This window comes from Coloeus monedula (assembly GCF_965178545.1).
Source record: "Coloeus monedula genome assembly, chromosome: 4".
Lineage (NCBI taxonomy): Eukaryota > Metazoa > Chordata > Aves > Passeriformes > Corvidae > Coloeus > Coloeus monedula.
The window spans coordinates 46,220,276-46,355,598 of NC_138784.1; the positions used below are offsets into that span (position 1 = coordinate 46,220,276).

The 135,323-nt window shown below is 40.1% G+C and overlaps 1 protein-coding gene and 1 long non-coding RNA gene across 2 annotated transcripts in view; one reads left to right on the forward strand and one right to left on the reverse strand.

Annotated features, from left to right (window-relative positions):
- Positions 1-16,889, forward strand: part of LOC309572573 — a 48,508-nt gene extending 31,619 nt beyond the window's left edge. The window contains exon 3 of the long non-coding RNA XR_014226380.1: positions 16,503-16,889. This is a non-coding gene — a long non-coding RNA (uncharacterized lncRNA). The remainder of the gene's footprint in view (positions 1-16,502) is intronic.
- Positions 16,890-54,783: 37,894 nt separating this feature from the next.
- ANO6 (anoctamin 6) lies at positions 54,784-121,333 on the reverse strand (the record flags this gene model as incomplete). The annotated part of the gene is made up of 20 exons (XM_082280794.1): positions 54,784-54,990; positions 55,936-56,041; positions 56,489-56,688; positions 60,734-60,939; positions 61,744-61,874; positions 62,514-62,611; positions 63,171-63,340; positions 64,199-64,424; positions 65,879-65,956; positions 67,398-67,543; positions 70,858-70,918; positions 72,137-72,242; positions 73,552-73,686; positions 74,128-74,243; positions 76,109-76,222; positions 76,544-76,822; positions 78,469-78,534; positions 86,431-86,559; positions 95,172-95,248; positions 121,246-121,333. 20 exons carry the CDS (start codon positions 121,331-121,333, stop codon positions 54,784-54,786), a joined length of 2,739 nt encoding a protein of 912 aa, XP_082136920.1.
- Between the last annotated feature and the right edge of the window lie 13,990 nt (positions 121,334-135,323).

Sequence of the window (135,323 nt, forward strand, 5' to 3'; positions counted from 1 at the left end):
TGCTTCTTCCCAGATCTTGAGCCATGGTCTTTCCAAGGAAGCTGGATACCTTTGCAGTTTCCTTCAAATTTAATGTAATGTTATAAATGCCACTGCATATTAGTAACAACAAACTGGGCATATTTTTTTTAACTTGGCATGGCTGCCCTTACAGATTAGTCCACATCTCTCCCATATTTTAAAATAGATCAGGCTGGTAGCCTATTCTTGAAAATAGACAGAAAAATTGCCAATTTCTAGGGGAAATAATTACTCTGTTTAATTTACCATTTATTTAATTTGCCATTATTATATAATGGTAACTTAAATATAGTTATTTACCATTAATATTTATTTAATTTAGCATTGTAATATAATGGTAATTACTTGACTCCTGGTTCAGCTAGGAGACATTTTGGGAAAAGGCATTATGGGCGAATTCTAGTTAAGAATTTTTTTCTAAGGTCAGTTTTAAATTTCAATATCTGGATATATAAATTAATGTTCAAGGTCTTTAAATCTCCCAAACAGTCCTATAGTGAAGTAATCAGCATAAATATCTTCTCTGATTCCCACTAATAAATAAAAACAACTTACACCTACATATACACTTTCTTTTACAAAAGAAGGTGCTTTTTAAAACCACTTTTAAAAGAAAAAACTGGTTAGAAGAATAAATCTCCAGTTCCCAAAACCTTCAGTTCTTCCTGTTCAAGAAGAAAAGACAGATGCTTGGGACATTCTTCTTTTGCTAAAATAGTAAAAGCTTTTGCTGTTGAATAAATATTCTTCCTTAATTTAGCAAGGCCTAAATAAAATCAGCATTACCAATTGCAGGACAGCTTGTCCTAGGGTCAATTGATGACAGTTCTGCTGGTGGTGGGGCTGGGCTGAGGAGGCTGGGAAGGACTTCTGCAAAAGAGACCCTCTATGCAGGAGCTTCCAGGATCAGGTAGGAAATCTTTGACCTCCAATGTCCATTGAGTTATAGCAACTAAAACACTTGACAGTTCTTGTCTCAGCAAGAGCATGCACCATATGCTTTGGGAACATTCCCAAGCAGAATATTATCCTCCTAGTGCCACAGCAACCTCAATAATACTCCAGTTACCTGTTCAGTGGGACTAGTCCAGCATCCCCTGAAGTCAGTGAGGAGAAGTTGTCTTTAGGATGCTTGAATAAAACCTTAGATTAAGTTTGCATAATTTAACTCACACCACAGGAATTATTTTCCAAAGTTTTAAATGCTTGCTTATTTGCCAGTTTCTTTATTCCAACCTACTTGTTTTCCTCCATTTTATGAGGAGCAGTGGTGTGAACTGGAAAAAAGAATATGTTTTTGAGGACTTTGTATACATTGCTGCTATTTTCCAAAGTTTTTCCAGAGAAGGACTAGAATAAACTTGCATTGGAATTTCATATGATATGAACTCAAGTGCAAATATATATGTTGAACAGTTTTTCTCTCCAAATATGTGACCACTTCATTCGAAGAATTGTGGAAATTTCATAGTTGATGTGGATAAAGAAAGTGCCAGTTTAAGCTGTTGTAGTTCTCACTCAAATCCAGTCATTCTTTGTTGCTCTCTGGCCACACAATAAATTTAATAGAAAAATAATCTTTTGCAAAGTGTGTTATTATATGTGTAGCGGGTTGAGTTCGAAACTGGGCAGGAAACACCAATTAAATGTAGTGGTTTTGGTTCAAAATATTCATTACTTACTCATTTTCTTTCTGTGAGATAAGAATTAGGAGAAAAGCAAAGCAGGCACAAACCTTAAACAGTTGCAGTACAATGAAAGAGTTTTATTACTAATAGAATTAAAAGTAAAGAGACAATAACAAAACAAAATTAAAGCAAATCCCCCCCCCCCCCCCAGCCAGCACTTCTCTCCTTTTATCTAGCTCACACAAGGGATAACAGAACATGGGATGTTAGTCAGTGTTCCAGTTCTTGAAAAGTCTCTCTCTTATGCTTAAGGGAAAAAAGGGTTTTTCCTTCAGTTGCACGTGGTTCCCAAACTGCCACCAACAGCAGATCTGCCCGGAAACAAACAATCTGCTGTGTGTAGAACATCTCTCCCATGAAAAATCTCACAGTTCCTTCACACTGCAAAACATGGGCCATCACATGGGGTTATTCATCTTTTTAAGGATAAGTTCTTTTGGCCTGCACACAAAGGCTCTTCTTCGCCACAAGTCTCTTAACAGCCTCTTACTACTATAAAGCCTGGCATCAGCATTCTTCACAATCTTCACAGGCACACGAAGATACTCCATCCCCCCATGTTCTTCAAATGGATTAAAGAGACAAACAGTTTGTGGTATTACAATTTCTTACCACGGCATGCAAGAAGGTTTCTTTTAAGCTGCCCGCCAGAATCGTGGCACCGCCCTCTTTTCTCCCGTCGCCATTTCCAGCTCCGTCCCACGGGACTCACTTCTCTTTCTCTCTGACTCTGACGCCGCCATGCTGAAGGGTGTTCTTGTTCGGGCTTTACGGTGGGGAAAGCCTCGCTCCCTTTGTGCTGCTGGCTGCGTGGTGTCGTCTTCAGTTCAGCACGAAGTGTGCTGGCTGCAGACAGGAGGCTCTGCCGGCTCCCGCTGGCTCCGCCGGCTCCGCGTGGAGAGGAGAGGGACCCGCCGGTCCCCAGAAGCCGCGCTGGATGGGTTTAGCTGTGAGCAGTCCCTGGCTGGGTTTAGCTGTGAGCAGTCCATGGCTGGCTTTAGCTGCCTGTGGCTCTGAGGCAGTCCCCCCCAGGCACCCAGGGTCCGTGCCACAGCGTTGGGAGAGGGGGAAAGGGGCAGTGGCCCCGGCCCGGCCCGGCGGGGCCGGGAGGCCCCGAGCTGCCCCCACCTCCCAGCAAGCGAGCTCCGACCTAAGGGAAGTCCCGCCTTTCTGTGCGGTTTAAATATGTAAATTGTGAGAAGCGTAATTGGTCTTAAAGACTGTCCATCAACTCAGGGTCAACCCAATACAATATGTAAGAGAAGAAGAATTGGTATTTGCCAAAAAGAACCACCCCTCAGGTCCCAATATTTTTCCAGACTATGTTTCATCACATGTTGGAAAATTTTCTTTTCACTCCTATGCATTTTAACAGGAGTTTTGATTTTTTGGGGGGGAAAAAAATAATTGGATATGTGGGAAGTGAGAAAGAATGAACCTACAAGCTATACAGACAAAAGATACTATTTCACTTAAATATATTTATGGTAGTGGGAGGGAAACTTAGATCAAACAAGAAGAAAAGACTGGAGAGGATCTACTCCAGATTCCACTGGTGTGGTAACATCTGCTATCGCAGTATCCAGCTTTTGGAATTAAATATTGATAGAAATAAGTGAACAAAAGACTGAGTAAACTGAAGTGTGTGTCTTGCCTTTGTAAAGTGCTTTTTTTTCAGCATCTGGAGCACCAGAATCAGCACCCTTTTATACAATTAATAGTACTAAATAAGGACATCAGCTGACAGGAAATAAGAAAGTTCCTATGGCAACTAAAAATAAGCACAGGAGGAAAAATGCATCAAATGCTGTCAGCAGACAGCATAAAAGGTGGCTACATGTTGATAATATAATACAAGCAGAATTAAATCCTGCTTGTAAGCGTATACATTTTAATTGCTTTTACTGGTACTTTGTTTTGGTTTGGTTTTTTTTCCCTCAAATAGGACTGTGATACCTAGGTTACAGAGTCTATTTACCAATATCTCAGATTCGTTTGCTGGCATAGGATCCTGGTTTTAAAGCCTGTGAAACACAGGGACAGAGCCCTGCATCTTCAGGAGAGCAGCTGTATCCCCTCAGATTTGGATGCTGCTTAAGAAAGCCTTTGGGTGCTTCAAATCTCGTGCACCTCTGGCACTTTCTCTCCATGTTACTCTTTGGTTCCTGCATACAAAATGTTTGAGAAACATTTTGGGTAGAAGTAGAATGTCTGATAGAGCTGTGACTTGTGGAAGAAATAGAGCTGTACACGTCATGTAGACACTACTTACATTTGCTTAAAGTTACACTGAGCTTGAGAAGCTGTAGATGATAAAATCCCTGGTGGAGGGGAAACCTGAGTGTGCAGCTGCAATGCTGAGGCCATGTGCAAGCTGTTCCTTTCATCTCAGTGGGGGAACTGGTTTTAAGGACAGTTTAACTCTTGAAAATCCTGAGTTATTTGTTTTTCCTTCCTATCTGATCTTCCTACCTTCACCTCTCATAAAAACCAAAACCAAACCCCCTCCCACCCCTACCAGACGTGTGCATGGCAGAGAATGTTGCATCTCTTCCCCTTTGCTGTCAGAAGTTGTTGTTGCCCTTGCAGACACATCCAGGCTCCTCTTTCTGATGCACAGATGTTTTCATAGTAAAACTCTTCTGCTGAGCAGCACAGGACCCTGCCAGAGTGGCTCTGTTCACCACAGCTTGGGGGGGGGGGGGGGGGGGGGGAGACAAACCCACTATCAGTTTCTTGACTAGCTCAGGAAACTTGGTTTCTGAGACAGAATGTTCAGCCCTGCAGGTAGCAATGGAATTGTATTTCTTGCCTATTATTTCTGTCCTGTTAAGTGATAAAAATGTGAGAGAATGCCAAAGCAAGACCAGAAGTAAGAACTGGGAGAAATGTGGTCAAACTGCCTTAATGCCAATAGAGGCTCTTATATTTACTCAGGACTTCTGTAATTTCTGATTTTTTCTCTATGTCTCTTTTGATTGCTGGCTCAAATTTTGAATTCAGTACTCAAATTGTAAAAGGAATTCCATTGTTCCAAAGACAACTTTGTTTTCAGTTTTAATATACAACTCAGAGGACCTTCTGGGGCAAGCCCACTCCTCACCTATGGTGAGCAGCTATGTCATATAATTGCTTCCACAGAATCAATTTGGACATGTTGCTATATATATATTTATATATGCTTCCCAATCCTGTTGTTCCATGCTTATATGGTAGTATATTAGATGTAACCCATCATTATGTGACTCAGGCTGCAAGTCGACACATGTAACCACAGGCATGTGGAGTATGAACAGATACAGGCACTGATACTATTATAGCTTACTCTGCAGTTTGGATATGTACAGGCTGTTGTGAACAATACCCAGCCCTCTATGGACTATGCTTGCACTGCCTGCAAGTCACCGCATGCACAACTCCAGAGAAATTTAGGAACAGATCATTAGGTAGTCCACAAACAAAACATCAGAAACTGGGTGATAGAGTCACTCAAAGGGAATCACTTTCTCAAACTGGCTGACAGAACAAGCGTAAACACGTTGTGTTTTGCTCTGATGTAATTAGAGCAGCAAAGAAATTAGCTGTCTTCTGATTGAATAAAGGTGGATACTACATGTAAATACTCCAGCAAACAAAATGCTTCTGAAATTATCGGAACCACAATGTCACTGTAAAAGGAAATTGCACATTATATTAACAGAACAGAAATACAGGGGATGGCAGCTGAGTGTTGGCAATTACCTTTATATTCATAACAAACTCATTGTCATTCATGTCGTGTCTGCCACGGCAGAGCAGCCTGTGTCCACAGGAGCTGCAGGCCTTGTGATAGGAAACATTTGGTCTCTGAGGCACCCGTTCCTGGTAGCACTGTCAGGCAGGTACAGCCTGAAGCAGGAGGCAAGGCACAACCTGTTCTGTCCTTTCCTCCTGTCCATGAGTACTCTGTGCTCTTCCACAGCTAGAGGAGCTTATTGGCCACTTCCTGGTGCTGCTACAGAGCTGGGTAATTGCAGTGATTACAGTGATCAGATTACAATAAAGTTTTTCCTACTGTGCTTGTGAAGTGCTGCAGGTCATCCCACCTTTTCATGGCAGATGGTAGATTTGCTGAGTGTATGAATGGGTACTGCAAGACTAATCCTCTTTCCTACCCCGCCTCAGCTAGGTTATATTCTTCACCTTGTGTGAACTAGCAGGGCAGTAAAACAGACAGCATGTCTGCTTTGTGCAAGTTAGACCTGACATTTAGTTAATGCTCTCATGTTCAACAGCTCTCTGCTGAGTTGAAGTAACAGCAACCAATGACAAGCAAAAAGAGCATCAGCGACCTCATAATTTTTGTTCCTTAGTTGAACAGATATTCTTCATTGAATAATCTAAAGACAAGTATTAAGAAAGAAATAGAGGAAACTAAACATATAGTCTGAATGTTTGCCAAGCTTTAAAGAATACATTGGGATGCTGGGTTTTGTTTTGGTTTTTGGGTTTTTAAAATACATTTTAAAAGTAGAAAATGTCAATGTATCCCTTACAAAATTAGTTTAGTTGTAACACAGAATTAACTAAGGTGTTGTACTTATACCTGTAAGGCTTATATTAAAGGCTGCTCTGCTTCTAGTGGCTCAGAACACCATTGTGAAATGCTGACTGCTCAAAATGCCAAAATTTATGGAGGTTTCGGTCTTAAAAATATCTACAAATCACAAAAACCAGTTTTCATTTGAAAAATGTGCTTCAAACAATTGAAGTGCTAAAAGAATTTCGGAAGTCTTATTTGTGGAAGAGCTAAATGAAATGTCTTTTCTCTCTGCTGTGACATTTGTCATCTTTTGTTCTAATAAAGTCCACCTCCACTGGACCTGGTGAACTTCTTGGTAACATAAGTATTTGGTTTACCTACGCTGATGCAAAGATTTCTCTTCTAGAAACAGCAACAGCTCTTTTGGCAAGTTCAGTCAGATTAGTCTGTCCAGCACTGGCCACTGAGTAGACCCAGAAGATGAGAGGGAGCCTGCATTGATTATCACTATTTTAGTGAAGTCCATTGTTGAAACTGTGTGTCTGGTGTAGGACAGGAAAGGCAGAGGCACTCACACAGGGTCTGAAATTCAGCTAACTCCTGCTGACCAAGAATGTGAACAAACTCCTAAAAGAGAAACACTTTTCAGCTGGAAAGAAGTGAAAATGTGGGGGGGGGAAAAAGGAGAAAACGGGAATGCCTTTCTAATATTAATGTGTAGTGTAATGTATTTTTCCTTTATAGAGTGACTGGTGTTCTGACAACTTCATAGTAATAGATCTCATTTAGTGGATCACTTGCAGATTATGAATGGCAATTCTCTTTGTTTCATTGATGAAAATTTCAACAAATTTTTATATAATAAAGTTACATTAGTTGTTTGCAGATAGTATACTTGGAATAAAACATTTTATAGTGAATTTGTGAGCACTTGGAACAAAAACTTATGAAATAAAATTGGACGGACAGTGTACATACAAGAAGTCAGTCTGTGTTGGTACAGGAGATTGCTCAGAAACTGAAGGAAATTCTGAAATTGGTGGGTCAAATGTTCTCTTGGCATAGTCATCCTGTTCTGTTGGAATTAACTTTTCTCATTAAAAACAAATGTAAAATTTTGCATGAAACCGTTTTTCAGCTAATTTAGAGAAGGATCTTTCATGTGCTTGTTCCTAAGGAATGCAAAGCACTTTTGGCTACTACTGATATGAAAGTCAAAGTTGTTTAGTACCTCACAGGACAGAGCTAAGAGTAATCAGGGGCGATTGCACATTCCTGGCACCTCAGGCAATGAAGTAATGTCTTCTACGTAGTGACCTGCTATACTCAGTAAATATAGCTGTCTCACAGGAAACTCATTGCATATGTTTAACCTGAGAATAATCAGAAATATTTTATTTTATTTGTAAATTAAAAATATGAATTCATTGCATCTTCAAAATTAAGAGTACTTTTCTTTTTGAGTACATAGATTTTTTCCTTGCTCAACATGTTTCTGTTTCTTCAGCAAGTATAATTTGGAAGAGGAAAATAATATGACTGATGCAATAAAATCAATCATGCTAGAAAATGTAATATTCAAAAAGTTCTTTGAATATTCTGGAAAAAAATCTGAGCAATGACAAAATGTAGTGCAATGATTAGTACTCATTTGCCATATTGAAGGCAGAAATATGTGGTAGTTTAATTGTACTCATAATTATAAATGGCTCTTGACATCACTGGAAAATCCAGCTATACCACAGCTTTTGAGATAACCAGGTTATGTTGTACATGCAGCTTAAAACGCATGTGGCAGAAGGGCATGTGACCTGCATAAGTCACTGTCCTGCGCCCAGTGCAGCACATATCATTTGCATCACACAGAAATATTTATCATTTTATGCTAATATATAGTAAGGAAATTTTTCAAAGAAGTAGTGTTTGAAATCTTCTTATTGTAAATCACTGGATTAATTTATTAAGCATGGGCTCTAAATCCCTGTTACAAGTTCAGGCCCTTTAAGGGTAGGCACACAGGGGTAATGAGTGCCTGGAATCTTCTGGTTACAAAGGACACAGGACAGAGGGGAAGCTGCCAGAAACCTCCATTTTGTCAAAGGCTGTGATGACAAGAAGGATGAAAACCTTTGGGGCTTGTATCTGTAATCAGCTACTGATGGTTTGAGCTGAGGAACAGGGGCTCCAAGGGTACCAGCTTGCCCAGTGAGGGGCATGAACTGGTAGAAAGGAGCTAGGAAGCCCTTAGCCCCTTTTAGCAGTCTGGTCCCTCAGATGGCACAGGCTCCTTGGACTACCCCTGCACTGCTAAACAAAGTGAGACCAGAGAAGATGCTTGACCCTTTGACCACTGGGAGTAGGCTGCCCATGTCCACCCTTAGCTCTACATCTCTTCCAGCTGCCCAGTGGCATTCCTATGACCCCAGCTCAGGGCTGCTGTCTGAAGTGATTCTGTTGCCTTGCTGTGAGCTGAAGTTGCACCTTGGGTTGCCAGGGCCATGGCATGGTACAGGGACGGTGGCCAGTCTTCTGGGATAATAGTGGGGGCCATGTTTGGTGGAGGTAGTGGTGGGGGATGCTGGAAACATTAAATAGTATGGGTGATCTCCAGCCTGGAACCTTGGCCCTCTTATTTACCAGGTAAGAGACTCTTAACCAAAGTCTTGGGTAAAGGTTTAGCCTGACTTTTTTTTCAGCTCTCATCTTGTGTTCATGGAAAACCTGCTGTTAAAGAGGACCGCTTTGTGAAATTGCATCAAAGATGGATTTTTACTGTTTGTCATTGGATTGTATTTCAGTGCTAAATCACACCAGATCCAGAAAGATGTCAGGAAAAAGTGGAAAACATGTCACTGCTGTCATCCCAAGTTTTGTTTGCAGTTCTTTACATTAAAGCTCTGATTTCTGCAGGAATTTTGAGGTTGATCTCGTTCTTGTCTCTTCTAGGTTTCAGGAATGTATTGTTAGGTACTAAATCAGATCTTGGTTTTGCTTGTAGTATGTTTATGTATTGTAAAATCATCTGGTCTAAATGGTGCTCCTAGGGAAGCATATAAGCACTTCAAACGATAAGATTATAATTTTCATTGTAGCCATTTTGCATTTTGTTACTATTTGCATGTGTTAACATTATGGATTTTTAAAAATGTCAAAAGGACACAAAGTTTAAAAAATCAAGCAATAAAACATAATTCAGTTTCTTTCTGGCAGTAATCTGTGTAATTTTAACTAGCTTCCTTTGGGTTTATGCACTGTGATCAATCTTTAATTAAAAGAACACACACTATTTTTTTGTTCTTGTCAATGAACCTCTTCTACTGGGACTCTTAAAGTCAGACACCTGGCATGGAAACACGTTTCATATATATGGTCCATAAATGAACTCAGTATTTGGTTTTATCATTGTCTTCATGGAGCATCCAATGCTGATTCATTTCACATTGTGCAAGACTGATGTAATGGAGAATTGTTTCCTTACGACCATTTCTTTCATGTTCCTCATTAATGCACTCAGCTGTTCCGCAAGCAGTAATGAACTTCTTGCCATACTCGTTTGCTGCAATGAAGAGTATTATTAGTCCCATTTTTCAGATAGTAAGCTGAAGCAGATGAATATGAATACTAACTTTAAGTACAAATTTTGGACATGGAGTAAAAAACCAATAGACAACTATTCTTCAGACTTTACTAGCTCACAGTACAGCACTCCCCAATGTCAGATGTGGGTGTGAGAACCCCACACTTCTGCAAGACCACCATAGTCTTCTGCTTGAGCTGATGAACAGCTAAGGGCCTGAGAAAGGATGCTTTGCAGAATGCCTTTGTGAAGTTAGCTAGATAAAAGGTCTAGAAAGGAGACTCATGCCTTTCCCTGACCAACCGCAGGGAGTGGTCCCATTAATGCAACCTCTTGTGTAACCTCCACCTTAGTTTTTTGTCTGTCTTCTGGCACAGCACAGCTGGGAAAAGCAATGGTAGAGACTTAGAGTGTAGGCGTAGCCTGTTTTATCCTGGGGTCAGAAAGAAAATAGGCTTAGCATGGACAGAATCCTTGGAAATGCTACTTATCAACTGCTACTAAGCATATGCATTTAGATATTTTCTCAATTAATTATAACTTGGCTACATTTGAGCATTATACCCATCCATCCATGTAGATGCACAACAAAAGACTTATCCATCACACAAAGACTATTCAATGCCAAATTTCACTTCCTTGCCTCAAGACATCATACTGCCAGAAATTATTGACAAAACTGTTGTAGTAATCACTGGTAAATAGCATGATTGGCAAATAAGATATTTTCTGCTGATTTTATTATTGAAAACAACTGGACAATTTATGCTAACTGTCTTTTGGAAATCAGACATGGAACATTTCAGCCCCAACAGTTAAATTCTGGAAGAGTTTTTAACGACTGAAATGAAGGGTTTCTAATGGGAAGAGTTTGGCAGCATTAACTACAAAGAGCCTTCACCGTTCAGTCCGCAGTTGCTTCTTCCAAATTGTGAGTTGCAAATCACCTCCGCCCCTAATTCTTGCTGGAGTTACAGTCCCTGATAAGAGCACCCAGAAGTTTTAATTTTTTTTACTTGGATCATGGGGGTAGAGAGGTAGAGTAGCTCTAGTGTGTAGTATTTGTATGAATACCCCACTACTAAATGCATATACAGAAGTATTTGAGGAAAAATTAAGAAGCAGGAATTATTTGTATGTACAAGGTACACAATGCCTGTAATGAAAATTTTCTGTTTATTCATCTTTCTGAAATGAGTAGGAATAGTGTTATCTGTTATTTGCATAGCTGATAACTTCCAGGTCTAGAATCACTGTAAGGTGTTTACAGTTTTGGTTTGGTTTGATTTTAGTCATATGAATTTAATGTGAAAAAGATGCAGACTTATGTTAATATGAGTCCTGCCACAAATAAAAAAACCAGTGTGTACTTGTCAGGCCAAATAAATTATAAAGAGCATATACAAAGGAGTATATATGATTGTGGTACAAATGGTTTGGGTTTTTTTTTACTTTGCTCATAGAAATACAAAGTATAACAATGCCATAACTTTTTTACGAAGTTTATCATTCTGGTAGCATGGGCTTAAAAAGAAAGCCAAAGGGCCTCATCTTTGAAGTTTTTCTTTAGCTTCAGGTAAAGACAGTGCTTTTTAGAATCCATGCAGGAACTATTTTAACAGTGTGGGATTAAAATGGACTTACGTTTACATCTTTGGGAATTGTCAGTCACTTAGTACCTGTTTATTTCACAGTCACATTCCGATTACAGCCTGTCCATAAAAGTTGAAAAATACAGTATGAAAGACATTATTATGTATTGAAGCATTCATCAGAATATTTGGTTTGTGTATTTGGGAGGTGGTGAGGAGGCACATCAGCAAGGAAGTGTTTTTCCTTAACACTTGCAAGACATGACCCGGTGAACTTGTGACTGGGAAGATTACGCCAGCACATTGCATAAAACAGATTTGCACTATGGGCACGGTCATCCCCCAAGTGCAGGTGTCAGGGGACAATAGAAAAGCTAGATTTTTGTGATTGATAATACAGGATTGATTGGATATGCCATAAGAGTCAACATCCTGAGTCATGTTTTACCAGTGTGGTGGTAAAATCATTGATATTTCAGAGTATTGATGTTTGAGAGTTCTGGCTAAGAAGTTTATCCTAAGTAAAAAGAACAGTCCTTTCAAATAGGAGCTTGCAGTCTGTTTGTTTCCCCTCCCCACTGCTAACTGAAGGTGATCCAGGGTATGCCTGATAATACAGGCTCCACGTCCTCACCTTATTTACTGTGTTAGTCCTTCTTGGACCTATGGCGGCCAGCAAGCTACTGAAGTCTGTCCCTGTTGGAGATGGATACCTGAATTTGTTAACATCAAAATGACCAATTTTTCTCACCTCTTTTATTTTTTTTTTTTTAATTCCCTGACACAGCCTATATTAGAATGATTACAGGCTGCAATCACTTAGCAGAGCATAAGGGAGCAGTGAGTGCAGTACTGTCCACATATTCTCTCCCTGTGATCACAGCTAATAAAGCTCCTGTCTGACCTGTTCCAAGCTGTACTTGTGTTATTACACACTTGGATTATCCAGATCTCCCACTCCAACCTGTAGCCCCAAACTTTTATGGCAACAAGGTTTTCACTAGAGAAAACAAGAAAGTCACTTGTATATTAAAAAGAAAAATCTTCTTTGTTTTCCCCTTTTCTTTTTCAGTCATAAGTCTTTTAGAGGTCTTTGATTGGTATTTCAGTAATCTTTATCTTCAAGAATTCAAGCAGCTCTTTTAGCCCAAAGGAACAACTTTTAAAGGTAGTTGTTTTTCTTAGCAAGACCACATCCACTCTGAACAGAAACATATTACTTGGAATTTATAATGTAATATTGTTTCTCTGAGTCATCATAATGAATCTGCATTAGTTTATTATCACTTAGACTCAGCCCCAACACATTATATAAATGATGTTGGGTAGCTTTGTATCTGAATACTAACGTCTACCACACCGCTTCTGTTGTTCTGTTCTGTGTTGCTTAAGGTAATAATTGCTGCTGCTGCTGCTGGACTAGTGATGTTATCACTGTACACCACCTATAACTACACTACATCATCTACTCAGACAGTATGGAACTGGGTGCATTTCAGATTTGTGGATATTATCACTTATGATTAAAATACTTATAGTCTCGAGGTACAACCCATAAACCTCAGAGTTCATGTTCATTCTTACCAACACAAAAAAGCCATTCTTTTTTCTTTAAACTGAAAGGTGTTGGTTTAAAATAAGTACACTTTTCTTTAAAAATGCTATTTATATTCATGGCAATGACAGTCTGTTCTAAGGCTTAATTTTGCTCTTACTATTCTCAGATGTTAATGAATTCAAAAGTGCATTTTGCCTAATAATATGTATTCCATTGAATAAATCTTTGCATTGTATAAGTCTTTCAGAAAAGAGGGTTTGTTTGCTGTGTTGTGGTTTGTTGTTTTTTTTTAATTTTGGAGCTTTTTCAGTTTCTGCTGTACTGGTTGAAGCTTTCCTGAGTTACTTCCAGTGGAATTTTTAGTTGTGAGTTGCAAACACAGTATTTTCTTCATTCATGTTATTTCATCTAAAGCTGATAGACTGAATTAAAAAAGCAGAAAAAGGAGTTCTGTCTTCCAGTTTACAAACAAACTCCAAAATGGACAAGAAAAACATCAGTTGAATCTGAAAATTAAAGAATATATGGACATATTTGTGACAATGTTCTTGCATGTATCGCTGCTTTTCAGAAGTGCCTCAGCATCTTAATGGCACTGATTTTGATGGGGAAAAAGCAGCTGGCCTACTACAGTAATTCTGAAATCCCACAAAGTAATGAACTGCTTTATTAGGCAGCAGATACCTTTAGAAGTGAGGCCCATGATGACCAGAAGCAATATGTTATTTCACTAACTACGATTAAAATTTCCTTTTCATAATAATGCAGTTTTAAATACAAAACATAGTTTAAAAGCTTTGTTTTCGTGAAACAGCAATAGAGGGTCATTTATTTTACCTGTACAAGCAATTTTAACAGGCTCTTCTTGTGTATTCTTAAAATTTTAGTTCCATCTTTCATCTGAATACTGCTTATAAAAATCTTAAAACAAAAATAATCACCAGGAAGTGTGTCCACTGCTATTATCTGGTATAAATATATATATATATCTGTACAACTAACCATCTGAAAAAATGTACATGGGACAGATGGAAAAAATATGAACAGGTTAAAAGTACCAAGTTCAATATAACTATAACTGTAACTATAACAATGAAAATTGAACAAGATCATGCCAATCGATGAAAATTAAGCTTTGTGGTCTGCTGTGACAGTGCCCATAATTAGAGATGCTGTAGAATGCAGCCCAAGCAGGATTGGAGCCCAGCTGTGCAGCCAGTGAGCCAGGACACTGCCAGTTGCATCCCCCTGGGCACAGGGAGCACAGCCAGTCTGGGTGGTCTGCAGTATACACAGGCCTGTTGAAAAACAGGCCAATTTTCACTTTTTAGCTTCAAAAGGGTCTTCCTTTTTAGTAAATCACTCAGAGTTATTTTTAGTATTTTATACTTACTGACATCTTTTTGGGGGCACAGAAAGGTAAAAATCAAGAGACATTTACTATTTATACAAATAATCCATGCTTATTGCTCATAAGGAGCAATTTAAAATGATAAATCATTATTCTATAAATCAGATATAGACAGACAACTTACTGGACTCCTTCCAACATACACTGAGACATGCACCAAAATATCAGAGTGTAATTACTTTCATTATGTATTCCAATTAATCTGAAAACAACTGAGTCTGTAAAGATCGCATCCTGCTAATTTTTACTCACATAAATCCCAATATTATTTATAGAATTGGTTGTCCTCTGTTTACTTGATTAAAATGTGGACTAATCAGGCGCTGCTTTTCCAGAAATAGTTCTTGACTATGATAATTTATCATCTTCTGAAATTTTCTTTATTTAGCCAAAACGTAAATGCATATTTTACTTCATAGCAATAGTTTAAACTTATGTCTGCTTTGGAACCAATGACTTAACTGAAAAAACCTAAACAAAAAGACCATTTTTAATATGCATCTGAAGGTATGGTCTCTTTTATGAACCCATGTTCTACTTCTGATATTCCGAAGATGTTTTGTTGTTTGACCATAGTGCTTTTCCAATAAGCATAATCATTTTTTTAATTTTGAAAATTATTTTGATAATGAATTCATCTTCACCTGTGACATTGCTTCAGTAACTCAGAAATGGATATGTGGCAGTTGTGGGCATATAACTGTCTCTGACTGTGTATTGTCAATGATTTAGACATTCTTCTTTGTATTTCAAAAGCAATGACTTTTTTGTCTTTATCATTTGTTTCAAAACCTGCTTCCTTCTTCCTTTAAAATGGAGATTCATTTTTGCATATTTGGAGTTCTCCATAAAGGGAAAAGAAATACCATGAATCTTAAAATGTTGTAAGATATTAAAATGTTAGCTAAGAATATACTATTAATGTAGCATATTTTAATAAAAAACCTTTAGCTCTCATAAAGGATTGGAAAGTTAAAGGAAGAAGCTTGATTGCACTTCCCTGGAAAGTATATTATGAGTGATGGAAGAGAAGTGTATAGCAAAACCTAAGCTCTGAGATGATCAGATCAGGCCAAGAACTCTTCTCCACCCTTGGGGCAGTTGGGTTGGTGCAGACTTGATGGAGGTTGGGTGCAGTGTGTGGGATCGTGACAGCCCTGCTTTGGTAGGTGGGCTCTTCCTGGAAAAGTGGTACCTGCACAGAGAAGTTCACTGAAGACAAAGATGTCTTGCCTTGGTGGGCGGTGTGCAGCAGGCTGTAGAGCTCTTCTGTGAAGGGAGGAAGGATATAGCTTTTTTTTTAGCCTACTCCTAATCCCCCAGCTTCCTGAACACTGAATTAATTAATTATGTCTGTAATCCTCTCCTCCTCTATTAGTTTGTGTCTTCTCTTCTGACCTCATTCCTCCCTCTTGGCCCCTTCTTCACTGGCACCATGCTTCATTCAGTGCTTAATTACTCCTCTGCACTTTGTGTTTTGTAGTTTGGAGCCCGTGTTCTGTGTTTTGTCGTATTCTGGTAATGCAAATAATCCCCTTCCTTTGAAGGTATTTATATTCTCTGATCTTGTCTCCCCTGAGCCTTCTCTTTGGCAGACTATAGAAACTGAGTTTCTTCTGTCTAACCTAAGTCGCTAGATACCTTTTAATGTTGTTTTCTCTGTATGTGTTTTCTGTAGTTTCATGGCACTTTCAAACTGTGGGGAGCAGAGTAGACCCAAAATAAGATAGATCCCTGTCCACTTACCTACCATAAAGCATGCCACAGCCTGTATTATATTTACAAAATAGCAGTGTACAATCACTCATCCCTCCTGAACTTTTACTGCAACTCTTCATGCAAAGGAAAGTATCAAGGAAAAGGGGTATTCATTAACCTATCAACAATTTGTTGATTTAAAATCTGTGCCCAGTCTAAAATCTGTAAGTCTGTTATTCACCATGCAAGGCAGTACTGAGACTGGATTGCTGTTTAGAGACCTTTTGGCCATGCCTTGTCTAAACTTCACTGACTGAATACATTGATTCTAATGAAGTTATTTGTGGCTTGCATTGATTGATTTAGAGTCTTTGTGTTTCCTAAATATTTTCTTACAGGTGTAAAGTTGATGGAGAGTCTTGTGATTCGTTGCAGGATACATTGGAGAAGATAACAACCAGAAGTCGTGAGGCTCCTTCATGTCCTGGATCCTTCTCAGCAAGAGACTGTGTAATAACTTACAGAATGACTTAATAGAAGAACCTATGGAAGTACAGCGATCAGAAAATGTGCACTGGTCTCTGATGTACAAAGGTACTGTCAGCAAGCACTAATGCCTCAGCTGGTTTTCCTCTGTTATCTTGTCTGCTATTTATTTTTGACCCTGATGGTTTAATCAGTGCCATGTGAACTGAATGCTTCATGTACCTGGAGCTCATGGAGGACTGCAGCAGCAGGTTGCAAGAGGCTCATGCCAATGCCTGCCATTCAGCTCTGTGCAAACTGGTTTTATTGGAAATCATTTGTTACAGATAGATATCTCAAATCATCGATCATTTTAAATCCCTCTTTTGTCTTGCCTCCACTAGTCGTGGCTCCAAAAGTTAAAGAATAAAACCTGTGCCAAAAAATACCTCACTTTTTTTCTGCATGTCTCATTGTTTAGTATTTCTGGAAAAATAGAAGTAAACTTAGAACAATTCTTCTTCTAGAATACTTGTTTATCTCAGTACCTCCTCTTTTCACTTTAATATAATAAGTAATAATTGCACCCCTTGGGTACATCCTGGCTGAGCTGTTTTCATTTTACTATGAAAAACTGTTTGAAATGAGGGGCTACAGATGCTTTAATACCAGGACCACAAAATGAGCTATCAATAAACCTCTATCATTCAAAAAAGCTAAGTGGTGCTGAGATTTATTAAATACCAAATATAATTTCACTGCTACTGAGTACCATAGCCCCATTCTGTTGCACTGAAAACAAAGGAGAAAATATAAAAATAATTAGCTTTATGCATTTGGAAATCTCATAGACCCCAAATAATAACTCTGGTCTTGACTTGAGTACTTGGTAGTACTCAAAGGATCTAGCCTGTGCCACAAAATTTCCCAAGAATTTGCTGGTACTAGTAATGCTTAATGGCTTCGGTGGAACTAGAATTTCTCCCTAAGAAAGTTACTTTCTCCTGCTGTTATTGCAAAGTCCAAACCAAAGAACTTAATTAAAATTACATTGTGCTTTCTAGCACAAATGATGATATGTTTTGTAGGCTTCTCCAGAAGAGGTAAGCAGCATGGATGGATCTTCCCTAGTCCTCGCAGGAGAGACAACCTGGGAATCCCACAAGGTGCAGTAGGCATAGTACCATAAGTTGTGATTAATCATCTGACAAGGAATGCCAATTTCCAAATACACTGGAAAACACCATTTGGCTGTAACACAAGTCCTCGGGGAACAGGCAGGGAAAAAATGAAGGGAGCACAACAGTTAAATTCATATTTGCAAAATATGGGTCTCATGTCACAAAGCCCACAAGTTCACAATTGCCCCACAAGTTTTGTGCGGCTCTGCACAGGAATGTGTTCAGTGTGAAGAAGATACTCTAAAATATAAATACTAATAATTATTCTCAGTCTCTCTCTTCTAAAATTATAGGCATTTCTAACTGAACAGACTGGAAATAGTCTTTACATGCTGGTCTAAATAAATTCAGATTTACTATGGAAAAATATGAAATAGCTTTTCCTTATGTACAAGACTCCATGGATTCCAAGACAAAGGTATCAAATTCCACATTCTGTTCCAAATTCCATTCTTTTAATTTCAACACATTAATTTATTAGAACATGTTGCAATCATCTTTCTTTCCTATCCTCCTCCTGGAGGAGGGAGCCAAAGAAGCCCATGCAACCAAAGTTTGTGGTTAAATGTATTTTTTTGGCATGACATTTATTGATGATTTTTCCACAATCCTTCACTTTGAAGATATTTTTTTCTTAAGATTTCTGACAAGGGGTTAATGCACAAGGTGGCTAGGCAGAGTTACTCCCTGGGATCTAGAAGCTGTAGACTGCATTTCCTGCTAGTGCTAAGCCCGGGGCCAACACACTTCCAGTCAACTGGGCACTGCCTGGCACCACCCTGCAGTCCCAGCTCAGGGTGTCCACAGAGAGAAAGCACCTCTGCTTTTTGTGCTTTTGAAGTTTATATTTTTTTGCTACAAGGTCCAGAACAATTACATTAAAAAAAAAAAAAGATCCAAAAACACAATTAAAATTTTATATATTTTATATATTAAACATTAGGTTTTGGTAAACTGAATTACCAGGAAATTTGTGGATTCTTGCAACTCATTTCTTATGCAAGAAGATAGAAACTAGCATGTATCTGACATCAGCCTTTAACAGGTTGCTTGGTGCAACAGTAAAACTTTGAAGGTGTCTCTAGTCACAAATCTCAAGAATGCAAAAGACAATGCCAACGATCTGCATCTGTGATGCAACAGTCCACAGTTTGCTAAATAATGGTATGTTGTAGAAGGTAATCCAATGCATACAACTCTAAGAGCATGAAAAGAAAGAAGCAAAACAGGTATGGTATGAAATGTGTGCTGGGCAGTCTTCTGAGGAGTGGGAAAAATGTGAAAAGAAAATACAATTTTGTATTCTGTGCATTCCAGTTCTTAAAAGCTATCTGAGCAAAACATCTACTATTAGCTGCCCTGTAAAGAAGAATGGGAAATGGGCGGCTGAAATATGTGAAAGGAAGAATAGTCTAAAAGCTAATTGCCCTTATTTCAATATAATTCAAGAATATAAAATTGCCTGAGCAAAATGACAGAAGTGATTTATTCCTAGCCTGTGAATAACCTAAGGCTTGCTTACTTGTTTACCTGTTCTAGAAAAGCTTGCATAGGAAAGTTGAAACAGGAAGCTCATGTATGCATTTCTTTCCAGGGTGAGGTTTGCCATTCAAAGATGGTACATAGCTCTCAAGCCTGAGGAGGGACAGGTTGTATATGGAGATGCACCCTTCCCTTGCACATGCCTCAGATCCCTCACCACAGCTGAGAACTCAGCACCCCCTTTTTATAGTAGGGAGAGCTACTGCTCTCCTCAAAAGCATCCTGGAGAGGGTCTTTGTACCAGAATATGTGTTGTACTGTCTCCCCCGCAGGAGGGGTGTTTGGGGTGACTGAGAAGCCGAAGATACATGCTGCCACAGCTTCACTCAGTGCTGGTCCATCAACCTGAATTGCTGGATCTCTGCTTTGTCTCAAAAAAGCAGAGGACAGCGTTTCCTGCCTTAGCAGGAGACCCCAGTAGCAGGAAACACAGCTGTAACTGGAAGTAGCAATTAAACTCAATACTGGCAGTGAGGCATAGCAGGACTTCAAGTTTAATAGCTCAAAGGTTAGGACAGTAATCATCACTCACACAAAAGCACACATCAAAATGTATTTCTTTGAAAATTTAAAGCAATTAATCCAAAATCACCAGGATAGAAAAAATAATGAAATCTGTAGAACTGAGTGAAAGGCAGTATTGTCACTACTATCATAGTATCATAGGCTCATAGCATGATCCAGGATGAAAAGCACCTCAGAAGGTCACTAGGCCAGCTTCCTGCTCAAAGCAGGCTCAGCTCTGAGCCCAGACCAGGTTGCTCAGGGATACACCCATCTGGGTCCTGAAAACCTCCAGAGATGGCAACTGTACAGCCTCTCTACGCACCCTCTTCCACAGCCTGATGGGGAAAAAGTGTTCCCTTTCAACTAACCTGAAGGTCTCTTATTTCAAATTATGCCTCTTGTCTCCTGGTCTCCTGCCATGTACCACTATGAAGAACCCAGATCTGTCTTCTTGCTAACCTTCCCATAGGTGCTAGGGGGCTGCGCCTGGGTCCTCCCATAGCTTCCTGTCTTCCAGGCTGACCAAGCTGGTTCCTTCACTCTCTCTTCAAAGGGCAAATGCTCCAGCCCCCACCCAGACTAGGGGCCTCTGCTGAACTCCAGTTTGCCCAAGTTGTTCTCGGTTCAGTATCTAGATAATCTCTTCCCTCAAACTACTGACTAATGCAGTCCAGGAGAGTTCTCAGTCTCCTTCTGCTTCATGTGCCAGAAGTGCACTCCAAGAGGACTCACTGAATGATTTCCTGAGGAAAGAACGGTAGGCTGAGCTGTCTGCAGTTCCCTGGGTTGATTTTTGTGCCCTTTTGAAGATGAATGAAACACTTAATTTATGTCAGAGGAAGAGAGTAGAGGGAACAAAGTAGAAGAATTTTAAGCTCTGGTTTACAGGTTTTCAGCTTAGAGATTTTCAGCTAGGTCAGAAAGAATCAGAAAGAGCCCTGAAACATCCATGTATTGTCTTCTGGAATGTGAGAATGACAAAGTAGGTCAAATTATGACTCTGCTACGCAATTCTAAATCTAATAGTGATCAGTGTAGGATGCCTAGTGTTTGGGTATTAGAAAGAATATAAATGAAGGGTTCTCTTGTGTTGAACACCATCTGGTGCCCCAGGACACCATCTCATCTTCAGCAGTGACTCAGTTTGGACTGGTGGGGTTCTCAAATGCACCTAAACCACTCTTCTAAACAGTCCTGATAATCCCATCTTTTACGAACTCATTAAATTCCTTTATAGCTCATTATAACTTTGGTAGCAATAAATTACACAATTAAATTCTCTGTTATGTTGGAAAAATGCTTCCTTTTGTTTGACTTAAACATACAGCTGAGGCTGTCCCGTAGCTCTTGTGTAACAGGAAACAATGGGAAACAATGAACGATTCCACGTTCACCTTCTTTCCACTGTATGCAGTTGCTTAGATCCCATCAAAGCTGCTCTTGAGCATTTTCTTTCCTGATGAACTTCCTCTGGGATACATTTCATACGTCCATCTGTCTTTCATCCCCTTCCCATGTGTGTCTCCCACAAAAACCAGTTTGAGAACTGTTTACAAAACAGTACACAGATCTCCTGGCAAACTCTTAAGCAAAACACAGTCCCTAGCCAAAGTCTTTGTTTTGGAAACTGTTTTTCTTTAGTCAGAATAGTTTCATTTTTATTTGATTATCTCCATTTGCTAAACGTGGTTAGCTAGCATTTTACAACAGCTATATTCCATCAGCTGGAAAGACAGGAGGGACTCTGGTGCTGTAGTTGGAAATGGGAGTGAAACATGTCAGGAATGGCCTTCGCCAAGGTCTTTCAAGTTTTTTGTATTTGGAGGGCTCCCCACATCCCATGTCAAGATGACTGCCCTCTGGAGGCCATCGCTGCCACTCAGGAATTCAGGTGGGAGGCTTTGGAGGAGAACTTGGAGATTGTGAGGGAGAGGCAGGACAAGGATGTTGGGGTGTGAGTGCCTGTACACAGCGCCTGCTGGCATCTGCCCTCTAGGCTGTGGGCATCCTGCCAGAGCAGTGCCTGCTCACAGTCCTGGCTGCCTCATACTCTCAGGAACTGGGATTGTGCTTTTCACACCACCACCTTTCCCTCTGCTTGGGGCTGGGTGCAGCACCTTTGCCATGCCAGCACCAGATGCCAACTCTTTCTCTGTATCAGTGCTCCAGCAGAGCACAAGACAGTCCTAAAATATTACCCTTGGTGCAGTCAGTATTTTGGCTGTAGTGACCTTAGGGCCAATAATGATATAAATCAGTGCTGGAAAATAATTTCTTGCTGTGAAGATAGTTTCAGCACACAGGGGTGATGAAGCAGCATGTCCTGGAACACCTGCACCCACAATTCCGGCACTGCTCCATGAGGCTTTACTATCCATCATGTGGCAGAGAACCTCCTTTCCATTGTTTTTATCATATGGAGCTGCAAAGGTGCATTTTATTCTTTTATTAGCAAGCTAAGTCCACCAATAATTTTAATTCTGTGGGGAAGACTTACTTTTGGGGGTAACTTTTCTGGTCATTCAGTTCAGAGCTGCCTGTGTCGTCCCTACAAAGCAAACTCCTTTCCCTCTCTCTCATACTTTCTCCTGCAAGCAAAAAACCCACCAACTAGAGACATTATTCTAAATAAGGCTGAGAAAGGAAAATGTCTTGTTTTTTCCTTACATTGACCAGTAATGGTGATCAAGTATAAAAAAAGGAAATAATAACAAGGCAAAGCTATTGATTCTGTCCTGGGTGACATTTGGTTTTAGTCTAGGCTTTGGAAAACCTACAGAATTTTCCTCAAGTTTATAATATTTTATGTGTATCTAACTTATTTCTCAGGTTTGAGTTTGAGCAGAAGTGTGGGCCTTCAAGACATGTATTTGTAGTTTATGAATGGACAGAGCTAATGGGGAACTTCTTCAGATACAGCCTCTAAATTTTCCATTCAAGGAGTCATACGCTCTTTAACCTTTTTTTATGATGTAGTTTAGTAAAGTAAAGTTGTGGCTGTTCAGCCTGGAGAAGTTTGTGTGGAGACCTCATACCAACCTTCCGGTATCTGAAGGGGGTTTGCAGGGAAGCTGGAGAGGAACACTTCATCAGGAACTGTAGTGACAGGACAAGGAGTAATGGGTACAAATTGAAAGGGAGTAGGTTTAGATCAGATGTTAGGAAGAAATTCTTTAATATGAGGGTGGTGAGACACTGAAACAGGTTGCCCAGAGAAGTTGTGGATGCCCCATCCCTGGACGTGTTCAAGGACAGGTTGGATGGGCTTTGAACAATCTGGTTTAGTAGGAAGTGCCCGTGCCCATGGCAGCGGAGTTGGAACAGGATGATCATTGTGGTCCCTTCCAACTCAAACCGTTCTGAGATTCTATGATTCTGTATCAACACTCCAACACTTATGTTTTCTCTTCCACAAATAAAGCCTTTTGTTTTCTAGCAGCTCCGTTGCTGTGACAAGCCACACAGATGGATAGTGTCAGGATCTAGAAAGTAGATACTTTTCTATTTTCCCATCACAGAAAAAGGAGCGGGCTGAAGGTACTTAACAAAATTGATGTACATTTTCTTTGGCGGTAGTGTCAATACTTCGAAGATCTTTCACTTTCCTTTGATTCAGCCATTTAGTACAATTGCATTAGTTTTCTTTAACACCATTATATGCTAGAGCTTTTCCTCTTGTCTTATGCAGACTTCTCTTCTAATGGCTGCAAGCCTTAACTGTGTATAGTTAAACAGAGAAGGCCATTACAGATTAGTTTTGCCAGGCAGATAACATACAGAAGGTAAGAGCATTTACCTATGGCTTACTTCAGCACAACCTCTTACAGACTATACTGAAAATACGCAGACAGGCAATCTGCATAAGGTTTCTGTGAGTGCTCTGGACGATATTTCTGACTAAGTCCTCAGCTAATTTAAGCTGGCATGCATGTGTAGACCACAGTTTTAAATTTTTTCAGTTATGTGCAGCGAACATGTTTATCTCAAATTTAAACAAAGTAAAGATGGCCAAACATCACAAGCTCTATTAACCAAGAACCCATTTATTCCTACTTGAGTGATAGAAACTTTAAAGCTGGTTAAAACTGTAATGCAGCCAGATGCTTTTCACTGGGCAAACACAAAAACCTGGTTTGGAAAGGCTTCCAGTACATATTCAGTCTCTTTGATATTCTGTAGAAAAATTAATACAATACAGAAAAGTTCCACAAGTTTTGAGAAAAAAAAAATCCATATTAATTCCAGGGAGCTCATATGGGGGGGAAAAAAAGGTAGAATTTGATTTAAAATAATTTTTCATGTGACCCATAAAATTAAAACACTTATCAGTGAAAGAAACTGACAAATATTTAAAATGTGCTTTCTGTAGGCAGTCTTTCAGATTGTGGTACTTTATTTCAAAATGTATCAGTTTGGAGTTACAATTCCTATGTACTGTTACTCTTTAATGTAATTCTAACTATTTTATGATGAACACTAATAGGAATACCATAGGTATTTTGAAAAATGGTCTCTATAGATGTCTGTATTCCATTGGGTGCATTATAACACCAGGTTAAATTCAGTTAAATTCTATTTCAGAACTCTACAGGTAATCTTATTTTTATTTACACTTAAAAATTATTGATGGTTTCTGTTTTCAAAATTTTCAAGAGATAAATTTATAAACCTTAGTTTATATACACCTTCACCTCTAATATTAAGGTTATAATTGATTAAATAGAAATAAATAATGTACACGTTTCTTTAACGTAGTGTTTAATTGCACTTACTTTATACTATCTAAATTACCCATGTTATTTTTTTTCTCTGAGATATACATATAATTTATTTTCCACTTTAGTTTTATTTAGCAAGTAACTGTTACAGATTTTATTTAATCACACTTCTGTTTGAGTGTATTTTCCTCTCAAAACTACACTCACACACTTTTTTGTGTGTAGCTGTAGATGGACCTGGACTGCTGGATGAATCCAAAAAGTTGTGGTGTTCTCCTTCATCAACGATCTTTGTGGGCATACTTTATTTTTAAAGGACATGTAGAAAATGTGGTTATAATATAACAGGAAACAGTCAGTTTAGGATTTAAACTTTGTTAGACCTTGAAAAGAGTGTGAGAAAACTGCAGCACTTAATCAAAGTGCCTGAAGATCCTATTTCCTAAAGTGTAAGAAGAAAAGAAATCAATATTTTATTAAATAAGCTGTTAACCACAAAGGTTTACATCATCCAGCATGAGTTTCTGAACAAGAGAAAGGTGAAAAAAGCAGACTTTGTGCTCTATGTTCCCATGGAGGGCCTGGACAAATTCCTGCCTCTGTACTGAACATTTCAGTGTCCTCTCTGGCATGGTGGGAACGGGAGGAAGCAGAGCCCCTACAGCCAGTGCCACCGACATTGCTGTCCCACTGCCGTGGTCTCTCTGCCCCATCCTCCTGCCCCTGCCCAGCTTCTGTGCTCTCTCCTGCTCTGGAAGCAAGTACTAGAGGGTCCATAAAGAAAACTGAGCTTGTGCCTCTTTCCAGAAAGGATTACCTCTGCATTTCTTCAGTCTCTGCAAAGGCTGTAGTTTAAACATTGTGTTTAACCCCACATTAGTACAGGTCTGTTGAATACTGAATTGGCTCTATTATTTTCTTTCAAGCAGGACAGAATATAATCTGATGCATTTCTAGGTGATTGCAGTATCTGGAAGTACATCTCCAGCATGGAGCTGTTGTATACCCATTCTGAAGTATATGGAAGAAGATTTCTGCTTCTTTTTAATTCTTGTTCTGACATTTTTCATTATCTTACTGTGTTTGGAAGGTCTCCAAACATGGAAACTGCTAATTCACAAACTTTTGTTGCGTGTTGTTAGATTTTTAGTTTTTGGCAGTTCTGAAGAATCAATCTTCCATCAACAGCTTAGACATTTTCCCAAATGCCTATATTCAGACTGTTAAAACATTCTATATTTATATATAAATATATATTTTTATCACATATGCTATATATCAAACATCATTCAGTTTTGCAGGGTTTTTCTGAGGTCATTTGCTGTGGAAAGATCACAGTTCTGATCAGTCTGTTAGATCTACAAGTCTTTTGGTGTTTTCTGCCCTTTGTCACAGTTTTCTGTTTCACTGTGCATTATTAGGACCCTTTCAAGCCTTGCCCCTTAAATGATGCCCCAGGCTCCCTCCTTCTGCTAAAGGTAACTCTGGATGCTCAACCTCCAGCAAGGGAACATGCTTCCCTGGGATTCACACTCGACAGTCCATCAAGTATGCTGTCTTTTTACTTTGACACCATGATGTCAGAGGATTAAGAAACTATATTTATTTGACTTATCTTCCATTACACACAGGGATTCTCCAAGATCCACATATCTCTCAGTTCTCTGTTTGAATCCTTCACTGTGCACAGCCTTCTCGGCAGTCCTCCGCCTCTCCAGTTGCATGTTGTATGGTGTATGATGACTCTCCTTTTAGCTTTCTGTTTGTTCTCTCATCTCTAGTTTCCCCTAAAGGTTGCTGTGAAACACCTCCCTTCTGATGTTCCCACCCACACACCTCTCCTGGGAGTTGGCTGCAGTGCTCTGCAGTGTTTCATGGCTTTCACTACTCTAGGTACCACATGATGCTCTTGTCCACGTGCCTGTGATGACAAGCCAGTTCTGACACTGATAGAATTGCAAGAGTGAATAACCAAGCAACTTCTCCACACCACTCCTCATTTTATTCCCCTTAAAAGTCTTTTTGCACATAATGAGTTCTGCTGATTTAGTGTTTTCCCATTTGGAAGATGTTCCCACCTTTGGATCATCCCCACTGTGTTTCTCCTACACCTGTACCATTTCTACAATGATTTTTTAAACAACAGAACCTGAACTGTCACCAGGAAGAGTAATTTCACACCATGTACACAATGCCATCATTACATTTCTGGTTTGACTTTTATTCCTTTCTTACATACTGACACAGTCTATCGGCTGGCTCTCTGCAGTCACTTGGCAGAGCACGGGGGAGCAGAGAGACCAGTGCTGTCCAAATGTTTGTTCCCTGTGATCATGGTTAATAAAGCTCCCATCTGACCTGTCCTGGACTGTATGTACGTTGTGAAGCACTCAGTGTCCCCAGATATCCGAGACTTGACAAAGCTGAGTATCTTTCTGACCACTGTTAACAGTGAACTGAGTTCTTCCCACAGACCCACCAGCAGTGACTCCTAGTTCCCTTTTCTGTATGGCAATAGCCAATTTAAAATCCATTAAGTTACATATTCCTAGTTAAAATTTTTTCCCTCCATATTCATTATTTTATGTTTATTGACATTGAATTTTTGTCTGTTATTTTACAGCCTGCATATTCAGAGCCTGTTTAGCCATCAGACTAAATGCAGATAAACATCATCTGAGCCAGGTACCTTGTGATCCCATTATGGGGAGCAGAGAGAAAGAAGCATCTCCAGGGCCATGATTCCTCCAAGTGTAATGTATATGTCCCAAACAGACCAGGGGATCAAGCCTGTTTCTCTCCATTGAATACAAAATGAGCCTTAGGTGGTTCTTTGTTTCTCTAACGGCTATGCTGTGGTTAGGTAAAATAAATGCCACCTGTGTCAGATTGTGAGCTGCCTCTGTCATACTGCAGACAGCCTTTGTTTATATTGTCCTGGACTATTTCATATCATCTACAAACCCTGCTATGTTGCTATTCACTTTTCTCAGATGATTTTTGGGTGAATGGGGTGGGCACACAAATCCTTAGATGCTGGTGGGACTGCCCTGGAAACCTCCCTTTAAAAAAATACCAAGAAAACCCCCATGACCTTTTGCTCCTACCCTTTCTTTTATACTACAAGAGCTTTATTTAGTTAAGAACCTTTTGGGAGGGACCATCTCAAAACCTCTTTGGAAACACAAGCGTGCTGCATTAACAGCACCGCCACAATCCGTGCTCTCACTATGTCCAAGGAGCAGTGGATTTGTGACGTAAGATTTTCTCCCTACAGAAGTTCTAGGCTTTATCATAAGTTTCCTGTGTTGGTGTTCCTACATCAGAACTACACATCTATAGGTGTTTGGACCTTTTCTAATTTTCTTTTCCAGAACTGAGTTCACATCTACCTTTTAAGGGGAGCATTGAATGCCGCGCTTAGCAGTTCTTTTACAACTCTGGTGAAATACCTTAGGGTTCTGCAGATTCATTACTACCTATTTTATTGTTCTGTCCTAAATATTCCTCTACTACATTTGAAGTACTCCTATTTGTTCTCACCAGGAAAGCCCATGCAGTGGGAATGTCCCTGACTTCTTCTTTGTGGTTAACAAGCCCACCTAGCTTTCCTCTTCCTGGACATCCAATGGCCACTATTGATTTCCTGGCAGTCTGACTGCCCACAGCATGTTTGAGAGAGATTTGACTATGTCTCTTGGTTCTTTTAGCAAATTGTCTTCAAAATGCCTTTCAGACCTGACACCTTATGATTTTTCTTACCAGAACACCATCTTCACCTGCTTCCTCGAGATTTGTCTTTGATGTTGTTCCTATCCATAAAATATTTTTTGTTTTGTTTTGTAAAAAAACCAGAATTTTGATCATAGTGGATTAGATTAAGTGAAGCTATGACCTACATTAAGTATATATCTGATTATTATGGTGAAGATGTAGTTTGCCTATTTCTGTTCACAGTCTGTGGTTTCGGTAACAAGAAAGAGAGTCATTTCCATTAGTCTGACGTGGCCCAAGGTAGGCAGCAGAGGTATTTGTGCTCTGGTACCCTTCCTTTTCAGGGCGTTTTTGGAATACTCTCTGCTTCATTAAAAAAAAAGAAGAAACACCTTCCATTTTTAAATTAATTGAGTTAATACTATTTTCACGAGAGAGGAGATTCCTCAGAGGAAGGTCAATAACATAATTAGCAAAACATAATTAAGACGGTGGTGCTGAAGAACAAGAACCAAGTTGCTGGCCAGATGCTTCCCTTAGTACACCTGGTAGGTTGGGTCTGTCCTTTGGCTAGGCGTGTGAAAAAGACAGAATTTAGCGAGAAAAAAAAGCTCTTGGGTCTGAATATCTGGCACTTGAAGGTCAGCACATACTATGATTTCGTTTTCTAAGCACTCAATTTTTTGCAACTTTGCATCATGAGCAAGCACAAAAAGCACCATTTATGTTCTTTGTTTCAAAATTTAATTTTACATCACATACTAATTTGTAATATTCAGTGCTTTCAATTTTCCCTTTCATATATATTTGCAGATATGAGCCTGACTGAAGCCTGAAACAAGGCCATTAGTATAGCCTATTAATGCAGTCCATACTCTCAATTTTTTTATCTTAATGAGTGTTCTAATCTCTGGGACATTTTTATAGAAATAAAAACTACTTTTGAGGAATAACCATATTTGAAACTTTGAACTTTTGTTTGTGACTGTTCATAAAGAGAAAAATCAAGAATTATCCAATAAATTACTGGCAATGAATTATTGTTCTTGCTCTGTTGATAATCACGGGAACAGAAGAATTGCTGTATTTCAGCAGACATCTAGTGTGATGAGTCTGTTACTATTTCTTGCACAGTGACCAATTCCCAAAGTTTCAAAGGCATATTATACAGTAACCCACACAAAGGAACAGTTTTTAATCTCTGGAAACTAGAGATTTACAGTCTCAAACATGGCAACGAAAGCCCTAAGAGTTTTAATACACCTTTCCTTAAAATGACTCCTGTGAAAACCTGAAAGGCCAAGATCTGGTTCCACCTGCACAATGTGGGTTTGGTTCTGTTTCTAGTTTTTAAAGAAGAGTTAATGGCATTTCATGTATTTACTTGGCATCTTCAGAAAAAGGACATCTGTATTCATCTCTTTTACAGATCCTGGAAAGGCAGGAGTTTCCCCATGCAGTTTTATGGGGGCAAAGTAACCACAGCATTAACGAATGAAAGGGAACGAAATCTATCTTACCGCCTCATTTTTGTTTTTCAAATTGCAGGCTTTGTTCTATCAGAGCACAAGATGCAGCTATCTTCTCACTGCTGCTAACTGAATTAAGACTAACAATTATTTTTACATAGAGGAATGTCATTTTCCAATTGCTAAGTACCATTATCTTTCAGCAGATACATTTTTATTAACAAGTGGAAATCTCTGGATATTTTTTTTATTGTTTGTGACCCTTTTTCTTCATATGATCCAATTCTCACCTGGGTATATAATTCCAGAAAGACTGTAAACTCAAATAATTTGGCCATGCAGAATGCATCTTTAGGTGCTTGAATGCTCTAAACATGTTTTCCTGAAGTTCATGGATTAACACATGGTTCCAGATTTTATTTAGTGACCTATGATTGTTTCTATAAATACATGTTTGAGCATGCCTTTAATTCTTTTGGAAACCCTACTTAGGCATGGGTAACTGATGGATCATTACAAGTCATTGACTGTGGAGAAGGTTAATCAGACAAATCTCATGAACCTGAATCTGATTCTCTTCTTTATTCTTGAAAGCCAGATAATTTACATTTTCACAGTGAGGTTAAGGAATGAGTTAATATATTATAAAATATGTCTGTATATTAAGCATGTATGCAGTTTATATGAGAGTTTATAGAATAAGGAATATATTGAGCAAAAGCATTTTGAAGTGCTATTCAACCAGAAAAAAACCTCTAGTACACATAAATGAATAGAGGACTCTTCCAGTGTACAAGCGCATAAAAGACCTTGATAGCTCTTCTTTTCTTTTTTTTTCTATTTCTGTGTTCCTATGTTGTCTTTTTTTCATTCTGCCCATTTTTTTCCATTGTTTTATGTTGATGTTTCATTTTCGTTTGGCTGCTTGCTTGCTTAAATACACAACTTTCCATTCCCTTTGGTGGTGATCCCCATATTTCTCTGTCTTGCCTCTTCCCAGTCTTGCACATTGCCCTAGTAATCGTATAGGTGGCACAATGTTGTCTCCAAGTAGTGTGTTTACATTTTTGAAACAGATCTGAACATTGTGAGCTTTATTTCTCAGACTAATAGGTAAAACCCCATTTTTAAATCTTATTTGGCAAACATGCTATGCCAATATGCCATGATGAGTGGTATGTAGATAGCAGGCCAACTCATTCCTTATGTCATTCAAAAATTACATACTTTTTATATAATTTTGAATTATGAATGGCAGTGTGCTACACATATGCCTCCATCTATATGTGGGAGAGGGAACAAGACTAAATGAGTCCAGCATGTCCTCTTTCTTGCAGTCACTGGACTTCTCCCTAAGATTCACTTTGTCAAGAAATCTGGAAGCAGTAGGATTTCCTAGCACATCCTACATACTTATAGGGATGTCAAACCATAATTAAATACTTAAAATCTTTTTTCTGTTGCTAGCTGACCCTGACAGCATCGTAAGTCTCTAGGCATCTACACTTCTGCCAGAAAAGTCCTTAATTTTTTGAATGATATGTTGGGAACATGACCAACACCATCTTGTTGCTGAGAGTAACCAGGTATTCTCATATACCCACTAAACATGATAATTTCTTCTGTTAGATAAATGTTTTGATTTCTTCTCCAATCAATGTTTTATATCAAATAACTGAATAATCTCGAGAGCAGAAACTGTAATGATGCAGTCTTCCATGCCTACTCCAAGTGACCAGATTAGAGAGGCATTTTCTGGCTTGCTAGCTCAACAGACATGCAATCATTTAATTAAAACTGGAAAAATTAACCTGGAGAAACTGGAGAGTGACATCCAGGTATATGCTGGTGGCCACAACAAGATTTAGGTTAAAACTGCCTTGGCAGAGGTGAATGGGAAAGGCTCCCACAGACCTGGATGGGAGTCCTCATTGGTCCTAGAAAGCAAGGAAACTGAGAAGGTTGCATCAGCTTCCTGGGGGTAAGGGAGAAAAGGTTTTCCTGCTCAGCTCAGTGCCAGCTAGATGAGAGAGTTCCTTATTCCTTCTGGAATAAGAAGATTAGATCCTGTTCAGAGACATGTGGGTGTCCCCACATATACAACAGGGAGCCTAGGGATATAACCCAGGGCTGGATATTTCTCTGTGGGGCAAGATCTTGGATTCATCCCGTGTAACACTCAGCCTGAATTATTGCTGGGAATTCTCCATTAACTTCAGAGGAGCTCTGCAAGATTTTTGTTTCTGGCTAAGGTTCCCAAAGTTAGCAGGATGAAGCCGGCTGAAAGTGTCAGAAGTTCAGAATTGAGACACTTGATACTGCAACTTCTAAAGCCTTTCATGGACTGATCTGGTGGGGAAATTTTGGTTAGGTAAATGCAGTGGTATTTTACAATTGACTTTAATAGCCCTGGAAGTAATTTAAAGAATTCTGTAAAATAGCTAATGCTGCTACTCTAGAAGTGGGTATTAACTGCCTTTGGTCCGATAATATTGAGGGATCAAAGCCATTCCTCCTAGGTCTTGCTGTAATGAAAGATGGGGTTTTAACCATTCTTTAAAAGCAGTGAATCGTTTCAATTCTTTCTCTCCTGAAAGCTCTTTCTATCAGATGTATTTTGATAGAGTTAGAATCATGTCCCTGTTTTCTTACTAAATGTTCCTATTTATATGTTAAAAAAGCTGGCAGGTTTGCAAGTACTGAAAAAAAACCTCAAGGGGACAGCATTTTTTAAATGGAATGGGATTCAAAGTGAGAATTCATGAATATGCCTTTGGCTGGCTATGACTGCAAATCTTACAGAGATCTGTGACACTCTTATTCAGCAGAGTCCAGCTGGGAACTGGCGTGTTGTGTCTGTGTAGCCCTTTGCTCTCTGCATCTGTAGAGAAGGTCAGTCTCGAGCCCTGCGCAGGCGGAGGACATAGGAGCTCTGGTGCGGTTTGGGGAGGGGCTGTGGTTACAGCTGGAGAGTAGGCTCTCTGCAGGGGGCCATGAAACCTGGATCGCTTGCAGGAAACTGGGCCACTGTCAGCCTTTTATTTGGTTCTTGATGAAGAAATTGTGGATTGGGGAAACCTTCCTGAGCTCAGTACTGACATACACATCACTAGAAATCTGTTCTGGCATTTGCTGGTTTCTTCTCTTTGAACACTGACTCTACAGTATAGAAATCACCACATTGCACTGTGCATCCTTAATACAGAAATCAATTATAGTCACTGCCAAGTCAAAAACATCTGCCTGAGGGAAGATCTTGCTGGTCCAGGCCATGAAGATGTTGATGTGAGGTAAAGCATTGATGGTTATTCCAGCACTGTTCTGTTATGTGGCTCAGTTCACTTCTTCTGATTGTGCTTCCATATGACTTTTTTTCTACATTCCCATAAACTGTTGGATGAAAAAGGCCTTAGGAGTTGAGAAGGTCTGGAAGAACTACTGTCAGCTGCCACAGATTAAATAAACTGCTTCAAGGGCTATAGGGTGTTAGGAAAGATGGCACCAATCAAGATACTGGTCTAAATTTTTTTGCCTGATTGAAAGTCACTAAAGCCTATAAACATACACAAAGATAACTCATTATTATACTTAATGGGCAGTTAGTTGTATTGCTTCAGGTTTCCTTTATGTTACAGAATAATTGGACAAAGCAGAGTCTTGCCATACCAACATGCATCATCTAAAAGCCTGGAAATAGTTCTGTATCAAGAGAGATGGAGGAACCACAGCTGCTTGATTCAGAAAGCAAATAAAAAAAGTAAATGTATGAATAGAGTCAATATGGAGTGGAAGATGCACAAAATAATAAATGTTATAGAAAAATCAAGGTCTCCTATTTGTTCTTGAACATAATGCCAAAACAAGGCAATTTGAAATGGAAGTGAAAAGCAGCATATCCTGAGTGGTATATTATTAATTTATGGTATTGATTGCTGCATCAAAATGAAGGATTTAGTAAAAATGAAAGCAAGGAAAAGTCTGTGTATGGATAATGAGAGGATCTAAAACCTGTTAGGCAGCACAGGATGACACAAGCCATGGGAACAAAAGGCTGGGCCTTAATTAATTGGCAGTAGATTTCTTGTCCTTTCATTTTGGCAGTAATCTGAACAGGAGTTTCAGATGGCCAGATCATTTCTCTGGTCATTTGTTGCAACGCTGTACAGACAAGCTTAGGCATGATTTTGCTAAAATGCTCAGAAAGGCTTTTGTGTATCTGCATTTCCAGCTAAAATATGTTTAATGTGACTTCAATCACATGTGCTGTGGACAACTTGTTGTCAGCCATGGTTGCTTTTCACAACCTAAGCGGTTTTAAGGAACATGAATTTGGCAAGAAACAACTGGAGTATACTCATTCCTAAGGTGACTCTGCTGACCTTGCTAGAGCTGATCCAGAGTTCAGTCTAGCCTTGACCTGTTTTTCTGTAGTTCGCAAGTTGTGTGTCTGGAGAACTGCTTTTACTTCTGCTGTTCTATCCATCTTTGTTCAAGGTAATAACAAAAGAAATAAAAAGGGTTCAGGGAACAGTGACAAACATAATTGGAGCAGAAGAAAACTCTCATATGAAGGGAGATTAATAAGGTTGAAGCTGTTTCCCTTAGAGATGAGACAAATAAAAAGGAGACAAAATAAAAAGAAATCTGGAAGGACTCCTCCACGTACGCCTTTAGAGGTCCACAACCATGGAGTTGAACTAAGCTGCTGCTCCTGCCAGCTGGCTGTGCAGTTGGGCTCTCTGCCCTGTGCCTTTTGGGGTATAAAAGCTAAAAATCATTCATATAGGGGACAAGCAGATGTCATCCCTGTTTCCCACCCAAGAAAATAGGGGTAGCCACAGAAAGTCCGAGAATATTCCAAGTCAAAGGAAAGGGAGATAACTTTTCCACATAATACATGAACACCCATGGAACCAGGCAATAAACAGTGTTTGAAGATATTATGGTTTGTTACAAGACTTTCATGGGTTGTAAGAGGTGCAGATGTGCAGCTGTGTGGCCTAGGGGATGCTGGATGCTCCGTGGGTGGGAATGGGAATACACAAAGACTGGCAGTGAGCATGCTTCCCAGGAAAGGGAAGGCTGAGGTGTCTGAGGCTTCAGCCACACTGGGAGTTAGCTGCCTGAGTCCAGTCATTATCCTGCATCATCTGAGCCGAGAGAGTCAGGCCGACTTGTGAACATAGCCTGTGGTCAGTGTGGACAGCAGTATTCACAGAGGGTTGAAACTGGGTCAGAGAGAACACATGCACTTGCAGTAGACAGGCAGCAGAAACAAATAATCAGTTACCATGGTTCAGTTGGTGTTTGGTAGCTCAGGGGGTGATGGTGAGATATCACAAGATCAAGTCCTAAAAACATACCACCTCGTGCCTCTGTATTTCATAGGCAAAAACCACTGTTACTGTCTCTGAGGACTCACCAAACAAGGTCCCTAAGCAGCTGATGATAGTGCTGTACTTTCTCAGTAAATTCAATTTCATGTCAGTGTACTTTATTTGATGACTATTTCTTTTTTTGCTGCAGGGCTTCAGCAGCAGTGCGGATGGAGACTGCCATGTCCTCACTTTTTACTAAGTGGTTCACTCACAGCACACCCGGGTTTGTAACCCAGCAAGCCCCAGAAATTGTAAAAATGCATCTTTCGTGCCTGGGGTGCGTACTCTGGTGGGTTCCTTACTGCCCAGCAAACACCTACAGACATGGCTGTCATTTAGGAATGGGAAGGATGAAGGGAGTTGCTGGGACTTCGCAGTGACCAAGCCCCGGAGATGACAGTGGATCCCTGCTCCCAAGCCTTTCGAGAGATCTGAGTCTCTGGGGCTTTTCTTTCTAACTTCCCTTTCTTCCTTAGAGAGTCTTTGAATTCCATTCTATTCTTCACTTAATATGAAGGGACTTACACTGATCACTCTTGTTAATAGCTGCTAATGGGAATTTTATTCTTGAATCTCCTGTGTTTGGAAGTGTCATCTACTTTTCAGAGCAAACTCAAGATTTGTAAGCGTTCATGGGAAGAAAAAGTTACCGGACCAGCCTCTGTACTTCCTAGCTGATATTACACAGCCTTCTCTGATTGGCTTTTAAAAACTATTTTTAGATTAATTATGTAGCATAGAGCCCTAGACACAAATCTTGGTGGTGCTTATCACTTCAAATACACTATCAGCAACCTCCTCCCAAAAAGAACAGATTGTAGGTGTGTAAGGGACTCCCTTTTTTCCTCCTGCAGAGAGTCTTCACTTTTGATATCAAAAAGCTTGGCTGCAATGAGTCCCCCAGCTGCTTCAGCCTGACTCCTGAGATGGCTGAGGCTGCAGGTGAGCTTCCTGCAAAAACTGGGGCACCTCTCAGGTTCAAAGTGAAGCAGCTGGAGCTGGATGGGATGCATTCCACAGATACTTTTACTTTTGGTTTTGTTGTTGGGTTTTTTTTTAATTCCCTTTGCTATATTACATTACTATATTTCTGTTCTGTTTTACTTCTCATTTTTTCTGACCCACTTAATGTCTTTTCACTTGAAATGGTTTGTACAGTTGTTAGAGAGGATTTGGGGAGAGATAGCAGCTGTAATGCTAAAAAAGCTGGAAGGCTTTATCTTGTAGCCCTCTGTGACTGCCCCTCTGTGCTCTCAGAGGCCTTTGTACATGGTAACGTTACTTAGGGGAGTTTATCTAAGGAATTTAGGTTGTCATACAGATCTCAGTTTATGGGTGTGGTTGGGTGGATTTGGGATGCTTATGTGAAATTGAGTATATAGATATGTGGGTAAAAATAATAGTAGAATAAAAGAATATGTAATGTAATTGCCTTTCTAACGCCCAGGCAAAAATAGCAGGTTTGTGTATCCTACAGCACACAGGATGAGCTTTCTCATGGCTAGGTGTAGGAATGCTTACTTATGCCCCAAATATCACGTTGCCGTTTGCTTTTCTTTTTCTTTTAAAATGCATGTGAAAATCAGTTGCTAAGTGAACTGCAAAAAATAGTGTTGTGCAACAACTGCAATATTTTTTCAGGAGAGCTTTGAAATTTAGTGTTTGTATATATAGTTAAGAACATATAAGTTTCTCCATCCCAGCCTCTATCTCACATCTGTTGAGCTGATGTCTTGTATATTTGCTCTTTCCTAGAGTAAAAGTCACTTACTTTTTGACTGAGCAAAATTTTCTTAAGGGATCTTAAGTAGGAAAATGGTAGGAAATACGGCATAATCATCTTTGTTTCTTGTGAGATTTTCCCAGTTTGAGAGGTTCCTAAGCCATTCTTCAGAATATGGATGCAAAGGTTAAATTATGAAGATATCTGGCAAATTTTTTTATAATGCATTCAGAAAACTCCCCTCATGTACCCCCACAACCACCAGCAACACCTGGGCTGCTGTCCTTAGCTCTGCATCACTTGGGAACACGTTGATGGATGACAGCACGTTTCCCTCTGATGTAGAGACGTTTCTGAACCTTACTAAAGCTGCCTTTTGCTTCAGCTCAGGGCAGAAAGGATTGAGAGCTGCAGGGGCAACTAAATTCACTAAAAAGGAAGCACCTAAAGTCAGAAGTGCAGTAAGTAAATGAGTACAGAAAAAATAATTCAGTTGCTGCCTTGCTCCTGTTCACCCTTTCTTTTGAAAGTGTAGTGAAACTCCACACTGCACTTTCAGATGAAGAGCAGAGCGGTCTGTGATTTACGGGCTTTGCTTTACGCAAGGAGGGATTGTTCTCCTAATCCATCAGACAGGTGAACTGCATTGCATTTAGCCAGTAAAAAGTGGATATTGGAGGAAATAGCCCATTAAATTACCATTAGTCCTGGAGGGATATTCCTGAAGAAACATCACAAAGGTGTGAAAGAGCAACCACGCCTCTCATCAGCTCCTAGTTTTTTGAGATTGGAAAACAGACAGCAGTGGTGCCCCTCTCTGTGTGAGTCATGCAGCTTAGAGCAAGGACTTTGAAAATCTTCTTATCCATTAGAGAGAGCCACGTGTGTTACACCTGCTGTGTGTTACATGCAGGTTGTTTATCAGATGCTGTAGAGGACTTTTCCACAACCGAACCCTCAAAATGCCTCCTGATAGGCAGGGTCAGACCCAAGAGCAGAGGAGAGGCAGCCTGCAGCAAGTGCATCTCCCCTCAGCCATCCCTTCCCTAGACCTGGAAGTAAAGTGGAGTTACTCACTTTCTACTCCTGCTTTTGTTTTTGAGGTGTTTCCAACTGCACCACAGGCTGGGTGAGGCTGTGGGGCTGGTGCACAGCTCAGTGAAGGCTTCAGGTGAGGTGTTGTGTGGAGCCAGGCTGGCAGCACAGGGCCACCTTCCTACCCCACAGATTTTTGGTCCGGGGATCACCCTGGCCCTCAGACCTGCTCAGCCTCACCTCCTTAGCTCATTACGCTAGCAGAAGATGAATAAAGCAGTTGCATCACCTTCTTTTCTATCTGTAGGAAAAAAACCCCCAAAAACTTAATTTGGGCTCTGGTTTGGATACTGGTTTTACACTAAAGAAAATGGGTTTTACTATAAATCCAGTCTTTACAAAGCAATACAAAATCAGTACTTCATTTCATGCAATACCTGTACATCACATCTCATTATCTTATTTGTAAGCTAAACTATCAGTCACAAGTGTAAGCTATAGATCAGAAAATATTGCACACATTTGTAAATGATGTAAATATCCAGTTTGTTTGGTGTTTTTTTTTTTAAATTGCAAGATTCTTTGTGAATTGTGCTTTTTCCTAATTTAAAATCCTGAAAATTTGTTCAGCTAGATTTGTATGTTCCTAAGATCCAGATCCAAAAGCACTCAGATGTCTTAACTGAAAATTCCTCTAACACTTAAGTTGACAATCGTGGATCTTTAAAAGCACCTAGCATCTATGCAGCTTTTTTTACTAATCAATTCAAAAGTGATGGAATTTTACCACCCTTCTCCAAGTACACATAGAAGGCACTGCTCAGGTTTTCATCAAGCCTCCCAGCTTGATAAAACACACACCTTGACAGATACAGACCACTGAAAATCAGCCTAAAAGTGAAATGAAGACAATCATAAAATCGACTTTTTTGACAACTAAAATTTTCAGTCTTAGCCAGGCTCAGCTTTTGGATTGCAAATGGTCTCAATATGTATATCAATGTCACTAAGTGGAAAGGGTCACATAAAAACTGGATTTTTTTATTTCCATCAAATTGCATGACAAAACTAGGAAAAGTTAGGTCTCAAGTATTATCCTCTCTGTGTTATGGAATTAGATGGGTTTTAGCAGCAATATTTCAGTCTTAGGGCTTTATAGAATTATGCTAATTTTCACACTGTGAGGTCTACAGATTAATATGATTTTTTTTTTCTCATTGACACACTTCCTTAGGAGTTAATACTTTTGTTTGGGTTTGTTTTTTTCTTAAACTGATTATTCTAAATTGAAGCTGTTAAGGAAAAATATTCCTTTTCTTATGAACACACACAAATCCTTACAGAAAGGTTCTTGGCTAAACTGTGGTGTTTCTGGTCCAAGCTAGGAGGAAGAGGGAGGAGGAGGAGGAGGGAATAGAGGAGCAGGGGGGAACATTTCTCTTCTTCCTTTCACCGTGGGGGAGTGACCCGTGCCCCTTGCAGGATTCTGAAAGCTTTGACTCAAGTCAGGCTTCCCTGGTTTTAAACTTGGCAGGAGTGTGCCCAGATGCTGGATGGTAGCTGGGATAAGAATTAGCTGGGAAGGACTCACTGAGTTACTTCTAATGAAATAATTTTGTACTGTCATTATAGATAATTACACATTGGCATAGGACCTCAGTCTGCTTTCCCGAAACCCCTGGTGAAAGAGCTTTAATCCAGCCTTTTCCAGGCTTTTAAATATGTTTGTGGAAAACTTCCCAAGGTCTTGCATTTTCCTTTGGTTGCAAAACATGTAAGTTTGGACTCTTATAAACTATCTGTGGAGGGAAAATATTTCCTATTCAGGTCTTGTAACAAAACAAAAAGAAAAGGAAATTTTTCTTTTTTACTTAATTATAAAGGTTGCTAAGAGATAGATACTTCATTCTTTAAAATTGCTTTTTCATGGAACAGTACAAATGTTAGCAGACAAAGCAAGCTGGTCTTGCTGTATTGTAAGGTGCTGCAGAGAACAGTCCAATAAATAGATTGAAAAGAAAAAAATGCTGGGAAATGCTTGCTATGAAATTAATTAAGTATTTAAAAAGGAGAAGCTGATTTCTGTAAAAGCAAGAGGATTTCTGTGAAACCAAGAGTGCTTTTTAATCTTTCATAGTGGTTTAGAGATTCAGTCCTCAAGTGAAGAAGTCCTAGAGGGCAGCTCTAATGTGTTGGTAACCAAAACACATGGACCAGTGAATAAGAAGGCAGTATCTGCTTTATAAATACGCAGAGACAGGTTCACCTCTATAATGTATTCATCATGAAGCAGTAAAAGCACTTTGGCCCCACGTCTTGAGGAACATTAAAGTGTTACTGTTACTGCAGTGCATTGCCTGTCCTGCTTAGTGTTACTGCACACTCAGTATGTCTTTTGGGCTTGTAATTGTGGTATATTGCAGGCTATTTCTTTATATTTAAATAATCATGGGCCTAATTTTCAGAGTGTCAATATGTCTGGCTGAAATGGAATGAATGGGACCAAACTCCTTTATACTAGCTAAGGAGCTGGTCCTGTGTGCTTAAAAATAGCCTAATGAGGGAAGGACCGATCTACCTACTGAGAGGTTTTGTGACCTACTTCTGCAGCTCTGCTGCTCTTTTGGGAAAGCTCTGCTGGGCTTCTGGTTCTTCATCTCCTTGGTCTTCCCCAAATCACTCACAAAAGCAAATTCCACCAGAGAGAGAGAGAGAGAGAGAGAGAGAGAGAGCTGCTTCTGCATATATTAATAATACACAGCTCTATAAATGATTAATAAAAGATACCACTGACTTTGAATTATGGTGTAGTAATTCACGCTTAGCTGTTTAGATGGCTCTCAGCCTTCATCCTGGTGGTGCATGAGGCACCCAGGATGAATGATTATCCTGTCATGCAGACTTGTTTCTAGTTGCTTAAATGGAGCACTGCACATATCGGACAGGCTCATGCAGCTGATTATAGCCCACCAGAGAGACCTTGCCCACCACATGGATGGTCAAAATCAGATTGATTAATTTTTAAAATTGCTTAAAGATGTATCTGTGGGAATGGTGTCAGCCATAGACTGTGAGGGCTTCATCCTTTGACATGCTGGCACCTAGAGCTGGTCCAAAGAAGTGTCTAAACTTGTGATCATATTTAATTTACTCACATGTACAGACATTCTGATGAATCCTATGGAGTGCCTAGTACAGAGCAAAGGCCTGCTGCTCCTCTGGTGATGGATATGTTCATGTTATCATTCTCCAGCTGTTTACTCTGTGGGAAGTCACTGCATTCTCTGCTGTGCCTCTCCAAGTTCTCCATGATGATTACATTTGTGTGAGATATATCCCTAAAAAGGTAATATTAATTTTTAAAAGGCTTTGCGAAAATGAGATTTAAAACAAACAAACCCCAAACTGAGAAGCTGGGGGTTAACTGAGTAGCTGGGAGCTGAATAAAAGAAATTGCCCATGGGAGACAGAACAGGAGCAGAAATACAGCCCTGTCTGGTCACCTGTAGACAGCTCAGCCAATTCTCATTTACCTCCACGTGGTTCACCACATCCCAATGTCAATCAAAATGGATCAGAAAGATCACACCTGAAAAGGGCCAGTTTTCCTCTGATAATTACAAAGGGATCCTGAGGTGGCTTGCTTAAGCATAGATGTCTATGCTCCAGAGACCTAAAACTTGGGGAGGCGAGGCTTACATTTTAAATCCCTGTATTCCCCATTCTCTGTAGCACTGTTAGGCTGCCACTACACAGAAGAGTGAATGGCCACAGTCATCACTAACAACCTGTTCATCAAACAATATTCGGTGTTAAAATGCTGCAGTGGAGAAGTGACTCTGCTGATGTGGAGCTTGGAGGGGTGTAAAATCCCCACAGAAACCTTGTCTCTGACTATGGCCTGCAAAGGGGAGGTGGAAAATCTGGTTGGGTTATCCTAGATAGAAGGATGTCATGGTTTAGCCATGACACCAAAGTATTTAGTTCCACAAGTGAGGCCTCCCTCCTCTTCAGGGGAAAAAATGGGGCCTCAGAAGGAGTTTGGTGCCTTTGTGCTGGTTTCTGAGTGAAACAAACCTTTCGGGGGAAACAATGTTAATAGAGTCATTGCATTGGCACATGAGCCCTGCTAGAGAGAAAGCCTGTTAATCCCCTCTATAGTCTCTCTATTTATACCCTTAGGCTGCACCTAAACTGGCCAAGTACAAGAACAAAAGCTAACTAGAAAAATCACTCCTGTGATTGTTGTTCTCATGAGCTATTATCCCCTTTATTAAGGAGCAGGCTCAGAACAACCTCTCTTAAGGACAATGTTCTGTGAAGAAATGTGATTATCATGCTGATTTAGGTGAAACTTGGCCCTGTGGCTCGCCTCTCCCTCTGTCCTCCCTGCCCATGTTCTTTACTGTGCTTTTAAGTGGTGGTGCCATCAGCCAAGCTGGAGGAATGCCCCTACCCCAGCCCTGCCCTTTGCTTCTTCGGGAGATCAGTATCAACCTACAAGATAAGTTTGTCTTCCCAGACATTGCTTTAAGACATTTGGTTATATAAATTTCACAGTAAAAAGAAAAAAAATCTTGGACTATGCATTTGTGTGTCATCTTAGAGGTGGGATCTTCTAGAGAAGGGCAAGGTCTGGGACTGTTCACCAGATTGCTGGTGTACTTTCTGGTGTTTCTTTACTTATGATCATTTAGAAATTAATGTATGTGATATTTCATTTGTTTCTTTAGTATATCGAAAGCTCATTAATGATTGGGATTACCTTCACTGCAGTTTTTATTTGAGAATAAAAATCCACACCAGTATCCTGTTTCACCGTGACCGAATGGAGATGTACCTTCTTGACCTGGAAGGCAATATATCCCAGGTTCTTTTGTGTCAATCAAATTAAAAGAGGAAAAAGATGTCTCTTCTGATCTTTCTGCAAAATACATTTCCAGAGGCTTTTGGAGAAGCTCATCCTTCATTGAAATGCACTTGACTGAGAAGATACTTTGAAAATGTAGAGTGCAAACAACTCCTCCAGTGGTTTTGTTGGAGAAAAAGGAGCAGGAGGGATTCATCACCTTGGCACCTGTTGCAGAATTATTGAGGGATCGGGGACATGGATCATTGATAGAATTATGGGATCAATAAAAGAACTGTACAAGCAATAGGCCTGGAAGCAAAAGGCCTGTGTGTGGGAAAAACTCTCCATGAGAAAATCCCTGTGTGACAGGGCTGGGAACAAAGAGGGAGTTTGAAGATTTGCAGCTGTTCAGATAAGACCGGGAGAGAAGGGAGGTAAACTCTGAATTCTTTTAATCATAACATAACTGTAGAAGCTTGCCAATGTAAGTCCAATTATGTAGAAGTAGAAATGTGCTTTGATAAGCTTTAAGCCACTTAAGAGTTAACAAGCTGGTATACTATATAAGTGCCTCTGGATTGCTAATAAACGGAGTTTTGCTCTTATCAACCATATTGGTTTGGACTGCAAGTTTCCTCCCCCCGTCAGAGTCCCCGGGAGTCTCTTCTTTTAACAATTCCAACATTTGGCGCCCGAACAGGGACTTATACCAAGCCTTCCTTGGAAAACTGTCTGCATCAACAATAGTTGTGTTGCACCTTATGTTCCTGCAATTAAAATTGTTAAAACGGTCAGGTTAGGCTTATCTGTAAGAATTTTACAAATTGTGACTAAATGTAACTTTTCCATTCATGTATTACCAGTATGATTAAGGATAATTCATTAGATAACATGGACTTAGGGGCCTATGAACTGAATAATGGAGATTCTTGAAGAAAAGTAGTAAGTATCTTTTTCAGACTATGTGTTTACAGTTTTCTAACCCTTCCAGTGCTGGGCAATCAAAAATTTATCTACAGTATACCCTGACTTTTCAAGTCACAATCCCATGTAAGGCCAGACAACAGGAATAAATGAAATCAGTGCAAAGAGCCACACGGTAATTTGTGGGAATTTTTTTTACTCTATGAGCTATTTGTGAAATGAAATTTAGTTACTCTAACAATGGTTTAATTATAGATAGGCAAGATGAGACTGTTGGTATTTAAACACAGAGAATGTTTATATTTAAAGAGATGAGATGAAACTCCTGTCACACTGGAAAGATAAAGCAAAAAAAGGATGATAAGATAGAGTGGTGTTTAGGCTTATGTCTGAGGCTGACTGGAGCCAGATGTTGGACTTAGATGTGGTGATGGCTGGATTCTTATGAGCTTTCTGCTACTGAGAGAACACACCAGAGTGGGGCAGAGAAGATCTGCTCTGATGCTGCTACAAAGTACAAGTATAGTCAGTTCTCCTTCTTTGGAAGACCAAGTGAAAACCAGAAGCAACAAGAGAAAGCAAAGATCAGGGAATTTTTGCACGTGTGACTCATCTAAGTGGGAAAACTGGGCATTTCTAATTTTTGCAAAAGGCAGACAAATAAGAGGATGTTTATTAGGTCATATGCACAAATCAGGCAATTCTGAAGCTGGAGGGGGGAAAACCTTTCCGCTTCAGAATTGATGTTTGGGCACACTTATGTCTTATTCCTGGGTGAGGAAGAGGGAATTGGAGACCCTCTTGGGCACCATGCTGAATATAATCTCTTTGGGCTTGGCTTTCTGAACCCACCGATCATTTCTTGCACAGTTAATCGGGAATAATCTAGGAAGGTGTTGCACAAAGCTGCTAACACCCAAGTAGGACCTACGGTAGTAAATATGAGAGAAGAACCACTGGAAATGTCCTGACTCATTATTGTAAGAATTTCTTTCTCTATTAATATATCTATTTAAATATTTTGCAAGTTTCTATTTTCCTGAGAATTTAATTGAAGAGGGATATCTGAAAAAGGGAAGTGGTATTCCTGAGCCAGATGTTTGCCAGCATTATTAGTGGCTTTTGGAGAAGCCAGTCATGCCAACAAGCTTTGCTCTGTCACAGGTCCTTCAGCATTCTCCTGACGAAGTGTCTTAGTGGATGTTCAGCTTCCTCAGGGGGCTTGAATTTTGTCCCCTTCAACTTTCCTTCTGGCCTCGCTGATGCCTTTTGAGGATGCATATTCACAAGTTAAGACATCACATATTGCTCACTCCTGCTCTAGCAAAAATGGGGTTTAATATTAATCTTTTTTTACTCAACACTGTAAGTTGTATTTAATCTAAGATCTGTTAAATTTAATACTGATGAATTGAGCACTTTCTTAATGTATGTTCACATTCTGTCTTAGTCTATTATATATGTCCTGTACAGATGGGATGCATTGCTTTTATAAACACAAAAATAAAGACAAGAATAAAAAAAAACATTTGCAAACCAAGATACTATTCTGTGAAGCAATGGAACTTTGAGAGGTGCAGTTCATTCCATGGGCTCAGTTGATCTAATACATCATAAAAGCTGACAGGGCAGGTCTAATCCCCCAGCTTCTGACAGTGTATTCCTTCAAGACTTGCTCTGGTTCTGGTGATGTTTGGATCTGTAATGAGCCAGGCCGACTCACTTATCCAGAATAAAATTGAATAGATAGAAAATGGGGCAATTTTGTCTCGGGTTAATGAATTCTTCACAAAGGACCTGAGGAGTGCTGTGCATAGTGAAGGTTGATGGAGAGGGAGAATGATGACTTCTGGGTAGTAGAGATCTGTTAGACCCACTCAGCTGCCTCTTCCACCTCTCCAGCCAGGACACCTGGACATGGGTCTACAGGACTTCAAAGCACTCCAAGTGGGTCTTGCTGTTCTACCCTGCTGTGCCATGACATGGTGCCCTGCTCTTTCTGTGCACCAGTAATTGTGTCCACTGGCCCTGTGATGAGCTGGTAGAAGAATATTCAGTATTTGTATGATTTTAGTTAGGTCTCTCCCAGTTTTGCATCTTGAGCTGTGTGGGAGTGTGTCTTGTTTGGTTCAGTCCGGGTCTCCCCTTTGGGTTTCGTATTACTGTACCATTCCAGTTTATACCCTCCTGGTTTCGTGTTCATAACCTTACTTTCTCTATTTGTCTCCTCCCAGCCCCCTGCCAATCGCTCCGGCACCCCTCCCAAGCTTGTAGAAAGTTCTGGCAGGGGCGTCGAGTGATTGGTCTTGGGGGGAGGATCCCTCCCTTCCTTTCCCGAGATAGGTTCCCTTGTGTGTCCCTCATCCCGCAGACCCGTCCTTCCCCTTCCCTGATTCGATGCGGTTGTCATCCCTCCCCTGTTGCCACCCCCCCATAAAACCCCTGGCAGGCGTGCTCAGGGTTGCTCATTGCTGGACACCACCGAGGGGCAAGGTCCCCTGTTCGGAGACACAATAAACCTTCCGGATTTCATCCACAATTGAGCCTGCCTCCTTCTTCCACCACCTGCCTCTATTGCCGCGGTCCTGTGGAAGGACCCACGAGCCAGACCTCTGGTCTCCCGGATTCCGGAGGCTGGTCCCCGCAGCCTGCTGCGTCCAGAGCTGACCGGGTAAAGTGGGAGCTGCTCCAAAAAGGACGCAGAGGGAGAGCTGGTTCTTCAGGATGTCAAATAAACACAAGTTGTAGTTGAAAAATGTGCAGGAAAGCTTGGGGACACAGGATGTGATTGAGCTCTGTCAGGGGTGGCTTAGATTACTTGAAGCTGTAGGCTTCAGTACTACAAAAACCTGTTTTCTGCATTTTTGTTTCCCCTTTGCTTGGGTGAATTTGAGAGGCACAGTTACATTTTCTGTCTGACTGATTTTTCATTTGTACAAAGCCATATGTATACAATGGACCTAACTCTGATATGTGGGTTGCAAGACGCTCTTCGTACCCTCAAGATACTGAGAAGAAGCTACAAGAAGGTGAATCTATCTAAAGAAAAAAAGGTACATGAATAATTTTAATAAGATCGTACACAGATATGACAACCAAAACCCAAATCACCAGCTCACATTTGCTCATCAAAAATATCTGCATCTTGTAATATCTGCAGATTGTAAATGGATGGACCTGTATTTCTAGGCTGATCCATGTGTCAAGTACAGTGTTGAGAAAACATTCCAGCGCTGTTCCCGTATGTACCATAGATCATATTTAACTGCTTGCTACTTTGGGCATACTTCTTGTAGTAAGGTCTCTGTACTTGACTTGAGTTTTTGGTGCAGGTGGTACCTTGGTGGACTATGCACACCTTCTGTGTGCCTGGGACTGCTAAAGGCCATTGGAGGACTAGGGCAGAAATTGTCTTTGATTTAGTAGTAAAACCTGTTTTCATTACTTGGTCTCAAGTCCTGAGGACAGCCCAAATCCTCCAGCACTGGAGCTTTCAATAAGACATTGTTCTGCTGCACTGCCAATAAGATGTCATTACTTTAGCTGCAAGATAAGAAAGGATTTGTTAATGGCTCCTCTTGGGGGATGGTGACATTTTTTCCCCCTATAGATCACTGGGGAAAAAATACGGGAGCAGGCTGACAAGGAAAGAAAATCAGTTTGGCTCTTTTTGAATTTTTTTTTATTTATGCTTCTCAGTAAAACTTTAAGTTATGAAAAGCCCAAATGTAGCCTTTTTCTTTTATTTGTAGTCATGTGCAAAACCAGTGATACAATGTTCAATGTTCATATGCATATACCTTTTTAAGAGATAAAAAGAAGTACTTTAGCGTGTTTTAAAAAGAAAGCTGCTGTGAGCAGCAATAGGTCTATAACCTATCACTAATCCAGAGGTACAGTACTCCTGGAGAGGCAGATCAGTTTTTGCCTTTCCCAGGTCTAAGTAAGTAGTTACTAATTAACAGCAGATACAGCAAAAGGTTTTCAGTCCTTGCTTTGGCATAGCTGTCAGCATGGTAGCCCAGGGACTGTGTGGCTGGGGATGGGGCTGCTGCTGCCCTTACCGTGAGACCTCTGCCTTTAGCCAAAACCTCCTGCAAATACCCCTGTCTGGTGTCACCTCTGTCCCAAGCTGCACAGCTGGCTCCTGCAGGTTGCTGTCATGAAACTCCCTCATTGTCCTGGGGCTTTCAGAGTCCAGGTGATATTTTGGCAATCTCTGAAAGAACAATGCCATATTCTTTGAAAAACCGCATTTAGGATAATTATTAATGGCCTAATCCTGCAAGTTTTTAGCCATCTATATAATCTTCAATATAGTTAAAGATATGAGCACACAGACAGCATGTCTGAACTTGGACAATTCACTTGGCTTCAGGTGAAGCCTGAGCTCAAAGCACAATATCTACACCTGAATAGGGATATTCAGAGGACACACAGCAGGTGCCAAGACCAGACCTGCTTGTTTGTAGTTGTGCATTGTAGATTCTTAAAGGCACAACGCTGCCCATTCGTCTGTGTAACCAACTTAGGCAGGCAGGCAAGTCCCTCTTTTTTTAACTCACTAAAATAACTATGGGATGAGGAGCCCATTTGGTTGTGTTTTGGTAGATTTCTTGGGCCAGAGGCTTCCCCAAAGCTGGGCTTCCTCTCCCACTGTCTCATCTCTACTTCCCACCCTGCGTGACCCTCTGTCAGGCTGCCCGTGTGGCTACAGGCTGTCTGTGTGGTCACAGCCATGCATGCCAGCACAGCCACCCGTGCCAGCACAGCCACCCTTGCCAGCACATCCATCCATGTGGCCACACTCCCCTGCCCAGTGGACAGCTGCACAAACACGGGGGTTGGCAAGAGGCAGCCCCAGGGTGGCAGGAGAAGGCAGAGCCCCTGCCTCCTCTTGCTGGCACCGCTGCCAAAATATTTTCACAGGACAAGTAATCTTAACCCCTGGCAGCCAGGGTTCTCTGAGCTCTATAAAGCCCAAGAACAAAACAAACCCCAAGCACCCTTGGTCCTCAGTGGAGAGGATGGATGTTCAGAGCTGAATGCCAGGCTGGGGGTGTTGGTCACTGTTTCCACTGGCTTGCCTGGCTTCAGCAAGCGAAGATCCTGCAGTGCCCGTCCAGAAAGGCTTACAAGTTACTGCTCTCTCTGAGCAGCCGGACCGGTTTGGAACATGACTGCATGAATGAGCACAGTATGGCTGTAACAGGACACCAAGCGGGATCCCAGAGAATGGGGAGGTAAGGCGATAGCTGCAGTTGGCTGTGGTTCCCAGCACAGCTTATTTAGGCATTTTTGTCATGCCCACACAAGTGGGGTGGGCATCATAAGTTCTCAGAAGCTGAGAAATTGTGTGAGAGGCTTACATGGATACTACACAAATACCTAACATCCCCTGCCCCCATACGGCTTTAAGGCTATCACAGTTGGCTGTAACTCCTCTTGTGTCACACAGTTAAAGATAATGAGATTCTCCCTCCACCTTGTCCTCCCCCCAACTCTCTCTTCTTATGCTAGAGGTGGTTTTTTGGTGTCCTGGCCTGTGCATGTTGCACTGTGGAATGCAGTGGGATTTTCTCCTTGGTCTGTGTTGTGTACTTCTTTTTCTTTCTCTTCAGCATTTAGGGTATTACCATAGCCTACATATTTGTAGAGAATAGTATATCTTGAAACAATTGATACAATTGATTACTGACTAACTGTAATTTTAATCTCAGCAATTAGCATTGCTTTTACAGGATGTAAAAGAGAATGCAGCAGAAAGCAATTGTAAAAGACTCTTCTTTAGAGGCACTTGCAGCTGGCAAATAAAACCCACTTTCTTCAACTTTCCTGAAAATAATGTTTTTACTATTATCAGGCTATTTAAACACATTATTTTCTTATGAGCAAAATACTGCTCCAATCTGTGTTGAGGTTATTTATGACTAACTACATCCATATCTTTTCAGTGTTTTGCACACCTGCTACTGGTCCATGCTTGAGGTCCACAAAAATGCAAATAAAAATAAAACTTGCAGCCACTATCCCTTGCTTCCCTTTACTGGAAAAGAAGCCTTATGTAATAGACTGGAAATGACAGGTAGGCATACCAGAGAGAAATCTAGGCTTGGTGTGAGTGTGAGTTGCTCATACCTCTGCTGACATCTCTGGTGATGTGCAGGCAGAGCACACTAACAGAGTGGGGTGTTCCAGGTGAGGCAGAGCACAGTGCGCTTTCATCTGGTATATATTGACTATCCAAAATAAGTGCACTTCATCTGCTCTGTGACAGAAGGAATTACATTCTAGCATCACCAGAAGTAAAATGCTATGCTTTGACTATTTGTGTATTAAGTAGAAAAATAACTAAAGCCTGTTGTTTGAACAGTTTTAAATGTATCAGTCAAATACCACACAATCCTCATATGGATTTGGGCTATGATGATACTATATCTTTCTGCTTGTAGAACAATAATCCTTATTATGCTTTATTCTAAAGTTTCTTCTGTTCTTGCTCCGACAAAGCCAAATCAAAGAAAGAGTGGCAGTGGCAGTGGGTACTGGCATCTGTGAGACACACAGCCCGTAGTCAGCAGAAAACATGTTAGAAGTGGTAGTACTTCTGCTTTACAACTATCATAAAGCATCTGAAAGCAGATCCTGGGAATCCCTATGTGAAATAAAACCAACACATCACAGTGCGAAGAAGGTCTCTATTTAAAATTACTCTCTAACCTTTCTGTTCTCTAAGTCTTAGAAAAGGATTTCCTTGAAGCAGAGAGCAAGAGCCAGAGCAGAAGCAGAAGAGAACAGATGGCTGGATGGCAGGGAGAGACAGAGTGGACTGCCTGGAGGTGGGAGCATCCCAGACTCGATCCAGATGAAGAAACAAATGATGACTCTGAAACACAACACAGGGTTTATCATGACAGGAGTGAAGAGTTATAAAGACCTAAACTGTTCATTTGTATGAGAATATAATGGTCCTTGTCATCGACCTGGTGTTGAAAGGAATGGCTTCCATCTAGAGGATGCATAAAAACACAGGAGATAAATTTCAGCACTAGTAACAGTTTAATGGAATAAGATTGAAAGAGAGGATGAATACGGAAATTAGACAGGGATGACACCATAATAATTTAAATGTAGCATTTGGCAGCAGCAGTATCATTCAAGGAAAACCAAAAAACACTAATCAACATCCGGTGTATTGTTATTTTAAAATAGATTTTATTTAATGACAATAAATATAAAGAAATCTTAATATTCAGAAACTAATAGCAAACATTCTTAGAAAAAATACAAAAAATATGCTCTTACATTCTGAATTTTATTGATATACACAGAGTCTAAAACAGTGGTGATAGTCTATAATTTATGGTACTTGTTAAGACAATGAAATGGTCACCGGTCCAAATTCACCCTGACTTCAACAGATCTGTACGAAATAGGAGCCTGGCATACATATCAAGTGTAAAAAAAAGGTAAAATGGATTCAGAGTTTAAACAAATGCTAATTTTCCCTTCAAGCAGATCTTTAATTAAAGTGACCTAGCCTAAAAAAAAAAAAAAAAAAATTACAAATACTCGTATGTTGGCAACTGCCCCCCAGCATTTTGTTCTTATGCCTCTGCAGAGCTTCCTGCATGCAAGCAGAGTACATTTCAGCAGTTGGAGGTAGAGGCTACAGAAATTACACAGCTTAAATCAAACTATTAAAATGCAATTATTAGGCACTGTCTTGGTTTCCCTCTTCCTTCTCTGATTCAGAACTCTGCTGTGAATAACACTGTGCACATGGCAAACTGAATTGGATTCCTGATAGAATGTCTTCTGAAATGAGATGTTACAGCTACATTAGCAAGGAGCATTTCAGAAGCAGGTCACTAGAGCAAAAAGTTAGTGTTGGCTAGGTGATGCCCATGCAGAGCTCACCACTCTCTTCAGCCTAGCTCTGGTTTCAGCTCTGTGGACTAAGTGCCTGCCAGCGACCATTAGGGGCCTATCTAAAAGCTGCCTTCTGGGTCAGTCAAACCAAAAAGAACTCAGTCCAAACCAAAAAGAACTCAGTCCAAGTGCGCCCAGACCAGTCTGTGATGGGAAGCACCGCCCAGAAAATGGAGACAAGTGGAAGACCAGTTTCAAAAGCACATTTGTCATCTGAACAAAAAAAGGTTACGTAGAAACACACTTAGGGCTGATTAGGATTTTATTATGGGAGGAGCCCAAGCCATAGACACACAGGATTTGCTGATGTAGCAGGTTTTTAATTGTTATTTTAAAGGCAGGAATATAAACTCTTTATGACACTGAGGGCTAACTCCCCCTTTAGGAAACAGTGCCAACTGATTTAGGAAGAAACAACTTGGAGAGTCCCCAGATATCAAACAAGGAGCAAAAGACCAGGCACTCCTGAAAATCAGCCTTAAGCTCTGCCACTGCTCACAGTATGACAATCCCTTTGTTTGCTAGTTAGTCTCTTTAACTCTCAAAGAGCTTCCCTAAGACCAAATAATTACCTGAAATGGTACATTTTGTGCTGCATTTTTCCCCCTTTATCACAGAATGCCTCCTTACCTGCCTCAACACCTCTAATACCACACCTGGAAAGGTATTTAAGGCACACTGGTGCTGTCATCACTGATGAGGGAATAAAAATGGCATCTCTCATCTGAACACAACTGCAAATGAGAAAGGTCCAGTTGAAAGCTAAAATCAAAACTCCAGGCATGAAAGGAGCTGACTGTCCTTTATAACCCAACTCATTTTGCACAGGGAAATCCCAAGTACTTCACTAAAATTGTTCCTTGGAACAGTTTTTTGGACAAAGCTTTGTTTTAACTGAAAGTTTGGTATATTATGCAGTGACAGGACCAGAGGCAGTGGGCACAAACTGAAACACTTTCACTGTGAGGGTGACTGAGCACTGGCACGGGTGGCCCAGAGAGGTTGTGGAGTCTCCATCCCTGGAAATGTCAAAAGAAGAGAAGACCAGCCTGGCTGAACAGAGAGCTTTGCCTGGAACTTAGGAAAAAAAAGGAGAGTTGATGACCTTTGGAAGAAGGGGCAGAAAGACTAATGCTGCGAGGTTATGCAGGGAGAAAATTAGAAGGCCCAAAGCCCAGCTAGAACCTAATCTAGCTACTGCTGTAAAAGACAATAATAATGTTTCTATAAACATATCAGCGACAAAAGGAGGGCTAAGGAGACTCTTGATCCTTTTTTGGATGTGGTGGGAATCACAGAGGCTGAGGAAAAGGCTGAGGTACTCAATGCCTTCTTTGCCTCAGTCTTCAGGAGTAAGAGCAGGTGTTCTCTGAGTACCCAGCCCCCTGAGCTGGGAGACAGGGGCAGGGAGCAGAATGAAGCCCTCATAATCCGAGGGGAAATGGTCAGTGACCTGCTACACCACTTGGACACTCACAAGTCTCTGGGGCCAAACGGGTGCTGATCTGCTCAAGGCTTGGGCGGACCTACTGTTCGCTGGATGAAAAACTGGCTGGCTGGGCCCAGAGAGTGGTATTTAAAAGACGTGTAGATGTGGCACACAGGAGCATGGTCTAGTTGTGGAATTGGCAATGTTGCTTTAAGGGCTGGACTTGATGATCTTAAAGGTCTTTTCCAATCTGAATGATTTTAGGGTTCTGTAGGATTTGCTTCAAAAGACAGGCTTGTGTTACACAGCACTCAGTATTTGGAAATTTTGCTGCAAAATTCATAGGTTTAATTCCTTCTGATTATTGACTGGATAAAATACATCTTCTAAATGCTATTTAGTTTCTGTAAATGGACTTCATATGTAAAAAGCTATATGAATAATATGCCTAAAAATTCTGCATATCTATTGCATTTAAGAGGAGTACAAAATTACAAACATAAAGTAATCACCTGGTTTATAGAGTATAGGCATACTTTTGCTTTTTTAAAAAGGTTTTTGTTTTCATGATTTATAAAAACTGGTCCATTAAAACTGTTAAAAGAGAAAGTAAGTTAATAATCTGGAATATCAGTGCTTCAGGCACAAAGTAGCCCTCCACATACATGCCTAATTTGTAATTCCCTAATTTTCAGTTTGCAGCTGGAGCCAAAATAAGCAAGCAGATCTGCAGCCTGATTTGAAGATGACTGATGGCTGTAGCACATGCCTCCACACCTCTGACATCCTTCATTGTTATTTAAAGCTTCATATCATAGTTAAGGCCTATTATATGGTTTATTCCAATCTCCGGTTTCAATAGATTCGTAGTCTTGTCAGAATTCACTTTATCATGCAATGTTGTATCAAAATGTTCAGCTGCACGTTTGTTCTACGTCAAAACTTCAGGGAAGAGCACATTCTGGTGTGAGAGAAATGCAAAAGACAGCCCTCCACAAATATCGATTTAGTATGTGAAAAGACTTTTAACACTTATTGCTTTTACAGGTAGGAGACCTTCAAGGCTATGAGCATTTAGCTCAGAATGGGCAAGTGAACTAATGAAAGTACATTGACTGGGGAAAGATAAAATGCCTGAGTTTTCTACTCACTTGGAGTGCTGTAAGGTCAGTTTGTATGCATTGATTTCAAAAGCAATTCTCCTGTTTACACAGAGATTGATGAACAGGATGGGCTTACAGTCCTGTTGCTTCTTGTGATCCATGATTATTTGAGATATCTTGTTATCCATTTAAGTCTCAGTATGCATAGCTAATTCAGAGTAGCAAACAACTGTGCTTAGTATGTCAATTCCAATGGCTTAACAATGGGATTTTGAGTTGCATTTTCTTTCTTTTTCCTTCATGTTTTGGCTTTTCCTCTTCATTTTATAGCAAGGGTTTGCATTAGCAAGCAATCAAAACTCCTTCATTAGATGCGATGATATTCTTACAGCAAATCATTCTTGTTCTTAAGGTTTTATTCAAGTCACACTAGTTATCTAATAGCTGATGCCTAAAAAAAGTAGAAAGCAGACTTGGTGTTTGGGAATTTATCTGCATCTTCTTAAGAGGATAAGTAATTTTCACCTTCTTTTTTTTTTTTTTTTAATGTTCTAAAAAACTATTTTAAAAAATGGTAACTCTTATCTGAGTTGCAGTGGTTGTGTTTGTCCAAGGGAAACTGGTAAATGAGTATGTAAGAGTTGCCAGAAACAATGTTTAGTAAATCCAAAATTGGTAATATCTGGACAGGTATTAGTTGGCTACTAATTATAGGTAGTACTGTTATTCCATATGAAAAAGTACTTATTCCTCTTTAGGTCGGAAAGTGCTGTCTGCTCCTTTGATAATTTTTTCGGCTATCTTACCCATGTTTTTTTTCACACCTTTGAGATCATTCTCATGTAAGAGTTTCTGTGTGAGGTACTTCTCCCGTTTGACCTTGCTCTTGGTCTTTTGTGATACATCCGGAATTACATATGAAATAATAAACTTCACAAAGTATATGACGTGCTGGGAAAGGTGAAAATGAAACAATTTCAGTCAGGATGAACAGGACATAATTACAATTATAAATGAAGTGTCACTTTTTTGTCTTAAGACTCTGAGCTGATTCACTCTCAGTATCTAACGGGTAGAAAAGGATTTTAAAAAGACAGTAAGACTGAATAATTATCCAATAAACAAGAGTTTCTGATTTTCCAATCCTGATTTGAGCAAGGACTTCTCTGCCTGCTTTGGGAAACCCTGGTACACTGTGCTTCCCTCCCACATGGAAACACTGGTTACGGTTTCCTGTAAGATTTTTTAGGTTTGTTCAAATGACTCTGGGGCAATTACTTTTCCCTGCTACAGGAATTCTGCTCTAACCAGTTGCATGTTTCTGATGACTTCAGTAGTCTCTGGATCAGGCCCTAAGTACATTTTATAATTAAATAATACCCAATATTTCCCTCTCTCCATCTTGGACTGACTCCCATCTTTCATAAGCCCAGGCTGTAGCTGCAGAAGAAGGAGCAATTGCTTTCTGATGATCATCTACAGACTCACCTCTTACAGTGACTGTCTTTATAGACTTCACTCTGCCACGTATTGTACACATATTATGTACATGTATTACGTATATATATCATGTATATGCATTCAGGATGCTGTGCACAGACTTCTTCTAAGTACGTGCATTCTATTTCTGATTCTACAGTTCTTGAGAAAAGAAGCTGCAGACACATTGGGGCAATCCTCAGCTGCAGGTATGTGGGCCAATCCTCACCTGAGGTCATGATTTCAGGGAATTATTTTTCTAATGTTGCTACTCTTAATTTACATCTCCCAAGTTCTTGCTCATGCTAGCACACATCACCAGCTCTGATAGCTGTGCCTGGACTGAATGTCTCTGAAGGATTTTCTGCATGGAGGGAAGAGACTAAATAAGCAATGCTCAAACCCCCATACACTGACCTCCATGACAATGATGAAAGCCAGCTTGGCTGCAATGACATGCCAGTAGTATATGTTGTGCTCATACTGGTGCTGATGACCAGGAGGGTAGCGGAGATCCCGGTATCTGAAAGCAAAGTAGGGAAGTCAGGAGCTGGTCCCTGGCATCTCTGCAGTACGGCACTGTGGCCAGAGGATGGAGCACGACATGGCCCTGCTTAATGTGTCCAGGAACAGTTAGCTCGGGGAACTACTGTGATGGGTAAAATCTATCTGCAAAATAAGCCATATTTGGCTGAAATGTCCTATTTTTGCCTCTTTATTGAGAATTACTTACAAAAACTTCAAGGTGTTTTATTTTATCAGCTGGGAGAAAACCAAATTAAAATAAGAATTTTCTGAGTAGCACAAACTTATGGGTGAATACTTCCACTCCATTCTGCCATTCAAAATAAGCTGGCTCTTCCTCTGCTTTAATGTTTCTTACTGCATTTTGTTAACTGAATTAGATGACTTAGATACAAACCCCATTATTTTTGTAATTGGAAATGACAAATGCTTATTTAACACTTGCCTGCATGTCGTGTGGGTCCCGAACCAAGGGGAAAATGGCTTGCTTGCATTCTTGAAGTCTGATATATTGAAGACAGAAAGTGTGCTGTTTATATACCCTTTCATAGTGTGACTGCTGTGGCTCCCATAAGGAGGGACTGAAAAGGACCAGTAATAAACCAAACGAGGAATCATGTCAGATGTAAAAGCAATGATCATAGCCTGTGTTTCAGAAAGAGAAGACAAAAAAGCAGAGCAGCATTAAAGAAATAAGCTTTAATATGCATTCCTTTGCCATATACTTATCATCTCAAAAGTTAGCGTGCGAGCTAAAAATAGAAAATACGTGCTTTTCCCGTCAGTGGTGGTTCATTCTGTAAATGAGCATGTAGTCTCTCATGGGCACAAAACCATCCCTTTCTGGCATGTGCACTCTGTACAGTTTCTAAATTATGCTAGCTCTGCTGAATGCCTCAAAACAGTTATACTATAAAACACTTTTTTCATGTGCATGCAGAGGACATCAGCAAATGTGCTTCTTATGAGTACTTACAAGATTCTTAAAGAAATTCTGCCTGATGAAACTAATGGAAACAACAGAAAAGTTCTTCAGTAACAGAAAATTAAATTTCACCATGTTCCCCAATGCTTGAGTAAATGAATTAAATAAATTAGATATATAACTGATCCATCTCTGATCCTAGAAACATCCCACCCTTTCTGAGGTGCTAGCCAGCCCAAATTCATCTTGGTGCTTGTTGCCTCCTACTATAGCGTAGTACATGTGGAAACTGCTCTTGATGCCAAGATAATTTTTTTTAGTAGCAGCTGCATAGTGCTGTTTTACATGACGTGACCATTTGTTTTTATCTTGCTCCTAAGAGAGTCCCTGCCCTACTCAGTCTGCTAGTCACAAACTGGCTAGGAAATTTGATCTGTGGGTTTTTTGTGGGAAGTCTTTTCTAAACTCATGAACTTCCCAAAACATCCTATTCTGGAGGAAAGGTTAACTATGTTTAATCTAATTTCCTCCTCTGCTACTGCAAGTTCAAAAGGTTCCCCTGTGAGGAAGACTTTCCATTGGCAAGATCTGCAGCTCAGTACTTAGCAAGAGGCTGCCCAGCCAACTCATGACAACAGGCGTCTCTGGTGCCCAGCACCTGGGAAGGAGTGACCAGCTGTACTCCAGGACTGAAAGACAAGTGTTTTGTCCCATGCCAGGATAAAAATACATGCTTGACAACATGGATGGGAAGAACCAGGGCAAAGACATGGAGGAGAAAGGTGTGAAGTAGGGATCTGATGGGATCAGGGGGAGGGAGATTTAGGCAGAGATGTATAAAAGAGGCAGAAAAAAACTACAGGAAAAGCATGGGACAGAGTTAGGGGCAAAGTCAAGCAGTAATGGGTAACAGAGGAGCATAAAAGCTAGTTAATATCTGTATTTTATTCTCCATCATGCCTGTCTGCAATTCACAAAGTCTGTATTTCCTTATTTTCATGACATGGGACAAAAATTTTCTATTTTTGTGCACCGTTCCCAGCCAGCCAGTCCCAACCTGAGGAGGTATTTGTAACAGTTGTAGAAAAAGGGAAGGGGAGAGAGGAGAAAGGTGAAAAAATAAGTGGATACGTCTTCTACAAAGTTCCTTGAAGAATGCTTTGGTGGCAGTGCTAGCTAAAACAACCTCCTGCCTCTGTCTCTAGCCATTGACTTGTGCTCTTCGCTGGCTTGGGCATTCCTGGCCCCATGCAGCAGATCAGATGACAATGCTCATCTGACTGGGAATCACCACTGGATGCTTTCCCTGGTCTGATTCATCATGTGTTTATAAAGTGCTGGTGCTGGCACAATGCAAGAGACAGCATTGAGGGGAAAAGACAGTGAAGGGAAAGAGCAAGGAGTTGAAAAGGGGGCCAGACCCATCCTACCTCGAGTAGCACCACTGCCAAATGATGAGTGCTATCCTACTGTCTTACCTTTTGAGTTGGCTTTCTTTGAAGGACCTGAGAAGCTAAACTGTAGTTAAGATAAAAGTTGCAGAAACAATCATTTTGAGACTGTGGTCCAAGCTCTGTATTTAGTTCTCCAGAATATTGTTGCAAGTGAGTTCAGTTGAGAGAAACTTTGGCTGATGAGAAATGAAAGGGAGGCATCCCAAGTCTAAAATAAACTCATTGAAAAATTTCAAGGCTAAGGTGTTTTTCTTGTACTGCACTTTGGCTTAAATCAAATGTAGTTGGCATGCACTTTTAAATACTGTTTTTAAGCATTACATGCCAGTGTGAAATGAAGTGAAAATTATGTGTTGTTTATATTTACATGCTGAGTGGGTGTTTTTGACTGACAAGAAGTATATATTACTGTGTCTTGCAGTTGCAGGGAGACGACCTCACAGCTAAATTACTCTGTTTTTAACTCTGAAGTAGAGTTAAAAGTAGAGTACAAGTAGAGTATTTATAGTCTGAATTACAAACATAGGAAATTTTTGTTAAATAAATTTTCTTTCTGTTCATTAGCTCATCTAGTCAGACCATAAATGAATTAATATCAGCTTAACAGTAAGGCAAAAACATTCCTTCTCCCTTTGGACCAAATGAGTTTGATGCTGCTTCTTTGTATTAGAAAGATGCTGGAATATGGTATTTACACAGCTTAATACTTGATCTTACTGAATCTTTTTTGCAAGGCCCCAGGTCTCTCATCATCCTAAATCTGAACCCTGTCTCACTCCTCCCTCTCTCAGAATGATCTCCAGATGTGCTCTGGAGAGCTTCAAGGACAGAAATACGAGAGCTAATCCTACGGCATCCTCTCAAAGGAAAAACTTTTTTCCCCTTGAATTATGGGCTGCATTTCAGAGTATTGCACTGGAGAACTACAAACAAACAGCACATTCTTTGCTTCCCAAGCTTTACTGCACACAGTTTTCCATTTATACCATAACTAATTAAAATCAGTCTTCAAATCAACAACAGATGCAATAGCAAGTCCAGTGCCTCACGGCAACTCCCAAAACTGGTAGCTTTGTGCAAAATTTGCTTGCAAGTCACCAGGAGCTGTTACAAAGGTAACATGCATGAAGGCGAAGATGCATGAAGGAGAAGATGATACACTACTACCCAAGTATAATCAGCTGTAATAAGTCATGTAGGAGAGAAGAAACACTTTCTGTGCAAAATCAAGGCAGGGTTGGTAAAGGAAAGACTGATGACTTGGATCAGTTCCTGGATGTCAAACAAGAAAAGAAACATACTTAAAGGAAGAAAACAGCTTCTAGCATTTGCTTAAGCACATGGTTTTGCAGCCTGCACTTCATTAGCAATAAATACCAATCTCTTTGAGGTCCTCACAACATATGCAGCAGGGCTGTTTGAACGTGACAGCCCCATGGAGGTGAGCGTCTGATGCCCTGTTTGCACAGCGACATCAGCTGCGGAAAGCAGGGCACGAACACATTCGTAACAGAAGCCTGCACATGGCCCAGTCAAGGTAAGGTCACCTAAGCCACTTTAGCTCTGACCTGAATACCGTGAGAACTGTGATAAGGTACGATATTTTAAAGTAATCCTAAGATATAGATATATACAACTTCTAATTTCATATTGGTATTACAAGATCCAGCTGGATTGACCAGGAAAAGCAGTTATCCAATAGCATAACATATTTGGATCTCCCTGATAACAGAAGAAAACAGCAATCTTTTTGAAAAAGGTTATTCCCCATGGAGTGTTATTGTCCCTGTGGAAGAAACCAATGGTCATAGCTCCTTTAAGAAAGGCCAACAGTGAGAATTTTCTGTAAGTTAATACATACTAGCTACTGTCTAAGAACAAGTAATCAAATAATCCACAGTGATAAATACCAATGGCTTATTTTTCTTCCCACAATGCAGACTACAAATAAAATCTTGGCGAATTGATACAAAAAGTGTGAAAGGTCTGAATTTCATTGTTAGAAGTATATTCATCAGAATTTTTTCTTAAATATTTTAAAGAAACTCTCTTAAAATTCAGCTTCTTTATTGTGTACATAAAAATTTTAAGAACAACTGAAGAACAGATTAGTGTCCAAATTCTCAGAGAATTCATTCTGATCTGCAATTTTGAGCACACATTGTATTTTTAAGTACACAAGAAAGAAGCTGAATTTCTGCTTTAAGAAGATGTGCCTTAAGGATCATTTAAGTTGCATTGCCACACACAGCATTCCTGGTACCTGCAGGGAAGGCATTTTATCTTTTGCAGTTGTTGGCACCGTACTTACGTTGGTGACCACGGCCAGAATGGCTATGCCCTGCAGTATGGGTTGCCAGGCGCCGATGTCTTGTGCCTTCTGTGGAACCATGCGCCTGAATTGGGTTGTCAGCTTCCATGCATCCAACCGGATTTCCAACAGGTTGTTAATAAGAGCCAGAAGAGGAGCCAGGGGGAAGGACGCCACAAACAGAGTCACAAAGCCAAACTGTATAACTGTGGAAGGGAGAGGTTACGTACATCAATGAGGCTTTCGCTTACTGGAGATAAGCAAGTGTAGGCATGCATAGTTTATATACTCCAAATTCAGGTGGGAGAAACAAGAAAGAGTAGCTGGGATCCTAGTGAATCTTCTGGATGAGAAAATAGTAGCACAACAGTACTGGTAAAACCTGCTAAGTGAAGGGGACAGAAAAATATTACAAGTCACAATACACCAAGAGGAACTATTCTGGGTATTCAAATATCCATTTCTTTCTGATGTCTTTATCATGAAGACCTGGAAATCTCATAACTATCTGTCTCTGTACTGAACTGGAAGGCCCAAACCAGCAATCATCTTATTGGTGTCTGGGTACTGCCTTAAGTACACTTGGCAGTGCCATCACAAACTGGATGGTGGCAACAAACCAGCCATGGTCTTCCAGCTCCCAAGTTACCAGCAACGAGTCCTGGTGACTGCAGACCTCCAGAAGAGCAGTCTGACACAGGGCCCTGCTTTGCAACACCAGAACATGACAGTGGTTTGCCTTCTGAATGCATTTGTCACAGGATTAGGCAAGGAAGCAGCAGTATTCCTCCTTGTACAACCACATGCTGTTTCCTAGTTATGAACTTGATTAAGGCTTGGCTGCTTAATAAAAGCTTGTAAAACCATCTGTAATGGCTCATCAAAACTTGTCTCAGAAAACATTAATGTCTCCTCTGTCCACCTTATTAAGCATAGCTTGTATGAAGATTTTCTTTAGAATATGTCTGTATCCAGCAGTGGTAGTGAATCCAGACTAAACTGTTACTTACCCATTTCAAGATACTCATAAAATAGTCCAAGTTTTCCAATGGGCTGGAGGTGGTAGTCATGTTCCCAACGTGGAACAACTTTTTCTGATCTAGCAGCTGCAGAGTATCTTCCAATTAAATTCTTGACCAAGCTATCAGGCAGGGAGAAAAAGAACACTAACATTGGTAAAAGAACCTAAAAAGTTCAGTAAATGAAAAAAAAAAAAAATTGATATTTCTGCCATAACAGCTTTAAACAATGGATTTATTTATTTCTGAATGACTCAAAACTTTCTTCCTTCCTTTTGTTGCCTTATCCTAAAAGTGGTTATTTACAAACCATAAATGAGAGTGTAAAGGGGCTATATATCAGAATCATAGTGATTTATACTTACTAAATGAGTTAAATCAGTAACTTTTACATGATTTTTAAAAGCCCAATGTATAACAACAAATCATTCCAATCAATATTAAGCAAATCTTCAGTTTAATATTCTCAGAGCTCCTATTACCTCAGTTTTAAATATTCAACCTGAAACACATCGAGTTTGACTTGCAGAGGAAGGAAAAATTTCTGATTAGAATTAAAATCAGTTAAAACAACAGAGACAGGAGCCCAGACTACCAGACCAAAATATCCAAACTGTCTAAAAAGGACCCTGAGGACAAGTCTTATTCTTTCAGAATACAATGTGCACTTACTAAACTCAGTGACCAAGTGCCTGAAGGCATCAAGCAAAACAGTATTTTTCAAATATGGAAGAGCAGATTACTTAATAGTTTGAACTTACGGAAGAAGCACTTCTTGAACGTTGTTCCAGATAGCTTTCCCTCCTACTATGATAGCAAGCTGGGTTGTGAGCTCAAGGAGACATCCACCTGGATCACACTGAAGGTTGGGAGAGAAAGGAAAATTTTTTGAAGTTGGGTAACTTTTCAGGCATGAATGAAGAGTTTAAAATAATTCATTCCTGGTTTATTATAATAATATTATCAATAACTGAAAGCAATCCAAGAAGACTGTCTAGGGAAACCTTTCCAGTAGGGTATACAAAAGCCAATTCCAGGCCGTATATATTCACATTTGGTAAGTTGACAGAACACCAGCGGAAGAGTGTGATACCAGGTGAAGCCAGGCAGCTCTGTGCTATCACCAGGTGAGGGTCATCCAGCAGAATAGGAATGTGTCTACTGATACTCTTTCCTTCCTGTGTGCCCATTCACAGATTGTAGGACCATGGAAAAATACACTTTTCTGGGTATGTGTAACACATTTCTAAGCCCGACCAGTGCTGTGCCATGTTCTTTTATGCTAGAGGTTAGTGAGGAGGCAATTAGCTTGGGGGGCAGTCACTTTAAAAACCCTAAATATGTACAACTATGTTTTGCTTTATACACTCCTAACTGCAGCAGATTACCTGGACTAGTTATACATTACGCATTCTTACCTCTTCATTGCGATACTTTCCTAGCCAATAAACTGGACTTCCAGGGTGACCTACAAATTTACCCTTAAAGAAGGCTATGTAGAAGCATGAAGAATAGTAGTTAACAAACTGGAACAAGAACATCTTTGTGGTCAGACTGTTTTCATAATCGGTCTGTGTCCTTGGAAGTTCTGCAGTGAAAGAAAAGTAAATACATTTAAAGAACCCCAACCCAACCCAATCTACAAGTAACCTACAAGCTGTTCTAGAGCCACGGCTGCAAAGTATCTGTATGCCCCATATTCCTTAATATGACTGAGAGCATAATCATTTAGATTGCATGTAATCCCCATGTATACTCTATCCATTACATCATTCTAAAACTGTATGGATTGTAAAAAGGAAAGAAGTTGTTCACTGACAATAAAGAAAGAGAAGAAGCAAAAATTCTGATGACTTGGGAAAAAAAAGAACCCAAATCCAGCAGACTCGGGAAAGATGCAAATGCAACACTTTGAACTGATGAAACAGTACTAAATGAAAACACCACACTACTTCATGCATTTAAAGTAAAATAGCTACTTTAATGTTGATGGCCTGGATATAGAGAACAATATTATTTGTGACTGTTTAACTGTTTAACAACATCAGAGTAGTATGTAGCTTTGGAATGGTGACCTTAGTTCCCTTATTTACAAGAAAATAGCTATTTTCCCCATAGACAAAAGCTAGTGTAATTGAATGTGTTATGACTTACTGATCTGTTTTCATAAAGCTTAGTTGTTGTAGTAATTTTATTTGCTTTGTCTGTTTCACAAGCACAAAACTGTAAACAATTGATCTTTCATGCTGCCTAGGTAAGGACTTTTCAGGCAAAGAGCGAAAATCTATATTGGAAAATTTCTAGGTGGTATTGTGTGATTTGGTGGGAAAATTCTGAAAGATGTGGTACAGGTGTTCATTTATTGTAATACCTACTATACATATAAATGCCAATTTTTCTAGCTATTTTACTGCACGTTTCTATCTGAGGTACAGAAGCAGCATACCGAAGTCAGTGATCAGGATTGCCACTTTTTCATAGATGATGTTGAGAATCATAATGACAACAAAGCTGATGAGCGAAGCGGTTACTGACGTGGCCGTCTGTGGAGTCAGGTACTTGCGGATTGCCTCCGTTCCGCTGATGTGCTGTGACAACGTTGCAGAGAACACCAGGAAAACTGAGAGCCTGTAGACAATGATTCCAACAACTGAAGCAATAATCAAAAGGATCTGCCAAGGGAAGGCAAGAAAGATGTTTATGTTCAACCACTGGCTTTAGGGAAAAAGTGAGTTCAATACACTTTTTATGATAGGTAAAAGGAAAGCAACTTTGTGCCTGTCATTCCATTGCAAGAGGATGATCAAATAAGATACAAGGCAATAAATAGAGAATCCATAAAAGAAGCCTTTTTTCATGTAGCATAGTAAATCTGCAGGAAAGAAAAGAGATGGTCTGTTTTATGACTAATAACAAGGTTTGTACTGATGTGAGCCAATATAATGAGATGTGTAATGAAATCTTACACCTTGAGGCATGTGACAAGAGAAAATTCTTCGTATTGGACAACTGGCAGGATGGCAGATGTACTATCAAGTCTACGTTGATTATGGAGGGGGCTGCACCTTCTCTTCCACATGGTACTGTTACAGACTACAGACCCCTCAAAGGAATAGAAAATTTTAAGCCATGTAGTCTGCAGGAGTTACAGTAATGACCCATGTATCCTGTCTTGCTTGCCATCTCCTCTTTCTGCTTCTCTTCCTGCTTTTACTTCTTGCTAGTTCTCTAGCTATTATTCAGTTAAGGTCCACAGGCTGTGTATCTTTTTACCACTATCTCAGCAAACTGCCATGAACTACCTCCCCTGACCCTGCACACAATAACTGTGCAGTAACACAAGTGACAGACCCAGAACAAATCTCTTCCCTCCAATATGAAGTCCAGTCTATTTAAATCCAACTGCAAGTCAGTATTCTTTCCTTTGTGTTTCAAATGTGTCAATGCTGAGGCTCTCCTGGGCTGCCAGACACCACTCTATCTCCTATCTGCATCCTATCACCTAGAATGAGGTCTTTTCCAGCTACTATTTGTGCTACAGATAAGGAGGACATGCAGCATGCTAAAATACAGAGCTTTTCAAGGTAATCTCTCTGGGCCTGCTCATTGCGTCATGGTTGACTGGACTGCTTTCAAGGTTTAGTTTTAATTAAAGTAGCAGCTCTAGAAGATTAAAGAGCACCCAGCTTTGCTCTGTTAAGTGAAACACAAAACCTGAAAGAGGTCATGGACTGTGAGACACAATATGGAAGAACACAGCCGGAACAAATCAGACAGAAACTAGCAGGGAGGACAGCATATAAACCAGTCTTCCCCTTATTGTCCCCCTAAAAGCAAAGACGTTTGTCCTAAAATAATGAGGGAAAAACCAATGGACCACCTTCACAAGCATAACTCAGAAGCCACAACCACAGGATATTTTGGTACTGTGTGCTAATGAGTGTTGGGTGACTACAGCTACCTTCTCCATGTGGGTCTGTACCTTTTGGGCTTGATTTATGCATGAGATGGAAATCCAACTGAACCGGTTCCATTGTCATTTCTTGTTCAGTTCAGGAGGATCATTTTTTAGACACTTACTAGAAAAGTGAATTTATGAGGGGAAAGAACAAGAGAAGAACTTTACCCAGAAGAAGATGGCACTTGTACAGAAAGTCATCCGTACGCACTTCCCCCATGCAGTATATGGCACATGTTCTTCTTCCTGTAAAAGATTAAGAAACAGATCAAGGATGCACCCAATCTTCTTTCATATTTTTTTGTGTGCTCCAATTAAACTGTTTATGATATTGAGGGCAGAAAAAAAGGAAAAAAGCACCTTGTTTTGTTCCCTGGAAACTCAACATTTATTCATGATTTCAGAAGTCTAGCCAGATTACAGGTGTCTTTTTTTTACTGCCCCTTCAAAGATAAAAATGACTTCCATAGAGGTAGGGGGTCCTCAGCTCTTACTGACTTCAGCCATGACAGGGTGCATAGTCCTTTTAAATGGACCCATCCTTCTTGGCTGATCATTGCATCCAAGGTCATTATCTTTCAAACGTCAGTGACTAAATTTAGCAGGCATTAAAATTTTGGTCCTCGATTTCTGTATTTCTCAATGTATTACATAGGAACAGTGGGATGTGTTCCCCAAAGAAAATGCTTGCCTCAGTGTGGTGCTGTTAAAATTCACTGAGTCTTTAAAGAATTTCTGCAGATCAGATAAAATATTTTAGCATATTCTTCATTCTTTGAACTGTCTTAAAGGAACTTTCTAGCTATGACTTTATATGTTCAAGGTGGCATACATTTATAAGCTTTTAAACAGGATGAGTTTTTGATAGTACAAGATATAAAAAGAAGATCTATATAGGATAGTGTCAACTATGGCAGTTAATTTTGAAACTTTTCAAGTGCCCTCTAATAAACATTAGTATAACGTGGATGGAATGTGAAAGCAGTGCAAATGATTAGATAAAAGACAGAGTAACATATTGACAGAGAATAATAAAAAGTGAAACTGAACTTGAGTAAGCCACTGAAGATAAAGCTACTCAAATGTATAAAAAACAGAAATCTAAAATAAATCCCCAGAAATATGAATCCTATTTTGTTGAAATGAGGTTTATCCTTGTCTCTGCAAGTTTGTTGTTATTAATCATAGTTGCATCCATATGCACTTAGCAACAATAGCTATTTATACAATTTCAAACAGAAACATCTTTGGTTAAAAAGACATTTGTGGCATCATATATAATCATGTAACATTCTATTCACCTTTTACCTGATGCATTCCTAGGAAAAGACAGCAAATGCTCTGTGATCTTGGCCTCTGGAAGCAACATTTAATAATTTCTCAGGGGATTTAATAAAGTAGCCTTTTTCTTCTAAGCTGGGAACAATGCCTACTTCTGTTTATTTAAGACATAGGAACCTCAGCAGCACAAGGTCCTCAAACAGGCAACTACTTTAAAGTGCTTGCAGTTAGGTAAAAATTCCCTCTCCTTCCATGTGTACTTTATAAATTCACTGTTTTCAGGGCAGTTTATCAACTTGAGGCACTGCTGACTTATAAAGCTCCAGCCCAGATTCACCATTTTGATAGTATCTGCTCACAGCAGTCTATAGCAGTAACCATCACCAGTTATCAAAATATTCCTTACCTGTGTGATTTCATTCATCACTGTGTGAGTGCAACGAGCTTCGTATTCTGGGCGAACTTGCTCTTCTTGCTCTAAGTACTCAACTGTGTCCCATTCATACTCCAGTTCAGCCTGCCGTCGCTTCCAAAACTCCAAAAAAAATGTAACTATTTGAACGATAGACAAAATGAGCAATACCACATGAGTATTGGATACTGCTTGACTCCTCTTGGCTATAACAGACGGCTCAGTATTCCATACAGCTTTTCACAGGCATGGAATAAAGCATTTATTGGCCAATGCAATGGTGAAAACAACTGGATCTACTCCTTTATGCAATTATGCCTTTGGAGATATATGTACTTTAATATGAGAAACATGAGGTAAATTATGTTGTAACCACATGCTAAAGAATGTATGTAATTTATTTATATATTTGCTTTCTGTCTAAGGCCAAGAAATGAGCACTTTGGATTTCATATTACAGACCGCTTTGAAAAAGTTTATCATGGGATGCTTAAGAAACTAAGCTGTTTGGATAGGTGAAGATAAAATACTGGAAAGTGCAGGACTTCTAGAAAAACAAAACTTAGTATGCCAAAAATTGTCACAAGGAAGAACTCATGCTCATTTACGCTGCAGTTTTTATGTAGACAAGTTATCAATTTGTAGATTACAAAAACAATGATTGTTCAGGTAAAGCTGCTTAAATACAGCTGTCTTTCCTCCTCTGCTAGCACAAACCTGAAGAAACTGCAGCCCTTTTTGTATGGCATGAAGCTTAGAAACTCCCTGGGCTGGGCCAGCTGTTTCCCTGGACTGTGCTCCTACAGCTGGAAGCACTGAAGGATCAGGTCCACAGATGCCTAAGTGGTAATGATGAAACGTGAATCCAGCCAAACTCATTACCTTATCCCAAGACATTATGCAGGCAGATCTGGCAGCAGGGGCAATGACAAACCCAGATGGGAAGGTTGGGAGGAGCTCAGGATGCTGGGTGTCAGTACCATGCTCCCTGGCACACCTGGATGCTTCGTTATTGAAGACAGTGTAGTCTCAGATTAAATGAGTGGGGTGGCTCTGCAGCACTGTTTCCAGGAGGAGTAGTATCCAATCACTGCACTCTCATTGCTCTCATTGTCTGGGAGCAATTAACCCTAAAATTGGGGTTTTTTTTACTAGTTTGGCCCCTCATTCTGAATGATGAAACCTCAACAGCATGCAGTTACAAGTTCAAACATTAAAGGTTATCTCAAAAATCAGGTGTGGTTGAAAAATCCCAAACTGAAACATTTAAAACCCAGGAAACTCCATGTGAGATGTCCTTGGCATCTGCACACACGCAAAACCTCAGAAACCCCTGCTCCCCTGATTATTCAGGGGCCTTTCACAAGCACTTGTCCACTCCCTCATGCTTAGAAGCAGCAAGGCCATTGCAAGCAGCAGACCAGAGGGTCTCATCTGCTTTCTCCTGCAGAGCGAGGACGTTAGCCTTCAATAAACCTCTAATTGCTGCCCAACCCAAATCACAGGAGTCTACAGGCTATACTAATTTGTTCCAGCTGCAAATTCAGCTGCTGCTGGAGAGCCCAGAAGTGCAGGGGCTGCTTCTATGATGATAGCCTCACGTGCTAACTGTGACAGAAGGGCACATAACACAGGTACATCTCTCCCAGCCCCCTATTAGCCAAGTGGTGTCTTTCAGAGCAGGAAAGGCACTTCTGCTGGGTTTGCCATTTTCCTTTTATTTTGAAGCAAGATTGTTTCAACAAGTGGAAACAAATGACATTTCAGAATCAGAGATCAAAGCAGTCATTTCACCTCATATTGAATGGTGTCCCCTTTTGTGTGTCTCCCAACACTACCCTTCAGGATGGCCCAGGTATTCTGCCTCTGAAGCTGTGTCACCAAGGCCTGAAAAGAAGTGCCTCCATTGGAGAGCATTTCTTGGTTTCACTGATCTTGCTCAGGAAGGGGACCCAGGGATGGCATCAAGTGAAGTGGAAGCTGCCTCTTGTTCATGACCTTTGCCAATCTAGTTTTACCATCAAAGGGAGAATTGGCAGAGCATTAATGTATAAAAAGGACTAACTCCTGAGGCCAAATTCCCTGGTGTTTCATAGTGCTTTAAGATTTTTGAAGGGAATACACACAAAAAAATAAGAACTTATTAGAAGTGTATTGATGATAATGATGCAATAATATATCTAAAAGTCTAATATTATTTTAATTGTTTTGGACCAGGAGGTCTAAAAAAGTAATAGAGCAAGATGAAAATTACAGCTGGAATTACACCAGGACCATGGGTCATTTGGATTCAGTACAATTTTGGTTGAATTTCTGTAATATAATTCACCTCTTTATATAGTGGATTTACAACAAGAATACTAATAGACCTTGCAGCCATCTCTATAACCATGAAACTTAACTTTGTAATTATTGCTCCTGGAACCATTCTTCAAAACAGGAAGAACAATTTTAATTAAAAACCAAATTGCCAATAAATTAACTCTTGAGATGATAGGAGAAGATTACATTAGTATCAAACTTCTAATAAGTTTTAATTTAGTGAATCCCCTGCCGATCTTTTGATGCTAGCATATGTTTTGAGAGAAAACTTCTTGAAATTATACATTTCATCTTACATTTCTTTACAGCAAGAGCTATTTTGAAGCACTTTAGGTTGTCATAGGGAAATAAAAATACAATGTGTTTTACAAAGAAAGCAAATTTTGCATTCTTGTCAGCCTATATATGAATTCAAAATACTACATGAGTCACATTCTCTATAGCACCCGGTATACAGACCTAACATGGAACTTACTTTGTAATTACTGGATAAGACACTGCAATAAAAGCCAGTTAACAAAGCTGTTAATATGAGTAAAATAAACTGTTTCTAGGAAAATAAACCTTGCCTAATCCCTTGAATACAACACCAAGTGTTTTCACCTGTTGGAAACATCCTGGTTTCATATACATTTTCTCTGCTAAAAGATAAATCTAGTGCTTGTAACTATTAAACTTTTTACAATCAGCTTCTTAAAGACTGGAGGAAAAAGTTCCTGAGAAACATAACAAATTACCATTTTTCAATTGCCTTGTGCAGTTACACAGCTGTTAATAGCACAAGCATCTCCAAAAGTCTTTGGGAAAAAACCCCAGCTTCTCTGACAGATATTCTTAAGCATGTGGCTGGCTCCTGCTGGATGAACACATGGCAGCCTCAACCACTTCCCTCAGACTTTTCTTCAAGTCATTGAAACAGAACAGATACTGAAGACCCACTTTTAAGTCTACAATTGTTTGTTTTCTTACAATAAGTTCCCATGAATGTGCTTGTTTTCTATGGAACTACTTGCCAGTGAATGTCTAAGTGCTAGAAAATTGAGTCAGTGCAAATTTATCCATGTTTTCTTGGCTGATGCTGGAGGCTTGGCCAAAATTAGATAACAAACCACAGTTGCTGAAATTTACTTACCCCATATTCCCATAAATACTGCAAACACCAGTGTTCCAAAGCTATCAAATATACAGAGTTTCTGGAAAAGTGGAAAAGAAAAAAAGTCTTAAAATATAACCGACCATTTTTATTCTTCTACACTGACCCAGAACAGAAGCTGCTTACTGAAAATGTTGATTTTCAGTTTTTATGTTGTTTCATAAACAACTAATGTGGATAGTGTTTCCTCAATTTCTGTCCATGCACACCACCCTCCAGTAAATCAAGGAAATTAAATGCAAAGTTCAGAATTAAGAATAAAAGCCATATATGCAGTATGAGGGGTAGTAAAATGGTTGCTATCAAACATCCTTCCATCTATTGCATACAAAGAGGAAAAACAGTGGTTCTGGTCTGGGAACTCTGTACAGAATTATGGGTTTTTAGTAAAGCCACTAAAAGGCCATGGACACATCTGGTTCCCATAAGCACGATAACAAGTTAGTTAGTAAAACCACATTCTGATGAAATACCTCTGTGGTCACTATTTACCCATTTTTTTTCCCATCATAGCCTTTTCCCTGCATTCTTATTTCTTTTACCCTTTAAGTGTGCTGATGCAACACATTAAAGCTGGGCAAAATGTTTTTGATGAATAGCTGAAAAAGCACAGTTTTGGGACTGAATCTATGGAGAGTAATGACAAAAGGCTAACATTATCTTAGTGAGACAAGGTAATGGGGAAAGAAGGTGAGGTTCCTTTTGACAGGAAGAAAGAGCAGACAACAGGACATGGCTGTGTCACAGCTTCTGTCACAGTCAACACCAGCCTCTCCTTGTACCCATCTTCTCCTTGGAAACATGGATCAAATTCAAGGCATAGATCCAGACAACTTCTTTGAACAGGGAGGAGGCAGAAATTAGAAATGTCAAAACAAGCTTTAAATGTTTCCTTAGCAAAATTGATTCAGAGCTACTGAACCAAGGCTTTAACTGAATCTTTCCTTCCCTCAGAAGGAAGAAGTACCCTCAAATGAAACAAATTTTCAATTAAAATAACATTTTATTCTCATATCAAATATCAGCAGCTATGTGAAGTAAAAAAATTTAAATTTTTCATCTTAGATCAGTTTGGAGCAATTAATGATGTTGTTTTTACTTTTCAAAGTTGAGTCACTGTATCAAAAGGAGCAACTATTTGCACATCTTTAGCAGTTCTGCAGGACATGAATGGAGGACCAACAGTGTTTTATATGAAGTACTAGAGAAAGTGCAACTAAAGTTCAAAAGCATTTCTACAGGCTGTAAATGTAGTTACCTTGGATGATTCACAAGTGATGGTGAGGTTCCAGTAGGTACATACTTTATCACACTGAGGGCACATTATGATATTACCTCCTATGTTGGGATCACATACTTCTTGGCTAAAAACAAAACTAGTCAGTCACTCACCAACACTAAATTCTTCAGTCCTTTTTCATACACGAGAACAGTGCAATAATCTCAGGGAATTAAGGAATAATTTACCAGTGATATGCACTCAAGAATTCCACCCCCACCCCTCACCCTGGCAATACATCCCCGTTTCCATTCATAGTCCTCATCTCAAAAATGGATGACACACAAGGAAAATAATTTCCATCCCTTGTACATGGTGGTAATTCTCAGAACTGCCCACACCAAAAATAAAACAGCTCTTAAAAGATCTCACAGTCTTCGGCAGGAAACCCACAGTTGCATGCTCACACATGTTATCGTAGCAAGTCTGAAGGAGAAGGAAGAGCAACACTGCCTAGCAGAACAAGGAATAGCTGCAAAACCCAAAGGGCTACCCAGTCCCTGTGGTCTTCTAAACAGGATCAGATTGGAAATTGTGTAGAGGGGAGCTGCCACTATGATTCATGGGATGGCAGATCTGTCTCCTACGAGGTGGCAAAGGAGCTGCCATCTCATACCCACTAACCCAGCACGGTGGAGGCTGCAAGGTAACGCCGTTACTTACTGTGTGTACATCACGGGGTAAACACCAGGGAGGGAGCTGAGCTGTTTAGCTAAATTATAATACTGGCAAAAAGCTAAATGGGTATAAATTGGGCACAGGAGTGGAGCTGTGGAATAGCCCTTCAGCATGGATTATGAACACCCTTCCATGAGGGGGTATACACCTGGATGGCCTGTAGGTCATTTGACACAATGCCAGCATTTTTTTTCCAAGGGTCATTTTGCCATGATCGAATTTTGTTGTGTTCTGATGAAAGAATCTGTGTCATGGCTATGCCTTGCCTTCCAACAGATCCTATGCAGCTGAAGGCCCCTGTGCTGTTGCTCTTCCTACATTCTCCCAAATTAGAGGAAAGAAATTATCAAGGTCTTTGGGCATCTAGTTTAAGGATTACCACAGTTAAAATTATGTCTTATGGCAATTTGTATTGACTTCTGATTGTCACTCTTTTCTTTGTGTTTCTACACTAGGTATGGTGAACCTTGTGCAAAATAAAAACAAAATTATGAAATAGCAAACTCCTGGATGTCTATCACTGTAATGGTCCATGGATATCTGTTATTTATTTCATATTTTATGCCTTTGCCTTCAAATCCACCATGGCAGTTGTTCTCAGGGCCTTTAATTGTGCCTCCTTCATTAAGCAGTGTCTTGCAATCCCTGTGCTATCCCCCTCTGTACAGGACTGTTCAAAATTGCATGTGATATTCAAACCAGGCCTGATCAGGTACCTCCAAGTGCAGTTGTCCTTTGTCAGGCATCCATACAGAAAACAGCCAACTCCTACAACTGCAGCCACAGTCAGCATATTGGTATAAAAGCCCAGCCAAGCAAAGTAAATGCCAATTTTCTCTCCGTAGTATTTCCTGTGGAGGAGAAAAGGGGGTTTTTTGGTTTTTTTTTTTGGTTGTTTTTTTTTTTTTTTCTGAAATGCAAGTAAATTTTCATTTCTGTTTCATATGGCTCTTCATTTCATACATTTTATGTCAACCCATATTGTAATAGTCCTCTGGTTTCAACTTTGGGATTGCAGTAGTATTGCATGCTTTTGTAAAAGGATAGAAATGGGGGGAAAAAAGGAAAAAGATAAGAGATCATGCCTTGCAAAGAAAAATTTTAAGTGGTTGCCTTTTTATAAATCAGCTTATCATGAAACCAATCTCAAATTATGCTCCCGTGCATGAGCTGATCAGGGTATATGTATCTTCCCACAGAAGTGAGTTGTGTCTCTCTGACATCCCCAAAAACAGACTTCTTATATATATTTCTCATTCTCCCTGCATTAGTCCAGTGCCACTCACACCAACCTGATGAAATCCAGGGGTTGCATTTTGAAAATGTTTTTCGGATGAGCCCATTCTCTGTAGAGGAGATATCGTTCACTTGGGCAGTTGGGATCAGTTGACGGGTGCCTAAAACTTGACTGCAAAACAGAAAGAGCACGAGAAGATACCACTAATCTAACCAGTGCAGCTCATTTCTCATCTCTGCAGATGATCTCTACACCATGAAGCTAAAGTCACCAGTAGCCTTTTGGAGCAGTCTTACTGCAAAAAAGTAATGCCAAGAAAAGGAACAGGAAGGCAGCTCTGAGAGCACACCAGGATTCAAGATAGAAGATTGTCAGAAAGGCACTGAATGCTAAAGGAAACGCTGTACATATGTGAGCTGAAAATAACAGAGACTCATCATGAACTTAATCTAAGCACATGTCAGAGTCTTGGCACTTAGGAATAGAAAATAAAAAAAGGATTCATTCTAATTAGAGAACAGGACTGAATTCAAATGGATTTTTAGTAGCTTTAACATGCTACACATGCTCTGCTTCAAAATAATACTGTACTAGAATACAGGCTGGAAAGTCTGAGGGAAAAATCCAGGGTCTCTAGTTTCTGTTTTAAATTTAAAAGAGAGTTCACATGGAGATAATATTTGTATTTCTTAGTAGGCTATTAAAAAAGCTATTTCAATAAAACCTATTTTATTTGAGACATTTTTCTATTCTACATCTGTAATGCAACAAGACACGTGATGTTTGTAGAAATCTATCTGCTACTTTTCATTTTCAGCATAGCTGTGATGTATAATTTCAATTGTATAAAAAGACTGTCATTAATTACTAGTCATACTGAGTCCAAATTCCCCATGCCATGACAGAAATAGCCTGCAAGGCAGGTTTTAAATCTTTAAAAGGAAACCGTAAAAATGCATAGTCACAAATTATATGAATTCTGTCCCGTAAAGCTTTGATTACTTACAACAAACGTGGTTTGTCTTGATTCTGCCTTAAAAATTTCTTTGAAAACCTTGGAGGCCTCCTAAATATTTTAAGCCAAGTCCATGCAGCTGAAGCAGTTATCATTCCTGACCTCCCGTGCTCTCAATGTCTCCTCGACAGAACACACCTTGGACACAGAATGGTGGCTCTGAGAGTGACAAGTTGTGATGTTGTGGTAATGCAACAGATAGAATACAGAAAATCAGCCCTCGGTCTTTGCTCACTGTATTGCATCCACAGCCTCACATGGAGCTTCTTTGTCAAATATTCTGAAATCTGATTTTTTATCTTTGATTTTCTTTTTTGTTTTTTCTTTTATACTATTGCTAGCCGTGGTATACAAAACAATTTTCAGTATAACTTTCTTCTTCAAATGATATAATTTAAAAAGCTTCAGAAGTGTAGTTGCAAAAGCTGGATTTGTTATTATTGCAAGGTGGAATTCAAACCAGTGAAACTTTTCTCTGCAAGACTCTGACATCACCTGTGAGGCATTGGACTGGCTGGGCAGAGTCTTCCTGTAGAAACCTGAGTCTCATGCATGTATGTTGCAATGTCTGGGAACTGAGGGAGTGTTTTTCACTGTGCAAGACTTTCACATATCCAAAAATTAGATTTGTAGTCTATGTCTTTATCAACAATGTTGATAGGAATTTTAATATTGGAAAATTGCATACTAATGAAACATTGATTTACAACTGATAATGCAGTGTGCCATGGCAGTCCTCTCAGTCCAGGCACTTAACTGAAATACATCTCACAGAGAATACAACTTTAAGAACTCTCAAGTGAAATATGTTGTTTTCCATTTATAGAAATGCATTTTTAACCAACAGTGCTTTGGAAGAAAAATCTCTTTAGCCAAAGCACATCCTATTCTTCTATGCCGATATAATACTAGTCCAGGAATAAGGCAATGAATAGTGTTTGTATCCTTTGATATAAACTCCTCTAGATATAGTTCAGACCTCTATTTCAAAGTGTATTTTAGCTACAAGCACTGGACTTACATCATGAAGGGGAAATGCTGCTTTGTAGATTCCAGTGTCCAGCAATTTGTTAATGCCAAACTTTTTCACATTATTTTTTGTTGCATATTCCACACGGGACAGGATAAAATGAACCTGAAATTTAAAAAATATTTTTGTGTCTCTTGCAACCTGAAAGTAATGATATACAATCAAGCTATGAAAGAGTAAGCAGTGTAGACAAAGTTAATTGCACAGGGTATACAAACAATTCAAATACCTCCTTTAAATTCAGGTGGAAGAGAAATAGGACAAATGCAAGGAAAGTTTTCCTTCTGGATTGCCCAGACTATTTAATAAATTAGACAGGACTATTGCATCCTAAACATTTTTAATTTCTTAGGATGTTTCAGTGAAGGTAATTACACTGATTTGATAAAAGGGATAGTAAATGCTAGAAATACTCCATGGACTTACAATTCGGCTTCTAGTTGCAGGATTGAAAAATGCGTCTTTGTCTTGGATATAGAAGCTGGACAAAAGTTCCTTTTGAAAAGGGGCAGTGAAAAACTCTTGTTCAGGTTTGATGATATTTTCATCCACCCTGAAGAGTCTGCTAAACCAGTTGAAAGCTGACTCTCGGGTTTTCAGGTCATTGTGCTGCAGAGGCAATTTGATGTGCATAACCTCGGCGTACGTGCACAGCACTTCCCAAGGTGCATGCACTTTCACAAAAATAAGTTTCTCATCCAAAACCTGAGATGAAAGAATACTGAAAATAAGTATGTAAGCAAAGAACTTTTCATCATAACAATTCTTGAAATATCTAGAATTTTCTTTCTCTTTACAGCTCATAGATGACCTACTCAAGGTCGCATTCATTGTCCATCCCAGCAAACATTTCACTGGCTTCTGTAAAAGTGCTGACATGAGGAAACACTCAGGCAGATTAAGGCATTTAAAGGCATATAAAAAAAAGACAGTTAAATGTTCCCTTAATGCTTAATGTTTACATCTCTGCAAAGTATTTCACAAAGCAATTTAAGTGCAACACTTTCCCCATACGGGGTCACTAGGACTCTTAGTAGTTGTAGCTTGGTAGGGGCAGGCATAGCTCTACAGCTGCCAGTGACTCCCCAGCAGCTCAGTTACACCCCCAGGATGATGGGGGCAGGCTAGACACCCATGGGTGCTCCTGGGCAACAAGAATTCCAAGCTTCCTAGAGAGAATTGAGAGAGGGAAAGGGAAATTAGATGAAACTGCTGAAAAAGACAGCATGGGGCATATTTGCTCCCAGCGGAATGCACCACTATGCAGTGGGAACCCTGCCAGCCACTCCTGCCATCTGTCTACACATGGCCTGTAGACCTACTGCTGTCCTGCATTAGTGACTGTCAGCCTGGTGAAATTTCCTTATGTAGCTCATGGGCTCAGGAACACTGGTCAGGTATCTGATCGAACCGGGGGAAATACCCGGTTTCAAATGTTTTTCAGTCATAATCACAGCAGAACCATTGAAAACTGCAATATGTAAGTATAGCACCAGGTCTGCAGCAGCCTTCCAGCTGGCAAGCGTTTATTTTCTTATGAATGTGAAGAACCAGACTGCATTCTTGGACATGCAGCAGGAGCCCTCACTGCAGAAATCAAATAAATACTGTGACGCCATAGATTCTGAGTCTAATTTGGGAGGAAGGGGCAAAGTGACCAGTTCTGGAGCTCACTACAGAGTACCAAACAACAACTAATTTAGACTGGAAGTGATTGTCCTGGAGAGGGAAACACAGATGGAGCACTGCAGCCCTGCAGGGTAGGAAAAAAGAAGGGATTCAGAGGGGCTCTAACCCTTCCTGCCAGAGACAGAAGCTCTGGCAGCCAATGTGCATTACCACAGTGCTCTTGAACTGCCTGCAGGCGACATCACAGCCCAAAATATACAAAGCATGATAGTTAGAACCACTTGCACAGTGTCAGGTCTTGCGAGAAGCAGGGTCACATGCAGGAGCCCTGCACTGCTCTTCTGGCAGGGGCATTCTGCCCCAGACACACACTGGCTTCCCACCTGCACTACACAGCCAGAGTAGGGGAAGCACCTCTCTGCAAGGTACAGACAGTAATTTTTATCTTCCAAGCTCTGAGAAAACATGAGCTATGTAATCTTCCAGCTTCACAGTGTAAAATCTTCCAGCTTCCCATCTTTTATTTTGCAGGGGAAGAAACAGACATAAAGTTTAAAAAGATTTTGCATCAGATCACAAAGACACCACTAACAGAAGAAAGGTGGGCCTCTTTTTCTTGAGGGGAGAGAAGTCTTACAGTGAATTCATCTATCCAGTTCCCTTAGTCCCACAGGGGCAGCTCTGCTCTCAGAACAGCTGTTCACACAGAGAATAGCACTCACCGACCTCGTCGCTTCTAGTTGCAGGCCATTGTTTATCAGGTTTGATTCATATACTTGTCTCTTCCTCTGTTAAAAGATATTGAACACTGTAAAACATCTGTTCCAAATTTCACAAATATGTATGCATAGAAAAATGGACTTGCTTCCCAAAGCCATCATTATGTTGCTATCTCTATAGCCCACTTGATAGCTACTGTGGTGATACGTACAGTCCTACCTACTAATTAATCCTGATCAGTTTTTTTATCTGACATGCAATATTGCTCTCAAATGCAATTGTGGAGAACTTATCCTCTTAGTTCCTGGTACTTTACAGAGGTAAAAGTGAGAGTCAGGCTTTGAAAATTTTGAAATCTATCCCTGAAACTGTGATCTCTTTCACCTTTAGTCACTAAGTGAACTATATTAATCTTCCTTTAGAAAGTCTTCATCTCAAGTGCTTTCCATCCAGCAACCTGTAACTTTATGCTTCTTTCACAGTAATCACATGAGTTCATGCAGTGGTTCAAGCTGTACAATCCCTCTATATTTTAGTCCATGGATTACATCCCCAAAGGAAGAAGCTGAGAGCTGTAGCACGTGTAGAGTCAGTGGTGCTGTTCCAGGAGCATTCAATGTCCCCAGGAGGACACAACAAGTTTTCCTCAGTAAAGATCAGATTTGTGGATCATTTTAATTACATTTCATAGTTGCCAGCACTTGGCAGGTAGTGAGTTACAAAAAACTTGAAATGTCTTTCCAGTCTTGAATCTGCTTCTTTATATAGACAAGCTCCTCCCAAGAAACACAGAAATATCCTCTTTACCCTCAAATACAAAACATATAACTCCATAAGGAATTTATAAGAAATTTTGAAACTTCATGTGAAGCAATCAAATTTAAAAGCTATTTGCACCAACTGGATAGTTCCTCAGTGATCTATTTGTTTATGTGAGTCAAGGGTAGCCAGCTCTCCCTGGCCTACAGACTGCATGTCAAAATATCAGCACAGGTAATGGGGGGCACCTGTAGGCAGCTGGGGCTGGGGGCTCTTCTGTGAGGAGTTTGCTGGAAGAAGATGTCTTTAATGCACTGGGGACTGAGAGCTTTATTCCTGTACCAGGTTAGGCTAGGCCTGCAGTGAGGTTCTTGCAGTGACTTGGGCACACTGCTTTCATACTCCTGGATTACTTTCATGCCACTGGACAATTTCTTGCTGATTATATGTGCTTAAAGGATTTGGCATCTCCCTCTGCAGGAACTTAAAGAAAAATGACCCAGTGTTTTTTGTCATGTGGTTCTCTATAGCCATTCTAGCTGCCTTAAGGTCTGTGCACAGGATCCAAACCTGTTGCAACCGTGAAGGACCATAGTCAATGAATGACCCTCTAGATAAAGTCTTAGGAACTTTGATAGGTATGTAGAAAGTGGTCTTCAGGGCTAGAATCAAGGCCCACCCAATCTAGGGGCAAAAGGTGCTTCAGCAAAAGAGTGAAAATCTTCAGAAGTTCCACAGGAACAGGTGAGATGTATACCGAAATAAGTTTCATCCAGTTCTTCAACATTTAAAGATAGTTGTAAGTCCCCAAAAAAGAAAAAGCTATTTTTCGAAAACTCTAGAAAGTCTTGAAATTATTCGTTATAAAACTGAATAACAGTATGAACAGCGTACCCCACTTTTAGTTTGTTAGTTCTCAGCTGCAGCAGCTGCATGTGACGATCTCAGTGGACTAATTTAATATTTTGTTAAAAAGTATTTTTCTTATCTGTTTTGGGTTTTCTGCCTTTTTATTCTGGTGAATATCACCTTCTACTCAAGCTAGGCACAGGAAGAGCCAAATATTTCAAACTGTTTTTTTCTCTCATCAATACTTATCACCTTTCTCCTTATTCCTTGCTTTTCTCAGGATAAAACCACAAACCCAGATTTTGATAGCACTCTTCATGGAGGGATCTCTCCACATCTCAGTAATTCACTTGGCTGTTGGAGACAGTAAAATGCTCTTTATAATTTTTCATTGTGTATAAATGTGTGTGTAATATAGACATTTATAATATATACATCTAATTATCTTCGTTATACTGAAAGCTCTAACTTAAAATCACAAATGTGAATGAGTGTTTTCCTTGCAGTAATATATTTCCTTGCATTTTCAATATTTCATAGGTAATAGTGCTCTCCAGTCTCCTTTAAAGCTAAAGGTTTTCAGTCACATTGGCTTCTAAGTAAACTATGTAATGATTTCCTCTGCAATTTTTGTTTTATCAAAACTCAACCCTTTTACCAGTTCACTAATATATGTAGAACACAACACACAGGAGTTTGTCACTCTAGTAGTAACTCTTCTGCCATTTCATCCCACCTCTTTGCTTCTTCCACATTCATGTGGTTCTTTCTGAAGTGAATAATACTCAATCATGAAAATATTTCAATCTGAGTTCCGCTTTTTTTTCAGAAAATAAAACAGGCAGGGGGCTAAATACCTGTTCTTTCTAAATAAAAATCTTTTTGCATCACAAAAATAGATGCAGAGCAATTCTCATTTGTAGAAGTCTAACACTATTTTTAAAAAATCTTGTAATCAGATTCCTTCAATAATTTATTACGGCAAAGAGTTCCCAAAATGAATTTTGCCTTTAAAATCTTAGAGGAATGTTGACAATATGAAGGTATCTAATAATGCATGAATTCAAGTAGCGGGAAACAAAGCCTCTGGGAGGCTTTGCTAATTAGGGGCTTTGCTATTTTATAGAAATGATTGAATTATGCGTATAATGATCTATGGAGGAGCCAGACTTTTACCCAGGGGAGTCTGTAGTGGTTTTGCATTGACTGGGGAATACAGTATATAGATATAATGGTTTATTAGGCTGGAAGGTGGAGACCATCCAAAGTTTATTTTAGTATCTGGCATTTTGCTCAGCTGCCTGCAAGGCTAAGTTGCAATAATAAAGTAATCATGGTAATGCTGCTGATCTAAACCTGACATAGGTTTTGATGATTGAATGGCTATTCAATAGACTAAGACACTACAGGATGCATAATCATATACAGTCTTAAGAAAATGAAAGCAGAATGTAAGTAAATGCCAAGTATTACAGGCATGTGGAAGAGTCAGCTTTTGAGAGCTGCTTTTTCACCACAATGCTTTCAATTTCTGGTGATTGTCTTGCCAAGTGGAGGAGATTAACAAGATTGTGGGTCTGGAAATTGGTAGCAGACCAGTAGCATTTTTTCCCCTGTGTTTTGTAAATGGTAGGGAAGACGTGCTTTGATTACAGTGACAGAAGAATGTCAACTCATACCTGTGCTAAGTTTCTTTTGTGCAAAGGGAAAAGTTCCCTACAACAATATCCATGTGGCTTCAGGGGAAAAATCCTAACAAGGAAAGAGAGCTTGAATAGCCTCCTCTGCCTTACCTGACAGTCAACAGACAAATCACAGTCAATAAGAGAAAGAGCATGGGGTCCAAAGCCTCCCCTATGGAAATCAGCTGAAGGGAGTGAAGAGGATCATTGTATCAATATTAGCTGCCTCACGGTTTCTTTGATGGTATTTGGAAGCTTTCCTCAAAGTCCCAGCTGTCAGCGTCAGAAAATTAATTGATTGAACAGCTCTGCTCTGTAAGCTTCTTTCCCTTATGTTTGAAGATAATCATAAAAATGTGAAGCAGAACATACTATAGAGAATAACCCCCAAAAATGCAAACCCAAAGAACTCCAAATACAAATATTTTCTTGTACACCCTTTGATTTCAAGCCAGCTTCATGGTTTTCTGAAACCTGATCTGTGACCACACAGAACTGGCAATACTGCAGTCTAGCCCTACCCTCAACAATGGCTTCTAGTCACCTTGTTTGGAAAGACCCATTTCTGGTCCTACAAATGTTTGTAGTAACTTCAGAGTAACTCTCTCCTTCTATCTGTCTTCATATTCTTCTGTCATACTTCCTTCCAAAGAAGTAAAATTAAGATTTGTGATTGCCTCAGGAATAGAGGTTTTATTTCACAGAATTTGTTCTTCAAAACCAAACCATCCAGCTGACATGAAGGCAGGTGTGGCTGCCCTCCTCCCAGTGCCAAAGGTCCCTTCCATAGTTGTTATCAGACTTCCTGAGTATGTTGGCTGAGTACACCACAGGCATGCAGAACCTGTCATTCTCTACTGCCTCAAATCACTGCAAAAAATGGCACAGAGGTACCCTTTTACCTGTAAACCCAAGTGCTGTTCTCTCACTGCAGCTATGATACATGCTAAGCAATGAGATAAGTACAATTTGTGTTTGAAAAGTCACCCAAGCTTATTTTTGGTTGTGTTTTTTTTTCTTTTTGTGGTTTGATTGTTGTTGGTTATCCAATTTAGACAAGCATAGAGGCGGGAACTGTCCATTGTTTGCTTATGAGAACACAACTCTCTAGCCCTATTGAAGTTCTCAGTAACACTGTACTTAACCCCAATGAGATGTGTGTAATATTCTCCATAAGTGATAGTTTTCATTCAATTTGGAAAAAAAAAAAAGAATCTCTGTTTCTGAGAAGTACATATTCCTTCATGGCTGGAAATGAAGGTTTTGCCCGCATTCCAATTTAAATTACTGACAATCTTTCTGTTTATATCTGTTGGGGGGAAAATAGATGGACTAAAATGACACTCTGCATTGATTTAATTTGAATTTACCTTTCTGGCCCTGATCCTTTGACTTTCAACAAGGACCCCAACAGATAAAACTGGCATTTTGGAGCATTCCTGAAAAGATTGGTGATATTCAAATTCTATTCTGATGGTAAGCTATCCTGACAAATAGGGTACATAAATTGTAGATTTTAGAGACATCCTTTGAGCAAGAATTTCAATTGTTTGCAAGGTACAGTTTCAGAAATCTCCTGGCAGTCTCATTTTTGCTAGTGCTTGCAAAATTAATTGTATACCAACTTTAAAAGTTTGAAGTTTGAATTGAGTTGCATATATGAAACTTATCTCCTAACTTTTGAATCTATAAATTACATTAGAAACTTCCATGAGGTTGTCATTTCATTCGTTTGAGTTTGTCTCCCCTAAACCAGATTTCAGAAGCAGATGAAAATATGAGAAGTACTGTGGATCTCCAAGAGCTTCATAATCCCATATTTTTATTCCTTCTATCAAATCACATTCATGTTTTTATTCATTTCCTGCTGTCCCCTGAGATATTTTCCCAAGAATATTCCTTATTACTATAAAGTAGTGCTGGACCATTCAGTTACATTTATCCAATTCTTTGGAAAAAGAGCAGAAAACCATTCAATTCCAATATAATGATAGTCCCAGGATCTGAGTCTTCTCTAGCTGCAGAAGAACAGGTGGATCTGTGCCCTGTTTCTCTGAATCCCGCAAACTGGATACCAAGGTTGTGGTTTGATTTGCAAATCCTTCTGTCTAAATTCAGTAAGCATTTGGGGACTCCTCCACATTCAGTATCATACAAAACCACCTGCAGCACACAAAACATTTCACTTCAGGAATCTACAGATGTCCACTAACAATTTGAATTCTGAAGTGACTTCCACGTCATGCACTTAGGTGGGGTGCTGCGTGTGTCAGACAGAATTTGTCCCAGTGACAAATCTCTAGATTTCACAGACCTGTAATGTTGCACACAACCAGTGGAACACTTGCTCCTGACCCCAGTGACATGAGGACATCACCCTATGAGAACAGACTTCACTGAATCTCCTATTCTTTAGTAAGCTGGAGTTTCCAAATTCTGTGCACAATAACGCTCTGGATAATAGTTCTATAAAACTGTCAGGGAAGTCAAAGAAAGAGTAGCATGGGCAAGGAACCTATTCATGCTTAAAGCACCCTGAATTAAACAAGATACTACTTATAAAATTGGGCATTTTCAATTCATCATTGATCAGACAGTGATGTATGCAGTATTTAAAACTGATTGTAAGTGACAATACTCCTTCTTTTGGTTGCATTTCACCACAAGGGTAGAAGTAATTTGCCTCAGAAAAAATTACAACCAAATAAACAACAGCATCAGTAAAGACAAGTTATCAAGTAGGTTTTATGCCAACACTGATAAAATCTGAGTGTATCTTGGGCTGCACCAACCCCACACTGTTTTTGGAACTGTGGAAGGCCAAAATGTTAATTTCCTTCCTGGAATTCTAAGAATGTAAAGCTGCACCATAAATGTCATCTTAATTTCAATCTCAGATATAAGGTACATGTGTACAGTCCCCCTGTTGCTTCAGCTTCTACTTATCCATGGAAATACTGTTTTTGGCTTCCTTCTGATTAATCCATATCACCCCAGACTCGTGTGTCACTCTCCTGGCCACACTTCTGTCCATACAGGCTTTGTTGGCCACTTTGCTGTCAGGCTGTACAGCTGGCTCTTGTTCAGCTTGCTCTCCATGTAGACCTCCAGGGCCTCTTCTACAGAACTGTTCCCCAGCTGCTCAGTCTTCCCCTTATCTGGTCGTCTGTCTAATATGTCCTTGTCCTCGCATTTGTTGCATGTAGGTAGATTGTTTCCTCTTCCTCAGCACACCACAGAGTCAATGTGGCTGCAGATCTTTGTGGGACTAAGACCTTTGAAAGGAAAGTTTATTTGCAAGCACCTACCCACAATCTCCTGGTCTAACTATTCATGGTTTCATTCTGGCTAATGTCTTAACATTAATGCTGCACTCAAAATACTACCCCATTGCTCACATTTAATTTCCATCACTACTTAGAAAAGATGTTCATTATATTTTTAATATATTTGGGAAATGGCCAAGTATTAAAAACATAAATGTAAAATGCTAATTGATAAAAACAATTCTTTCCAAAGGGGCAGCTTTTTAATCTAATTACTTCTTTCAATTAGTTTTTATTGCTGATCCTGTGATCATGTGTAATACAACATCCACCCACAGCAGGACTCCCTCAAACCCTGCTAACAACATTCCTTATGGCTGTCCTGTTAATGCCAACAACAACACTGTGTAATGAGTATCAACCAACTTAGCTACAGGCTCTTTTACTCCTACTCTTCTATTTCCTAACTGCAAATTAATATTTGTATATGAGTTTCTCTCAGTGATATCTTTGTCCCTGCCTGTCTCTACCAGAGGCTGCTGCTAGAACATGGATTGTTGCTAAATCAGAGAAGGATGTGGGTGGGTGGGGGAGTGCAGATGCCAAGGGAACGACAACCTCCTGGACGCTTATTTCTCAGACAGTTCAGTGGCATGGCTGAGCTTGTTTTCATGACCATGTGTGCCATCATGAAGGTAGTCCTCCAATGGAACTGATGAAATGATTAAAAGATAATAGTTTAAAAAAGTCTATTATTGTGCTTCATTGCTTAGGAGCTACAGAGCTATGGATGCTAAGGAGCATCAAGAAGTCACTGGCTTGAGTCAAAAACTTTTTGCAAGGTCTCTAACAAGGGTGAAAGTGTTGAAGTGTCAAGGGAAAGGATTGTACAGGGAGAAATTCTGGTGGCAGATGTACAATTATTTCCCACAAACAACTTAGTAATCAGAAGTCAGAAGAATGTCAGCAGCTGTGTTCATAACTGTGATCTGGAGCAACTGGTCAGCTGTCTTCTTTGAGTTCCTCTGAATACTTTGATTTTATTACCAAAGTCCATTAGGGGCCTAACTGAATCACTGTAGGTAGAGAAAATTGCCCTGCTGTGAAGATCTTGGTGTCTAATTTTAACCTGACACTGGCATTTTCCTGCTCTCATCTTCTGAAGGGCGGCCTCCCAGGAAGATGCTCTGAGGTCACCAGGCACACTGACAGACATGATGTGCAGTGCTCTGCCCATTTAGACAGCAATCTTCTGGCTCGAGCCCTGTTCCCTGCTCAGTTTGATGGGCTTCAGTCTCCCAGCTCCCCAGAGTACTCTGAGGATGGGGCAAAGCAATTGCTGTTCTGCGAGAGGGCACTTTCCTTTCTGTCCTCATCTCTAACACCCAATATATGAAAAATAACTTACCTTTTGCTTTTTACGATTACTCCTCTTATGAGTCATTTTTTTACTTTCATCTTCATACACCAAAACAAAGTCAATTCTTCGCTGCCCATCTTTGAAGAACAAGGAGTCAGGCTTGTCATCAAAATCCACCTGAAAGACAGGTGGCATAGGTTATATGAAGATCTTTACTCACTAGTTCCTTACTTACTTCCTGTTACACAGTGTTTCAGTGAACATAGAAATTCGACATATATCAGTCTTGTGTAAGAGGAAGCCCAAAATGACAAAGTTGCACAGAATAGAATGAAGAAAAAAAAATTATCCAGAGGAATTTGTCAGGTCTCTGCATGACATCAAATCAACAGAACTTTGACCGAATTTTTTTCTTTAAGAACGGTACATTAGCTTTTCATAATGAAAGAAGCATTGGGATGCAGCACCAGTACCAAATATTGCAACCGTCTGGTAATTTGTACGCCATCATGGACATATCATTAGATAGTTTGTCTACAAGATTGTTGTTGCCTGATGGGAGTCTCAGAATTAGTACATTCCCATCTGTTCCCTTACCTGCAGAATTTTAAGCATCTCTGCAATCTCTGCAATTACAAAACAAAACAAAACAAAACAAAAAGCAGCAGTTTCATGCATGCTTATACCTCAACCCACCACTGCCAAGAGAACAAAGAACATGGTCAGACCAGAGACGGGATCTCCAAACAGACACACACTATGCAGATTTATTTCTCATTTTATCTGCAACATCTCAGCAAGCAAAAAACACACTGTTGTGTGCCACACATCCATCATGTTATAATAGATGCCAAAATCAAAAGTTTTAATATATCCATAAGCCATTATCTAGTCCCTGGAGGAAAATAGGATAGATTGTCATATCCATTAATAACATCTTAATGTGTTATTTCATGCGTGAAATGATACAGACAGATTGGTGACAGGGAAACTTGAATGCTTGAATAATGATTTTGCAATTTCTTAGAGTACTCGGAGGGCAATATCAAACATTAACAACCCCCTCCTTTCAGGTAATATACAGCTGTAATGTTATCAGAATCATGCTAGGTGATGAGCACCAACCTCGCAGGTACTTGGCCAAATGGGTCCATGCTGTTAATGGAGGCAGTGCTACTGAAGTTGACAGATACCAAACCCGTGAAGTGGCACTCAGAACGGCATTAGGGACAGTAAGATCTCCAAAGCTGGCAAGGCTCCCACACAGAACTGCAGAGGAGCCTTGGCCTCCAGCTGACTGGGCATGGAGGGTAGCCAAAACAGGATCAGGTCAAGGAAAATGAGACAGACTAATCTCTTGCATTTGATGTGGATGGACGTAGAAAAGATTCCCAGATGTCCCATCCCTGGAATTTCCCTGTCAGTTCAGACCAAATTTCGTAAGACATGTCAGATCAGGTTTTGGAGTTCTGGGATGTCTGGTCCACAGAAAGGCCGTGGAAATGTGGTTATGGTGTAAGAAACCCCTGAAGTGCAGACTGAAATGGTTATTCTTCAACTGTGAAGAACTGAGAAGAATGTCAGCCTTCAGTCGGGAGCACCCAAGTCCCAGGGAGCATACAGTGTTTTAGGAACCACGTGTCAGTTTTTCCAAAACAAACTTTCTCATGTTTTTTTTCCAAAACCTCTCCCTGTAGATTATTTTGTTACTGTGTATTGGCTGAACCAAAACAGGCAACCAAGATGTCTCCCCATAATTATGACAAAATTTCCATATTTTAAATAAACTCAGGGGAGTTTAAACTCACCTTTTTTTTACGTTGCATATGCAAAGGCTAGGACCTGCTGCAAAGGTCCTGTTGACTTAGCTGCTTCAAAAGTTGGAGCAGATTCTTGAATAGAACAGTTTTCTTTGAATGCCACCTGCGTGCCGGGGTTTGTGACCAACCTGACAGCAAGCAGCTGCTGACAGGCACACATACACATATATATATATATACTGACATATGGCCAGTAGACACACATTCTGTATGTTAGTTTCACAGCCTGGGCTACAATTTAGAGACTATCTAGGCAGCCACCAAATCAACATACAATTGCATACTGTGAATAAAGTTTTAGGAAAAAAAATGTTTCCAGATGACATCACCCAACCACAGTGACACTGAGTATCTCTATCAGCCAAAGCAAGTCACAGGTGTGAACTTCTAAATTCATGAGAGATGAAGTTGGCATAGCCCCATCAAGAAATTGGAATTGGCCCTGACAAGCTTTCCGCCTGCTGAGGACTAGTCATGGGTGTAAAACACAGCCCTGCTGCTATCATTTCCAGTCTCATTTAAAACATAACCACGATGATTTAATGTTGACAAGATTCCCTATTGGGAGGAAAACACCAACAACAGCCAACAGCCCCTGTTGGGAGACAGCTTGGGAGGTGCTGGAGCAGCAGCAGAAGGGAGGTGTGGAGAGCGGAGCCCAGCAGGCACAGAGCCTGGTCTGGGAGCTGCTGCTCTCCTCTGGGAGCCCAGCGGGCTCTGTCATGTCACGAGCTACAATGGCTTCGTGTTGCAATGCTGGAAACACAGAGACCAAGTCTTGTGGTAATGAATACCAGGGGGAAGGGTTGCCACTACGTAAACCACAAGTTTTTTTAATTGGGCATTTTTCCTCTTTGGAATCTTAGAAACATCATTATAACTTCTGCTTAAAAACACACTGTTTAGTTGTGAAAGTGAAGGACTTGAAAGCATAAAAGTAGTAATAGCTTTAACTCTTTTTCCCTACAGCTTTTAGCACTTTTTCTGATATGACCTGTTCTCAGGATAGAGAAGAAAGACATGGGAAAGCGCAAACGTCAAATCAAGTTTTAATACAAGATGATTTGATCATAAGTCATGCTTGCATAATTTCACTGAATAATTTTCCTTTAAATGTAGTATTTTTTGGCTTAAAAAAGCTGTGATAACTGGATTACCAATAATAATTTATCATATTAAAAACTATATATATTACAATAGTTATAAAATATTTATAAAATAAAATCTGCCTGTTAACCAGCATTCTGATGAATTTACTTACATATGTGTTGTCAACCACAGGTGTGTATAACTGTTACTTTATACATACACCTTTCTCTCTCTCTCACACACACACTATGCACATATAAATTGAATATAGCTGAAAGATTAATAAATATTGGATTGCATGAATCCAGATACACAGAAGTTCATACCTATGCAGCTAACTTCTTACATGTAATCTCCACTGCTTTTAATCACAAGAGCACTGTTCAGTTGACCTTTCCATTGACACTTTATATATCAATAAGATAATAAAGAATCAACTCATTAAGCCTGAATCCTTAAGAGATCAAGACCTACACAAATAGATTGTTATGTAGCATTAAATATTGCTCAATTAAAATTAAGAAGTAAAACGCAAAAGAGAGGGTAATAGCCAAGTTTCCAACAGCCACATTAACTAACGTGGTGTATTTTGTAATCCCTACTGGACAGCTGGTAATGAAAAATCATATATTATTCAACATAACTACCCAGGGAAAAACACGACTGGAAACCAAAAAGATGTGGTATACTTTGAAGTTAGCAATTCCTTTGAGACAAGGTTTGTTTTGGTTTTTTTTTAATATGTAATATTATTTGACAGTTTTACAAATGTTACTATCGTACCAATGCACACAGGCTTGTGTGCATAGACACATAAATTAATGGGGCTGAAATTGCAATACATAATTTTTTAAAGTATCAGTAGCAAATGATAACCCCAAATAATGAACAGGCCCATTGATACCTCTTTGTTTTGGAAGAAACGAACACAGGTCTATTTACTGCACTATCTAATTTTTTTAGCCTTGGCATAATCACATTTTTAAGTACTGATGAGGCAATCAGTTGCGCACTCTAATGTTTTAATAATACCCTAATGAACAGCAGGTTAATATTGATTAACACCATTAATAAATAAAAATTATAATATATATAGCTGTGAAATACTAATTATACTTAGCACATAATCTGCAGCCTTTCATAACTCTCCAAGTGCTGCACAACCAACTGCTTGCCTACCAGTGGGAAACAGGGAACTATTAGTTGCTTTATTAACAGAAGGAATTTCAGGGAGAGAAGGACCTGGCCATGAATAAAGTTTTTTGCAATGCTGAGGTTACACTTACATGGGCTAGCCTAGAGGCAGCATGGCTACATCCATGTGGTGTACCTCTGTGTTTCAGTTCAGAACAGGTCAGATCAGGTGAGCACCAGAGGCACTTCACTCCAGGGAACGAGACTGGAGGAGCCTGCAGTAACAAAAAGCCCAGAAATGTCTGTAATGCAGACACCACCGCCTCAGCACCAAATGCCTTTTTCATAGAAAAACTGCTCAGGCCTTCACTGCCAGCAGATGTACACACGGGCTGTGGAATCCTGCGGGAGCTGGGAAGTGCTGCACTTACGTAGTCACACTGAAGGTGCTGGTCATAAGCAGTCCTCTGCCATGCACTCCCCTTCCTTTACACACAGTATCTTCCTATTCCCTGAGCGTGTCCCCCTGTGGCCACCTCGGCAGAGGAATAAGGAGCTTCCTGCACTCTGGTAATCCAGCACAAGCCATCACCAGCCAACTGCACTGGCTCTCCCAGGCCCTGGGACACAGCAGCACTTGGAAAAGAGTCAAGTGGGACACAGAGATAAGCTTGCCCCAGCACACAAGGCTGAGGGAACTGGTTTGGCTTCAAATGCCCACATCATGGAGGGCCCCCTCAACCCCTTGATTCAGAGCTCCTCAATAGGGAGACTTCTGTGTGCCCCCACACATATAACCAGGCTTGCTGGTGTCCAAAGGGAGCTGCTGTGTCTCACTCTTGAGAGCTGCTCCTGTAGTCATGGCTACATGTGATGTCTGCAGTAGATTAAAGGATAACACGCAGGCAGAAAGCTCCTTCAACAACAGCAATGTTCCAGGGAGGAAAAATGGTTGCATTGCCAAGAAACCTGCCTCACTTTTCCAGGCTTCACTAGGAATGATATAGTTAAGCATTCAGTGCTGATAATGGTGGGAAGGGCAGCACTGAGACAAGCATGAAGAAAAATATGTGCGCAGGAATTGCAGCTATTTATTGTTTACTATACCCTGAACAAGCACAGTATTGTAAACTGGATTTTTAAAATAACAAGAGATTCTGCAGGAATGGTTTCTCTAACTGGAAAGATAAAAGTGCTTTATTTTGCCTGAAAGAGCCTTTGGTGTGACTGTCAATAGCACCAAATGTAATCATTACTGGAGGGATAAACTTCTTGTCTGCAAGCTCACATAATTTTCAGATCTGCTTCAAAATAGCTTCCTGCAGCATGCCAGGGAATAAATCAGTACTGGGAAAGAAGAGAGCAGAGCAGAGCTTGTGTAACATTGCCTCTGCTGATAGGCACCTGCAAAAAATCCTCCCACTGGGGCACAGAGACAGGCACATGGGGGATTTGCAGGTTGCACTTCAGATGTGGGTTTTACAAAGGGGAAAATTTCAGAGTGCCTAATTAGGAGCACAGTTATTTCTCTCTACCTGCCTCAGGAAACTTTAAAACAAGGAAATCAAAAGAAAACAAACTGTATTACCGGGGTATCAGGAAACATAATTATTTATAAAGGACTTCGAGATCATCTGAAGAAAATGTTACAGAAATAACAAGTTCTTCTTACTCTCACAGCCATTTAAAAAGACTTTTTTTTGCTTTAGGTTCTGAGCAACCAGTAGAGACAACTTTCTGACATTAAGACCAACACAAGCATTTATTTCTGGATGATATTTATATATATAAGATAGTACTGGAAGATGTAAGTTTATTTGCATATTGCATAATAATGTTGGTCTGTCTCCAGAGGGCCATAAAACTGTTGTGCCTTTAACATTTTCCTGTATTACTCATATTTGTTAATAACAACAGAGGACTGTTTCAGTTCTCTTTTTAGCAATAATGTGAATATTAGCAAGCACTTAATCAGAAAAAGGGATTTTTTTTACTTTTCTCAACATACAAAGGAATTTTAGCTATGTAACAAACTGAAATAAACTGAGACTAAAGACAAGTAGAAAAAATACGGGGTGTCATTACAGTCATGCATTTCTGTCAGCAGAAAGCAGCTGGTAACTGGCCAGGCATTGGGATGCCTTGTCCCCTGAGCTAAGTTTGGACCAGACACCCACTTGACTTCCTGTCTGAGCGTCAGGTCGCTGCTGGCTGCAGGAGGAATTCCAGTCACTCCTGATTAGAGAGAGACCAAACGGCCTCACTTTTAAAGAAAATGAAGAAAGTGCTCACTGAAAACCTGCTTTTCAGCAACTCCCATCTTTCTTGGGATGCAAGAGCTAGGAAATTCACTCTTTTAACTTCCCAGAAGCCTTCTTGCTGAAGAATTTTATGTGAGGGGCAGCAGTAATAGAAAGTTTGAAGAAGTTAACCTCCTCTCTGCAGATATTCGCTCTCAAAAAAACCTTATTGTTACATGCAAATTCAAATTATCTACCAATAAAGCAGATAAGCTGCAAAATGAAACATGAGCTGGAAAAAGCTTGAATAAATGCTCTCTGTGCAGTTTTGTCTTCCTTGTACAAGTTGTGTATGATACAGGATTAAATTGTAGCATCACATGCCATATTTCTAGGCTCCTTGTAGTTATGGAATACTCCTTATTATCTTCTTTATCTAATGTCTTTTTTTGTTTCCTTGGTGGGTTTTTTTGTTTGTTTGTTTGGGTTTTTTTTCTTGTTACACCTCATCTAAATAGCTCAAAAGCTTAAAATAGGGATTTCCTTCTGACTATGCCTTTGGTATTCTCCTCATAGAATCTCGATGTTCTGCAAATCTTGTGAAATTTAATTTTAAAAGATCCCCCAGGAGAGAAAGTAATGGTATAACTCTGATTTTAATGGTGATCACATAAGGCATCTAAACATCTATGCCAAAACCTGTTCACTGTCTCCTAAATTTGGAGTTACAGCTTTATACACCAGGACAGCGACATCTTTTCAGAGAGCTCAGCAATTGTCTCTATTCGAAGAGCAATAGAAGGTCCATATGTCACTCTCCTGAGCTAATGCAAACAGTGCCATGGATGTTCTCCTTTGGCACTCAGGGGAAAAAAAAAGCTTGCTGTCACTTTACAAGTCTTGCACAGAAATCCTATAGCACGGGTTGTCCAATTATCTAGGACCAAACTCAGTTTTTCTAGTGGTAAGAGACTTTCATTCCTTTGCAGCAATTTCCTGCCGCATTTAAAGCTTGCTGAACTACCACAAACAATACCCTCACAGATTTTGGGCTTTTTGGAGATAATTGTCCTATTCATGTGCCAAATGAGGCAGGGATCTTGTGGCGAACTCAGCATATGATCCTGCAATTATAGGAAGCACCATAAGAAGAACAGGACTGCTTCTATTAGCCAATAATTTACTTCGTTTTGACTGCTCAGAACAACTTGAAAAATCAAATCAAATTTCCAGAACACTTCCGACTGCAATGCATAATCTAAGTTTAGACAAAAAGACGCAGTACTTCCTTCTGTTCAACCATTCCAGGTTAGGCTTCCTCTTCAGTTTCTGTTTCTAGATACAATTAGCCTTAATTCATTTAGCAGGCAGGTTCAGTAGATCTCAATTTTATCTTTCTGGCTCTTCCAACCCGCTGAAATATCTAGTGATCAACAAGGAGGACTTCACACAGAAGGAGTAGGGCAAAGATGCTGCCAAAACTGAGAAGAAACTACAATTGCTGGTAAACATGAGTAATCAAAAATAAAAATTTATTCTGACCATCTATTTTCAGAAGAAATAAAAATAAATTCTACCAAGACTACTCAGAGGAAACTGCTCTAACTACAAGGCATATGACATTCCAGCTATTTTGATGCTATTTCACTTCACAGAAATACATAAAAATATTCAATGAACCACAAGGAGACTCCAAGAAGGGTTTCTTTAACATCCAAGTCTGGGCACTCAGTTGGGAGATGGAAGCTCTTGGTTGCACCTCATGCTTCAAAAGTTGTTTAAACAGCTTCAAATGAACACCCTTCTGCAAAACACAGGGGCAGGGGAGGTGAGGGTGTCTCCCTCCCAGAAGAAAACTCATTTCCGGTTACTTTGGGTATTGGTTTCTTATGAGATCTGAGACAGGCGTTCTTGAGCTAGAGCCAGCAGCCCATTAGCTGCAGAAAATCTTAGGTGAGATGGGAACCTTGAACTTTGGACAAAGGGAACAGACACCTCTAGGTCTTTTTCCTTCTTGTCAGTTCAGTCTCTGGAGTAAGGAATTTCTTGGTGTCTCCAAGCTTTCTGTAAAAATGAATCCTGAACTCACACGTCAGTGTACTAATACTTGGGTGTATATGAATTTACAGGGTATGTGTATTTATGCGTAGGGTGTGTTCAGAACTAATTATTCTTGTATACACACAGAGAAGTCCTATACATTTGTGAACAAAATTACATAGAGAGGGGAGGTCTATGTGTATGTATCAGTTCATAGTGAGTTTATATTGGTGACTTGTAACTGAGTCGAGTGCCTGTGACAACCTGCGCTTTCAGATCTGAGTCAATGACTTCAGGTACTTTTAGGGAAATGGGGATAACAGCAACTCAGATTTAATCACACAGATGAACTGCATGTGCTGCAAATGCAAAGGAATGCTAGTCTTCTGGAGCAGCTACTGGGCTGTTGCATATCTACAAGAGAAAATTTTACAGGTAGTCACAGTTAAAGTAAACAGGTACCCACCCATTCAGGAGTATGAAGGCTTTGCTGCTCCGGCACAGTTCCGTAAGTAGGAATAATCACCTGGTTCAGTTCCAAGACTAAAATGAAACATAAAAAATTAAAACAATTTAGCATTTTTTGTGGTATGCGTTTTTTATGGGGTTATTGTTTTTATTTTTTTTAATTAATGCTTTGTGGAGAAGCCAATTTTTTGCATGTATTTAGTGTCTCAGAAATGGAGCAATTGTGTCTCGCACTTCAGCTACAATCAACAGGTGGCAAGAGAGTGAAACAGCAGGATGACAAGGTAATGCTAGGAGAGCATTCTGATGGTGATGCATCCCTACAGTGATGCAAACAGCATCCCTTTACTAGTATTTTTCTAGTTATTTAGTGTTTCAGAAACTCTATGGACATTGAAGCAGAAGTTCATTTTTCAATGAATAAAGGTACCAGAACTGGCTCCAGCCACACAAATAATCCTGGCTCATGCTGGCTGTACTTGTCAGGCAAGAACAAACAACAGTAGCAAAGAATTCTTCACAAGGGTTGGAATGGGTGTCGTACAGGCAGGGATACTGTAACACGTAACACATAACCTAAAAACAGTAACACATAACCTAAAAACACAACTACTACTTCAGTGTGTATTGATGCCTCAGCTACTCCTCACCCATTTCAACACCTGTTAAAAATGCACAACCTGTGAACTGAGTTGGTTTCCTGAAAATACAACATAAACTAAATCAAGCACACTGGGAATACTGGCTACCAAATCAAGCACCAGACAACACATAAGTTCATCCTAATAAAGCTATGGAAATAAGTTACAGAAGCTCTACAATTGCTGCAAGGTATTTGGTTTTGTTTCTTCATAACTATTTTTGTGTCTTAAGAAGAAGTCAGATAACATCCTGAGGCTGAAGATAACATCAAGTAGCCGAAGGGAGCAGGCTGCTTCCTGTCTATGCATGGCAGGCAGATGGATCCCATCTGTTATTTTTAGATCCTTAAAGCTGAGACGTATCTTAGTTAAGTCTGTCCTGCACCGAGGAAGGGTCATGGATAACACAGGTACCTAAATGCCAGTGTTGCCTGAAAAGGATAGCCTCAGCCTACCAAAAAATACTATAATACTAAAAGAAGATCTCCAAACTCTAAAACAATCTAATCTATAGCACTTTTAGAATAGCTAAACACCCATTAGATACAAAGCCAGGATGAACACAACTGATATGGCTGGGGTTTTTTTTGGTTTAGTTTAGCTTTTATTTGTTTGTGTTTGGGGTTTTTTTTTTGCTTAAAAACTTCATTACTAAATGGCCAAATTTTCAAGACATTTTAAGAAGCTTTCTTTTTCACTGATGATGCTCATTTATCCCAGCTGAAGATACGTCAAAACAGTTAGAAAAAGAGCACAACAAGATTACAAATCAATAGAACTCTCTCATGGCCTCTAAGCAGAAAACTCTAGTTTAAATACTCTTTCATATAGTTTGGTAGGGATTAGTTCCAGGTGGTGTTGTCAGTTTCCATATCTCTGCTCTGGTGATAGTATACGCTCCAGGGAGAAGAAGCAAGTCCATTAATCTTTTCTGAAATATTAGAGTCATAACCCAAAGATTTGAAATAAAAAAAAAAGCTGAATAATCAAGATCTGTGAGCTCTCCAAACCATTAAGATCTTCAGAAACATTTCCCAGCATTTGAAAAAAAGAGACAAAATGTGGACTAGTGCAGCATTCAAACGTCACATGGTGAGACAGTAACAGGAGGACTCACAAAACACAAGCAGCTCTCAGCAGCTACTGAAAAATTGCTGAACATGTGCATCATTATGGTTTAATGGATTCAGCTTAGACTGGGATGAGAAGAGGAAATAGATATTCTCAATGGTAGTGTAATGGACATCTCACTACATTTCCTTCATTCTTTATTCTCTGTCTGGACACAAAGATACCCAGATATGAAGTATTTCTGAAAACCCAGAAGAAGGAATGTTTCTGCCCACATGTAACAGGTAGAGAGTATTAGAAATATAAGCATCTTGCTTTGAAATACAAACATTTACTCTGAAACTCTGTGTGCCATTACACAAAACATGCAGGTGTGGACACAGACATGAAGACTTTCAGCCCCTGAACTGCAGAATCAGGAGTTGAAGTGGCCTTTTTGCTAAGTAACCACATCCCCATCATCAGTCCTGTCTAGAAAACCCTTCAGATAGAATTGAGGGTGGAAACATGGCATTCACAGGAAGAACTCCAGTTCTCCCAAATCCTGATGGATGTGGGGCTGGTCAGAAATACCCTTGTGAAATTTGTATGTGAGTACAATTTGCTTCTGCATCAGCATCTCTGGCCAGAATACCTTCCTCCTGATGGAGTGAATATCATGGAAACTTTATAATTGTATCAATATTTAGCATCTTAACACATTTGTACTAGAAATAATGCTCAGTAGAGTCCCTGGGTCATTGTCCCTATGGAAAAACTTATGCAAAAGTGACCTGCCACTCTCACCTCTTACGAGACAATAGCCCAGAACTTGTCTCAATTAATTACAGATTAATGTTCATGTGAGTCCAAAAATACAAGCCTTGACACTACCTGAATGTGTACTTCGATAAGATTTGTTCTAACAGTGGTTTCAAGGGCAGCTGTGCCAGTTTGTGCAGTTTTCATCTGGAAGAAACCATTCTAGTCTCTCAGAAATACAAAAACAGTACCTGCAAGAACTCAGCTTTGCCAGAAAAATTATACCCTCAAAATCACTTAATTTATTTCTCCTACCTCCCTCCAGCATTATGGTAAAGTCAGTTTTAGGTATGGAGGACAACAAAAAATTGCAGCACAGAAGTTTGGTGCTAGACACTACGAAAAACTTCCTAACAGCAAGAACAGTAGAAGAGAGCTCCTGGGAAGGCAGGTGAGGTCATGTGATGTCTTCAACATCCAAGATTATTTAGTACAGACAAATTAAGTACCCTGGAACAATTTAGGCCATGTTGAATCTGGCATCAGCTTTATGAGGCTGGCCTAGCTGAGCTTTTGATGTCCTTCCCCAGACCCAGTTTCCTCTGAGTGTAAGTCTGGTCACAGTGTTCTCATAGTTATGCCTAAAGGCTACTGTGCTGAGATTTTACATTAACATAATAGTTCTGCTTACTTATATCTTCTTCAGAAATGTTATCGCTCCTGTTAATATTTGAATCACAGTACATCAAGGCTAGATGTTTGTGTTCTCTCACCCAGCCAAGTAAAGCAAAGAAGGTGCAAAGGAACAAAGAATTCTACTTTGTGCCAGCATACTCTGATTTTAATTGACAGATACATCAAGTTCCGTCTTCAAGCAAGCCAGGCAACATATGCTTTTGTCAGAACATTTAACCTAATTTCTTTCTGTAGTCATAGTTCTGAGTGTCTTCTCAATTACACCAGTTGGTCTTTGATCTAGTCCTCTCAAAAGATGCTGTTGCAAAAATTTTAAGTACTGAAAATGTGCAAACTACTTTACAAGAACATCTTGGTGGTATTTGAGCTGCCAATATAGCAGTGGTATTTCCAGCTGCCTGGAGATTGCTCTTCAATGCAGGACACTGAACTGGGCTGTCAGCACCTGACACCTTACCTCAAATATGCCTACACAGAAGTTCTAAGAAGTCTATGTTAATCCCACACTACTTCTTTATAACCTATGTACATCCCATTCTCTTGGCCAGGCCATGGGAGATGAATCCTGCTGTTTATTCTACCAGTGATTTGTTTTATGAATTTTGTCTATGGCTTTGCTTTCTCACAGGTAAGCCAGAATTTCTGACAGGATTGAATAAAGACCCAAAAAATTCCTTGATAGCCAACGCAAAATGTACAGTCTTTTCAATAGTTAATTGATACTGACAGTGAATGGTTTTGTAAGTTCAGTGACTTCTCATTGAATAATTCAAATTTAAAGGCTTTAATGAACATATCTACTATCAATCTCTACCTATTGCTATAGGTGAGAGGCTATGGCCTACTGATAGACATGTAAGCTGCTCTTCCTTTGTAAGAAATCTAAAGAAGAATTTATAAAGAATTGAACCTTTCCTTGGGGTCTGAATAGTGAAATAATGGAAGCTGTCCAAAGCACACGCAGTGGGGATGAAACAGGTTATTTTGAATCTGTAAATTAAAGAGGACTGAGAATGAAAAAAAAAAAATTAATATCCAGGAGTGAAAAAAGATGCTGTCAAAAAAAACCACTGATGACAAGGAAACCACAAAAATGTTGGATAAGCTGGTGTTTGAAAGGACCACTGGGCTTGGCTCTGTAACAAGGACATTGTCAAACATGCCTGAAGATGCCAATCTTTTTTTGACAAAGAAATTTTATCTATTTGCTGTTATTGATTTCCTCTCAAATGAAAATAGTCAGAGATGAAAAAGAGCCACAGCACTCTTTGGCCTTGTAAATCACCTGCATTAACCCAAATTAATAGGCACCAACTTATCCAGAGAAGTCAAGAAGATTTTACAAGACTAAACTCATAGTACCTGGTATTTAACAAGCCTGTGAGACATTGCTAAGGACAAGATCTCAGCCCTGGCACTGAACATGGTATCTCATGAGCAACCAAGAATGCAAAGCCAGGAAGTGACATCTGGAATGCCCAGGCCTCACTGCTTTGCTATGGAGGTCACATCACCTCTCACTTTCCTCAAAGTGTTTTGTGAGAGTGATGACTGTCTTTCACAGAACTTTTAAACAGTCTAAGCCCCAAATCCTCTTCTTACAGGGAGAAAAATAAGAGAACACTGTGCTCTCCTAAGTACAAAATTGATGTGCTCAAGAACATCTGCTCAGCCCCTCAGTGGGACTTGCCTGCATCATGGAGTTCCTCCTCCCCAAAGAGGGAAGTTTACAGGATGGTTACAGAAAACGAGACGTTGCAAAGCCAGACCGCAGAGCTGGGGCACAGCAACTGGTCTGCAGTACCTGGCTGCACGCACAGTGTTGCCCACAGCAGTGCAGGAGGAAAGCAGGGCAGGAATGGGCAGCAGGCACTTACTGAAGGAGAGCACTGAGGAGATGATGTTTCAAACCCCCATACAAGCTTCACTCACAGCCCTGCCCTCACATAGCCATGCCTGAGGCAACAACATGCACTGCACATTGTGTGAACTTAATGTACACAACAAGACACACTCAGGTTGTTTAGGCCTCAGATTGCAAAGAAAATTAGTATAACAAAATACCTCACTGACTGGAAAATATCAGGAAATATTTACATGCAATTTTTATCTGAATTGACACATTTCTTGATACGTTTGACAGCACTGTCACCACATTAAAAAAGGGAAAAGTGATTAGTAAAGTCTGTGTGTTCATGAAAATCAAAAGAGACTCAAGGAACTGGATGGAGTGAGATTGTTCCCATCTGCGGGGATAAACAAGATCCAAAGACTGTGGTCTTTGTCCAGGTGATAATTTTTCCTGACTAGCTGTGCTCTGGGCTATGGTCTTTTCTCCATGTACATATGAGAGAAGACATGATAAATACAAATTATCAATGGTTGCACCTCATTCCACCAAAATACTATTGGTTTCATTTAGTAGCATTCATTCTGTTAAGTTCTGTGATTAGAATGTGTTTAAATCAGTTTTATTTCATACCTGTAGACCTCATTTGAAGAATACATGCTACTAAACCCGACATTCTTCACTTTCAGAAAAAATTATGTATTAGAAGTGAAATTGAATTATTTTTATATCAAACTATGCTTTATAACGTATTATTTATAGTTAATGAGAGATCTACACAGCTGCCTTCCATGTGAAAGTCTTGTTTCTTCTTAGGGTCACGTGTAGTCTTACAGCATGTGAGAAAAATGGTGACAATTAGTAATGTTAAAATGTAGTAATGCCAAAATGGCTTTCCAGCTGTCAATAAATTACATACCTTGTGTGCTCACACAGTGTAGATCTGCAGATATCATCAACCCCAAAACCTAATCTATGCCACATAATAAGAAAAACATTGATTTTCATTTCAGAGGCCCAAGGAAACCTAATAATGAAGCTGTAGATGCTGCTGGAGCACAAAGGAAATGAAATGGCTGTCTTGGAAGATGATTCTTTCTTGTTTGAAAGACTATTTCCATTAAGTTATCTTCTTTTACAGCTGTGCAAACAAAGGATGGGAACATGTGGAGTGACTTTCAAAAATAAATGCACTTTCACGGCCAACCCTAAACAAGAAAACATTCAGTTGGGAATATAATAGAGGGCATTGCAAGTCTGAGTCAGGGTAGTTCACCAAAAATAATAAAGCAAATAGCAGGCAGTTATAAAAACAAGAAATTTGACTTTGTGGAAATGATTCTGCTGATAGCAATACCTAAATATTTAAGAGACACTGAATTGGAATGTTTGGGAGGCTCAGTAATTGTCAAAGGGTTCTTACGTGCTCAGAACTCAAAGTGGGCCAATTGCCCAAAACCTGTGGCAAAAATCCTAAAATATTTCAGTGACACCTGGATTAGCCCCAACTTCAGTTTCAAAAACAAAACACTGGGCTAATGATGTTTTAGTCACAATTCTGTGATTTCAAAGTAATCTGCTGAAAAGCCAAAGTTGGCTCCTGTTTCTCACTGTTGTAGTCCATGCCAGAGCCAACCTGGCTTCATCTAGTATCCACATCCAACTCCAGCTGACTGTAAATCACTGCAGAAATTCAGTTGCTAATTAGAACATTTGAAATGCTTTTTCTCAAGCTAAACAGTTTACCCACCTTCAGCTGAAATGGCTGTCAGAAAGACAATTTTGGCTCTCATCTGTCAATAGGCAATTTAAAGACAAACAACCTTTGGTTTTTGAATGTCTACCTGCTATAATTTTAAACAATATTTGGTATGCTTTTCGCTTGTAAACTGATTGTGTGCATGGTAAACACATGGCTTGCTTTGTCAAAGTATAAAGCAATGGAATAAAGTGATTAAGTCAGCAGGCTTCAGACTGATAATCTTTTCAGGCATTAATTTCAGGTTGGAGTATGGGCTTGAATAATTTTCTCCTCTCCACACGTCTTTTTATAATCTAGTAAGTAACTTAAATATATTAAAATGATGCAACAAACAAGCCTTCTTAAATTTTTCAATTAAGGGCTGCTTTGGCTTAATTATTTATGGATTCAGGTAGAAAACTACTGTAGTGCTGACTGTCAAATGAGCCTACTTCATGATTGATTCTGTCCCACTCCTACAAACTGAGGCATACATACACGCATATATATTTTATTTCTTTCATTTTTAACAATAATGAAAACATTGTCATTCCTGCTGTCAAAAATGCAAGTTCTTAGTTTCTAGAGTTAAGAAAAATAATGACCTCTGTCACATTAAGAACATAAGACATAAGGGATCAGCTGGGTCACCGAATCCAGCACGAGCTTACAGACAACTTTGATTTTTAGCTTTGTTAGAAAGTTCTGAGAGAAAAATTTCTTTACTTGGAATAATCTGTTTCAGTCTTCAAAAGGGATCAAGAAGAATGGGCTGCATTTTTTTCCTGTAGCAGCAAATAAAATCCAGGTGGAAAAAGATGAGATACACTAATTTTAAGAACCCAAAGGGCTTTAGGACAGATTTGCAGAACATACTAAGTATATAAAGTTACAGATAAATTCTTGCTGATGTACTCAAAAGTGTCCAAGCAGATTGAGAGTTTTTATGCCTAATTATATTAAACACAGCACATGTCCCTCAGTGACCAGAATGAATCAATCAATTTCATTAATCGATACATCAATTTCTTTACTTCAGTTAATGTTTCCCTTGCTTAATAAATTATTTGAAAAGCAAAATGTTTCATAAATGACTTTTTTTTTTAAAGTATACAGCATGTTTAAGACAACTAATAAACATGTTTTCCTCTATGGTTTATTAACTCTACTTTCCAACAAGATGCATCTATATACAAGTTCAGAGTAAATAGGAATTATCTAGTAGATTAGAAAGAAATTGTTCAACAACAAATTAAAAATCAAAGTAAGTGTGCATTGAGCTATATACTTGTTGAAATTAATGTGTATCTATGGAACTAAAGAAGACATGTAGAGCCCTAAAACAGGATTTGGGAGTAACCAAAACATTCAGTTCCAGAAGTGCAAACTGAAATAATGACTTTGTAACTGCTGGCTAACAGGCATTTCCTGCCTTGCTGTCAGACACTGTGGGTAATTCCCTTGGGGTTGCCAGGGTCCAGACTGGGTATAGCCCCTGTTGTGCCCTCAGAAATGTCATTATGCAGTAGAACACGGGGGGTTTAGTCTCTTAGCTGCTTTACCAATCAACAAGAAAAGCTTATTTCTCTTAGAAAGCCTTGAAAATAAAAATTCAGGTTACTACATATTACAACCCGTAAATTAAATCAGTAATTGCAATCACTCCTCTTTGGTTAATACAGCTCTTACAGAAACTGGCTTTCAAGGTTCTTTTGAAAAAGAGAAATTTATAGACAAATGTGGCCAGTAAGCAGATCAATAAGACTTCAAACTCAAACTCATGAACACTGAAATAGTCCTGGTTCAACACTATTTGTCATTGCAGATCCTCATTTGAAAGACACAAAGGAAAGGACTGGATCCTGTTTTTTCTGTTTCAGAATTTTTTGTGACTACAAAAAAGGTAAAAGGTACACAATACCACTTGATCTAGCACAAGAGACACCGCCAGATTTTCAGGCAAAGGAAATAATTTTTCAGTATAAACCCTAAACTGTTATTCTTTTTCTTCAGGATGCTACCTTCTTTTGTATACAGGATGGGGCTGCAATGATGATGACTCCAGGTTTGACTAAGTAAAACTCGTCTCTCTAGAGTTTTAACTTATTTTTGCAAATACAGATAGCATATAGGTGGAGAGATTGAAAGGAAGAAAGATTATCTATTTGTCAAAGAATTTGCATACAGCCTTGGAGAAGTGGCCAGGGTCCCAGCTTCAGGATCTAATACACATGGCACTGAGCAAGCTGCTTGAACAAGGTTTGGCCCAGCTTTTCCCAGCACAGTTTTCAAGCTAACTGCCCAGGGTGCTACTGCCAGGGAGCTCAGCACTTCTACAGCACAGCTGGGCATTTGTCACTAAGAGAGACGATTTATAAGAGCATGTAGTGACAAGACAAGGGGGAATGGCTTCACACTGAAAGGGAATATGTTTAGAATACATATTAGAAAAAATCCTCTACTGTGAAGGTGGTGAGGCACTGGAACAGGTTCCCCAGAGAAGCTGTGGATGTCCCATCCCTGGTTGCGTTCGAGAGCAAGCTGGATGGAGCTCTGAGCAACCTGGTCCAGTGGAAGATGTCCCTGCCCATGCCAGAAGGGTTGGAACAAGATGATCTTTAAGGTTCCTTCCAACCCAAACTGTTCTATGATGATTCTATGATGAAGTATGGTGTGGTATTTGTAACAGCAAAATTGGGAAATGCTCTTATTTCTGAAAAATGTGTCCCAAAGCTTTTGTCATTGGTGAGCATTTTTAGACAACTTTGAAAGAAAAGCAGGGAGTTTATCAGCAATAAACCCAGACTGGGATTAAGACCTGACTGTACAAAAGTGGTTGAAAATGAATTATTTTCTTCTGGCCCTGCAGAAGATGCATTCTAGGGATGCCTGTCAGTGCAATCTAGATCTTCCTGTTCAGCACCTTGTGTTTGTACAACCCTTGCAGAAGCATTTTACCTTCCCCACATCTTAGTAATCACTTCAGCAGCCTGCATTCCTATGAAAAGGGCCTGGGTTCCTAAAAATGCATGTCTCCTTAAAAACAGGACTTAGGCAACATGACACTCACATCCCTGTTGGATATAGTGTTCAAATACGGTAAAAACACCATAGAAACACAGGACAAAAGGTATGAAAATGTTCTGTGCAATGCTTGGATAATTTGAGTTAAACAAGATTTGGAGCCATGCTCTTAATGAGGAAGATAAAAAGAAGTCTGGAATTCCTACCAGTTTACTGAATGAGGCAGTGGACTTAGGAGCAAAAAAAGAACAATGATTGTGTACATAAAAACTGAAACTTGCATTTAAACAAATGGCAGGAAAATGGAAGTTGTCTGGGCAATACTAATGCTGACACTGCCTAACTTCTAAGTGCTCTACTTCGCAACCTTAATGTTAACATTTCTTAGTCATAATATATTATTAGCTGCAACCAATTAGGGATTCTATGGCTCCTGCTGCTAACCGGTAAAATTTGCATTTAAATATGGAGAAAGATTACTGCTGGCTATACTGTATTATTTAATTATATAAGTCAGTTTAGAAATGAAATTATATTTGAAGCATTTGAGTGATTCCCTTGAGCAGAAATGATGTAACAATTATTACTGCAATTGGCATGAGGAAACTTTGCTTAAAGTCTAGAATTTCACCTAATCAGGAAATTTGATTAGTGGTCCATATGTAGCAGCACTCTGTGCTGCTGCAGAGTAATCTCAAAATGCACTGCAAGAAAAGTAATCATAGTAACTGTGGACACTTTTTCTCATGGATCAAATTTATTAAGTTTTAAAGGTCAGTTCAGAATAACATAATTAGTGTAAATTCAGTACCATGATGGAAAAAACCACAACCAACCAGTGTGGTTCTTTTAGCTTATTACAGTCACTGTGAATACAAATCCTGGCTTCTGCTGAAAATTCAACTCATGATGCCCAGCAACTATAGCTGGGCAAGGTCTGACAGCTTCATGCCAGACAGCCGTGGCTTTGAAGACACAGAGGTTTCTAAACCACTTTCTGGGAAAAGAGGCATTTAACAAGAAGGATGCACGTATGCACGCAGCTTTCTAGTAAGAGTAGTGTGGGCAGGCTGATAGAAAATAAGAATACACTTCCTCTGCCTGGCATTGAAAAGTCCACTCTTCAACTAAAGTTAAAAAATAAATACATAAGAAAATACCAACTCAACAAATTTATACATAAATACATTTGGAAAACATGAAGGCACTAAAAACAAACTCCAGAGAGAACACAAAAATCTTTCCCTGGACTTTGAGAACATGGAAGTGGAAGGATGTAAGATTGCAACACCCATTACAGTCCTCTAACAAGACTGTGGTGGCGGGAAAAAATAAAGTAGATTCCTCTGGAGAGAGAATGACATGGTGAAGGTTCTGGTCATTCAGTTACTGGTAAAGAGCCCCCACCTTTAAGTGACTGTGAATGCACAGATCAGGCACTGCACATTTACCAGACCAAGCCTTGAATTTAGGCAGGGTTCACAACGTTGTTAGCTTTCCAAGGTAATGCCACCATCAAGCCACGCCTCTGGCTGCAATCAGCCTCTTGCTGGGATGGGTGCTCTGTCATCTGGTTTGTAAGCCCAGCTGGTGACTTGTCCTTTCTGTGAGATGGGGAGTGAAACGCACTACTGCCTTGTGGTCATTCAGCTGCAGGGCTTAGCACGGCTAAGTTCCTGGCTTTCATCCTTGGGCAGAATGCCTGCTCCCAGTCCCCAGCTTTATGTTACAGGGGAGTCAGTGGCCAACAGCTTGCCTTCCGTGCAGGTTCTTACTGTGCCTTTTCACCAGTGAGTGAACACTAAGCCTGTTCACTAGCTTTACACAAGGTCAGTGGTCCACCTAGCCCAGCCTCCTGGCCCTGAGAGAATCCAGTGGTGCCTTGGGTCAAAACCACCATTCAGTGTTCCAAAGTGTAAGATGTGGGCACAGAGGCAGGGAAGCTCCCACAATATGATCAGACAGAAGCAGTATATATTTTTTTAGATCATCTTAAATGCTTTTGAGCCTGCAACTGCTTCTTATACTTCTTAGCTCTGGGATGAGTGAGGAGCAAGTTTTTAATCACCTCCTTTCCATGAGGTGGCACATTAGAACTATTCTCAGATATATTACACAGTACTACAAGCTCTGAGGCAGATGCCAAAGATATCTGAGAAAATGTACGAACAGTCCTGCCCATGAGACAGAGAGAGCTTTTTGATTGCTTGATGTGCAGCAATTTTAATAAAGTAGCAGGTATCTACCTTAAGATTTGCGCTTTTAAGCAACCTATATAGAAGGATTATTCCCTGGGTAGAGTCATACTTCAGATTTCAGAATGGTCACCGACCACCATTGTGAACAGGTCTTTCAGAGTAAGAACAGCAGGGCAGCTTTAGATCCAGCAAAGTGAGCACATGACAGTCTGGCATAAAGTGCCATTTCTAGATTTCTCTAGCAATTGTTGCCCCTTCATAGAAGATTAGCCATCCCAGATTGAGTAAATTCTCTCTAAGAACTTACCAGGAAAGAATACCCATGAATCTAAAAGTACAAGTTTCCTTTTGCTTGGCACAGGGAATAAAAATATGGGAAATCGGTATTTTGATAGTGTATCTCAGGAGGGAGCTAACAGAACTCAGGACTATACTCTAACGATGCTGATGAAAAATGACTAGCATTGAATCTTAGATACCATTCAGCTATAAGAAAACCAAGCAGCAAGAATAATGAGGAAAAAGCCAAACCCTTGTTTTCCTGCTATCTCACCTATACCTCAGTGTAATTCCAAGAAATCTTAAAAGAAGCCCCCAGAAGAAGAAATGAAAGCTTTGTTCTGGAAAGCACGGAAAGACATTTTTCTTTGGTGTCTATAAAGAATCCTGCTAAACTGTTTTACGATGTTATGAACATACCAGATGGCAGTAACACAGGAACAACCACAGGGTTTGCTCATTTTGTACAACATTATAGATCTCCAGGAGAGTACAACCAGTGCTGAGAGACCCAGCGATAGCCCTCTTCACAAATTCATTCTCACAGAGTTTCTAATCCATCTCTTCAAAACTGTGGAAGTGAGAAAATATAAAATATCAGTTTTCCAATGAAATAAAACCAAAACCCAACCAGCAGCCTTTAGAGAGTTGTTATTCATTTAAGCTGAGATAAGAATGCTTACGCATCTCATTATAACAGTAGGAAAAATGCAAGTGTGATGGGCTGTTAGAAGGTTAGTCATTATTCCTTGATAACAGTATGCTGAGATTTGTTCTGTTTTTGAAGAGGAGACCACAGGGGCTTTACTGCAGATTCCAATGTTTGTGTCAAAGGTAAGAAAAATGACCTTTTGAAATGTGTGGATCCAGCTCCTAGAGTGTAAGACTAGAAGGTACCAGCAAGGTCATCCAGTCTGATCCCTGAACACACACTAGAGGGTTTTACCTCCAGATTTTCATTTAGTTTAGTATCTGCAAACTGGAGGAATACAGAAACATGAAATCACTGAATGACTCCTCTATCCCTACTTGCTCCAGCTTGGCACTTTGGCTGTGCAGTCTGGACCCGAAGAGCATCCTATGCCACTTGTGAGTGACATTTCTCTTCTGCATGAGCCAGATCTGTTCATATGGACTTAAACTTGGCGTTCTGAAAACCAAGAGAATGACTGGCCCTAAAGATGACACAAGAAAAAGGCAAAAATAGTGACAGATATGGAAAAGAACTGGAAGACTCATCATGAAAGCAAACAGGATTTCTCTGATGTTTAATTTTGCATGCAAGGTGTTCCTAAGGAACATCCTAATGAGACAAATGGTTAATGGGTTTGTTCAGTGAACTGCACACAGTGAGAGATGCAGAAGCTCTTCTGATGGACACATTTGATCTTAGAGCACAGGATAAACATCTATCCCCAATGCATTTAATTAAACTCTCCTCCATTCAGAGGCAATAAAAATAAAGTCAAGGATACACCAAACCACAGCTGATAAATGGAGTATTATTATTTATGCTTTCATCATGAATAACTCTGGAAAGTAAACAACTGAGAAAAAAACCCCACACTGGAAAACACCTACTGAACAGCTACTACCCCCAGCCTCTGGGGACTAAGATTGCAACATTTGCCTACTTAAATTAATTCATGGATGCTGCTGGATCCACTAATCTCAAAAGGATCATTCTCATGTTTGTGTTCTCATGTTTGGCTTGTAATCCTTCCCTACATGGACTGGAACATAGAAAGGAGCAGCAGCCTGCTACCTCAGAAGTTTACGCTGTTGTGTGAGAACTAAAGGAGCAGGCTGCAGGTAATCCTGTAAAAATCAGTATTCCTACCACAGCCTGAGACAAGTATGTGAAATGGTGGCAGTGCAATAGCAATCAGAAACTTGAGCCCAAACTCCATAAAATATCATTGGTTTTATGTTTTCTTTCCCTGAGTAATTTCAGAGGAGTTAGTGAGATCTGATCTAAATCATCTCTGTTAAAAGACAGTATTGCTGATATTTTAAGAAGTAGAAAGGATGAAACCAAGAAGCAGCACAAGCTGTTTATTATTTTTGTGTGAACACTCTCCCTCCCCTGCCTAGGTCTCACACACGCCCAGAACCTGGCCTGATAAACATGCATATACTCTGAAGGCTGACTTGCTGTAGGACTGCGACAGAACGCCTTGGAGGGGACTGTAGACTTTGGCCTCTGGTCGAAAGTCTGATAAGCTGCTTTTATACCACTGCCAGTGTTGAAGGTCCCTGAGGGCCTTCTTGAATCAGGTGTTTTCTTCATTGCTTAAAATAATGTGATTTATTTTTGTTTGTTTGTTTTTTTGTCCCAGATCAACTAACACAAATCAGCTGTCCTTAGGCAGGAAATATAAAGAAGACAAGCCACTTCTGCTTTTGTCATGAGACAGATTTGCCAAGATCAACCTCAAGCATACTGTCAAAATTACTACTCCTTTACAGAGGGAACGAGCACACCCTGCCTTCCGTGTGTTTTACAGGAGGGCAGCCCATGCACAGCAGCTGCCCCGAGCTCCAAACACAGGTTTTTCAGCAGCCAAGCTGATCCCTTGGTGTTCCTCACCAATGCCAAGTCTCCAGGCAGCAGCTATGGAGCCTTTTCATTGGGAGCTGACATGATTAACCCAATCGTAATTGCAGATAGCTGTTTGGTCAGACTTCAGTGCCTATGGATCAATGAGCTATCTAATTAGAAATCTTGAGATATATTTATAAAATTCTACCCACTGCTATTAAATTTACATGTCTCAAAGGAGATACATTTGAATTTCTGTAATGAGATTCTCAGCATGTTTGCTTTAAAGTATTTCCTATACTCAGCTGTTATACAGTGTGTTTACAGGAGGGTCCCAAAAAGATACTTTTAATTACTTTAAGAACAGTGAAAATATTAAATTTAAAGTCAAAACCTAGAGGCGTTTTTTAACTTGTGTGTAGGTGCAAAGACTCCTGCCTGCAAGCATTCTTGGTGTTGGACCCAGAGTTTAGAAACAAACTGTACTTTTGTTTCCTAATCAGGAAATACTTTGTAGTTTTAGTAATTGAAGGACTCTTCAGATTTTACTGTGGTGACCAAGGGCAGGACCCAAGGAAATGGCTTGAACCTGTATCAGGGGAGGATTAGGCTGGGTATTATAAAAAGATTCTTCACCCAGAGGGTGTCTGGGCACTGGAATAACCTCCCCAGGGAAGTGGTCGCAGCACCAGCCTGACAGAGTCCATTTCAACAATGCTCTCAGGCTCATGGTGTGATTCTTGGGGCTGTCCTGTGCAGGGCTAAGAGCTGGACTCAATAATCCTTGTGGATCCCTTCCAAATCAGCTCGTTCTGTGACTCTGTGATAAAAGAACTTTGCTTTTCTTGCAAACTCCAATAAACTTACAAAAACATCTGGAGCTCTACTTGTCTGGACTGCATTGCCCTTGAAGCTTTTTCTCTCCTCACTTGGTCATTGGCAAAGAACAAGTCAAAAAATATAATCCAGCATTGACTCTTCTATTCTTCAGGTTATGTTTTTTTTAATTTATTACATGTTTAAGTTTTACCAAGTATTGTAGGAACTATTGCTGGGTTGTGTGTTAAGCACTACCACCAGTTTATAGATCAAATTTTTCTATAGTGCAAAATTCCTTCTTGTATTTTATAGACAGCAGAATAATTAAATGAATTTAATTATTTTTCCTAGAATAAATCAACATATACGGAGATGATGGAAGATTTAATAGAGATATTCCCTCCATTTGGGACTAATTCTGCTTTTTCTACATTATTTACAAAAATAATGCTATTCCCACTCTAGTCAAAGGGACTGCTCACAAGGGTAAAGTGTGCCTTGCTTGACCTCATCTTTGTTCACTAATGCCTATAAAAATTCCATTAGACTACTTACAGAAAAAACACACAGAAAAAGAACACCAATAATCTTACTAATATTGCACACAAACTAATAAAACTCTCTGGCACTGCTAGAGCCCTCTGGATTATCATCTCAGCCTTCTTATTATCTCTAACAGTAGTGCCAAACCTACAGCAGTGGAATTTTTTTTTTTGCAAATAACTAATGGTATAAAGATAGTATTTTTTTTTTCCTGCTAGATAAATTACCAATGAACATATTGTAATTTTTACTATATATTAAAAGTATGCATGAAAATGCCACAGATGAATTATTTCAATTCACTGCACCCATAGCTATATTATGTTAGTCCCTTCTGTGGTTTATTTTCCTGATTAACTCAGCTGGAAGTATCTTTATGCCACTGCTTAATGAGTTCCTGACCAGATAGGCGAATAGACTCAGAGAATCACAGAATCATAGAATGGCCTGGGTTGGAAGGTACCTTAAAGATCATCTAGTTCCCAACCCCCCTGCCATGGACAGGGACATCTTCCACTAGACAGGTTGCTCAAAGTTCCATCCAGCCTGATCTTGTACACTCCCAGGGATGTGGCATCCACAGCCCCTCTGGGGAACTTGTTCCAGTGCCTGACCACCCTCACAGTAAACAATTGCTTCTTAACAGCTGCACTGGCCAGCCCTCCCTTTGTGAATACTGTCAAGAGTTCATCCTCTTCCACTTTTAATTACTTTCTTTCTTAGACTGTACACAGAACTCGACATGTTTTGCCTTCACTTCCATTTCCTTACACTTCTCATTTCTTCAACACTTCTTATTTTATGAGAGCCTTCAGTGAAGACCCAGGTTTGTGCTACATGAGTCTCTCCACCGATCTAAGCTCAAGTCTGGTGCTTATCTCAGGCTTTCTCGCATGACAGTAACAGACCACAGCTTCTTCACAGCCTGTTTGGTCATGGCTCTTAACTCCTCCACTGTGTTAGCATACCCTTGGATTACTAATACCAGTTCCCAGCATCTTTAGCAGGGTTGCTATACCACCAGTATTTTATAATCACTTCTCATACTTTCCAGCCTGATCTGCAATCCAGATGACATTTTTTAGTTACTATTCCTCCCACAAAGGAAGGAATCCATGATATTTCACCCACTGAAAAGTCACTAATCTCATCCCCTTCTCTTGACACAAGCCCATTACCATCATCACACCACCACGAGGTGCAGGGCATCTCAGCACAAGCTCTTCTTGCTCCCACTCTTCCTAGACAGTGAAGATTCCTTATCTGACTGTAAATTCCCAAAATAGTAATGGTTGAGGGACAGGTCACAGGTCTCTGCTGCAACCGTGGAAAAAGAACTAAGATCTTTCAGTCTGAAGAGAAGGCTCTGGGGAAACTTTATTGTGTCATTTTGGTACTAACTGGGGGCCTATAAGAAAGATGGGGACAGGTTTTTTAGTAGCTCCTTTAGAGAGGGGTGATGGTTTTAGGCTAAAGACAGTAGACTCAGGCTACATAAAAAGAACAAGTTTTTAAAAATGAGGTTGGTGACACACTGGAACAGGTTGCCCAGAGAGGTGGTCGATGCTCCATCTGTAGAAACATTAAACGTCAGACTGGATGGGGCCCTGAGCAACCTGTTCTAGTTGAAAATGGGGCTCATGACAGGGGGCTTGGACTAGATGAGCTTTAAAGGTCCTTCCAACCTAAACCATTCTGTGATTCTGTGATCTTCCTCCACCCATGCTAGAAGCCTACAGGACAGACACACAGCATGGGCACTCAAGTTTTCCAGTGTTTAGCCTGCTGCATCAGCTGGTCTCAAACAGCACTGAACACAAAAGAGGTAGTAGCTGTTTCCTGCAGCAGAACACTGCTGTGCAGCTCATTCTGATTACTGTACTGTAAGCAGTCTCCTATGCAAATATTTAATGTCCCATGATAAATCATATCTAAAAAATGCTGGAGAACCTGACTAACCAGATTAATGGGGCCAGAGGAAATCCATCTACAAAAAAATGAAAGGAAGGGAAACAGTAAAAGCAAAGCAAAATCTGCTGTTGGTGGCAGTTCTTACAAAACTTTAATTTTCAGTTGTGTCTAAATAATATTGATGAATAGTGGTTTAGATGGAAATTATTTAACGTAAAAACTAAACTGAAGGACCTTTATACAGTATTTTGAAACTAAGCTGCTGTTTCCACCACATGAGTCACAAAAACAATTAAAAGAATGTTTATGGTCCAGCAGATGTAACTACACTTCTTAAAGTTCAGTTTGCATTTTAATATATTTTATTAATTTTCCAATTTGAATCTGTCTCTCATTAAGGATGCTTCAGGAGCTCACTTCTCAAGTCCATGCAGGGAACTATCCCTATGTCTACTGCTGTTATCAAATGCTTGAGAATGGGGTAGGTAAGAAGAGAATAATTCCATTGAATCAAGCAAAAATAAATTTCAGATGTCTGTATACTCCCTTGGGATGCAATCAAGACACTTCTGTCACAAAGCCTTCAGAGACGTAGGATGCGTGAGTAAATTGTGAGGGGTGGAAAAGACAAAAGATCTATGCTCAGATATTTGCATTCTTGGACTGACTACCAAACACAGTCTATTTGGTGACAGTGTGTATGACTGCCAGCTTTCATTTACCACAGACACCAGCAATAAGAAGACAAAGTGTACAGTGTCCTTCTCTGCAGCTTTGCATTCCTACCACACTGACACTGAGACTCCCCAGTGAAAGATAAGGCCAGAATGCCAAGAAGACTTAGGCTGCTGCTGTGAGGTTGTTGTGGGTGGGAATATTCTTTTGGTAGCCAAACCAATTTGTACTGCCTCACATGTTTGAGACGTTACAGCCTCCAGTTTTCATTTCAACTTCCAGATCCATCAGACTTGAACCATAACACCAGATGGTAGCAGTGTCCGAGTGGTCTCTTCTCACAGCCAGTGCAGCAGATGAACACACCCTCTTCAGAGGTAAGACTGTTCCACTTATATTCACACTCAGCCTGAGTTTGAATTGAAAACCTCTAAAAATTGCAAGTGATATTAGGCCCATCCCCTAGTGAATAATTCTTAAATTTCATATTAAAAATATATATCAAATATCAGTTTAATAATATATATTCTGTACAGCAATATTTCAGACTGTTAGAAAGAACCATGGCAAAGATATGAACTGTAGCACTACTGACAGTCCACTAAAAACAATCTGATTTTTTCTATTCATCAGGATACAGAGCTCAGCACTTGCATAATATTTTTCTCCTCACCTTTGTTTCTTCAATATAAGAACAGCACACAAACCAACCCATGGCACCTACGTCAGTGCTGTCCTCCTTGATATTCACACTCTGTTAAGTGTATAATTTTGTTAAACACGTAACTACAACAGTTCCATATGCTAAAGGCCTGAAGCACCTTTTCTATAGGTTTTCTCATGTCAAGCACATGATATTTAGTTTTATTATTTGTGCATTATGTAAAAAGCACAGCAATCAGTAACCCCTTTTCTTGGCTACCCCAGTTAATCCCAAACTTAGGCTAATGCTACTTTATTTGACTTTTTAAGGGGGTACCAGACTTTTTAATTCATGCCATGTAAAACAAAAGCACACTTCTGTTTGTTTCTTTCTTTTTAATCACAGCAGAAACCACCCATTTTAGTATCGGATTCCGCTTGGGGTTTGCCACATGCCTAGTGGCAAACTAGACTTCAAGTGCACAGCATGCAACCCATCATTTCCTAGGAATTGGCAGGTATGAGGAACACTAGGATGAGGTGATTTGAATGACAACAACTTTATTGAATGACATAAATGATGATAACTTTATGGACAACACTAAGCTGGGAGGAGTGGCTGACACCCCAGAGTGCTGTGCAGCCCTGCAGAAGGATCTCGACAGGTTGGACAGATGGACAAAGAAGAACTGTCTGAAATTCAGTAAAGGCAAATGCAAGGTCCTGCACATGGGGAAGAATAACCCCTGCACCAGCAGAGGCTCAGGGCTGACCTGCTGGGAAGCAGCTCTGTGGAGAAGGACCTGGGGGTCCTGGTGGACAGCAAGCTGTCCATGAGCCAGCAGTGTGACTTTGTGTCCAAGGAGGCCAATGGTGTCTTGGAGTGCAATTAGTAAGAACATTGCCAAGAGGTCAAGGGAGGTGGTCCTGCCCCTCAGCCCTGGTGAGGCCACATCTGGAATGCTGTGCCCAGTTCTGGGCTCCTGAGCACAAGAGACACATGGAGCTCCGGAGTGGGTCCCACAGAAGGTGACAAAGACGATCAGGGGAATGGACCATCTCTCCTACAAAGACAGATTGAGGGACCTGGGCCTGCTCAGCCTCAAGAAGAGATGACTGAAAAAGGACCTCACCAGTGTCTACGAGTATCTGAAGGGAAGGTGTCAGAAGGAGGGAGCCAGGCTCTTCTTGGTGGTTCCAAGCAATGGGACAAGAGGCAATGGGCAGAAACTGATGCACAGGGAGTTCCACTGAATATGAGGAAGAACTTCTTTACTGTGCAGGTGACCATGCACTGAAACAGATTACTCTGACAGGTTGTGGAGTTTCCCTAACTGGAAATATTCAAGAACTGTCTGGGTGCAGTCCTGTGCAACGTGTTCTAGGATGACACTACTTGAGCAGGGAGGTTGGATCAATGGCTAACTGTAGTCCCTTCCAATCTTACCCATTCTATGATTTTGAGAATTTCCCAGGTATATAGTAACAGATCTTATTAATAATGCTTCTCTAATTACTCTTGAAAGGTCCTTCTGTGTGGAAACGCAACATCTGTTATAGCATGTGTACATCTTCCACATCTCTGGTCTCTTCAAAAATTCAAGCTCTCTATCTGCACTTTGATATACTGCATAAAGCAGAAATCAACTGATATTAGGACAGCTTTTTGTGAGCTTTTGATTGCATTACTTTCAGTAACTGTAACACTACAGACCCGTTGGAGTTCTATACCAAGTAACAAAACTCTGACTTTTTCCTACATATTGATTTTAATGAGTTTTCTTTTTTACAAATGATAATGCTTGAAAAGTCATTTTAAAAAATCTTAAGTTGTTGAGTATAAAAGTGTAGAGTATTTTTCCTCTTAAAGGAACTTCTGGCTTGTTTAAATAGAGTAAAAATTTCAGGGAGTGACTTGTGATAAATATCCACCATAAAATTTATTACTTAATAATCAGGAAAAGAAACAAAACTATTACTATTAAAGTTGTGCAAATGGCACAAGCTGATACAGTGGCAGATAAGTCCTCCTACAGTTTGCAGACTTACCTGTAAAATTCACTCATATGTTCAGTACAGCTAAATTCAAAACACAGGAACAAAGTATACTTTCACTTTGATAGGAAGTTTCAAAACAGGAAGTTTTTCATGGAGAACTGGGAATTCGGGTATGGTAAAAACCTTTAAAAATAGATTAAAATCAGGTACATTTGTGAGGGTTGTAAGTTTCCCAAATTCTTGCCTGATTCTCTGCTCTCCTCCAGAATTTATGAATTATAAATAGCTGCAAACTGGTAATTATATTGTAATTAAATATTTATATCCTTACCCTTTGGTTTTTAGGAGTTTTGCAGAAAAATCATTAAATTAGCATTAAAAAGTGAGTGGTACCAGCAGTGTACTTTCAAATGGAACCATACTTCATTGATGTCACTGTGTGGCTTGGATTGTGCACTCATCTGTGGCCAGGATTCTGCGAAAGGGAAGTGGCAGAAATTCAGGAGGTAAAATTACTGAAGTATGAAGAGACGAAGAAATGTAGCTAAACCATCAGTGTAACAGATATAAGAGAAAGGACATGAAGGCATGAGAAGTAGCTTAGATATTGACCAGTGTAACAGACCAGTGTTTTCTGGACCTGTGCAAGTCCCAGCTCACCAGGAAGAGTCTCTCACTGCCCCAACAGTAACTCAGAATAAATGAGACCCTGCATCTGCATTCCTGCTTGCTCCTGCAGCAACATACACACACGAGCTGTACCTGCACGAGAACGGTGTCACAAACAGAACACAGGCAGAAGAAATTCTTGATTCTCAGCTCATCAGACAGCTCATTGCCATTTTCAGGAGAGTGGGAAATCACAACGTGCCCCAATCATTTTTAGGCTGATTGCAAGTCTGAGAAGCTAAAGAGAAGAAATCCAGGTGCAAAAAGAGAAGACTGGGGCAGTTTTACTCACTACTGTAGGTAGACTGAAAAGGAAGAAAGTGTCCTTTCAGAAACAGAACTACTTTTTTTAAAAAAATCTGCTTATAAAGACTTGCATGTTAAAAAATTATGAGATCTGGCCCCTGCACTTACTGCGCCTTTCCAGAGGTGGGGATCGTATTTCATAAATTGCAGGACAAAGCCACACTTCTCAAAAAAAGAATTCAACTGTTCAGGCTTTCCATTGCCATTAGAAGACTTTTGTAGAGAATTCCCCATTTCATAGCATCATGAAGGCAAACTGGAAAAATTTGGAGGACACTGTTGGTATGGTATATTTTCATATTGGAGTACAGTATATGATATCAGTAATATTTGTAGGGTGATACAAGAAGCATCAAGTTATCAAAGCTATTGAATAGGAAAAAATAAAAGCTCTAGGCAGGCAGCATGACTAAATGCAGTACATTCCATGAGGAAACAAGCAGAGAACAGAACAGTGAGCAAAAGTAATGAGGTGAAGAATAGCTATGGCTAGTCTACACAATTTGGATTACAACATTACCCCTTAGGGCAGAGTTCCAGTTGTACAGTGGGCTGAACAACACTGGTTGTTTTAGGCTGTGACTCCACAATTAATGTTGCTTGAATAAACCAGTACTGTTGTACATTTTATTGTAGTTGCTAAAAATGTGTCCTGAACAACAGCATGAAAGTCTTTCCAGAAAGAAGAGCTGGAATTCTCCCTGAATCCTCCTCAGCATATCTACATTGCGTGAGAAGAGAAAGTCTGACATATGAACATCCTTTTCTTGGTCATCTATAAAGCATGGTCTGGTCATTATTGCAGCAGTGTCAAAAGGTGGGAAGGTGTACACTCAAGGCTCAAAGAACAACTAGGATATACTAGGACATTTGAGTAAAACCAAGACCACAAAGAGTAAGCAAGTTGCTAACATACTCCTATGAAGACAAAAGTATTTCTTGTGGGATATTTAGTCAGGATGGATGCCTCTGGATATTGTCTGCATAAGTTAATTTTTCTGGAAAGCAAATATTCTGTAAATCCTCAAACACAAGCAAACCAATTTCAATATGGTGTTATGTTTGCACCAGGAAAAGAAAAACTTCATGATTTATGGAAAAAAAAGGATGCCACTGATGTAACAATCCTCTTGAAAACAGCCTGACTCCAAATGAAAAAGTTTCTCATCTTGTCTAAGTATCAGAAAGAAAACATTTCAACTTATCAAGAAGTCTAACCTTAGGACAAAGCTTTCTTCCCCAAACACAACTCTGACCTGAACAATTCATTTCAAAGCTCTGTAGAACAGGCAAAGCAGCTCTGGTACCTCCCGGAGGACTAGGACTTTTGAGTACAGCTCTTTCTCTGGACGCCTGCCTAATAATGCTTCTGACATGAGTGGTTTGCTAGTCATCAGCGTGGATAACCAAAACCAACTGTGTGCCAGAATGAGACAGATCCCTCCCTTTATGTGCCATGACTATAACTTCAATATTCCATAATAATGCTTTTCTGATGAGCTACAAACACTTTGGATTGATCCTGAATAGAACTGGAAAGAGTTCAGAAATCCTGCTTACTTCCTGAACCAGGGATGATGTCCTTGTGAAAAATGCAGATGCAAGTGGTACAAAAAAACTGGAGGTAAATGGATGATTTACAAGTTTGTCAGACTTGTAAATTATACCTGTAATTATAGCTAACATAAAAACCTTAAGACAGTTACACATGCATTTCGCAAGAGTAGCAAATATGACAAAGCCAGGTGCTGCGTAACCGGCTTTGCATAACAACTCATGAAATCATCACTGCACAATTTTTAGGCAATTTTGCCACATAGGATGAGTTGTTCCAAACTGCTGTATCCAGTCTATGAAGCTCATGACTTGCTGGCTCTGAAAGCTGAACTATCCCCAAGCTGGATAAAGAGTTATGAGTAGGAAACAATTCAGTTTTTCTCTGGGGTGAAGAATGGAAAAGACAGCTGTTGATTAACACTGCAGTGCTGATCCACCCTTTAAATTCAGGGAGTGGAGTCAAACAATACCTTTGCCTCACTTCATATGGAAAATTGAATTTGTCTTTGGACTATTACTGTAAGTCAAGGGATACTCCCATCTGAAACAAAGGCTAATAATGTTGGAGGAAAGACATTCCCTGCTTTCCACAGACATGGGGCGAGGCTCAAACTTTATACACTTTTGGAGTGAGCTAACTGAATAAATGTGGCAGGCTGTATTTACCATTATTAAGGATTAGTATTTGGAGGCAATTAGAGTATTAGAGAAAGTTAATGCCACTAGAATTTTTTACAAATGCAGAAATTAAGATTCAACACTAAAAAACAATCAAAATTATGTGCTTTTCAGTTAACACATTCACAACCTTTTGAACAATAATGAGCAGAAACCTTTTTTATTTATAAAATTTATATATACAGATCCAGCTTCTATTTGCTTGTCTAACTGATTTTTGCCTGCATTACTTATTCGTTAGATTTATTTTAACAAGTTAACTAGAAATAAAAGACTTTAGAATATCTTGGCTACTACAGCTGAAAAACAGCTTCTGAACAGAAGTAAATCTGTGTCTCCTCAATGAAATGAACAGATCCCTTCAGTCTGAACCAGCTGAGAAACAACCCTTTTCAGGCTGTTTTCTGGAAATACTTTAATAGAATTCATTCCCACAGTAAATACAACGTCATTGTCCTGGGCTACTGGCATTGGAACAAGACTAACACTTTGAATTTAAAATTCTTTGTCCATGTTACTGTCTGCTTTTCTGGCAGACACAACAGGCCTTTTTCCCCCCACCCCAGCAAGATTACTATCTTTCTTTGCTTTGCCAATTTTCCCCTTACATTTTACTTTGTTTTGTTGGCTTGTTCATTCTGGCGGGGAGGGAGTCGTGTTACTGAAAGAGGGTAGGTTTAGATTAAATATTAGGAAAAAATTATTTACTGTGAGGATGGAAGAGGCTGCCCAGAGAAGTTGTGGGTGCTTCATCCCTGGTTGTGTTTAAGGCCAGGTTGGATGGAGCTATGAGCAACCTGGTCTGCTCGAAGGTGTTCCTTCCCGTGCCAGGTGTGCTGGAACTGGATGATCTTCAAGGTCCTTCCATCCCAAGCCGTTCTGTGATTACTCTCCGGTTCAGCTCGGCTGTCAAGCTAAGGCACGCCAGTCAGGCAGCATGAGGAGAGAAGGGATGCTGGGAGCGCCGGGGCGTGCGGAGGCGATCGCATGTTTGCATTTTCCTGAGGACCAAGGCAGCGGGCACGGGTTGTGCCTGTGCTGGGAGATCACTGCGACACCGAAGGTCTCCAGCGTCGCACTTACTGCAAAGTGCTGCTTCTGCCCCCTCTCACGCGTTTCCTTCCCGTCAGGGGGAAAGGAACAGGCAAAGTTTTCGCTGCTTCTCTCCCACTGCGCCTAGCCGATGCTACGGCAGCAGGACCATCGCCACGGCGCTCCATGAGGCAGCCACACCTGGCACACACCCGCCAGCACGGACAGAGACATCCCGTATTTTCCACGGGAAAACCATCGGTAGTTTTAGCGGAAGGAGGTGAGCGGCGGTGCGGGCTCCCTGTCTGCCTGTCGCTCCCGGTCCCGGCCGGCCACAGCCCGGGCGCGGCACCGGCCCCACCAGGGGCTTCCCCTGGCTGCAGCCCCCGCCGAGCCACAGCCGCCCCGGGGTGAGCCCGCTGTCCGGGCGGGACCCTCTCCGCGCCAGCCACCTACTCACCGATCTCTCCATCATCATTATCATCATCTTCCTCCTCCTCCTCCTCCCCCTCCAGATCCAGCAGCACATCTTGGTTCTCCACATTCATCTTGCCGAAGTTGCGCTGCCCCGCGCCCGCTCCCCTGCCGCCGGGGAGCGAGCCCGCCCCGCGCCCTGCCAGCCCCGGGGGCGGAGCGGCGGCGGGGGGCGGGCGGCGGGCGGCCACCGACACCTTCCCGGCAGGAGGGGCCGCCCCCGCCCCGCCGGGCACGGCCCTGCCCCGCGCCCGCCCCAGCCGCGGCACCGCGGGCGACGGGAGCGCCTTGCTCCTTGAAGCGCTGGGTCTTTGAAAAATGTGTCAAAATATGCGCCCAAGCATTGAAGGACTCACCATCGTTTAGCACTGCTGAAAATGTGAAGCCCACATACACAAAAAAGCTCCAAAGCAACAAGTAATGGTAGAATTATTTGGAAAAGGTAGTGGAAATTGAAGGAGGAATGCTCAAGGACTGAATAAAAAAGCCGATCGCTAGAGCTCTAGTAATGTATTCAACTCGTTGTTGGCTATTTCACAGGAAAGAGGTTGTCCTCATCTCCATCTTCGCCTCCAGACACAACCTAGGAGAATTTTGCAGCACAGAGAATGCAGAATTGTCACTATGCAGGAATGCTGCGGGGGCAGAAGTGCTCATAAAAAGGGATTTGAGTGCTCAGCAATATATTCATCTGCTCACGTGTGTTGGTTCCAGGGGCAAGTAAATGGTTCCTAAAACTGCAAGATGTGTGGATGAGTGCCCAGACAGGAACTGGACTGAGGTTGTACAGTGGGAAGAAATGGAAGTAAGACTGTAAAAATGGATTGAAGAAATGGGGGAGCAATATGGGGGAGCAAAATGGGGGAAAGAGAAAGATAAGAAGAACAAGATAACATATGAATTTTTTTTCCTGTAGAAAGCAGTAAAAACCCTATAAGCAATCTCACTCTCTAGCCTATTGTTGATACCAAAATGACTCACAGGACCCAGGACGTTTAAAGCGTACAAACAAGAAACTGGAAGAAAAGCCATTTGTCAGATAAGCTTGTTGCTTCCTAACATGGTTATCTGTTGTCAGTCAGCTGTGGGTTAGAGTCACAGCAGGGCTGGGCATTACAGCAAATCTAAGTGCAAGCACTTGCAGCAAAAAAATGAGTTGAGAAATTTAATAGCGGAGTTTTGAAAGAGCTCTGCTTGTCAAAGGCCTTCTCTCATAGGTTGCTTAAAGACAGAAGTGGTCTGCAAAGGCATGAGTGAAACCATCAGAACAGAAGCTCCTGCTCTGCTGTGTTGATAACACCTCACTAGTATTATCATTATCTGCACCATCTGACACTGTGCATTTTTCTCACTCAGATTAAGAAAGACTCACAGAGCAGAACCGGAGAAAAAAGGCAATATGATGGGAGGATACCCAATGGGGGGTAATGATGCATAGCAAGATGTGTTCTTTTTTGTCCTAAGTTAGAAAGCTGGTGTGCTGCCCTGTGACACATCCAATCTGCCTCTGACCATCTAAGAATGTGCCTTCCTTACTGCTGTGACCCCTTGTCAGGTTTCACACTCCATGAGGTTACAGGGAGAGAGTGAGTTAGTCGCTCCTAGCCAGGAGTGTTCACTCCAAGATGACTCATTTGCAGACACGTCATGGTTTTGATGTACCTGGCACACAGCTGCAGTAACATCTTTACGTACCTGTACTGTGTAATATTCATCTGCCCCCTTTCCTTGCAGGTCCTCCCCAAAATGTGGTCCTGGCTGGTGAGATCTTTTTTCATAAATAATGGGAAGAGGGCAGGGATTGTTACAGACAAGGTACAGATTGGCTTAGGATGGTGACATGAGATTTGTGCACTCAGATACTCTCCAGGGACATCATTGTTACCTTGGTTACATACTTCCCATTTTCACATTTAATGAATGAAAATAAAATCCAAAAACATCAAAGTTAAAAAAAGAAGAGCACTGCAAAACCAGGCTTTAACAAAATGTTGGGTTTCTTTAACTTGATGCTAGTAAAAATACAGGTAGAGGTTCTACCTCCTGCTCCCAGCATAAAGATTTCTCCCAGCATTTATGGAACACGAAGATTTTGTAGGCTTCATTCAGCCTTCAAAACCTGAATGTTCGATTTCACAGATTACAGAGCTGAGATTTGCAGATACCTTAAAAACCGAGGGGAATATTGGGTGTAAAATTCACAGGAAATCCATGTATGTTGGAAAATGCATAGCTATTTTTTTTTTAACTTTGTACCAGATGCAAATATTTCCATGTGTACTTTTGGTAAAGCACCAAAGCTTTAGAAGCTCAGTTTTGTTACTCCTGAAAAACAGATTAAGGAAAAAAAAGTAAATGAAGAGTAAAATGCAACAGCACCACCCTGCTGCCATCTCTTTGTCAGATGGATAATAGCAAAAGATCCACTTAAAGAACTGCAGCTGGCTAAACTCTAGCCAAGTTTTTCAAAAGTCATCTGAAATGAAAAAGTTAGGCTAACTAATCCTCACCCCAGCTCAAGCATGACTGTATTCAATTTTATTGAAGAAATAAAACTCTTTTAATGTTCCTGGTAGTGCGAAACAGAGACAGTCCATGGAGCCAGTGGAAAAATTGCTTGCACGGGTAAGGGTTTCATAGCAACTGTAACCATATAGGTCAGGAAGAGGGTAAAAGAGATTGTTTAGCCCAGTGGTGACAAAATTCTGGCGCAGGCACCAAGTCTTTAAATGGCATGGATCTGGGCTGACATCAGGGGCTCTGAGTCACAGAGCCTTTGACAAAGAATCTGGCACTGAGCATCAGAAACATGCTGTCAGTCACTGGTCTGGTGCAGCCCCCAGCAGTAAGGCAGGTTTGAACATATCCAGACACTGGTGACAAATATTTTCCATCATGAACTTGAAATTGTCTGGTGGGGAGTCCACGAGGCCCCCAGTTTCACTCCTGTTGATACACAGCCAAAATAATTTTGCAGCATTTGAAGATGTTTTCTTCTTGTCCTTCTCCCAGCATCCGTGAGAACAGCTGGTTGTTGTTCCCTTGATAATGATGTATTAGATGTGGAAAACTATCACCTTAATGCCTCTGAAGCTTTTCCCATCCAGATTACACAAATCCAGTTCTTGCAGCCTTCCAGCACGTATCACTGCCTGTGCTTTTCTCTCTGTTACAAGTTAGTGTAAAAAACACAGTGTGAGGATCTATGGTAGGAGAAGGTGATGATCATTTTACAAAATCTCTTAAGCACACTGGCTTTACCCACTCACAGTCCTTTTCTCAATGATTGCATTCACTTATACTCTCACATCCACATAACTACGAGAACCAGCATTTAAGTGTCCAGATGGTCTGGGCAGGGTCACTTGTGTACAACACAGAGCACCAGGGGGCCGTGGAGCTCCATCCTTGGAGACACTCAAAAGTCACCTGGACACAGTACAGGTGGTCCTTGATTAGCAGGGGGCACGGAAAAGACGACCTGCAGACGTCCCTTCCAACCTCAACCATTTTGTAATGCTATGATTCTGTGATTCTGTGAAGGCATGCCAGGTATTAGATCCTCATTATATCCCTTGAGCAATGACAAACTAGTTTTTGGACAGGTGTTTTGTACCTAAGAACCAAAAATCACAATGACATGATTCTTTTACATCAGACTTCTGCTTATTTCCACCTCCATAAATTTTAGGCAAGTCTGGTCTGAGTTCCTTAAGGCCATAGTCTGTGCTACAGATGGACTAGAAAGAAAAGGAATGGTGTATGTGATGTGATGTTACCTTCTTCTTTTGATAGAGGAAGTCTTTTGCTGACAGGCAATCTGTGGTCTGGTTTGAGTGGAATGCTAAATGCAGGAAACAGTCCTAGATCTTTCTGTTGGGGACTATGTCCTTGTTTTTGAATGTAGCCCATTTTTTTATTGCATATAGTCCATTGTTATTGTGCTTATGCATTTATACCCACTCATCCTTCATTTCTGCCCTCTTAATGTTTCTACTATAAGTCAATACCTCTGTACACTTTCTTTCATTGCCTAACCCTTTATTTGAATGTACAGTGCTCAACAACAAGTACTGTATTCCAAATAAGAACTCACCCACAGTGAATACTATTGCTGTACCATTTTGGACATGATTTTCCTTCTAACATGTCCACAACAATTTTTATTTTTGTCTTTCCACAGTTGTCAACTCATATTTCTATTGCACTCTGCAATAAATTCTTAGATTAATTTCTGCAGCTGAGCTCTTTGTCAGGCAGTTTCCCTTTTTGTATTTCTGTAGTTGATTTTTTGTTTCTAAGTGCACATTTTTACCCTTATTTTTATTATATTTCCTCATTCAATCAGTTCTTTCTCATTTTTCAAGAGAATTTTGAATACAAGTGTTTTTCTTGGTTTCTGCAAACTTCCAGGGGACAAAATTCATATGGCCTAAACCACAGGCCTAGCAAAATAAAGTCCACGAGCATCTAGAAAGCAAAGACTCAGAAGATTTGGAGGACTGGTAGGTCAAGTGTGCTCAAAAAAGCCTTGGATGGAGTTTTGTGGGAAAGCTATCAATTATTGAAAGATATTAAGGCCACTACAGCAAGTCACAGCAGTGCACATCAAATTTGGGAAAAACAGCAGGAGACAAGTATCGCTGTGTGAGGATTTCTTTAAGGATACAAGGGTTGGAGTCGTTCATCACTCTGGGATTCATTGCAGAGCAGAGAACACAGCTGTCTTTCTATTCTGCATTCTCAGTCAGAATGAAAGAAGTAATTATCCCAGGGACCAAAGTCTACTATTTCACATTTCATAAAACATTAGACTTTTTAATAACTGCTGGGATATTGTGCCTTTGTGTCTGAAAGCAGGTGACTTTTACACCATTACTGAAACTTTGAAACTCAGTAACAGAAAAGAGATCATTTGAAATGCAAAGCCCCTGCTGTAATGGAGAAACAAAATCAGAGAGAAGATAAAAACTAACTAACTAAATAATAAATAATACATACATATCTATTTAATAAAATGGTCATTCCCCACAAGAAATTCCCTTAAGTGCACCAAATTATTCAGAAATTTGCTGCATTAAAAATCAGTAAAAGAAAATGTAGAAGAAACTACTTCCAGTTCAGCACACCATGTATTTGTCCTGGTACTGTTAAGTTAGTGTTTGCAATCTGCTCAAGTCTAGAGAAAAATGACTGTGAAGAGTTTTGAGATCATTTTGTTTCTTCAAGCTCTTGTGTTTATTTCGGTATGATTCACAGATAGGGAGAGCAGTGAAGCATTAAGGGAAATTAAATTACCCAAATTCTGTACAGCTCTAGTATTTTCCTTTTATCTTGGTTATGTTTCCAATTGTGTGTAATCCTCACAGATTTCTTAATTCTCACTCTTGCATGCAACTTCTAGTCCGAGATGACAACTTCAGTCTCTTTTGCCCTCTATTGAAGTGAATGGGGAATAACAATTACCAAGGAAATGTGAGCTACAATGTATAAAAGAGGATATAAATAACAGATCTCAGACCAGTGGTGTGTGCAATTACTTGACGCAGAAGCCTCGTAAGGGCTGCCAAGTCTTCTGCTGACTCCTACCCACGTGTTCCTTTTGTCTTCTTTCACTAGCTGTCCTTAGTATGGGAAGTAGACATGGCAATCATCTGGCAAACTTTTTGTCTGATATTTCTAACCTGTTTAATACCAAGCTTTTAAATCCTAGGAAAGGTATATACATGGCCAATGTGTATCTTAGAATAATAGACTCAGAGTTCAAATACTTCTATTTTTCTAACACAAATATCTGAACTCGGATAGTTCAGAATATTTAACTTCAGGGAGATAATGAGGTTATCTCAAAAAGTGAATTATGAACAATGACAATCATTTTATTGGTGGTGAGCTGTACCAGTTTTGTGATATTTTAATTCTACTGAAAAAAAAAAAAAAGTCCCATGTCTCTGGATATCTCTAAGTCACAGGAAATGACTGTAGCAAATCTTACTCATTCTTCAAGAGAGGATATATTCTCAGTCATCCTGCCTTGCCCTGCAAGTGCACACAGACTAGAGCATTGACATAGGTAAGTCGTGGGGAAGGCACAGTCACCCATGTGTGTTAACTTAGTCCAGGTGAGCTACGCGACTAACGTGACCAGGCCTTTCAAAGCCGGGGCTAGGACCTGTGCGGGTTGCTGGGGTACACTAAGCTGCTCTGAACCAGCTGTGGTATCTGGGCATTGTGTTTGACTGCTAGGGAAGTTACGGCCCACACCTGTAGGGCAGCCAACAGGTTTTGTCTTAGTGCTCTGAAAAAATGCTAAGAGCTGCATTTCGTACTGACCTGAACCCCACTGAAATGGTTAAACTAATTTGAATAATGTGCATCGTTACTGTGTCCAAGTGCAGGTACACTCTGATTGGGAAAGTAAAGGATAAGTAAGTTCACTACACTTGTTGCTAAGTGTTTTTTACAGTGGCATTTTCTCAGTTACTCAGGGAAAAACGTCTGATGTAAGCCAGCGTGGAAATGACACAACCACAGCTGAGTGTTCAGACTACAAGAAAAAAAAGTCTTTCAATGAAGTCTTTAACAGTTGTCCTAATTTCAAATAAGAGCTGTATGTACTGGAAAGATAAAATTGTTTGTGAATTTTGGAACATAAGGAGATAAAAGTTACTGGAAAAGTTAAAGAGTGACCAGAGTATAGTGGTAATAGTACAGTTTTTTCTGCAGCTGCCACAAAAACATACATTAAAACAAGAGTATGTTTCCAGAAATTTGTTAATAGAAGCCATGATATTTTATTTTTAATATAAATACTTTGTTAACCTTTCCATTTCCATGTTGGCTTACTCAGACAATCTTCCCTGAGTAACTGAGAAAGCTCCACTCTGTAGAAGCCACTTAGCAATGTGTGTAGCAAACTTACTGCTCCATTATCAGTGGCATAGATATTTTTTCAGGAAAAACCTGAATTTATCTGGTGAAAAATATGTTTTTCAATGATAAGGTCTGAAGGGGTTTTCTTGGCAGTAACTCATGCAGGCTACATCCTCTCCTTTCATTGTCATCATCTCCTCTTGCTGTGGTGGCTGATGCATCCAACACTTCAGCCAGTGTTCATTTTAACTCTTAATTCCAGTGGGATAAGCAAGTGCTTCTTCTGTGTGCTTTCAGTAAAGCTCTGTGTTTGTAGTAAGCAAAGTGCTTTCAATTACTGCTGTTGTACATCTCCCCCACCACTTGCAAGCACAGATTTTCCATTAAAAGTTGAAGAGAGGAAGAAAAAGGAATTCTGAAATAAATCCCACCATTAGGTAAGTGACTTAATGTCAAAATACTTCCCCGCACTTTTAAGGATAATTCTGTTTTATCCTGTGGCCATGAAACATTCTTAAAATAACTTGTCAATAACTGTATCCTGCAGGGATAGAACTGGACCTTCTAGCAGTAATGAAAACCTGCCAATCAAACTTCATAAGGCTTTACTTATAGCTGAAATCATGAACATAATTGCCCATGAAAATACTTAACACTTAAATGGTTTTCTTTTATTTCCCAATCAGACTTCTTCTATCAGGATGGGTCGCTCTTCTGCTGGGGATGGTCTTAATTTTCATTTGAAATTCAGTAACATCTCTGTTGCTGGGTTGTTCCACTGTTAGATGCTATGTCTGTACTGGCTTGTGGTCATGTAAGTGTATGAATCAGTAGACTCCACAAAAGATGATGAGAGCATTCTGTGACAGGCTTTAATGCTTGCACAGGAGTTGGAGGAGCACATATATCTGCCTGTATCAACTCCTCTTCCCCTCTGCTTCAAAAGCAAATGATCTTGTCACCAGTCCTTCCTCCTCCTCCACTTTGTTGTGTCATGTTGCACCTCACTGTATGTCAAATTTACTCCAAAAAGGAATTACACTGACAGGCAGACAAGGAGAGTTTTGGTCCTCCTGAAGAATGTGAAGGAGGGGTCTTGCTGTATGCTGGTTTGGAGCCCCAGGAGGAATACTCACATGCTCTGCAAAGTATATTTATTGTACTTGAAAGAGAAATGGATCTTTCTTCACCTGTCTTCCATGTCTTGCAAATGGCAAGGAAGAAAACCACTCTTATTTACTATGAAGCATTAAATATGTGTCTATATATATACACACACACATATATACATATATATATACGCACACATATATGCATATATACATATACACAGAGTGTGAAAATTTCCTTACCTCAAGGTATGAGTCAGTTTTAAGCAGCGTCTTTTTTGTCTCTTTGTGTTATTTTGCTTTTTTTTTTCTATTGAAAATGAGATTATATGAGCCTTAAGATGTTAGTTGGGTAAGACCGATCTCATTCACCAAATAGAAGCAGAAAAGGAAATAGAGAGTTGTGTGAGGAAGCTGGGACCACAGACTAAGTTACCCATCCTTTGCCAGGTGTTTGACACCTACAGTGATTTTAAAATTAGGAGCTTTCTGTTTGTCTCTGTGGCTTTGTCCTCCTCAGTGCAGGCTGCTGCATCGCCAGGAATGTGGATGCTTTCTGCTGCCCAGGATGCTGTTTTGTTAATGCTTCCTCCTTCGGCCACTTGCCAGAAAATTACCTTGGAAACCAAGGCACCAGTTTCCATGGTCACTTGGAGGAGCATATGTTTCCTTCCATTGCATGGGGTATTAGGAGGAGGAAGCCCACAAGCTTTTTTTGCCAGAATAAATTCAACAGAATTGATGTCAAAGAGCTGCATCCCGACCTTATTTCCTCCATCAAATCCCCAGTGACACCACCAGAACTGCAGAGGATAAACAAGCACAGAATGTGGCTTTACATGAACATGTTCACAACTGAGATGTGAAATGACATCTTACTAACAAGGTCCCTCTGACTTATTACCCAGAGAAACTCAGGAGTGAGATAAAGAGGAATGAAACAGAACCTTGTTCTCCTGTCTAGCACACCTCCAAGTGCAGGCACATAAAATTACATGAATAAGAAATAAAAGTCTTTGAAAGCACTCAGCTTTCAAAGCTTGATGGTTGAGGTGAAAACCAGCAGTAGCTGGTCAGCCTAAAGGTGTGACTGTGCCACTACCTCGTACTCAGAAAGGGACCATGGCTGGTTGTGGGGAAAAATGTACAAGAAATAGCATGAGGATTTTTCCTGACTCTGAGGTTCCTGAAAGCAGCTAGTTGGATTCAAGCACTGTAGGATCAAAGGCTAAAAATGCTGAGGGGGAACTTGTTGACTTCCTCTAAGGAAAAGCAGAAATGTTCATCAGGCTGCTGTGTTAAGGCTTCTCTTCATTGTGACCACCATAGGCTGCAGCAGAAACATCTTCACATCAGGCATCGTATTCAAGTCAGAGCAAATTTTAATGCTTGTCTGTGGCTTAAACTTTTCCAGGTAAAGGTTGTCACAATTCCCCTTCCATCCAAAATTTAGTTTCCTTCTGTAAGGTGCTATACCCATCTAGTTACTTAGAGAATCAACATGCCTAACCACAGGGTCCAGAATGATGATAATCATGAAGTGACGAAGTCCATACTGTGATCCTGCAAAGTACCAGAAAATCTATTTAACACTTTGCAACAGTTTTCCAGATCTGCAGTTTGAAGTCATGGTGATTGCTCTGTGAACAGCTTGTTGCTGTTGGAAATTAAAGTTTCAAAGCAAGAAATCTTCCGTCCCATTTACAGATGTGACCATTCTCAAACTTGTGTCTGAGACACCAGGTGACTACAGCTCCTGTTTCTTGATTCTTACTTTTCTGACCTTCCATTTTGAAGGAAAAATATTAGATAAACAGGAAATTAGGAGAATCCAAAATCAAATACCATAATAATATTTTCTGTTAGATCTGATGTTACAGTGCGGAGATGTGACAGATCACTGCCAATGCACAGAAGGGTGTGAACAGCTTTGATCTTATTTTGCTGAAGATATGAGCTGACTAGCTGCCAGCCAGCCAGTCCAGGAATTACATAAAATGGTAGCATTCTTGATTAGTTGCTCTCTCTCTAAGCCAGTAAGCCCTTGCAACCCAAAATGGCCCTGCATATTATTTTCCACATTATACTGAAGTATGCAGAAAGTAAATGATATGATTGCTGTGGCCCTTTCAAAATGAATTTAAAGGGAATGAGTTCAGTAAATTCAGGCTGTTTGGGGCACGCTGGCTAACCTGGCTAGCCCATTTAATCACATTAACACAGAAACACATTTGTGGGAGCTCCTGTTGAATGACAAGTTGGTTCCCTGCTATGTGATATCCTGTCAGAACACCTGGGATGCTTTTACTGTATTTGTATTGCCATCAGCAACTTTGATGCGCCTGAAAGCAGCTGATGGTTTTCAGTAACCACAGCTCCAGCGAAGAGTTCACCTCTGCACTGATCGATTTTTTGGGTGCCCTGCAGAGCCACGGATAGAGTTACAGCCTTTTACTGCTAACAAGAGAGAAGAAAATCAACTCTGCTTAAATTAACTCAAAATTTCACTTCAGGAACATGTATCTGCACCTTCAATACCTATTTATTTGCAATTTCACCATCATATTTTTGTACTGCATCAATTATGATGTTCAGTTTCTAAGCAGATACAGTAAATACTGTCACATAGAATTAATCTCTTTATGGGAAGGGTGCAGTGTGAATTGGCCCCTTCACTACACCTCAGGACCCACACAGAGGCTGCGTTCACTTAAGTGTTTTCTTTTGTTGTTGGCCATTCACTCCAACTGCACTGTACATGAGCTATTTAAGCAAAGTCTAATATTAGGCCTGGCTCACCAACCCTTATTTACTTTTTGCTAGGAGATTGCTTTCCTTCTAAATTATCCATGCCTAAACCGCAAACATCAGTTTCTCTTAAACTCCCTCCCTTAACTGGGCATGACTAAATTAATTACGTTAATTCTGTTAAAATTGTTTTCAATAATCCATTGTTTTCTGGTGCAAATATTTAAGCAGAAGCAGCTTGGCTTGGCTGTAGGAATGTGGCATGTCAAACTACTCTATTTGTCACTCTTTCTAAAATGACATTAAAAATAATTAAACAACATGAAATGGCTGTGATTTTAATTGAGAAAAATTTAGGAAATGCCAAATGTTGGCTGTCTGCACGTTCTTAGTGGGTTTACACAGTGTATGTACTTTAGTTTACACTCCATAACACAGCGTCATGTTCCTTTTTTCCCACAAGTCTTATGGAAAAATAACAACAGCAACAACAGTAATGTAATTACACATAATTATTATGTGGACAAAAAGGTCTACAACTGTGTATGTATGGACAATTGGAAATAAATATGTACAATATTGTATATTGTATATACTATAATGTATAGTGTTCTCAGGAATGGAGCCTTAGCTAGCTAAAATAAAATAATATTAGAGCCCTGCCTTGGATGCCTTAAGAAAAAGTGCTTGTGACAGATTCACTTCAGAGGAGAAGTGCCAGAGCAGAGCCCCAGGAAGGTAAGTTGAACACAGCCCTGCACATGGACCACAGTAGAGGCAGGATAGTGTAGCTAAAGCAAAACACTGAACACTTTCTTCTCTGAATGGGTTCCAAGCAAGGGTCCTATGGTGAAAATAGTGCTTTTTAATGTAACTGCAGTTAGTGTCCAAATGTAGAAGTTTTTTCAACTGCAGCCTTTGTGCATGTGCGATACAAATGAATCTATCCTATTTATGCAGTACTTACATCATTTACAATAGAGAATGAAACTTCTATAAAATAATTTCCCTGATAATTTCTGTCAGTGATGCATCTCTACCACTAAATATATTGTATCTGGTTTTACTCTCAGACACTGAATATGAATGTCTTGCTCCATGCTGGATCTGGTTGCCCCTGCACGGTGATTTTTCTCCTTCCAAATGTGACTGGCAGCTCTTAAGAACAACACACACATGTTGCAGCTACCTGGGGATGCAACACTATTAACTTCTTTCAGGTTTTCCAGTGCATGTTTATATTTTGATTGTTGGCAAGACCTTTGTAAGACAAGGTCATACATAAGAGAAGGAGGACAAGGAGAACACGGCGTTTTAGCTCAGCACACAGACCAGCAGTGGGCTGCCTTGGCAGTGACCTACCCTTTGCATTTGCAGCAAGGAGCTCCTGCTGACATCACCACCCCCCACCACACCCCTGCCCTCCAATCTCCAGTCCATCTCACTTTTTGGGCTTGGCTTATGACACGGGAAGTTGTTCAAGTCAGAAAAAAGAGACCCCATTACTCTAGTCTGGAGGGCGAAGAAGATAGCTCCAATATTTCAGGGTGGAGATGGGAATTTTAAACCTTCCCATCCCATTTCTCAGGAGTGTGTAAATCCATCCATCTCTCTGTTAGCAGGGGCAGAGGAGGGGCATAGTCCTTGGTGGAGCTCACCTCTATGTTGGTGGGAGGGAAATCTGGTCCCTTTTCATCCCTTACAGGCATGAGTCTTTATTTAGCACCTTGAAAATCATCCTTCACATGTTTGTGATGTTTCTGCCCTTAGAGACACAACTCTCCTGGTCCCACAGAGAATCCCAAACATACTTTTCCCCAGATATTTCTGGGGATATTCCTCCTGGTGTGGCCTTCCAGCGATAAGGTACAGTGATGCTCTGTGATGTGCAAGAGACATCCAAATGTGCAAATGAGATGCAAAGAACATCAGAAAGCACTGCTCTTTAAAATTACAGCCAGGCACATCTGGCTGTGAGCTGGGATTGATGTGCTGATGGGTTGGTTCATGGACAAAGAAGCCCAGTTTAAGACAAGAGTCTCCCACGGTCATGAGGGGAACAAACTGAGTTGCCGAACTACCCCCAGCTCCATGTGTGCAGTTCGCAGACCAGCTGCAATGCCTGCCCTGCAGTCACATGGTACAGTGTTTTGACCTGGTTTTATAGTTCTTTTTGTAGAACAACGTTTCTGACTCCATAGTCTGACCTTTTACCTTTGATATACCCAACTAATGCAAAAAGTTTATTTCTGAGCTCCTCAGAACCTTGTAAAGGTCAAATCTGAAAGCCAGAATTTCATTCTGAAAGATGCTTTCCATGAGGGTGAGGGTGCATTATGCTAAGGCTTGGACAAAATCTCCTTGCAGGTGTTGTTTGCAACAGCTGTTTTTCATTCAGAATAAAATATAGGAAACAGCAAAGCTCCTTCATGGAATTAGACAGCTGAAAAAAAGAGCCATGACAAGATCATAGCAATATACACCATTGTAAACACCCCAGATAAAAAAAAAGGGTTTTTTGGGCTGAAAAAAAAGAGGTGTGGACACTGTTTGATGGAGGTAGATGTGAAAAGAAGCCGCAAAACTGTCACAGGCAGACAAAGAAACATCAGAAAAGCAAGGAAATAGGCACAGCAAGTATTAGGCATGTAGCATCAATAGCCAGAGACATCTTTCCATGACAATTCCACTGCAAGGATTTTAAAATTGAGAATAAGGTATTGGCCCTTTTTTGATAACTTTGGTTTTAGCCTTTGTACATAAAAGGAACAAAAGCCAGATAAATATCTGACTTTAACATTGTTTTTTCTTTCTGAAGGAAACTTCCATTGAGACTCCAAACACTGAACAGTAGTTCACATTCAAAAAGGAAAGCATCTCTCTCCAGAATCTTGCCATAGTTTCCTGTGAAATTCAATGTATTATGTCAGGAATAACAGTAACAAGAGCTACAGATATGTATCATTATAACTTGTGCTTGTTTCATACCTCAACTAAAACGGCTCCGCCTTTCCTTCCTGCTTTCACATGGAGCTAGGAGAGACTAAGTGGGCAGCGGTAGCACCTCTCCATGGGCACGAGCTTTGTCCAGCCAGTAGGAGTAGGGCGTCTTGCCCAGGAGCTCCTACCTCTGTCAGCCTGCAGGAACCTCCCTCTGACCCTTATTGGGAAGATTAAGGCTGTTTCCAGGCTTCAAGTAGCACTTGAATCTTTGAAAACCAGGAATACAGTCTCTTTCTGGTCCTAGAAGGACCTGTAGGAGGTCATGGAAGTACCATGGAAGGCTAGCCACTAGGTTTGGCTTTGAGCATTAGGTTCTCCTTCCTTGGTGGGT